Below are 144,179 nucleotides of genomic sequence, written 5' to 3'. Positions count from 1 at the left end.
TATTGTTTTCAATCTCTTCTCCTGATTTATCAGTCAAGCTTTATCATATATATGAAATGTATATTCATACATATATATGAAAGAACATAATACACATATCGTATGTATATTATATATACATACACAAGATCCAGTACTAGACATGGTCTCAGACATCCACGGGGCTCTTGGAACACATCCCTTGCAGATAAGCGAAGACTAGTATATTTTGACATATCAACAAAGTACTTTGTTTTCTGTTTGCAGGATATATATATATATATATATTTTTTTTTTTTTTTTTGTACTTTATACCACCCCCACATTTAGACCATCAAGGTAGGTGGTTATTTCAGACTCACTGTCCTCAGGGTGGGGGCAACGCAGCAGGGAACAGAGCAGGCCCTTGTACATTTGGACTTTCACAGGAGGCTACTGAGACTCTGGGAAGAGACTCTCTGGTAAGAGCTGGGGCTTAACTGCAAGAGCCCAGCTTTTCAAGAGATAAAAGTTCTTAGTTTTATGTTTGGGTTTTGGTTATGAGAGGCTCAGAGGACAAAGTGTAGACCATAAGCAACAGACTAGGAAAGACACGTGCAAAGCCAGTGTCCCACCCACACAGAGAACCTGGCCCTGGCCTCTCAGGCTTGGCCAAGAACATCAGGGAGACAAGGAGCCAGGAGGTGACAGGAGAGGCGGCCTGGGAAACCTCGCCCTGCTGGGGTTGCTCACCATGGCGGGTGAGCTAGTGCTACTAAAGGTGAGACTGAGGCTGCATCCAGCTGTCCCTCCACCTTCCCCCAGGCTGCCCCCTGGTCCTCACAGCTGGATGCACACTCTAGCCCTGAGGGCTGTGCTCCAAGCTGCAGGATGTGGGGAAGCAGAGGAAAGGCAAAGAAGGATTATCTTAGGGATATTTCCCAATCCCTGGCTCCCGGCACTTCCGCTTTCACCCTTTATACAGGAATGAAGTCACAGGGTCACAGCTTGAGGGAGGCTGGGACATGTGGTCTTTATTCCAGGAGGCCAGATGCCCAGCTAGAAGTCAGAAGCACTAGGACCCAGTGAAGCCATATGGGTAGGTGACCAGTAGTCTCTCCACAGCGTGTTCAGACGCGAGATGTTCTGAGCAAGGCTTCTGCTCCTGTGAGACAGTGTGGAGCACCTGGGGCCCCACGTGGCCATGCCTGCCAACATCACTTCGGTGTGGTGCCCCTCCCCAGGTCTATCTTGGGTTCTCAGGTTTAGGAGTCAGTGGCCTCCTTGTCCTGGGACCTCCCTTGGATGAAATTATTTTAGGAAGAAGAGCTAGCCCAGGGCTGCGGATGTGGCTCAAGCGGTAGCATGCTCGCCTGGCATGCGTGCGGCCTGGGTTCGATCCTCAGCACCACATACAAACAAAGATGTTGTGTCCGCCAAAAACTAAAAAAAAAAAATAAATATTAAAAAAAAAAAGAAGAGCTAGCCCAGGCCACCAAAGTTGTGCTGCTCAGTATGACAGTCACTACTCATCTGGGGCTCTTGAAATACAATTTTAAAATAATTCAAATTTAAATTTAAAAGCTAGCTCCTCTATCACATAGTCACACTTCAAGTTTTTGACAGCTGCATGAGGATCGTGGCTACCATATTGGACAGGGCAGACACAGAACATTCCACCTTTGCAGAAAGCTCCATTGGCTGCACTTTCACAAAGGCAGGAGAAACCAGAGCTGAGGGCGGGGTCCTAATGCAGCAGGTCACCAGGCACGGGCCGCTTCTTGCCTCCCCACCACCACTGCTGCTGCCGGTGGCCAAGCACCACAGCCTGGCCCCACCTCTGCTGACGGATGGGATGGACACTGTCTCTGATCCCAGGGCCTCCACACCAGCCAAGTCTTGTGCTCCCATGTGGGAGGAGAGACCAGCATTTATGGACAGGGCTGAGGAGGAAGACAGGAAACTTCAGGTGAGAGGGACTGGGATGCTGTTGGACTCTAAGCTGACTGAGCAACTAGAGGCAAACTCACTCCCTGCCCTCCATTTTTTCATTCATCACCCATCCTCCTATCCACCCATCTGTCCATCTACCCATGACTCATCCACCCACCCACCTACCCATCAACCCATCCATCTATCCATCCGTTCATTCCATACCTCTGGCCTTTAGGCTTCTCAGGCATGATGGGTACAGAAATTAATGAGCCACATTCTCTCACCTCAATATAAAAATAATTTGCTGACTGATAACTATAGCAACAACATTAACTGGTGTAGTGGTGTAATGAGTGTCCTGGTAGGTGTGAATACTCTGTGGAGTGAGCGGTAAATGCTGGTGAGTGTGGAGGAGTCCTCCCAGGTCCTTCTTCCTCTAAGAGTCTGCACTTGCCCAGGAGTGCTGAGGCTGTCAATCCAAATGCTGGGCCTGGCCCAGACCCCCTGAGGGTCTCTAGGAGCCACAGAGACTCCCCATCCCAAGAACCTACTGTGGCCAGACCGCAGCAGTGCTCCTGGCCCCAATTTCGAGGCTGCCAGGTCTCCACCCCCTCAACAGGAACAAACCCAGGAACCCCCAAGGCATGAGCTCACCTGCAGAGAAGCCAGGCAAAGGCCGCCTTCCCAGCTCCAGTTTCTTTTTGGAGGAGTTGGAAAGGTGCTGACAGGGGCAGGGGGCTTGGCCACAGGCCCAGCTCTTTCACTTCAGCTGCAGGAGGCCTCATCTATAAAACAGACCCATTCACTTGCAGGATTGTAAATAGAGACATGTGGTGGGAGGGTGCTGGCATACAGCTAGTGCTTAATAAATATTACACATAAAATGTCAATGTGTGGAGGGTTCCTTTTCTGATGCTATAAGCGAGTGATCTGGGGTTTGCACAGGATCATTCCTATAATGACAGACCTGAACAGAACCATTTTGTCCATGGGCTCCGGCTTGTACCCAAAGGGAAAGGGTAACACATTGTAAATCAAAGTGCCTTTGACCTGCCTGAGAGATGTGCTCCCCATACACTTACCTGGGTCTTGAAGAATTTTCACAGCACATGTCAACATGTCAGATGACTAGGAGGTCTGAGGCCTCCAGAGTACTGCCTTTTACAAGTGTGTGGTCAACCATAGAGCATCCATTCATGGCATGGGGTAGGCAGGGCTCGTGCACACCTGAGAGTAAGCTGGTTGGCTGCATTTCCCTGCTCATTATTAAAAGGTTTAAGATCAAATCAATTTGTTGTGAATGCAGCATGTGGGCTGAGCAGGCTATGGGGTTTGCAAAAGCATTTCTCCCCCACAAAAAAAAAAAAATACATCCCACAGGCAGCATTTGCTCAAGTGTTCAGGCCAGATGGGTCAATAAAGACTTTTTGGAGTACCAGGTGTTGAGTTAAATCTGAGGATGGACCTGGTATTGAAGTTGGAAACAGACAAATAAAATAATTACAAATCAAGTAAGCATTCAAATGTTATGAAGAAAATAAAGAACTGAGAGGCTAATAACAGTGGGTAATCAGAGGCCTCTTTGATACTATGACATTTAAATTGGGACTGGGAGAATGGAGAATGAGCCAGTCATAAGAAGGGAGCAAGAAAAAAACATTACACTCAGAGAAGTAGTTATGTGCAAATGGCCAGAGGCAGGAGAAAAGTTGTCGTGTTCAGCCTTCTGAAAGATTAAGCCAACTGGAGCATAGTGAGAGAGCAGGGAGAGATGGTATAGGTCATGCTAGCCACAGTAGAGAGTGTGGATTTTATTCTTAGTTAATCCAAAGGCCCTTGGAAGAGCTGAAGCAGAGGAGCCATGTGTTCAAATTTGTATTTAAGGAATAAATCTCTTCTGTGACTCTTAGGAGAATGATTATAAGGAACTAAAGTGGAAGCAGGGAGACCTGATAGAAGGCTTTGGGAACATCCAGGTGAAAGCTGACAGTTACTGGGAGAGAGTGGTAATAGTAGAAATAGGGAAAAGTGGGGAGAATCAAGATATAATTGCTCACCATTATCTGTGGGGGATATATTCCAAGACCCCCAGTGGATAGCTGGAGCCACAGATAGCACAGAACTCTCTATATACTGATATTTCCCATATTTATATAACTATGATAAGTATTTACCTTTTTGCTTAAAGACAACAAATATTTTATGGTTTTTCTTTGACATATCCAAATTGCCTGGGGCTGAGGATATAGCTTGGATGGTAGAGTGCTTGCCTAGTATGTACAAGGCCCTGGGTTCAATCCCCAGTACCACCATCAAAAAAAAAAAAAAAACTTTCCTACAGTCACTACTCTTTCACTTTGGGGCCATTGTTAAGTAAAATAAGGGTTACTTGAACATAAGCACTGTGATGTGGCAGTAGTTGATATGATAACTCAGTAACTAATGAGTGGGTAGTATATACAGTGTGGATACACTGGACAAAGGGATGATTCACGTTTACAGCAGAAAAGAAATGAGGTAGTGTAAGATTTCATTCTACTACTCAAAATGGTACACAACTTAAAAGTTATGAATTGTTTATCTTAAACTTTAATACTTTTAGACCACTATTGGTATCAGTTGCTTGAAACTACAAAACAAACAAACAAAAAACCTGTGAATAGGGGGACTGCTGTATATTTAGAAGATAGGACCCAATGTTACTTGCTGCCAGCCTAGAAATGAGATGAGAAAGAAAAAAGAGAAATTAAAAATAACTCTTAAATCGCTGGGTTGAAAATGGTGGTACCAGTTGCAAAAAAAATGGGGTTACACTGATCAAGGGCAGATTGAAAAGGGTAACTGGGACTTCTGCATTGTACCCATGAAGTTTGAGAGACGGGTGGAACAATCAAATGCGAATGTCAAGTGATCTGTGAGTGTTAGGAACCCAGAGGAGAGATCTGAACTGAAACTAGAAATATGACCCTCGATTGAGATTTAGAAGGAGGTGGAAGAGCCAGCTAAGAAGACAGAGGAGTGGCTGAGTAGGAAGAAGGCGGAGGAGGAGAGCAAGAGAGAAGCAGGAGGTGGACAGGGATGTTCTGCTGAGAGGTTCTGGGGTACAGGGACCTGCGGGGCATTTAGCCACGTGAAGGTCACTGGTGACTGACGAGAGCAATTCCAGTGTGGCCATGGAGTAAAAGGCGAGAGGGAGTGGCGTGCAGAGTGAAGAGGTGGAAACAGCAAGTGAGGCGCCCTGCCGTGTTTTCCTCTCGCTTCACATCTGACTTGGTTTGGGGGCATATCTCAGTTTTAAGAGTCCTGGGTCTCTGAGGTAGAATTGAGAAAACTCCCTTCGCAGCCTCCTCTGCAGCTGGGCACAGGCACGTGACCTGGCTCCACCAATCAGATCAACCTCATGGGACACTGTCTGGAAAGAGGCTTCAGAGGGCAGCAGTGGTCACAAGTCATTTTGGACACTTGCTGGCAGCAGTGTCAGTTGCAGCCGAGCTCCAGGCAGCAGACACACTGTGGTATCTGATGTTCTGTCTGTAAGGTGACAGTGGTTTCCTCTCTATGTGGTTCTGTAGGGCTATAATTTGGGGTGTTGGTCCTTGGGGCTTATTTTTTATTCTACTGTAACCTTTTTCAAAATTCCTTTCAATAAGCTCCTGTTTTGTTTTAATCTTCTTGACTCAACATAAATGTACCAGTTAAGAATTCTGCCTGATTTGGAAGAATTGCAGAGCAGAAAGAAAGGAAGAATCTGAGTCTCCTAGCACCCCGAACATTGCCCCATCCCCAGACTTCTTGTTGGGTTAGATTAATAAATGCCTCCCCATTACTCAGGTGTTCTGCTGCTAGCAGCCAAATGCACTCCTGAGCCCGAATTGGCAGCAGACTGTGGAGAGTGGAGAAGGTTAGGGATAAATACTCAGGACCCCATCACAGTAGGACAAGATATTGGTCACCACTGTTATATGGTGGCAAAACATTTGGCCAGACAGTCACCTGCTGCATGGTGAGACACAGACCACATGCCCTCCTAGTCTGTAGAGTTGGGGAAACATCAGGAAAAATCTGGAATGGAGCTCCCACTGGGAATGAATTGAGCCCAGACACAGGAAGCCATCAAGCAATGACAGAAGGAAATGTGACAGTGCTTAGAGAAGTATCCTTTGCTGGTGGCTGCAAGCTGAATGGAGTTTCATAATGAGATCTTTGCAAGATTAATCACACACACATACATGTGCACACATACACACACACACACACACAGTTTATTCTAGGCTGATGCAAAATTTTGCCCACAAATCAGAGCCATAACAGGAGATGAAACCAGAGCCTAGGCATTCCTCTAGACGTTTCTCATAGAATTGCATCTTACAGAGGGGCCCCCCAGAAAAGAACAGATGAAAGGTGTTGTCTCCCACCAGTGCTATTATTTTGAATTGCTCCAAAGTTCTAATCTTTAATCTCAAAACTAGGCCAAAGGCAAACCACCCAAGTCCAGTAGATTTTTAAAATTTAGAATTGTTATGTGTAAGGCTTATTTAGAAGGTGCGGTTAGCTATGGTTACTTGCAAAAAAACATAAAAAGACTGGAAATGAAACCGAGCATCAGGGATGCCCCATAGCCGCCTATACAGACGCCACCCTTAGTCAGCTTCCCAGCAAGAAGGGCTTTGTGACAACAGTCCAGGAGTCCCCCTCTTTTCATGTTGAGCTTGCTTTTCTTTTTTTCTTTCTTTTCCAATTAAAAAAAAAAATCTTTAGGATTGATTGATTGATTGGGGGGGAACTGAACTCAGCGGTGCTTCACTCCTGAACTACATCCCAGTCCCCCTATTAAATTATTTCTCTGAGACAGGGTCTCAATAAACTGCCAAGCCTCACTTGAACCTTTAATCCTCCTGCCTCAGCCTCCTCACCCCCGAGATTACAGGCCTGCGCCATTGCGCCTGGCTCATATAAGAGTTTGGTTTAATTTCTTGGAAGAAGAAAGAGAAACTGTGGGGACATCACGTCCTATGTAGGTTTAGGGAATCTTCTGGGCAAATTTTATCACTAGTGCTGAGATAAGAAGAATTCAGGCTTCAGTACCTGAAGAGTAAGTGACAAAAGAACTCAAACAAACTAGGACACGTTTCCAACAAATATATACAGAGGACTTTCCTTAATATATGAAGACTATATTTTTTTGGAGAAAGAAAGCTGGCCACCATGGCACCTGTCTGTAGTCCCAACCACTCATGAGACTGAAGCAGGAGGATCTCAAGTTCAACTGGACAATTTAGCAGGTTCCTATCTCACAAGCATAAAATGAAAAGGGCTGAGGACATAGCTCAGTGGTACAGCATTTGTTTAGCGTATGTGAAGCTCTGGGTTCAATCCCTAGGGAGAAAAAAAGAAAGAAAGAAAGAGAGAGAGAGAGAGAGAGAGAGAGAAGGGAGGGAGGCAGGGAGGGAGGGAGGGAGGAAGGAAGGACCCTCCCTAAAAAAAAAAAAAAAAAAAAAAGAATACACTGGGAGAATAATAAGCAGAGGATTTGAATACACATCTCAGGAGAGTTATAAAAGGCCAAAGAATCTTACAAAAAGTATCAGCCTGCTGGGCATGGTGGCACACGCCTGTAATCTCAGCAGCTCGGGAGGTTGAGGCAGGAGGATCGTGAGTTCAAAGCCAGCCTCAGCAAAAACAAGGTGCTAAGCAACTCAGTGAGACCCTGTCTCTACTTAAAATACAAAATAGGGGTGGGGATATGGCTCGGTATTCAAATGTTCCTGAGTTCAATCCCCAGTACTCTTCCCCAGCAAAAAAATAAATAAAAAATAAATAATAATAATAATGATGATGATAATAATGACCTTTTGACTTTACAATAACTCATGATGTTATCATCATTGGGATCACACATAAATTTATCTATCTTTGTACTTACATATACCCACATAGTTAAATGCTATACGTGCCCTAGTTCAGGGCCATGTTTTATTGCTGTTATCTTTGCTCCACATGGAGCTACAATCAGATCCTCCTAAAACTAAAAATGACATCATTTCCTTGCTTGAAAGCTTTGAGGGGTTCCCCATTATCAACAGATAAAGTGCAAGCTCCTCATCCAGGCCTCCACAATCTGACCCTGTCACCCCTCCACCCCTGTCTGCCTCACGCTTTTGTTTCCAGCTACACAAAGCACTATTTTGTAGCTATTTGCTTTGCTTCTTTACTGATTAATTTGCCAGGAATTCCAAGAACCTTCTGCCCTCCAAGTGTGCTCTCTGACGTGGGACTCCTGTAGTATCTTCTTTTTTCTTTTTTATTCAGTACCAGGGATTGAACCCAGGGGGTCTCTACCACGGAGCTGCATCCCCAGCCCCCTTAACCTTTATGTTGAGACGGGGTTTTGCCAAGTTGCTCAGGCTGCCCTCCAACTTGTGATCCTTGTGCCCTAGCCTTCCAAGTGGCCAGGATCACAGGCCCAGCCATGCACCTTCATTTTGGGATTAGCCATACTGCACTTAGGACAGAGCCTAGAAATCATCTCCCCCCACCCCCGGAAGTTAATTTTTATAGCCACAGTGCTGGCAACAGTACCAGTCTGGTGAATAGGATGCTTAACATTTAAATTGTTTTGTCATTTTTTTCTGTTCTGCTAGTACTAATACTTAGCTTCATTTATCATTGGACATACTCATTATCAAATTTAGGAAATTTTTGGCGATATATATATATATACCTCACATCAGATCCTGAGCATCCCAACATTTTTATTAGACCTTTCCCTGTAATGTTCACCACATAAATCTCGAAACTGAATATATCCAAACTGAATTTTAAAATCAATATTATTTCCTTAAACTCTCTGGTGGGAGCACAGTGTTGCAATCCCAGCGTCCCTGGAGGCTGAGGCAGGTGGGCCACAAGTTCAGGCCAGCCTGGGCAACAGTAAGACCCTGTCCCCAAACAAAACAAAAAACAAACAGGGCTGGGAATGTGGCCGAGTGGTAGAGAGCTCGTGAGTTCCATCCCCAGCACCAGGAAGCGGGGACACTGGTAGGGTTTTGTTTTGTTTCTGGCTTTGGGTACTAAGGATTGATTCCATGCGTGCTCCACCACCAAGCTATATTCCAGTCCTCCCTATCTTTTATTTTGAGAGGGTCTGGCTAAGTTGCTAAGAGTTTTGCTAAGTTGCCCAGGCTGGCCCTGTGATTCATCTGCCCCAGCCTCCTGAGTCTTGGGACCACAGGTATGCCCCACCAGCCCAGGCTCAAACCACTGGTGTTTTAAGGAAGGCAACTGAAGGCCATGTTTATAGGCTTTTCCAGAACTAGAAACAAATTTTCAGAGAAGGCAATAGCTTTGAGACACCTATAACATATACAGATACGTTGAATATCTCTATATAAAGTGATGTGGCATTTTATTCTCATCACATTTTTAAGTATAAGAAAAAAGGAAGCGGGGCTTGGGTTGTGGCTCAGTGATAAAGTGCTTGCCTAGCACGTGTGAGGCCCTGGTTTGATCCTCAGCACCACATATAAACAAATAAAATAAAAGTATTATGTCCATCTACAACTAAAAATATTCTTTTTTAAAAAAAGGAAGGGGAAAAGAAAAGGAAGAAGAGAGGAAACTTACAATCTAAATTTTTAAAGTACAACTTGGCTTCAGTTTGTGAATGTCATTATTTTGAGGGTTCGATTGATTCACCTGCAGGTGACACATTATTATATTTATCATAGAAAACCTTTAGAATGCCCCAGCAATGGCTGTGTCTAAAGGAAACAGGTATTTGTTCTCCATGAGTAAGAGTGGATTAAATGAACATATCTAAGTACCTACAGTACGTTCCTACATAGTTAGTTATGGATACCTTCCAAATCAAATATTGAGTATTCATCTAGTGACTACATATACTCACTGCATAATCACAAATATCTCCTCTCCACATATTCAGCCTTCAACACAAAATCTTTATAAGGCAGCACGAAAAGGTGCTGATGGCAAAACGTATAAATTAAAGGGTTGCACTAAGAAAAATGAAGAAATAAAGCCATTTACTCATAAAAATACATCATTTTTATCTCAAGAATTAGATACGTGGGACAGGCATGATGGCACACAATGTTTTCCCAGCAACTTGGGAGGCTGAGGGAGGAGGATTTTTGCAAGTTCAAAGCCAGCCTCAGCAACTTAGTGAGACTCTAAGCAACTCAGTGAGACCCTATCTCTAAATAAAAAATAAAAAAAGAGCTGGGATTGTGGTTCAGTGGTTAAAAACCCCTGGGTTCAATCCCCAGAAACAAACAAACAAATAAACAAAGAATTAGATGTTAAATATCTGAACACAAAGTAATGTAACATTTTATTCCCATCACATTTTTAAATATAATCCAAGACTAAAAATAGTGCCTTTTTTTCTCTTTAGACAGAAGTTTCCATTCCTATACTGAATTTATTGATCCAGTGAAGGTATTATCAGTACAGAAATATATAGCAACTTCTTGAAGAAGGGAAAAAATAAAGGAAAAAGTATAAATTCTCTAAATTTTCAACTTTTGCCAGTGGAAGTTACTGCCACTGTAGCAGGCATTCCTGTTCATCTCACCTTTGCCCAGGTAACCTTCCTACTTTGTTCCCGAAGAATAGAACACTGTAGAATTGCATTGTTGATAATCTAGTGAGGCCTTGGTCCTGCATGGAAGAAATTCTCTATAATAGCTGCATGGGGGCTGTCACGCAGCTCTGAGCTAGATAGGTTGCCTAGTACCACATAAGCATATAAAATATGTGGTAAGGTTCTGCAGGGAAAAACATTAACCACCAGAAATGATTTCTTTCATTAGATTAAAGGTAGGAAGAACTTGCTGGGCCTAGTAGTTTTCTTCACCTTCAATCCCAGCAACTTGGAGGTTGAAGCAGGAGGATCACAAGTTTGAGGTCAGCCTCAGCCACTCAGTGAGGCTCTCACTTAGTGAGAATTTACCTCAAAATAAAATATATATATATAAAGAAAGGATTGGGGATGTAGCTCAGTGGTAAAGCAGCTCCAGGTTCAATCCCCACTACCAAAAAAAAAAAAAAAGGAAGAACTTATTTAAACCCCTGTTTTGAATAAATTATCAAGCCATATTATTACGAGAGTTTTTGGGTTCTGTTTTATTTTGTTTTTGTGGTGCTGTGAATTGAACCCAGGACCTTGTGCATGCTAAGCACATGTTCTACCACTAAGCTCCATCCCCAGCTATAAGAGGGATCATGTAGAACAAGTGTTGACCATGGGATGTTATTATACCTCTAAGTCTAGGAAAAATCAGGAAGTTAAATTATTTGAGCTGACTTTTCAAATAAAACACCCTCCTTGAATCATAGCTGTGTCTCTGTTTAATTGGCCAACTGTGGGGAGAGCAACTGGACCTCCGTTCCAGTTACAGCAGCCAACCAAGTTTTTGAGTCGAGGTAGCAAATAACAGCCGATACTCAAAGCAACCCTGAGGACCCCAAAATCACACTAACAGGAGGAGTCAGATTATCTTGGTCTGATTCCCAGTTCACCAACTACGTGACCTCAGGGAAGTTCCTTATCCTCGCTGTGCTTCAGCTTTCTCGTCTGCAAAATGGGAGTAATGAGAATAGCACCTAGCAATGAGTTAGGAAGTGAAAAGCCCTTTCTAAGTATTAGCTATTGTTGATGGTGCTGACCTGGAATTGCTTGGCTGCAAAAGTCTTAGGAAAGCGTCCTCAACACTGCTGACCTGAGAAGCCCCAAAGCCCACTTCAGTGGTGACAGATGTGAGGTCAGAAAGCCAGTCTCTGACACCCCAGGCACCCCCCGCCGCCCCCCACCTGCAACCTCCACCCAGGAAGTGGTTTGGGTTTTATCTGACATTTGTTCTGAGTAATGAGACATAGGTCCTTGCAGGCTCCTGTCCCCACATAGCCTTCCACCAGCTCCCTGAGGGGAAGCGAAACTGCCCATTGTCATGTCCTGGGCAGGCGCCTGCTGATTGATGCTTTGACCTGCATCTGAGGTGGCAAAAGAGAAGGCTTGGGTTTTGGAACAGCAACCACAGAAAAGGCAGGCGCCTCTGCTGGGGGACATACGTGGGTCTGAGGCCTAGCCATTGTGGGGACACCTTCCCCCTCGCCCCTGAGCCTTGAGGCCTCCCTGTCTGCCCCTGGGAGGGCCCAGGCACAGTGAGAAAGGTCCTAGGTGGGCAGGGGACACTGCCTGCACTGTTTGGCTGCCCCTCTGACTGTGGTGTCGAATGGACTCTTGTTCCTATGGTTTCCCCAAGGCCCCTGCTGTGTTCGAGCTGGAAACAGAATGCCTCTCACCCCATAACCTTCTAGATGGGCTGTTGGTCTGGGCAGAGTTGCCCACCTACTCAGAGTACTCCTTGGTCCTAGTGAAGCCAGACCTGCCTGTACCCCAAGAGGTCCTGGGGCCATAAGGCCTAACACTCTGGGCAGCCATCTCAGTTGCTTTTTCCTCCCTGACTAAAGTATAAGCTCTGAGACACCAACCCCCACCAGCTTCATGCCAGTTCCCCAGACTTGAGCCTGCATAAGAGGCTCTTAGACCAGCCAGAAACCGTCCGGAGTAACCCTATCAGTCAGACAGCCATGAACCTTCAGCCTGCTCCACCCTGCCCACCCCCCAAATAAAGCTTCTGATTAGAACCTTCCAGAAACCCTAAGGCCAGAGCCTTACAAGGGCTGAAGACACATTCTGGTGAGCTTTCTTTTAAAATTATATGAAGTTTATTTTAAGTTTTACCCATTAGCACATGGTATCTTTGAAAAGAAATTTGCCAACTATCTTTTAAAACACCATAAAAATATTCATCTTCTTTTACTTAGATACCCCATTTCTGATAGTATAACTTAAGGAAATAATTGAGAGGAAGCAATGGTTACAACATCTAACCTGACCCGGGAAACGACCCTATGTACAACAATAGAAGATGGTTACATTATATTCTTACATGGCTATCTACTCCATGGTGTCATAGAGCTCTTAAAGAACTGACGAGCTGGGCGTGGTGGTGCACGCCTGTAATCCCAGCGGCTTGGGAGGCTGAGGCAGGAGGATTGCAAGTTCAAACCCAGCCTCAGCAAAAGCGAGGTGCTAAGCAACTCAGTGAGACCCTGTCTCTAAATAAAGTATTAAATAGGGCTGGGGATGTGATTCAGTGGTCGAATGTCCCAAGTCCAATCCTTAGCACCAAAAAAAAAATTTAAGTTACAAAGATACACAATGCATCATGTGCCCTGGCCAACACAAAGTTAATCTGCATGTGACCCAAAGGGAGGCCATGTGTTGGGCTGTTAGGACTACAGAGGGCCTGCTCTCCTTCTTCCTTCCCTCCCCCCTCGGTCTCCTCCTCCTCCTTCCCTTCCTTCTTTTTTACTTCCTTTTCTTTCTCCCTTAGCAGAGGTCATTGACATTTCTGTCTGTCTCCAAGAGATAGGGAAGAGAGCCCAAGATTGGCACTTCCTTGCCCACAGACAGAAGGGAAATGTGCTGAACCCATTTCCCCAGCTTTCCTCCTCGTTTCCAAACTCTATCTCTTCTCTCAGTCCCCGTGAACTCCAAAAAAACAAAATATCACCATCGCCACCACCATCATCATCACCTCCACCTCCATCATCCTTGTTGACAAGCCCAGAGCCCAGCTAAACACCCTCCCTAATGGGTCGCAGTTGTTCTGGAGACCCAGCTTCAGAAAGACCTGTTCCTGGAAAGTGCCACACACAGTCACGTCCCAGGGTCCTCAGGAACTGCCTCTGAGGACCACTCATTGAGGCTCTGCCTGGGACCAGTCAGCTCGCAAAATATGTCCTACACATTAGTATACACAAGATATCTGCCACTCATTTTGTGGACAATCACTTTATTTTAGTTATTTATTTTTTTATGTGGGGCTGAGGTTTGAACCCAGTGTCTCACACATGGTACACAAGTGCTCTACCACTGAGCCAAACCCCAGCCCCTCGTTTTGTGTTTTAATAGTAATTATTTGGAGTAGTTAGGTTGAATGATGTAACAAATAGACGCCCCCCCACACACATAAAGCTACACTGGATTGGAGGAGTTCTTTCTGTACTTCAAATGTTAATTCGTTTGTTGCTCATAACAGTTGCAAATTCCATCCACTTGCTCCCCTTGGGTGGCAGAGGAGCTAATGCCTAGAAGACCGGCCATGTGCTTGGTTGAACAAGTCCAACTATGGGGAAGCACATGAGCAGAAAAGTCAAATTGCAGTCCCAAAAGGAGAGCAGATGATGGTGGGTAAAGGGGGACCCACCTGGCATGGTCAGCAGAGTGGGCCGGGCGGTGGGGGGCTCTGACTCAGCAGAGAGCCCAGTGCCCCTGCCAGGGCTGGGGAGAAGCAGGCATTTTACTCTGCCCTTGGGGGTGCAGGGGTTGAACTGGCACCTCCTCCGGAGCAGCCTGGGCCCCCATCCTTGTCCTTGAGCATGCAACTTACACATAGTCCAACTCCATGTGACTGGGGCTGCAGCCTCAGCTATGGGTCAATTCCCAAGTCCAAAACAAAAATGCACCGACCACAAGAGATTAATTTGGCCACATGACATTTCTGAACTTCTGGCTGCAAAAGCCATGGCAATAGAGGGTAAAGATAAGTTGCATGCGGATGGAATTTGTGACAGTTACAAGTAACAAATGAATTAACATTTGAAGTACAGAAAGAACTCCTCCAATCCAGTGTAACTTTGGGGTATCTATTTGTTACAACATTCAACCTAACTACTCCAAATAATTACTATTAAAACACAAAATGAGTGGACAGATATCTTGGGTATACTAATTTGTAGGATATATTTTGCAAGAGCTGACTGGGCCCAGGCTTAAAGCCACAGTGGAAGTGGACACAGGCTCCCTAAGGGGTTGGGACAGACATCTTCCCAGGCACTAGACACAGAGCCTCAGGGCTGGCTTTCACCTCTGTACCCTAGACACCACAAAGGACAGGGGACTGACGTGATCTGCATAGAAAAGGGATAGAAGGCCAAGAGAGGAAAGCCCGGAAGAAACTGTTCCTCCTGGGCTTAGCAGACAGAAGGGCTTCAGGGAACTTTGGTCCCCTATATGTGTATGTGTGCACAAGTGTTCGCTTGCACTTTGTGCACAAGTATGGACCTGCCACATCCACTTGTGAACTTGCATCCATACACATACCTGTGCACCCACATTGCCACATATGCCCCCCACCCTCCAACAACCAGAGAGATGGCTTCCTCACCACCTTCTCCAGCCCCAAGGAGGAAGCACCATCCATCCATGGGCTCAGGCTGAGTCTCCAGGGACAGAGACTGTTCCATCTTTAATTCGAGGGTTTGCAAAGCAGGGGTCAACCCTCTCTTCTGGCACAGGGGGAAGTGGAAGCCATCAAGGTTAAAGTTACAGGTGCAGGGAGGGCCTTTTAGGTCTTCCTCAGGTTAGAATTGCCCTTCACCCTGGGACCCCAGCACCTCCACCCTCCTAGAAGAGACCCAGGCCCTGGGAGGAAGTAGGCTTAGAACTGCCATTGACCTACCGGATACCCTCACTTTTTTTTTTTTTAATTCTTAACATGCTGTCCTCCACACCCCAAATTATTAAAGTAATGAGTACTTTTACTTTAACCGAGCATTAATTAAGCATATCAAGGTTCAAGGAAAAACTCAACAGTATCCTCAATCCCACCCCCAGAAATAATCAGGGTGTGTCCCAGGGAAGTCAAGCACTGAGAAGCAATGCCCAGCCCAGCCCTGGTCTTCATTTTGTTTTTTTTTTTTTTCTTTGTTTTTCATGAGAAAATATACATAACATAAAATTTACCATCTTAGTAAGTTTTTAGGTGTTCAGCTCAGCGGCCTTAAATAAATTCCCTCTATTGTGTCACCACATCCGCCATCCATCTCTGGAGTGTGTTCTGGTGTCTCAAACTGAACCTCAGCACTGGCTCAACAACTCCCCACCCCATCCCCAGTCCCCGGCGATCCCCATTCTATTCTCTGTGTCTGAATTTGACGACTTGATGAATTCTATGTAAGTAGAATCATACATATTTGTCCTTTGGAGACTGGCTGATTCCACTGAGCATAAGGTCCCAAAGTTCATCATCTGTGCTGTAGTCTGTGTCAGGATTTCCTTCCTTCCTTTTAAGGCTGAGTAATATTCCACTGAATGACTAGGCCACATCTCGTGTATCCAGTCATCCAAACACTGAGTTGAATTGGAGCCTTTTCTGGGGACTTTTCTTCCCTTTGAAGCTTACTGGTGCCCACAGCACCATTTCCCTCTCCCAGATCACAATTAAGTCTCAAGGTTACAGTGAAGTCTTCTCAGAGGTACAGCCAGGAGATTCAGATCTGTGTTTGCAGGACAGAGGAGGTAAGTAAAGTCCCCCCACCCCACCGCCAGAGGTCATCTGAGGGGAAGAGGTGGGGACAAAGGGGAAGGGGATGGGCCTAGCTGGGCCCTTAGTGGACTTTAGAGTGACCCACTGCCCAGCACACCTCGACACTGGAGGGGACAGACAATGAAGGGAAAACCTGCCCCTCCTCAAGGGGACCAGAATTGAACAGGGAATATCTCAGGAATCTCCCTAAGAAAGGTAATGGCAGACACAGGGCCTCTGCTAAACACAGGTCTACGGCCAAACCCTCTGGCCCAGAGAGAATAGGTTAATTGAAAAAGACGGTCAAAGTGGGAATCATAAAATAAAACTGCCAAGGTTTCAATGTGCGCCCGAGGTCCATGTGCTGGAAAATTAACTCCCCATGGAATAGTGCTGAGAGGAGGGACCTAAGAATAGTGATTGGGTCATGAGGGCTCTATCCTCAAGGGTGGGCTAATGCTATCATCACAGGGGCTGGTTACTTATCACAGGAGTGGGTTCCCGACAAAGGGCACTCTATTCCCCTCTGCTCAGCCTTTCTCTCTCTCTCTCTCTCTCTCTCTCTCTCTCTCTCCTACACATGCTCTCTTGCCCTCCTGTCTTCCCCCATAGGATGATACAACACAAAGGCCCTTCCCAGATGTGGCCCCTTGATCTGGGAATTCCCACCCTCAGGAGCCATGAGCCAAATAAACTTCTGTTCATGACAGAGTTCCCAGTCTGTAGTATTCTGTTACAGCAACATAAGACCAAAACAGGAAACGGGCCTGATAATCTAAAGCTTTCAACTGAAAACACATTTGATGACCACACTTTGATGTCGGGCTCCAGGCCTTGAATTTGAGAATGAGCCACTCAGTGAAGTCCACATCAGCATTTTTGTTGTTGTTATTGTTGCATAAATCACATCCATAATGCATAGCTGGGATTTCCGGCTTGTTTTCCTTTCAGTGGAGCCAGGATTTAAAGACATGGGTGAAATAAGCAACTGAGGTTCCTCTGGAAATGGGTTTCCAACCTTTTACAGCTGTCGTGCCCATGTCCAGTTTGACATTGACTTTTATAAAACAACTTACTTTTCTCAAGTGTTTGTAAAGCATCCAACCTGCAGATCAGAGGAAGAAACCACTCATTCTTATGCCCCTCATCTCTCCTTGGTTAACTCCACACTTACTAAGATTACATCATGATTACAAGTGCACCTGTCACAAACACGTGTGGGGATGAACCCACAGACTCTTGGGGCCGCGTAGCATGCTCTACCGGGTGAGCTGGTTAGCGGGACCAGTCCCAGCCCCCTCACAGCTTCCAAGGCTATAGAACTGGGATCGTTCCCAACATCAACTTTTCTTAAAAAGTAAACTTAGCATTAAAATAAAAAGCAAACTATATAAAATTCTATGCACTATCCCTACCCATTTTCCCCAGTTCCTTCCAAAGGTCCCAACCTCAGCTGCCAGGTTCATGGAAGCTATGGACAGAATCATAGACATTTCATACACATGGTTGACACTGAATTTTTTTCACTTAGCATTTTGTCATAAATATTTTCACTACAGCTCATTCTTGACTCAGAGGAGAGGACATGGAGTAGCTTATTTCCTGCTCCACGGTGCTGGTATCTGATATTATAATCTTGGGTGTCCCTAGGAGACTGTGAGCCTTGGGGGCAGGGGCTGGGCCTTCTCCATCTTTGTTTCCCAGTGCTGAGCACAGAGAAGTGCTCAGGAGGGATGGACCTGGAGGAGGCCAGGTGTGTGAGTGACAGTGGGATGAAAGAGGGACCCTATCTGGGTCCCTAAGACAAGGGGAGTCTCCAGTGCCAAGTGTGTCCCAGTGCCTAGCACAGCAATGGCTGAGGCTGAGGCGAGCCCAGGGCCTTCCAATCTTACTCCCCACCAGCAGAGGGAAAGAAAGGCCTGATGCAGCTCAAACTGAAAGATGTGACATTGATCCAGCCCCAGACACAAGGCTCTCTCCCTACAAGCTCATTCATTCTTCCTAACTATAAAGTCTAACTCTTTCCATTTTATAGATGGGGAAACTGAGACTCAGAGAAATGAAACAGGTGCTCAACTCGCATCTCTGACTCAGGCCTACCTGGAGTATGAGCTCCTCCCCACCCCATAGAACGTCACCACAGGTGGAATCAACAAATAGGGAGGTGGTCAGTGTCGGGCTGCACCATCTCCGCTTGCAGATGGAAAAGTGGAGGCCCCGTGGTGAGGTACAAGTCACGATCATAGTTGGTTGGGTGGCAGCCACATCCAGACTGGCACCAGCCTCCCACCTCCAACCCAGTCTGTCACACTGAACTGTTCCTTGTATCATCTGTTCTCATAACACTCACCCATGACATGGGGATCATAACAGCTTTTAACTCATGCAGTTGTTGAGATGAAATAAAACATTGTTCAAGAGCTTAGATCAGCCTATTCCTCCCCACCTCTCTATAAAAGTCAGCTGTTACTTAGTCTCATTTGGAGCCTCCCTTTGGCTGAGCTCTGATGCAATTCAAAGAAGCAAAAGTGGGACTCTAAAAGCATGACTGGGGACACAGGACATGGACATTCCTGAAATCAGCACCAGCAAAGACAACCAACACAGTACCATTTCTTCCACAATCCCTTGGTACAGGAAACATTTCTTTGTTTTTCAAATAAAAAATTCAAAACTCTTAAAAAAACAATTGTCTTTGACAAGAAAGGAATACTTGAACTCATTCCCACAGTGCAAGTCCAGCACTGCAGAGGTCTCCCTGCAATCCCCCCACTACAGTAGGGGATTCACTTCCGTCTGCATGCCTTGCCTCCACTGGGAAGTTCATTTTCAGTGGGTCATGTTCAGGGTCACCCAGGGGCTGGGAGCTGAGTCCTTCTCTACGACTTGGGAAAGGACTGGGTCTTTGTCCACTGTGGCCACTACCCTAGGCCTGTGCCACCAGCAAGGAATTCAGTCTCCAGGTATATCGTGCATAGCTCCTCTGCACCCCCAAACCAGGACACTGAGCTACTGACAAGATGAAGACTGACCTTGTGTTGCTTGAGTAAGACTCCAATACCTATCCCCTGCCCCTTTTGTGGTGGCCCCCTGTAACAGTTTAGATCTGAAATGTACCCCCCACCCCCCAAAAAAAGTTCATGTGTTGAAGACTTGGTTCCTGGTACAGCAATGTCCAGAGTGGGGGGCAGGGGGCGGGGTTGAGAAGTGATCAGATCATGAGGGCTCTAGCCTTATCAGTGGATTAATCCATTTGATGGATTGATCATTTGAATGGACTGATGGGAGGTAGTGGAAAATAGGCAGGTGGGGAATGGCAGAGGAAGTAGGTCACGGGGTTGGGCGTGCTCTTGGGGACTGTATCTAGTTCCTGGACACACATTCTCTTCTCTCTCTCTCCCTCTCTCTCTCCTCTGCTTCCTGACTGCCATGAGCTGAATGCTTTCCTCTGCCACACCTTTCCATCATGCTGTTTCTGCCTCAGAGCCAGCCAACCATGGGTTGAACCCTCTGGAGCCCTGGAACCCTGAGCCAAAATAAATCTTTCCTCTCCTAAGTAGTTCTTGTCAAGTAACTAGGTCACAGCGATAAAGAGCTGACTAACACACCCCAGTTCCGGCTGAGCCACTCTCTTCTCCCTCCCTCCAAAGCACTAGCCTCCATTCTGTTCCCTTCAAGGAGCCAGCTCACCATTCTCTAGGGGCTGACTCACCAAGGCCAGTGGCACCCATGGGATGGCTCAGCCCATTCTGACCCCCGGGGGTGGCTTCCCCTTCCTGGGTTGGGGGTGGAAAACCTTTAGGGAGAGCACAGCTGCAAAAGAAAAGAGCCACTCCCCTAAACCAACCAGACACAGGTTATTTGTTCTGGAGTCACTCACCTTTTCCCACCCTCCCTCTGGAAGGGCCCCTGTGGAACCCCGTGTTCCTGCCAGGCCTCTGCCCCAGGCGGCCCGGAGGTGTGGGTGGAGGATGTTGTCTCCAGCTGTCCCAGGGGACTTGGTGGAGGCCTGGGCAGGGAAGGGGATGCTGGATGTCTCCCTGGTCGGTTCGCATCAGCTACCAAAGGGTACTTTTCCTGTTGAAGACTCGCCCTGTTATACAAGGTACAGACAGCAAGTGTAGATGCAGATGCTCCAGGGCAGGGTGAGCAGGGCCTGGGAATCAGAACACATGGAAAGTCATCTCCCACCTCTGATTACTGGGGATCCTAGAGAGAGCACCCTTCAGTCTGAACATGTAAGAAAAGAGGTCAAATCTGAGCTGAATGGGGATGAAAAGTCGGTGTTACAGTTGGGATCTGAAGTGTCCCCTGAAGGCTCATGTGTTGGAGGCTTGGTCCCCAATGCAGCAATGTCCACAGGTGGGGCTTTTGGGTAGTGACTGGATCATGAGGTCTCTGACCTCATCCATGATTTAATCCATCATGGGTTCATAATTTAATGGACCTTGGGGAGGTGCTGGGACTGCAGGATGTGGGGCCTAGGTGGAGGGAGGAGGTCATTGAGAGGAGAGGGTAACTCTGGGAGGGCTTATCTTATCCCTGGGCCTTGCTTTGCATTCTCTTTGCTACCTAGCCCCCATCTGCTCTGCCACTTGCTCCCAGCCATGATGTGGTGCCTTGCCCAGGGCCATAGTGATGGGGCCAAGAGACCATGGTCTGAAACCATGAGCCAAAATAAATATCCTCCCTTTAAGTTGTTTTTCTGAGTCAATTCAAGGTGCCGTAACCAATTGCCATAGATCGTGTGGCTTCAACAATAGACACTTATTTCTCAAAGTTCTGGAGGCTGGAAGTCTAAACTGGAGTTCCCAACATGATTGGGAGGTGATGACAGCTTTTTTCCTAACTGGCAGATGGCCACCTTCTTGGTGTGTGCTCATGTGACCTTTCCTTAGTAAAGGCAGAGAGAGAGAGAGAGAGAGAGAGATAAAGAGACAGAGATCTGTTTTCCTCATGAGAGGCCCCACCATGAGGACTCCACCCCACAACCTCATCTAAGCCTAATCACCTCCTAAGGTCCCACCTCCTCATAGCCTCACACTGGGGGTTAGGGCTTCAACATATGGATTTTGTGGGGAACACAGACATTCACATGCACATACACGCACGCACACATGCACACATACACACACAAATGAAAAAAAATCAGCAGCACAGTGAGTTAAAGATTCAGGTCCTTTGGCGCCCCTTCTGTGCTCTGATGGCTGAGTCTGCTACAGAACCTGGGAGGGGTGATCTTTCATAAGCTACAGGCAGCTAGGAGGGCACCACAGGGGAACAGCACCTCTCAGGCAATAGGGAGCATGGTTTTGAGCAGTGTTGGGGCAGGATGCAAAAGGAAGGTTGCCGCAGTCTGGCTGGGCACAAAATCACGAGCCACTCACAGCCTTGTAGATTCAAACAGCAATTCTTTATTCCCGAACTCACACCGGCACTCTACAAACACGTTCTGGGGGGAATTCACGTTCCGGGCCCCAATCACGTTCTGGGCAAAATCCCAAAATACTCTCTGAATCCCACGAGAACTCAACGAGCAGGCGCGCCTGAGGCAGCAGGATAAGCCCTATTCCCAGCAGGGTACACCTTAAACCTGGAACCGCCCTAAACCCGGATTGTCCTAAACCGGGAACGCCCTAAACCCCTGATCCGCCCTAAACCCGGATCTGCCCTGATCCTTGAGCAAGGTCACCTTACATGCAATGACACTGCAAATGACCTGGGTCAATATGGAGAGTCCTTCCTCTAAGCAACATTGGGTAGGCTGACAAAGAAATTGCCATGTGTCATTCTTACTTAGCAATGGCCCTCAGCAGAAGGTTTGTGAAGTGGTGTGCAGGAAGAGGTGCTAAACCATCTTGAACGTATGGTTAAGCTGAGGAAGAAGAGGAAGAGGAAGAGAGGAGCAAATAATGAAGTGGACCCAGTGAACAGTCTCCAGCACAGAGGGAGTAATCTCCAAAGAAGTATTAAACAGAAACCCCTTGTCCTGAAGGCGTTTCCCGCCCAGCCAGCAGCCCCTTCTCAATGGAAGGTGAATTTCCTCTCTTTCCCACTTGCTTTTCCAGAGTCATCGTGACCAGTGTGAATTGCAGAAAGACCATCTGCAGACACAAAGAGGGCAACATCTTCCGCTGGAGAAAACCAGCCGGCATCTCTGGGGCCTGGCCAGGAGGAAATCTAAGCTTTGGAGTGACCAGCAGGGACAAAGGCACCTGCCAGGAGGGAAATGAGAAACTCTCACTGGGAACCACGTGGCTCTGCTCCCGGACCTCTGGCCGCAGATGACCGCTTATCATTGAAGGGGACAGTCGCAGCAGTGAAGCAGAGCCAGGCCCTCCTGAGGCTGGCCTCTCGAGAGAGGTATTTCCGGCACAGAGAGGCCCAGTTTTCCAACTGGGGACACTGCAGCATCTGTAGGAGAAAACAGGCATGTGTCCCAACCCTGAGGCCCAGCCTTTGCCAATACAGATAAAGAGATCTGTTTCTCCTGGGGCCTCTCTCTCTGCTCTCTGAATGCTTTCTAAGGCTCCAAATCAGCTCTATCCAGCATGATAGAGGTGTGGGAACCCCAAGCTCCAGGGACTGGCTCCAGCCAGGTGGCAGCAGGACTTGGCCAGACAATGGTAGAAGGGGAGGGTCCCGGGCAGGGGCCTCCTCTGCCCCACAGAAGAGCCCCAGAGGGCGAGGAATTTAATGGGTTGTGTATTGGATCCTGGATCCTGGATCCTGCTACCAACAAGATAATCACTTGGAGGAATATTTTCAGATGGTTGATGTCAATGTACTCAGTGTCAATGTGTGGCCTCAGACAGGACCCTGAGGGTCCTGGCCTCCAGATGTCCCCTCCGCACAGCACTGATCACTGCGTCCATGATTTCTCTGCAGAGAATTTCAAGTTTATTTCTCCCTATTTTACACATTTTAAAAAAAGAAAGAAAGAAAGAAAGAAACTTGAGTAATACTGTCATGAATTAAATTGTGTCCACTTCCCTTTCAAATTCCTAACCCCTAGAACTTCAGAATGTGCCCTTATTTGGAAATAGGGTCACTGCAGATGTAATTAGTTAAAACAAAATCATTCTGAAGTAGAGTCGCCCTAATCCTATACGACAATAGTCCTTTAAAAATGGGGGGAGGATAAGGACAAAGGCACAGAGGGAAGACAAGACACAGGGAGAAGACTGCCTCCCCCAAGCCAAGGAGAGAGGCCTGGAACAAATCCTTTCCTCAACCCTCAGACGCACCAAACCGTCAACACCTTGATCTTGAACCTTTACCCTTCATGACTGTGAGTCCCCACATCTCTGTTGTCAAGCCAGTCAGGTCATGGTTCTTGTTCCAGCACCCCAAGTGCCCTGTATTAAATGCCTTATAGCTGGAAATGCCTTGAGCAGTTCCCATTTCTTACACTGAATCCTGATTGATAACAATAATCTGGTAAGTTTTATTTTTAGACCTTCTTCAGAGAAGTTAAATAACATTTACTCATTCCCTACTTAAAACTACAAAATAACACTTATTGATTGAGGGCTGGGGATGTAGCTCAGCTGGTAGAGTGCTTGCTTTGCATGTGTAAGGCTCTGGGTTCAATCCCTAGCACCACCAAAAAAAAAAAAATCTATTGATTGAGGAAAATTTAGGAATTACTTAAAGAGTACACAAAAGAAAAGAATCCCTGCTAGCAATTTTTTTTAAATATTATTTTTCAGTTGTAGTTGGACACAATACCTTTATTTTATTTATTTTTATGTGGTGCTGAGGATCAAACCCAGGGCCTCGCACGTGCTAGGTGAATGCTTACTGCTGAGCCACAACATTTTTGAGGTCTTTCCAGGGAGTCTTTTCTCTGTGGATATGCACATTCCCTTCTATGCCTCCATGATTATAAACGGAGTTCTATAACTTTGATTTTTATTCCTATCACAATGTGGACATTTCCTGATACTGTCGTGTTGCCTTCAGGAAGAGCATTTTGAATGTATACAGAATACAGTTCTGAAGTTCACTTTCTGCTTTTGTTTGTTGCTTATTTTGTCTCCCTGGGATTGAAGTTAGGGCTTCGCTTATGCTACCACTGAACTATATCCCTCACCCCATTTTTAACTTATTTCTTTTGTGAGATAACCATAAAAGAGGCCATTATCATAAATACAGTACAAATAATAATTATAATATGAATGTTGGGCAAAGAAAGCGTGTTCGTTGAACCCCAGATATACTTCTGCAAAATTTGATCATTATCTTTGACTTTTTGATAATTCTTTCCTTTTTTTGGTAATTTTACATCCTTGGATTCATTTCTAGATGATATTGTATGGTTTCACTTGTTTTTGAATTTATGTAAACGGAAGCAAACAATATTGCCTTTCTTTCCCTTATTTGTGGGATTCATCTATTGCTATGTGTAGCGATTGTTTGCTAGTTTTCATTGTTAAATAGTATTTTAAGGTATAAATATATACCTTAAGTTATTCATCCACTTTTGCTTTTTGTGGACATTTGAGTTGTTCACAATGTTGGTTGTTATGAGAATTTTCTTTTCTCTCTCTCTCTCTCTCTCTCTCTCTCTCGCTCTCTCTCTCTCTTAATTATTATTATTGGGTATAGAACCCAGGGCCTTGCTCTTGTTAAGTATGCCCTCTACCACTGAACTACATCCCCAGCCCTATTGTGAACATTCTTGCATTTGAATCCTAATGCATATGTCATTATATGCATTTCTACTGAGCAAATACTTTGGAATAGTATTGCTAGATCACAGAGTTTGTGTGTTGAACTGGATCTGATAGTGCCAAACTGGCTCCCATCGTCTTTATACCCATACACACTCCCAGCAGCAGTGCATGAGTTCCTGTTCCTCTATATCCTCAGTGACACCACAACGGTCATCAGACTTTAAATTTATACCAGTTCTGGGGTGTGTGATGGGATCTTGTTGTGGTTTTGATTTGCAAACACCTGCTTACTCATGAAATTGATCATCTTTTCTGGTTTATTGGCCATGAGAATTTCCTTTGTGTGTTTGTGAGTATGTTTTGTACTGGGGATTGAACCTAGGGGCACTTTGTCACTGAGCTACATCCTTAGCACTTTTTACTTTTATTTTTTGAGACTGGAACTTGATAAATTGCTGAGGCTGGCCTCAAACTTGAGAGCCTCCTGCCTCAGCCTGCAGAGTCAATGAGATTATAGGCAGTGCCACCACACCCAGCTGAGGATTTCCTTTGTAAAGGAATTTGTGTTCAAATTGTTTGCCCATTTCCATGGGTTTGCAGTGTTGTTCTTATTGGCATGTAAGAGTGGTTTTTTAAAAGTATATTTTTAGTTGTCAATAGAATTTTGTTTTATTTATTTATATGCAGTCCTGAGAGTTGAACCCAATGCCTCAAACACACTGAGCCTATAACCTCAGCTCTGTAAAGGCGGGTTTAAAAACTACACACACACACACACACACACACATTTTTTAATTGTAGGTGGACACAATACCTTTATTTTATTTATTTATATGTGGTACTGAGGATGGAACCCAGTGCCTCACACATGCCAGGCAAGTGCTCTGCTGCTGAGCCACAACCCTAGCCCCTGCAAGGGTGTTTTGAATGTTCTAGATTTAAGTCTTTGGTTGGTCATATGTGTTGCAATTATCTTCTCCCAATCTAAGGCTTGTCTTTTTGTTCTCTTGAGCCTTTTGATGGACATGGATTTCTGTGTCTTTTCCTTCATAGTTACTATATTTTTAGGGTCTAAGAGACCCTTCCTTATCCTAAGGCCTAGAGGATACTCGATTTCCTAAGTTTTATCTTCTTATCTTTCAGTGTCAGGTCTCCTGACTCCCTATAATTATTTTGTAGGTGGCATAAGCCCAGGGTCCACTTACACCCAGTTGTTCCAGTACCACTTGTTGAACACTCAGTCCTCTGACACACCTGCATGCCACCTCTTGGCCACCTTTGGTGTCCACCAACATAAAGAACTGTTTCTGGGCTTTCTAGACTGACCCATGCCTCTGCCTGCCCACCCCAGGCTTCACGAGAGCAGGCCCTTATGACAGAGGGGTGTGGCCCAGTTGTGTTTTGGAAATAAATGTTTTCCCCACCCTACTAATCCCTGCTGCCCTTTGCTGCTTCCTCACTCAGAATAGGAGCTATACAACATCCTTTTCCTCAAGGGGACGACGGCAAAACATCAGATGATAAAAAAAAAGACAACAAATATAGATGGTCCCCAACTTATGACAGGGGGGTTTGATATAACTCCATCATAAGTCAAGGGCCATATATAGTCAAGTGTTTGACTTTTTAACTTAAAAAGCATACATGTAAGTCAGAGAAATTATCTCACACCCCTGAGATAAAACCCTTGGGTGCAGAGAAGTGAGGGGACAGCTTAGAGATGGGTCACCTGTATCTGGGCCATTTCTCCTGACTCCAAGGGTTTTGGGGAGCCTGAGGGCCATGGGAACTGTAGGGTTCAGGCTGTGAGCCAGATTCCAGATTCACCCGTGTGTCTGGCATTGCTGGGCAGGGAAGCAGAAGAGGTCCAGAAGGTGGCAAAGAATTCCTGGATGGGACACGGGGCACTACCAAGACTGAGAAAGAGGCCTTGTGATGGCATAGGGAGGACATGGCAGTGACTTGTGGAGCCCCTGGCCAGAGACCAGTGGCCAGGACATCTCCACAGTCATCCCACCCCACACTTCAGGCCTCCAGGAAATGCAAACTAGAAGTGGTGAGAAGAGAGCCTTGCCTTGTTTCCACTGGAGGGTGAAGGCCTCCCTTCCAGCCAGTGGAAGAGTCCCTTCTCAGGTCTCTGCATATGTCCCTTATGAGATTGAGAATGAATTTACCTTAGATGAGTGGTGAATTCCATTTTGAGCCTTTTCTTCTTATGAGATGTTTATATGATTTTCTATTTTATTCTATTAAAGTGATACATTTTTTTTACTTGGAGACAATTATTTTTCATTTTTATACATGACAGCAGAATGCATTTCAATTCATTGTACACAAATAGAGCACAACATTTAAATTCTCTGGTTGAATGCGATGTAGAGTCACAACATTCATGTAATCATATATGTACCTAGGGTAATGACGTCCGTCTCATTCCACCATCTTTCCTGCCCCATGCCCCCTCCCCTTCTCACCCTCCCCTTTGCCCAATCCAAAATTCTTCCATTCTTCCCATGCCCCACCCCCATCATGGATCAGTAACCTGATGCGTTCTGTTGACTGATCTTTGAGTATCACAACAACCCACCATTCCTGGCCCAACCCTCCCATGTTGCTTGACTCAATTGCTAACATTTTTACTATGGTTTGACTGTGTCTCCCAAAGCTAATCCTCATGGGACAGTGTTGATCAGTGGGACCTTTAAGAGGTAAGCAGGTCACCAGGGCTCTGCCATCACAAAGGGATTAAAGCTGTTATCTTGGGAGTGGGTGAGGTGTGCAGGGAGTGGGGTTTCTGGTTCTGCTCCCTTCCCTCCCTCCTTTCCCCACCTTCAGTGTACAAGCCCCCCCCCCAACTTCCACCTTCCACCAGGGATAACTCAACGAGACGCAGGATCCTTGACTTGGACTTCCAGCCTCCAGAATTATAAGAAATCAATCTCTGTTCTTTATACATGGTCCAGTTTCAACTACTCTGTCATAGCAGCACAAAGAGATAATTTGATAAGGAGTTTTGTGTCCATGTCCATAAGAGATCTTCTCCTATGATGGAATTTTCCTGTGATGTCTTTGTCAGGTTTTGGTATTGAGATTTGGCATTTTCTCCTCCTCTATTTCCTAACAGTGTTTCTGTTTTTTTTTTTTCATTAAATCTTGATAAAATTCATCAGTAAATGAAGTCATCTGGGCTAGATTTACCCCTCTCCCCCAAGGACAGGTGATTTTTTTTATAATTGCAAAGTAAGTTTCTTATTACATATAGAGTTATTTGGTTTATCTATTTTAACTTATGGCAACTTTGGTAAATGAGTTTTTTTTAAAAAATAAATATGATCATAATATTGTCTTACTACTTTTTTAATAGCTAGCTCTAGGATCTAGTGGTGATATCCTTTTTTTAATTCCTGATATTGTTAACTCTTGGTTTGTCCTTTTTCTTTCTTTCTTGTCCTCATCCTCCTCTTCTTTTTCATCCTGGGAGTTGAACGCAGGACCTCATGAATATTGAATCAGCACTCTACTACTGAGCCACATTCCCAGTTCCTATTCTTTTTTTTTTTTTCTCCTAATTAGGCTTACAGGGTTTTGCCAATTTCTTTACTTTTTACTTTTTTTTTTTTTTTGCTATTTTCAATGTTTTTAAGTCTATCTAGTGAATTTTTCATTTTAAATGTTGTCAGAATGTGAAGTTTTTTCTATTTTCTATTTCTCAATGAAGTTTCTCATTATAGCTTATTAAGACAACATTTCCTGTCAGTCCTTGAATCTTTTTATAAGAGCTGTTTAGAAGCTCTTATCTGCTAATTTGAACAGCTGGTTCATTTCAAGTTTTCCATTGCCTGATTTTTTCCCTCTACTATAGGTCACATTTCCCTGTTTATTTACACAGCTACTAATCAAAAGTTAATAATTCTTCTGTGGCAGCTGGGCAACCAGCAGATTTTGGGAAGAAGTCCTAGTGTAAGTGCTAATATTTATAGGGCCTCATGTAAAGAGGGTCTAGGGTGAGGATGTGAGTTCTAAAACTCTATCCAAGACACTAAGAAACCCTGACTAAGAGGGAAATTCAGATGATCTGTTGTATCAGCTCTGGATTGTGTTATCTTCTTCTGAAGAGAATGGATTTTAGTTAAATTCCTGAATGTTAAATTTCTGATAGATCATCTTGATTTTATGAAGACTGGTTTTTGCACATTATTAGGGAAAGTCTGTTTGGGTACATATAGTTTAGGTATGCTATTGGTCTTATGATAAATATGAGACATAGTCTTTGCTCCAAATATATGGCCCATTTGGGGTTTCAGTAGAAATCTCAGGGTGTTTATGAAGCCCCTCTAACTTGATGGGACTCTAATTCCAAATACTGACTCCCCTGCAATAGGAGCTAATCTCTAATTAGCTTTTCTCAGCCCTCCGGATATTGCTTTCTGATTGATTCCTTGGTGACTCCTCTATGCAACATATGTTAGAAGTGAGTTGGAATCCGAGGGGGAGTGAATATGCAGATTTGGGAGTTCCTACCAGTCTCCCTGCTTCCTGGGATTTATTCCTCTACTTCCAGGGACTCTGGCAGCTCTCAATTCCATCTTATGATACCTCAAGCCAATAATAATAATGGAACTTTCCAAGTTCTCTGTAGCCTGGTGAACACCATCCAGGGAAGGGCTATATAAATAATATTTATTTGCTCCAATGCAGTTCCCTTGTTTCCAAAGTCAGATTCTCTTTTTCCCTACCTGATCATGATTATTTTGCAGGGCCTTCTAATAGTTGTTCCTTTATGTTTTGCCTTTTATTGTTTCTACTTTTTTCTATAGTTTATAATTGCTATTTGTGAGAGTATTAGTTTTATTCAAGCTACTCCATCTCTCCTGAAACTAGAATTTTCCAAATTCTGTGCATTTTGAAAAAATTATTTTATTGCATCTACACTAAATAGCATATTTATGAGCGCTAAGGTTTAAATGTGTTACCCAGAGTTCCCTGTGTTGGAAACCTAATCCCTAAATTCATAGATTGATGGGATTTGCAGGTGATGTCTTTGAGAGGTCATTCCAATTAGAGGTGGTCATGAAGGTGGGACCCCACAATGGGGTAAGGCTTTCTAAGATGAGGAAGAGAGACCTGAACTAGCACGCTTGCTTTGTCTCAACAATGTGATACCCCTCCACCATGTTATGATGCAGCAAGAAGACTTATGAAATGCTACCACCATGCCCTTGAACTTCCCAGCCTCAAGAACTGTAAGCTAAATAAATTTCTATTTTTTGTAAATAACCTGGTCTCAAGTATTTTGTTATAGTGACATAAAATGGACTTTAAAAAAATTTAACCTTTTAAAAGGCAGAGGAAATAAAAATAGATAAACTATTTATGAGCTCCCTAGTTCTATAGTTTCAAAAACTTCTATTCAAGGAGCTTCCTTTTTCTGATAACCTGTGAGTCATCTAAGTTGAAAATCTTGAATCTTTCTGGCAATTAGGGATACACTGCATTTTCTTTTTCTATAGACATGGATTCTGGAATAAGTCTGAAGTGGTATTGAATTTGGATCTGCCATTTATAGCTCTGTGATCTTGGGCATGTTACCTAAACTCTGCACTTCAATTCCTCATCTGCAGCTGAGGTCAGGAATACTGATCTCACAGGGATTGATTCACAGTAAATGAAGTGCCTGCCACTTCCTAACTGCTCCATAAATGTTAACTTCAAGGTTCCAGAGAGAAAACATTCCATATCTGTGAAGTAAGTTTCTTGTTCTTGTACTGGAAGCTGTTTGATTGTTTTCACCTAAAAAATAAAATTCCCAGGCTGTCTTTATAGAAATATTTAATTTTAGCTATTATATTCCTTAACTAATAACTCAGCCAAAATAAAGGGAACTAGCACTGGCTGCACTCCATGACCTTCCAGGTCCCTGGGGGTTCCCAAAGATGATTGAGTTGGTCTTGACCACCTTGATATGGTGACCAGGCAACCAGCAGGTGGAGACACAAAGTCCCCAGCTAAGAGACAGAACATACCTCAGCAAGTGCAAAGGGGGCCTGGGATTGGGATTGGAAGGCACAACCAAACTTGGAAAGGCCGAACTGAAAGGGTAGTGTTGCTGGAATCCACAAGTGGACATTTAGGTATAGGATGCCTCTTGGCCATCTTGGATTCTTCTTCAGTAGAGAGAAGGGGTGAATGGGCTGCAGTGATGGACAGGGAGTTGTTGAGCACAGAGGAGGTTGAAAAAGCACTCAGAGGCTACTCCGCAGAACCTAAGGCAGCCAGGCCACATAACCTGGGATTGAACCCGTGCAGTGTCTAAGCAGGAAAGTCAGATAAGATTTGTTTTGTTTTACTTTAAGGAAGGGGCTGGACTGGAGGAACTGGAAATGGGCAAGTCATACTTTTGTCAATGCAGCTTTGTCTGGATATAATGGGGTAGGGGAGGGGCCATCCTGGTGACATTAACTGGACTTGGCAGCTTTGATGACTCACCAGATGTGGGTGTGGAAGGAGGTGACATTTCGGAGTGGAAGGTGGAGATGGTGTGGAAAATGGCATTATAATTGGCCTAAAGGGACAAGAGAGTCAAGTCCAATTGATTCTCTATTTAATCTTGGGAGGTGATGGAAAGATAACTGTTCTCATTTTACCGCAAAGGAAGCTGAGTTCTGGCGCACAGAATTTGTCCACAATCACACAGCTGCAGCCAGGCAGATTGGCCCAGGACCTGGAGGAGCGTCTGTGGAGTTGATCCAAACCAGTGCTGTGCTGGTAAATCCAACTTGAAAAAAAAAAAAAAAAAAAAAGCCTGCTTTGAAGCATTTGCCATTTCCTGTAGTGTAAATACTTCATCTCAGAGGATTTCAGGCTCCTGGTATGATGTCACTAAACATGGAGTTGGGAAGCAGTGTTCATGAGCCAGTCCTAGCTGGCCAGGGCCTCTGGCCGACTTGCTCAAGTCAGCCTGGTTCTGAGGCCCCATCTCCTACCTCAGTGCCAAAGCAAACATCACAATCAGCCCAGTTCTTTGTCTTTTTATTCACTGCCCTTCACCTTAAATTCTCTCGGACTTATGTAACCACAAGTTGGTCTATAAAATGGGGAACAGGGAAACACCTAACAATACCGTAGAATCACTATCTATCCTTCATCCTGTCTCCAACCTGAGCTCTTCTACTTTGGGATGTACAATTTAGTTGATGCTTCTGGAGCCATATGCATGCAGCACACCCCATGGAGAGGGGCGTTTTGCTAAGAGCACATAGGAACAGTGCAGCAAGCTCTCATCTAGTTTTAATGCTGGCCTCAGGACTGCAGACTGGCAGAACTCCTAGATTAGCAGTAATGGATACCTGCTTGCCATTTAGAACACTTTCTTGTCACAAGTAGGAACCGTGCTTCTGATGTCACAATCTGCAAATGGATTTCAATTTGCACAGTATTATCATCAAAGTTGGCAGCTCTGCATTCTCTCAGACCATTCATTTTAAGACAGTCTGCAGTGTTTTAGTAACAAACCCATGAAAGTCATATGTATCACATTTTCTCTCAAATCTTGTGGCCTGTGGATATTTTCCTTTTAATTTGAAACTGACTGCTGTTGAGGCAGAAGAAAGGCAAACACATATGTTGGGAAATCAAGACGAGCAGAGTCTTGCTGTCAGTGAACCCCACGTGGGAGAGAAATGGAGCAATTTTGTGACAAACTCGCCTCCCGAAGCAACTAGGGGGCTGTGGAATGACTTGGAGGTACAGTTGGTAGGAGTGACTTGGAGGGAACGGTCACAGCATCTAGCCCTTGGCTAGAGGGGAAGGCAGTGAGATGGGACTGTAGGCCACTGGTCAGGGCCATGATGGGCTAACTGGAGGGTCCCTGAGACTGATAGGAAGTAGAAGCCACACATCTTCCTCACTCCCTGGGAGATCTGGTAGCTGAGACCTATCTCCTCAACAGGCAGAGGCCAAGGCTGCCCAGCAACTCCTGGCAGACCCACAACAAACCAGTTAGGGTTGGACAGGGCCTTCTGATCTGCCCTATTGATGGAACATACAAGTCACACCCTCCTGAGGACATGGCCCAGACAGTGACTGTGCTGACAAACTGCCTCAGAGAAACTGCTTAACATTTGCTGGAAGGCACATCCTTTCGGGAGAGAAAGGCCCATCCCCAAATCTAACTTTACAGAAGGCCCATGAATCATAATGCAAACCGCTCATTACCCAGTGACAGCCTGGTGAGCCACTTCAGACCTTTGGGATCCTTTAGCCCTTGGAAAGTTGCTAAGGTCTATCTATTAAGAGTTGCTTCTCTGGAGTCCATGGCCCTCTCAGAAATCCCCACTTCAATGATTCAGGGGTGGAACAAGGACCTCTCCTTGTCCTTTTCTGCCAGGGGATGGGCTGGTATCTTGCCTTTACCACCTGCACCCCCTATAAAAGCAAACATTCAGGGAGTCTTCAAGAGCTGGGACTCTAGCCCATAGCCAAACACTACCTTCAAATCCAGTAATGTGCTATGGCTTCTAAGCAGCACCAAAGTCAGATAATAAATTATAACTATTTTTAATATTTTTCTATAAATACATCATCAATCTTCAAAACTTGCCTAGAACATGTCAGTAGTTTCATCTTTGAACATCAAAATTCATTTCCATCTGTTGGCAAATGTATACTTTTCCTTACCAGAAAATCACCTCCGGCTCTCCAGGGGACGCCTGGTATTTCTGGTCCCATCTAACCTTTATTCAGCACTCTAACTGCCTTGCCAAGTCTGGAAAAAGCTGCCTTTATCTTGAGCTGGCAGCTTCCGGTCCATGCCAGGCCTAACCTGTCTCCTGTGAGGAGGGTCATGGCTTGAGCATGGAGTGTACCTCATTTCCAAACAGCCTTGCGTCTGGAACTTGCCTATCCTCACTCCCTGAGTCATCAATATATCTGTCTGCCCTTTTTTCTCACTCTGTTGTGACTCAAGTTTTACGGCCACAGAGCTGGTTTGTGGAGTTGCCATTTCCTGCGGATGAGGTAAGCAAGATACTGTGCATAACATTCCCCCAGTATTTCTTGAAGGTCATTTAATTGTTCTGACTGGCTTTTAAAAGTTTTTATTAGAAATGCTAGGTGGTATAAAATGTCGACATTGACCAAAAAAATACCAGATGACTGTGTCATGTCAGGAGGTCCAAACCCCAGTGGCTCAGCCTTAGAAGTGGATGTGCCGCCTCTGGAAATCCATCAGATGACCCAAACCACAAAAAGGACCCTGTGCAGAAGGTGCTCCCTATGGCATTATTCAAGATGGGACAGTGGGACACTGGAGATAGCCAATGTTAGGGGAACCTTCAATTCTAGGAAGAAGGCAGCCTTTAAAGACGATTTAAAATTATCATTGTGGGTTATGAACTCCCATTTTTACCCCGTATACAGATTGCAGAATCACATCAGTTACACATCCACTGATTTACATATTGCCATACTAGTGTCTGTTGTATTCTGCTGCCTTTCCTATCCTCTACTATCCCCCCTCCCCCCCTCCCCTCCCCTCTTCTCTCTCTACCCCCTCTACTGTCATTCATTTCTCCCCCTTGTTTTTTTTTTCCCTTTCCCCTCACTTCCTCTTGTATGTAATTTTGTATAACCCTGAGGGTCTCCTTCCATTTCCATAACTATGTAATGTTTTGAACAACCAACAATAAAAATTATATATAAAAAAAATCAACTCAAAGTAGATCAAAGACTTAGACACAGAGACCCTGTGACTAAAAGAAGAAAATGTAGACCCAAATCTTCACCATGTTGGCTTAGGTCCCGACTTCCTGAACAAGACTCCTAAAGTGCAATAAGTAAAATGAAGAATCAATAAATGGGATGGATTCAACTAAAAAGCTTCTTCTTAGCAAAGGAAACAATCAATAATGTGAAGGGAGAGCCTAGAGAATGGGAGAAAATCTTTACCACACACACCTCAGACAGAGCACTAACCTCCAGGATATATAAAGAACTCAAAAAACTTAACACCAAAAAAACAAATAACCCAATCAATAAATGGGCTAAGGAGCTGAGCAGACCCTTCTCAGAAGAAGATACACAATCGATCAACAAATATATGAAAAAATTTTCATCATCTCTAGCAATTACAGAAATGCAAATCAAAACTACTCTAAGATTTCATCTCACTCCAGTTAGAATGGCAATTATCAAAAATATAAGCAATAATAAGTGTTGGCAAGGATGTGGGGGAAAGGTACACTCATACATTGCTGGTAGGACTGCAAATTGGTGCAACCACTATGGAAAGTAGTATGGAGATACCTCAGAAAACTTGGAATGGACCCACCATTTAACCCAGTTATCCCACTCATCAGCAATACCCAAAGAACTTAAAATCAGTATACTACAATGACGCAACCACGTCAATGTTTATAGCAGCTCAATTCAGAGTGGCTAAACTATGGAACTAACCTAGATACCATTCAACAGATGAATGAATAAAGAAAATGTGGTACATATACACATGAAATATTACTCAGCCTTAAAGAAGAATGAAATTATGGCATTTGAGGGTAAATGGATGAAACTAGAGAATATCATGCTAAGTGAAATAAGCCAATCCCAAAAAAACCAAAGCCGAATGTTTTCTCGGATAAGCAGATGCTGATCCATAGTGGGGCGGGTGGACAGAGAAGAATGAAGGAACTTTGGTTTGTGTAGAGGGGAGTGAGGGGAGGGGTAGGATTGTGCAGATGGGAAGGACAGTAGAATGAGACAGACATTATTACCCTATATACACTACTGGAGGACTCTGCACCATGTACAGCCAGTGGAATGAGAAGTTGTGCTCCATTTGTGTTCAATCTGTCAAAATGCATTCTACCATAAAATAAATAAACAAAAAATTAAAAAAAAAAGAATTTTGATATGAAAAAAGAAAAGGAAAAAAAAATTATCATTGTGGAGGAAAGAAAGTTCAAGATGCCAAACTGTATGTCCACCATTACAACAAACCGTAAATACACGTGAAACCCCCCCACAGGAACTTGCCAGAGTGGAACAGGGAGTATGAGACTGTTGATCTTTCCCTTCCCTTCCCTTCCTTTCTTCCTTACATATGCCATTATTTCTTATTATCCCCTGGGCTTGGTTCCAGGATTCTACCCTGCCTGCCACCCCCCACCCCAGATACCAACGTTAGTGGAAGCTCGTATAATAAAATAGACCCTACACACATCCTCCTGTATACTCTGTAATACCTAATTCAACATAGACCTCTTATAAATAGTTGTTAACACTGTATTGTTGAGAGAATGATGACAAAGAACAAAAATATGTTGTTGTAATTTTTAAAGCATTTAATTTGCCATTAATTGTGCCATTAATTTAGTACATGTTCTTTACACATAATTCTTCCCTCCAAAGATTTTCAATGGGAGGTTGGTTGAATCCATGGAAGTGCAACCCTCAGGGAGAGGGTCAACTGTATATGCTCTTTATGGTGTGGTTAACATCGTCATTTACAAGGCAGGAAACAGAATTCATTAACAAATCTGAATTGCTTCCTTCACAACAGGACTGGGATCATTTCAAAGTGCATTGTTAGATATGGTTCATTTCTAGCCTCTAAATTGCAGGAAGGGAAGAAGGCTTCAGGACATGTTAAGCCTGGCACCAACACTGCCCTTGGTATGTTCTGAGAAGTAAGCTTTTGCCTAAAGGAAGACTTATATTTATAATTCAAAATTAATGATTTTAAAGTCTGACTAGAAAGGTTTCATTTTTCTCAATGGGAACACACATAGGGCAGCTATCCAGGACCCCCAAGGGGAGTGGCTTCACACAGACACCAAAGTTGTGACAAATCAGCAAGAGAAAGGTAGCATCGGAAGAGCCAGCTTAACTGGGCTGGACTACCTCATGGAGAGAAATTCATTCCAGATAACAACGGCTTCATTTAAGTAGATTTCAGAGCTTAATTTGCACCGTTTAAATGATTAAATTAACTTATATTTTCTAGTTAAAAAGCAGCCAGGCATAACTATTCTTGCTTTTTTTATTATTATTCTTTTTTTTTTTTTTGTATCAGGAATTAAACCCAGGGGTGCTTAATCACTAAGCCACATCCTCAGCCCTCTTTTATTTTGAGACAGGGTCTCACTAAGTTGCTCAGGGCCTCAATAAGTTGCTGAGGCTGGCTTTGAATCAGCGATCCTCCTGCTTCCCGGGCTGCTGGGATTACGGGTGTGTACCACCACCATACCTGGCTACTCTTGCCATTTTAAATAAAGTATTGCTAGAATGTTCTTTACAGGACAAAATTTCATTTTTGTGTAGATTAGCATGACATGGAGATCCTCAAACTGAGGTACAATTAATGGCAAATTAAATGCTTTCAAAATTATGACAACATATATTTAAGTGGTTTAACTGCACTGACGACAAGCCAGCCCCTGGCCTACGTGGCCCTGTGATTTCTGGTTGAAGATTTATACCAATTCTAACCCCCACTTCTCTGCAAAAGACCAAATAAAACTCTGAAGCATAGGAAAACTAATACGAGAGGTTTTTTCCTTCACATACAATGAGTTGCTGTAATCTGACCCAATGCATTGTGATTTTTCCATTTTTAGTGCATTTATAACAAATTAGACTAAGCAAATTTGCTGTGGGCATTTGCCTTACAAATGGAACAGGGGCCATCCTTCACGTTCTTAAATTACCATGAGACCCACCCAGGCAGGTGGCAGCCCTGTACAGCCACCTTAGCCAACAGACCCCCAGCTGGCTCCCTGGTCGCGTGGCACATAAGCTCCTTTGCAGCAGAGATTACAGCATTTCATACAGGAGTAATGCAGCCTAATCCCCCAGGGCAGGCGTCTGGGCAGGTGTGGGGAGGGCTTTGGTTCCCTTCATGAAAGACGGCCTAAGAAAAGACTTTGGGCACTTGGGGTTCAGACAAAACCCCTCAGCGATTGGCAGATGGTTCAGTGGACAGGAGCCCTGCAGGTGTGCCACCTTTCTGAAGAGCAGGTCTTGAAAGGCAATACCCCAGCAGCAGAGGCAACATGTCTGAAAGTCTGTAGGTCCCCTTAACCTAAGTGTGTCCTTAAGGGCACAGCAACTATACTTGCTTGCACATACATTTGAGTTCATGAATGCAGTGACAAATGGAAGTGGCTGCACAGAACACCTAGATTTTCAGGTGATACTCAAGGGCACAAGGAGACAGCAAAACCTCACTGTTGTTTGGCTTGGGTCAAACATCATGACAAATGTTGGGTATGTGAAAGTGTGTATTAGCCAGGTCCTCCTGCATCTTTTGGTCTGAGAAGAAGAAATCACACGTCCACTCCCGAGCTGTGTCAAGGCCAGGCTTTGAAGATTTCGTAATAGGATGTGGTCAAAAGGCTGGGCAGGAAGGAGGCCAGGGCTCCTGAACTTGAATTGCAAGCCCATAAAAGGGGTTTCCACTCCCTTCTTGCTCTCAGTCCTGAGTGAAGGGGATGCTCTCTCCTCACTCCCAGTGGCCTGCCTGCTTCTGCAGCCCAAAGGGATGTCTCACAGCTTGTGTTGTGTGACACCTGGCCTTCTTCTCTAAACATGAGGGTCTTAGGGTCCATGCTCCAGGATTATCCTGGCCCAGAATACCTGTGCCAACCAAGTGACCCGGCCTTACGACGAGGCTGTTCTGGCTCACTCCAGGCAGGGCTCATGACGTGTAACCATAGTGCCTCAAAGTCCACTGCCCTGCCCATACACTGTCACAGAGCCCCTGGGAAGCCATGGTTGCTTCTGCCCTATAGTTTCTTAAAAGGCTCTTGCCAAGATTCATGTACCTAAGCCAGTACATAAATTTTCAGTACTGGTTTGTAAAATGCCGCCTATTCTAATCTACGCATAATTCATTCACACACACATGCACCTCTACAGCCAGGACACACACCCTATAATTCTTTGTAGGGAGGACCTAAGGCTGGACAGAAAGGGCGGCTTCCGTTTTCATGCCTTTATGCATGGTGATTTCCTCCCCACTTTTTAACCCTATTCCCCTATTATTATTTTTAAATACTGATAATAAGGGTTGAAAGGTGTGTTTGGGTTTGGGGATATTTGCTTTATTTTTAAGGCAGAGGAGTATTAAGAAGGCAGTAATGCATGCTAACACAAAGTAGGAAGAAAGTGGTATAAACAGCTTCCCAAGTTCAAGGGGAGAAGGGACTATTTAACAGAGTGGAAGCTGCAGATCTCAGCCTTCCAATGGTGGCCAAGACTTGTGGGAAAGCCATAGGACATTCTGTTAGGAAGGGATCCAGGTAAGGAAGGGCACACAGGTGGAGAGTAGCACCATTTTTCCCTACACACTGGGGAGCACCAGGAAAGAGACCCATACCTGCCCTCCAGGAGGTCTAAAAAGGGAGACATTTTCACAAAAGCATAAGAGTAAGTCCCCCGATCACAGCCACACAGGAAGGGTCCTGGATGCCATCAGAGTGAACAATAGGGTGTTCTGGCTGCAGAGTAAAAGCATGGAGAGAAAACACATGCTGGAGCAGCAGAGATGAATGCCCCCAAATCCGGAGCTGGGATGGCTGGAGGAAGTGCCCTGTAGAATGGAGATTGATGGACCTGGAGATGGAAGCCAAGCTGAAGAGGGCCTGAGTGGCAGTGAGATTATGGACTCCACCCACTGGCAGAAGGAAGCCCTGAAGTGACTGAGGAGCAGGAGGAGAGTGGAACCTGGAGGCCAGCAGGCAGCATCCAAGCATGCTGGGGGTGGGGAGCTGGGACCTGAAAGCATTCCTGGAGACAGCCCTGAAGGGAGGCAGCACTTCCATGGATGTAACGAGGACGGGCAGTCAGGAGAGAGGGAGCAGGAAAGGAAATGGCAAGTTTAGCCAGGTGTCACCAAGATGCTGGACAGATGGACATTCAGCTTCATATGTTTGTTGCTCATGTCCCCAACCCAAATCCAAATCCCTACAATTCTCTGTGAGGATAAACATGACTTCGACATCAAAATGTGGATCATGTTCTTCCTTACTGGAGAATAGAAGTATCTCTGCTTTTCTTCCCAAGAAAAAAAACTAAACACTCCCACAGAGTAAATGGCAATTAGGCAGAATTACAGCAATTCTTTCTGTGAGCACGATGTCATTATGCTGGGATTTAACTGTCATTACACTGTAAATACCTCTCTCCTGGGAGTGTAATTCTCATCCACAAAAGTTTGCTACTTTGGCATCAGAGATCAGTTTTTAAAAATGTTGAACCAGATAGCAACTCTATACAAGTTATTTTCTAGCTAGAATGGTCCTAAAAACCCCAAGAACATATATGCACAGTGCTAGTTAAACACTAATCAAACATATGGGGCACTACGTTAACATGCAGATTCAACGGAGCTTGGAAGGTGCACTTGTATTGTGGAGCCTGACAAGGGCCTGGTCTGTTTTGAGAAAACCGAGTTAGCAAGCAGATGAGGAACAAAGGAGAAGAGTCCATTCTAGGAAAAACAGAGGAAGAGACACTTGAAAATGAGTTTCATTTCACTCCCCAACTGCAGCCCATAGAAATACTTCCCTCAAATAACTCAAAAAACTTTATGAATCTGTGTTTAAGTTTTTTTACTCTCCAAATGTAATACAATTCTTCAGCTAAAACAGGAATAATGAAACAAATGGTTTTCAAAAGTACAATAGAAAAATATTGTTCACTGGTTTATTTTTCCAAATGAGCAATAGGCTATTTACAAATAAGCAGATCTCCAATGATGTGTATTAAAATGGCAAGCCTATCAACTGTTTGAAATCTAAATGAAAAAAAAATTAAGGCACATTTGATCTGTGAGTTAAAAACAAACATTCTGGTGTAATGACAAAGTCATTTCACTTTTGTCCCCAAAACACATGAGCACCAAAATTGTCCAAGAACACTTAATATTTAGTAAAACAGGAATGTGAAAATTAAGAAAGGGGTAAAATCTCTTCAAAAGGAAATCTTTGGAGATTGGTTTACTGCAAATAAAACATACTAACCACACTCCTGGTACACATAAATACTAATACTAACAGGTACTCAAGAAATGGCAGAACTCTAAACAATGGATATTAAATAAATTAAAGGTATTCAGATGTCAAGGATAAAACAAACAGTAATTAAAGAATGAAGTAACCAACTCTACAACAGACAGGACGAAGTGAAAGAAACCAAATACACCTCCCCCCATGTTTTCATTAGGGTGTTTTTGTTTGTTTAGTTTGCATACATTAGAATTATTACAGTAATTCTTCTTCATCATTCTAAATATTAATACTTCACCCTCTAAAGAGAAGGGTCAGCAAGAGAGAAATGCCAAACACTTCTCACAATGTGGTGCCAGGCCTGCTCAGGCCACGGCATCCCGGGAACCACCCCAGCTCTGGCTGTGCTGTCCTCACTCCCCTTGCTTGTCAAAGCTACTTGACCTTGATGGGTAGAGTCCAGTGTGGGGGAAATAATCAACTTTGGAAAGCTTTGCTGAAGATGCTGATGCTAATGATACAGATATTATCACATTTACTTATTTTACAACTGGAACTTGAGATGGCTTTAAAAAAAAAACTTGTGTAAAAAAAAAGACAAAAGGTAGAATCTGTGCAAGGTTAACAGTCACAATAGAACATTTACCAGAGTTACAGTGTTTTTTTGTTTGTTTGTTATAATAATACTTCATAGGAATGTTCATGTTTTCTGCCATAGGACTGCAGAGAAGGGGCCAGGAAAGGAAATATAAAAAAACATAAAAGGTTTTGTTCATCAGGGATATTTCAAGTCAGAATTAAGCAGGTCTGCTACATAATGTTCAGCAAGAAGATGTATTCAAAGGCAAACATTGATCACATTTTTGTTCAAAAAGCTCAATCTTAAAGGAGTCCTATGTAAGAAAACCACTTGGAAAATATATCCTTGTATGGACTTCAAAAACTGATCATACAAAAATTTTTGAAAAATAAATTAGGTAATTAAAAATGTCCCTTCCAGCAGAGCTGGACATCAGGCTGTCCGTGCAGAGCCATTATTATTGCTTTTACTGTAACTTGGATCGTTTTTCTCCAGCCACATTTCAGCTAACTGCTGCGTGGACCCATATGTTGATGCCTTAGACCCCAAGCACATTTTGTATTGTTTGGGATCCAGATTAGGGTCACAGAAGACAGGGTGGTGGATGTGTACCACTCCTACCTCCTGGCTTCTGAACGTCTTCAAACCTGCCTGGACAACCTTGTTGAAGAGGTCCACATCCTCCAGCCCCCAGCCTTGGATGGAAACATCAAAGCCACCCACTCGGACAAGATCTCCCTTATAAATACAAGTAATGCCAAACCCATAGTTTCTCCAGAAGCCAGTTTTTTGAGTAAAGGCAAAATGGTTGTCACTGGGAACTTTCCCACTATAAACAATCTTTGGATCATACTGGCTAAAGATGATTGGGAAATATATTTGTTGGCCCAAAACTGTATTTGCTCGACACCGTTGCAGGAATTCGGCAGTAAACACAAGGTCAACATCACAGAAGAAGAGCAAAGATTCGTTATTAAACTGTGAAGATCCCACTTCAAGGGCCAGAGCTCTTGAAAACTCTCCAGACACAGGCAAAATCTGCATGTCAGCTTTAGGGTATTTAATGCGATAATCTCTCATCAGTTCAACTTGTTTGGCCTTATCAGGGTTGGAATCAGAATTGAAAAGCAGGACAACAAGTTTGACGTTCTGATTTGGGATGAGACATGTCTTCTCAAAGTTTCCCATAAATCTTACAAACATATCAAATCGTCCAGACAAAGGGATCAGTATATTTATCTTTTTATCTTTGGGCTCTTTGCGTTCGTTCTTGGACCCAGGGAGCTGGAAGGGAACAAGCTTCTTCAGGGAATTGGAGAGGAAGGATAGGGATCCAGAGTCCTGATTGATTCTATTGGCCAGCTCCTGTGCATCCAGTTCCTCATGCTCCACAAACTGGATCTTGCTGAAAGTCTGCTGTAGGTATGCGTGCCTCCTCACGGGAACTGTCATCTTCTTACCTTTGTGCTTCTTGTACAGAAGCAGCAGGTCCAGAATGTATTCTGCCCCGTACATGGGGTTCACACGGCGGTAACCATACTGGATCTCCTTGAAGTCGATGATGCGCCCCCGGGTTTTGGCATTGGCATTGATCATTTCCATCACCTGCATGACAATGTCATCCAAGGCTTCCCTCTGAGCTGAGTCCATTCCTCTCCGGGGGGGCTGACCATCGGCAGCTGAATACAAATACTTCCCAGTCAGAAACTCCCATTCCAGAATCTCTTCTCGTTGGCGGGCCTGAAACCGCATGAAGGAAGGGGGTATTCCCAACTGGAGGTCCTCCTTATGAATCTCTGTGTTACTGTATTTGCTCATCAGGACAATTTCTCGGTGGAGCTGTATTGTGCGATGACGCAGCTCAGCAATTTTGCGACTGAGCATGTAACTGTGTAGTCTGTACTGGTAGGGTGGGTTTTTGTTCGGGTGTAACGTGATAGCTCGGTGAATCTTACTGTTATGGAGATCTCTGATGTACCCCTTCTTGTTCTGTTCATAATTCTCATAAAAAAGTTGCTGCATCTGTTAAGAAAAATAATTACAATTTTAGTCTTGCATGACCAAGTGTCCCTCCATGCTTGTAATTTCTTATACACCTGGTAAGTATAAAGACAAAAATCTAAATATTAGAAATCCTTCTAGATAGGCAAGAGCACACAGATGGACCTAGATAAAGCCCAATTAACAACAGCCGAATGAGATTAGAAGAGTTAACAGACATAAACTGCTTAAAGAAATAAGACTTAACAACTAGAGTTGGCCAATATAATTTTGCAGGCAGAATCATGAAAAGTTTTTCCCATAAAGAAAAAGTGTAAACTTGAGGGGCTTGGGCTGTAACTCAGTGGTAGAGCACCTGCCTCATATGTCTGGGCACTGGGTTCAATCCTCAGCACCACATAAAAGTAAATAAGTAAAGATATTAAAAAAAAGTAAAAAGTGTAAACTTGAGATTGCAGTTACTAAGTAAATGTGTCTGGAAAGAATGCCACTTTTGGTCCCACTAAGCACAAGACACGCTCCAAAGAACAAGTCACACTCACTGAAGACCAGCAGAGTAGGCCGTGCAGCCAGCCACCCATGTGCAGGAATAAACCTAATTGATTCCTAAAGGAGCAGGAGAGCCAAGAGAGCCTCACAAAACCTATTGCTGCGGGGCGGGGGGGGGGGGTGAGAATATGTTTTCAGGGTGAAAGAAGGTTCTGCATGGTCTCTGAAAGTAGGTGTGATTTGAAAACACTCTCCATGTCTGCCTGCTTGCTCAGCATGGTCTCCAGCACTCACAGGCCTGGGAGCTCAGGAAATGCTGACCCATTGGGAAGGGTGCAGTATGCATGGGGCCAAACTCTTCTTGCATCCAAAGACACAAATTTTGGGGGGAACATAAGCTTAAGGGCCAGCAGCCAACATGGGGCCTGTGTTCAAATTAGAAAGGGCTTAATTCTTCAGGACATTCAGTTAAGGAGATGATGAATTTTTTCAGAGTCTTCTGGAGTGAATAAAATTCTACCACTTCCCCTCAAAAAAGGAGAAAAACACCATTAGAAGTTGGTATCAGGTAAGTTAAGCCTGCCTTTTTTCCCTCTGTGATTCAGTTTTTTATTCATGTTATAAACTAACTCTGGATATGTATAATATGGATTTGGGCTGACCAGTTGATCTGCCTTTGGGCAGTCATATTTTTTATTCTTTTTTTCCCTGCTATGATCATAATAACAGAAAAATACAAATTAGCTACTACATTCCGTTTTCTTTTAATACAGAATACTATAATTTACCAATAAATACAAACAATAGGAGTAAGAAGGGGAATACTTCCAAAGAATGGCTTAAAATAAAAAAGAGAGCTCAAGGATCTACCAGCTGTGTGGTGGGCTCCAAGCACCTACACAAACTGTGTCTGATAAATGCTGATTCTTCCCCTTCCAAACACTCATGAAGTCTGGTGCAGGGATCAGACTTGGGTTGCAGTGCCCTCCAAAGTGTACCATTGTTTCTGACTGCTTCCACATCATGATCCACATGTGAACATATTCATGGAATTATCCACTAAAGTCAGTGTTGAATTTTATAATTAATTAGAAAAGGCAATCCAATTTTTGTTCTTTTAAAAAAGAAATACAAGATTTGAAAGGAGAAACAGATCTTACTTATCCTAACAGGACAAACACCAATTGTGACTTTTGTGTGTTAAGAGGAATTGAGACACAATTCAGGACCCACCCCCATACAGCCAGCAGTTTGCTCAATGCTACTCATGGTAGAGTGGCAGCAGACACTTGTTATACACTTGTGTACCTCTTCTTCTACGTACTGTAACTACAGGGGAGAAAAACAAATCTTTGTTTTAAAGCCCTTCTTCAAACCCTGGATGGTTGGGGCAAATTGAAGGTAACTGATAAAAACAACATTAAAACAGCCGGGCACAGTGGTGCACTCCTGTAATTCTGGCAACTCAGAAGGTTGAGGCAGAATGATAGCAAGTTTGAGGCCAGCCTCAGCAACTCAGCAAAACACTGTCTAAATAAATAAATAAAATAAAAAGGCCGGGGATGTACCTCAATCCCCAGTTTAAAAAAATAATAAGATAAATATCCCATTATACAATTTAATGATCACCATAATCTTTCTTTCCACTTTGCTCCTTATGTGAGTCACAACAGAAGACGCTGCATGAACTCTCTGTTGAAAACACCTTTACTACTTGCTCATTTTCCAGTTTGGCTGGCTGCTGAGTGCACACTGTGGGGCTACAAGGTGGAAACCAAGTATAATCTGAGGATTCACAACAAAAGTTTGGGAAACTTCTCTGCAGGTGCTAAAAGAAACACAGTCATTTCACAATCCTATAAACCCTAAAAGTAAAGGGAAGCCTCTGAATAGCTGCTTCCCAACTCTGAGAAACCATTCGTCCTATGTCACAGGAACCAGGTAACTGAACCATCAGACTTCAAGCTGCCACCAAGGGCACTGCCACGTAAGGAAAGCTCCACCCCAGGGAAGAGTAGTATGGGCCTAAATCCTCCAGAACTGGGGACTAGTACAGGAACTACTGTAGAAGTGGGAAGCTAGAGACCTTATATATTTGTTTAAATTATGTTATTTCTATTTCAACTGATTATAATATCCAATTTTTGACAATGAATGTGAAGAACTATAGAATTTTTTGAAAGCCCTCACTGCCCCCTCATTTCCAAGGATATAAACATTCAACCATCTATATGGTTTTCCAAAACTAGGTGAAAATACCCTCAAAACAAATAAACAAACAAAAATCCTAGGAATAAATCTAACCAAGGAGGTGAAAGGTGAAAGACCTCTACAAGGAAAACTATATGACAATGAAGAAAGAAACTGAAGAAGATACAGGAAGATGGAAAGATCTCTCATGTCATGAATGGGCAGAATTGATATGCTAAAAAGGTCAGATTACGAAAAAACATACATATTCAATGTAATCCCCATCAAAACACCAATGACATTCTTCACAGAACTATAAAAAAACAATCCTAAAATTCTTTGGAAGAATAAAAGACCCAGCATAGCTAATGCAATTCTAAGCACCCCCCACCCCCACCCAAAAAAAGCAATGCTTGGATGTATCACAACACTTGACTTCAAATTATACTACAGAGCTACAGTAACAAAAACTGCATGGTACAAGCATACAAACAGACATATAAACCAAAGATACAGAATAGAAGACCCAGAGACAAACCCACACAGATAGAGTGAACTTTGACAAAGGTGCCAAAAACATACATTGGAGAAAACAGACTTTTTAACAAATAGTGCTGGGAAAGCTGGTTGTCCATATGTAGAAGAAGAAGACTAAACCCTTACCTCTCACCCTTAACAAAAGTCAACTCAAAATGGATCAGAGAGGGCTGGGGTTGTGGCTCAACAGTAGAGTGATCGCCTAGCACAGGTGAGGCCCTGGGTTCCATCCTCAGCACCACATAAAAATACATTAATTAATTAAAGATATTGTGTCCAACTACAACTAAAAAATAAATATCTTTAAAAATGGGGGGGCTGGGGTTGTGGCTCAGCAGTAGAGCATTTGCCTAGCACATGCATGGCACTGGGTTTGATCCTCAGCACCACATAAAAATAAATAAATAAAATAAAAGATTTGTGTCTAACTACAACTAAAAAAATATTTTTAAAAAATGGATCAGAGAGCTAGGAATTAGACCAGAAACTATGCAACTCCTAGAAGAAAAAGCAGGGTCAACACTTCAGCACAGGCAATGACTTTCTCAATTGGACCCCTACAGCTCAGGAAATAATGCCAAGTTAATAAATGAAATGACATCAAATTTAAAAACTTCTGCAAAGCAAAGGAGACAAGTATCTGAAGACAGACTCCACAGAACGGGAGAAAAGCCTTTGCTAGCAACTGTTCTGACAGAGAATTAATATCCAGACTACATAAAGAACTCAAAAACCCCTCCAATGACTCAATTAATAAATGGGCACAGACACTTCTCAAAAGAAAAAAATGGCCAACAAATACTTGAAATTGCTAATATCTTTAGCAATTAGGAAAGTGCAAATCAAAACTACACTGAGATTTCATTTCACTCCAGTTAAAATAGCAGTAAACAAGAATACAAAGAATAAATGCTGGAAAGGACATGGAGAGAAAGAAGCACTCTTACACTGTTGGCAGGACTGAAATTTAGTACAACTACCATGGAAATCAGTACGAAGGTTCCTCAAAAACTAGGAATGGAAGCACCAGGTGACCCAGCTGTACCACTCTTCAATATTAATCCTAAAGAATTAAAGTCATCACACGATAGTGATACATGCATACCCATGCTTACAGCAGCACAATTCACAACAGCCAAACTATGCAGCTGAGGTGTCCATCAATGGATGAATGGATAAAGAAAATGTGGTGTACATATACAATAGAGCTTTATTTTGCCATGAAGAAGAATGAAATTATATCATTTTCAGGAAAATGGATGGAACTTGAAAACCTTGAATGAAATAAACCAAACTCAGAAAGTCAAGGTTCATATCTTTTCTCTCATTTGTGGAAGCCAGAGAGGAACACGGAATAGAAAAGGGGGTTAAGGAATCCCATGAAAATCAAAGGAAGATCAGTAAAGTAGAAGGGGGACCAGGGGAAGGGAGGAGAACAGGCAAAGGGGAAACACTAGGGGATGATACTAGCCAAATTATATTGTTTTATCATGTACATGTACAAAGATGTAACAATGAATCCCACCATATGTATAATTTTAATGCACCAATAAAAAATATGGATGAAAAGGGTGAGAAAGGCAGGTGCTATTCCTTCCCCTGCTCAGCAGACAGCCTGTGCTGTCAATTCCATTTCCCTTGCATCTCAGACCCGCTCTTTCCTCAGGCCCCACTGGGTCATGCCTCAGTCTTCATTCTCAACACATTAGTAAAAATGGTACACTGAGAATATAAATCAAAGACTTCTGGCTAAAACAGGAGTGGCAGAACTCACATGATTTTTCTATTCTCATTTCCCAAACACCTCTAAAAAGAGAATAAAGAAATATAAAAGGAATAAACCCTAGGGGCCAAGAGAATGGACCAAGAGGAGACAGAACATATAAAAATGCTCTCACAACTTGAGGACATGGAAAGTGAGAGAAGATGAAATCTCACTCTCTGCTCTGAGGAGAAAGCCAACCACTTGTGTGAACCCCAGAAAGACCTGACTATGAGAGGGAGGGGCAAGGCCCTCTATTGAATGCAGGGAAACTAGAAGTAGATCCCCAAATTCCCTTCCCCCTCCCTCGTGACCACTGTACGTGGACAATGGGAGGAAGCAGGAGATACCCAACATCTTCAGAGATGCTCCAAGTTAGGATTCTACCACTGAGATGATGAGGCTTCTGACAAAATGCATGGGTGACTGCTGGAAGCCATCCATGACCCTTATGTGAACTGAGCCGTGTGCATGAACTAAAGTGATGTTGATGTCATCAGGCAGGAAAGCCCTGCGGTATCAGGAACTCCCAGTGGCAACCCTGCTGGTTTGAGAATGCTTGATTCATGTGGCGTCCTACCTATCTCCACCTTAAGTTCAGCACAGCACCTGAGATGGGGTGACCAGAGGGAGCCACACAACCTCTTGGAGATGGGTGTGGCTTCCCAAAATGCCAATCAACCTGTTTACTACAAGACCTCTGCCACACTGAACCAAGACTCCGCTCACTGAAAACTTATCCCTGCCTTTGATGTACTCCCCCTTAAATATTAAGAAGTGGGGCCATTTTTCAGTTGTTCAGTTCCAGCTCCTATCAGGATTGGTAGACCTATCAGGTGCTCCCCTTTTTATATCTAATTTCTGGCTCTGGCTCTTATTTCTTACTAATTACTTCAGACTTTTCATTTCCCAGGCAGCTCACACCTCCAGAGCAAGAACCTACCCAGCAAGTGCTGGTCACCTTGTGATAGGTGATTGTCTACCAGTTACTGTAACTAAATCAGGATTGACAAATAACAAAAAGTGGACATTTCAACATTTACAGTAGGTATTCCTAAATACAACTGTGTACAAGTATTTTCCCACTTCTTTGCGGTTACCGTCTTGCTAAAGCATGTAACTCTAAAGTTGTTTCTCCAGAAATCAAACATGAGCATCTATGTTGTTATAAGGTATAAGACTCAATGGAGGGAATGAAAGTCTCTGGAATTTTGCAGAAAGGACCCCAGACCTCATCTCCCCACTCCCTCCAGCACTCATAACCCTATTCCCCATGTCAAGCAGGAATCTGGTAGAGTCTTTTCTGGATCAATAAAGTAGTCCCATAGAACTGTAGTCCTCCAACAAAACGTTAATCAAAATGTTGGATAATTATAGCCAAGACAGCAATTTGAAAAACTAAAACTTCACCTACAAAGCCCCCAGTCAGCTTTTTTAATACTTCACTCTTAAAAACATATCAATACCAAGAATCTTCAGACAGTTAAAGAGTTCAAGATAAAGAGAAAACAACAATATAAAAAACTGATACATGATTTTAAGGACCCTCATGCCTGGGTTAAACTCTTAAGTACTCAGTAGGAAAAACAATCTAAAAACTGCCAAAGACTCAGAAACTGGAATAGCACTGGACATAAGACAACACTGCAGGACACTAAAAAACAATGCCTTAAAAAGTGGAAGGAATGAAAATCATCCTTAATGTACAATTCTCTTCCCAAACATCAGGGGAAAAGAGACAAGAGAGAGATTTTCAGAATATTCAAGGGCTCAGATTTATCTTGCGTTCCAGTTTTCCCAGGAAGCTGCTGAAGGATATGCCCCTATAGGGCACAAATCTGGGAAGATGACAACAAGGAAATGAGGGGTGCACAATCCAAGATGACCCTGTAAGGAAGTCTCATGAAAAGTGTTTCACAGCAGACCAGCACGGACTAGGCTTTGATGGTTACCAACTTCATCTTCAGATACAGCTCAGTGCCTGACATGTTCATAAGATGCTCAATATACATTTGACAGATCAATAATGAAGGGTTAAGCCTTTAAGCATAGAAATATTAAGAAATTGTTGAATAATTTCAATGTTAAACAGCTGTGAGGACTGACATGATATATCATACCTAGAAAATAACAAATGGGGGCTGGGGTTGTGGCTCAGTGGTAGAACGCTTGCCTAGCACGTGAAAGGCACTGGGTTTGATCCTCAGCACCATATAAAAATAAATAAATAAATAAATAAATAAATAAATAAAACAAAGGTATTATGTCCAACTATAACTTAAAAAAAATATTTTTTTAAAAAAAAGAAAGAAATAATAACAAATGGTGAAAAGGCTCAGCTCTTCTGACCAAGAAATAAAAGTCAGAAGCACATTTAAAGAAAAAAAGAAATTAGACAAATAATGTTATTGTTTTTTTTCTTTTCTTCTTCTTCTTCTTTTTGGACTGCCCATTTTACTCTTAGCTATCAACACACAAGGTGTGGAAGGCAGGCTCCAATGGGAAGCGTCTGTAGAATGCACGCATGGTGGGTGTCAAATCTTCTCTGTATGACTGATTACCTCTTATACACTTACAAGAACACCATGTCCCCAAACATTTTCAGGAACATATTTTTCAAAATGTTTTAGAGGCTGCCTATGGGGATTACTTTTACAATGACTGGAGTCTAGGTAGGCTTCACCTGAAATAGTATATATGCTAAGCACATCAATATGGAGAAAAGCATTTATACAGGTTTATGGAAGCCTTAAAACAGAATGAGAATTTTAAATTACAATAAAGTTGTTGAAAAGACCTTTTGGCTAAAATCCAAAAGTTTGACAGAAAAAAAAAACGAATAAGAAGTCTGTTGCAAGACAAAAATAAGCAGGGGTGGGGAGGAACGCTGGAGAAACTTAAGGCCAATGCTATACCCAGACTGGCTAGTGGCTCATACAGTCTCAAAGAATTTATTTCCTATACCTACTACCACTGCTACAAAACAAAGATAAAGAAAGAATGAACAGAACACACATGTGTACTGGTCTTAAGAAAAATCTTAATGTAAATGAAAGAGCAGGCTTTCTAAAAGTAGCTAATGGGAATGGACTAAGAACAGTGAGTAGATATGATGTGACACGTCAGGATCTGCACCTCCCATAAACCACACTGACAACCACACCACAAGCTGCCTACACTGGCTTCAAGCAGCACCTTCAGGCAATTAGTGCATTTAACTACCCCCTCAATTCTGTACAAACCCTCATCATGAATGGCTCTGGTGGTGGAATATGATGAGATGAGAGAGGACAAGGGAAAAATGAAATAGACTCTTCAGATTTCAGAGAAAGATTTTCTTTGAGAAAAACATAATCATCTTCAAAATTAAGAACAAGGATTAAAAAATATAATTCAAAGCAAAAATGCCAATGATATATTAAAACCAAGTTAGAAAAGAACTCAGTAATTACTTGTAATTTCTGAAAACGACACAGCTTGGGAGGCTGAGGCTGGAGGATCTTAAGTTCAAAACCAGCCTCAGCAACTCAGCAAGGCCCTAAGTAACTTAGTAAGATCCTGTTTCAAAATAAAATATAAAAAATAAAAAGGGTTGGGGATATGGTTCAGTGATTAAGCACCTTTGGGTTCAATCCCTGGTACCAAAAACAAAACAAAACAAAAACACCTGACTGTATTTAACAAGGCATCCTGTGGGTGAGATGAAATTAAACTATGTGGTCATAGAAACTGTAATGAGAAATGATTGATCAAGATATTTTATCCATTTTCTCTCTTTCCCTCATATTATGGCTAACTCAATGCTCACCCCAAGGTACCTCATTAAGCAAGTAAAGATGCAGGGGAGATTTAATTTCTGGACTCCAGGCAATTTCCTGGATTCAGAAGATGAAACCCTCAACTCTCAAGAAGTATAACTGTATGACTATATCAAAATTTTAGCAATTTTCTGGTAATAGAAATAAACTATTATTTCTCTAGAAGAAAGTTTAAATAAAACAATTTCAAGAAGAAATGTTAAAAAGAAATAAGGCTGTATGAAGATATTTACTGATTTTATGCTACTACCAAATGTATGTGTACTCTGAAGTCACACCTTCTGCCCACTACTCCTGACTTGGCTGAAGCTGCAGCATTAAAAGCTCACATCATGGAGTAAAACTACATGGGGAGCATTAAAAGGTAACAACATATCCCTGGGATGTTTCTAGCCCACAAAATAAAAGGTTAAGGATATGAGATTTTCAACAGTTAATTTTATAACTCCAGGAACAACAAATATGTAATAGCTAGTTATAAAGGATATTCTGAATAATATCAACTTGAGAATTTTAGAAAGTTTATTATCACCAGGTAATTGGATCATCTATAATTTGGCATATTGTTTACAAGATTGTAAAACAGTTAACAGAAGAAAACACAAGTTGATGCAAATAGGTATTCCTCACATTAAAAAATAACAAAATTAGGGGCTGGAGTTGTAGCTCAGTGGTAGAGCACTTGCCTCATAAGTGTGAGGCACTGGGTTCGATCCTAGCATCACATAAAAACAAATAAAGGCATTGAGTCCATACACAACTAAAAAAATACTTAAAAAAAAAAAAACTACTTGAAAAAACTTTCTAAAATAGGATAGTAGGAAAGATTGTTTAATTTCCAGTGTCCAAACAGTCCTTATTCTTTGTTCTAAGAAATACCTCCATAATCTTTTGACTCTGGGAAAGCCATATCCCTTAGTGAAATACTATAGGACGCTGAGTCATTCTATGGTAAATCTGAGAGGTCATGCTATTCCCAAGGTCATGCTATTCCCAGGAACTAGTAGACCAGCTGGGAATAGCCTTGAACCACCCACATCTAATCTTCCTTAACAAATACTTTCTATGGTCTTCAATAGCAAATGTGCTTTCTGTCTTCTGCAATGAATGCCAACATTCTCATTAGGTCTTGTCCTTCCCCATTACAGTTTACATTACAGTCTTTCATTAGATAGACAGTTCCTTCACATCAACAGACTATGGCAGCCCCAGATCCCCAGATCAACAACTCCTAATTCAAATGTGCATATGCAGTGTTTCAATTCATTCCAAGGAATTTGTTTTCTCATCCTTTTGTTCTGAAAGCTGGTTTAAAGAAAATATAAGTTGCCTATATGTCAACAGATCAGGTAGTTTTAATAGCCAGAGTCACAAAAGTTTAAATATTTAAATTAACATTCTCATATTACCTACAGGTGGGGCCTCTAGAAAATTTACTGTCCAAAGTAAAAACTTCTGAGATGAAAGTGGGGGTCTGCTAATAATTAGGCTGACCACCAACAGAAACTGTGCTGTCCCTAGCTCTCGTGACATATGGTTATCCCACACAATCCTATGAGGTTTCTCCTAATTATGTTTCGCATAGGATTTGCCAATTTTCATCCAATTAAGTTCAAGGAGTCAGTATTTTGTATTTTAAAAACTCCATTCATAAAAACTAAATTTTTCAAGGGAATTAAACTCAGGCTCTATGCTAAAAAATGAGAACTATATAAATGAGTCTTGAATGGTCAGTGTCCAATTCTGAAATCTAAACACTGTCAAGAAAAGCATGGCCCATTTCAAAGCAACTGAGAACTGATCTTGGCAAAGTTAAATAAAAGCTGCTGGTAGTAATTTAAAGCTTCTGCATAAGATAATATTAGCAAAGTGACCAAACTGAAATAGGATTTTGCAAGTGGACATTCCCTGGTTTGAATAAATGAGTATGGGCAAGATAGGACACAAACATTTTGAGTAGCAGGAAAACTGCACCTAAATTCCCATCTCTCACCAGGAACGGAGGCCCATCCTGTAACCCCAGCTACTTAGGAGGCTGAGGCAGGAGGATCACAAGTTTGAGGCCAGCCTGGGCAACTTATAGAGACCTTTTCCAAAATAAAATAAAAAGGGCTGGGGGCATAGGTCACTGGTAGAGCACTAGCACGTACAAGGCCCTAGGTTTAATCCTCAGTACCGCAAACAAATTTCTATTTTGTTTCTTATATGTGCCTGATTTTAGGGCAGTTGGTTAGTTGAGCTCTCTGGACAACACTGTTTTTGTTTTTTTAATTCTGCACATATCCCCCAAACCAAATAGATAAAGTAGCAGATATGGCAGTGTTATGTAGAATGAATATATGCAGAACTCCTATACAGATAAAGTGCCAAATACTCACTAAACTCTCATGTGAAAAGCAGTGAGAATTCGAAAGGCCGTGTACAGAGAACACATAAGCATGAACTCAACAGAGCAGGCAGGGAGCAGAATCATTTTCTGGCCCTGGACCTGCTAGGAAGGGCCTTTTCTTTAAAGCCATTTTTTTTTTTTCAGAGTAGAAATTAGAAGTTTATTAAAGGACAGCAGAAAAGACTTCTCCCAGAGGAAGAAGGGGACCCAAGAGGTGGAATCCGTGGAAGTGCGGGTTGTTTCCCCTTTTTATAGTTCTTTCAGTGATGGAATGTAGGTTGGAAGGCCCGAGGCGTGCGACACAGGTGGGCCAAAGAAGTAATCTGGGCAGGAAGGACTTCATTAACATTTCTTTGAAATGGGCTATCTTAAAAATATGAACGCTTCATGAATTTGCGTGTCATCCTTGCGCAGGGGCCATGCTAATCTTCTCTGTATCGTTCCAATTTTAGTATATGTGCTGCCGAAGCGAGCACTAAAGCCATATTTTTAAAACCCATTCCCCTCTAGCCCTAGGATCCAGTCCCACTAGCCTCCACTTATCCTCTTCCAGCACTGTCCTAACTAAGGTCAATATGGGAAAAGGTACGAATGTCACACTTGACCCAGAACATCTCCATATGACTGATTTAAGCTCTAGTCTAGGAGATCACCAAAAACAAGTCAAAACAAAAGTAAACTAAAGCCAAACTTACCCAAGCAAGTCAGGTGTAAGCCAGAAGGGATGAGTGGGGGAGTGAGGATACAGTAATAGAGGGCTGGTGCTGTCAGACCGAAGGGAAGTTAGAAGTCCAGCTGTGTGTGGAAAGTCTCTTATAAGTGTTAGTACTCAGTTCAAATTTGGAGAGAGAGACAAAGAAGGGTGGAAAGGGGTGGGGGACACAAAGCCAAAATAACTGTATGAGTCAAATATAGCCTACAAGTTCATTTCCTTCTATAATTTTTGTTTTTATTTATACTTGATCTGTTGTAAACTCCAATTCTACATAAAGACACACTATGGTATTTTAACTTACAGTATTTATCAAAAAATAAACAAACAAAACAAAAAATATCTAAAGATTCAAAAGAATTTGGATCGCTAAAGCCTAGTGAGTTAAGTTAGGACAACCCACCAGAGATATAAGGTAAGCTCAAGAGTTAAGGTCTCCAACATCTGTCATCTTCAGTACAAGACAAGTCTGAGGGGGAATTCTCATTTCACAGTTATTACTCCAAGGCACCAGTTCTTAAAAGTTTTCTATCAAAAAGATCACAAAAAAAATCTGGCTAGAGAGAGTTATGGGCAAAACAAAGAGTAGGGAGGTGGTGGTAAAGAGAGCTATTAAAGCTTTATATTTACAGTATTAAATTCCCAGAGAAAAAAATACAATTAGTTTTCAAAATACAGGCAACCAACATAGGCATATGCAAACATACAACTACAACAAAAAGATAGGCTTTGTCAACAAAAGCAGCTGGAACAACTGGATACTCACGTATCAAGAAAGAAGGAAAGAGAAATAGAGGAAGAGAGAGAGAGAGAAAGAAAGGAAGGAAGGAAGGATGGAGGGAGGGAGAAGGAAAAAGGAAAGGAAAAGAAAAAAAGAATCGAGACCCAGAGCTAGGACTCTTCACAAAAATTAAACCCAAATGGATCACAAACCTAAACATAAAAGCCAAAACAACAAAATCAAAGCACAATACAGGAGAAAGTTTAGATGACTTTGGGTTTGGCAGTGACTTTTTAGATGTAACACAAAATACAGAATCCATGAAAGAATGAACTGATAAACTGCGTTTCACTGACAATGCAAAAGACATGTCACAAGAGAAGACAAGTCACAGATCAAATATTCACATAGACTTATTAGGCAAATAAATCTTATTTATATATAAAATATACAAAAAATTCCTAAAACTCATTAAGAAAACAAGAAACCCAATTAAAAAGTGGCAAATGATCTTAAGACACACATCACCAAAAGATATACATGTAGCAAATGAGGATATGCAAAAACATCCTGTGTCATTAGGGAAATGCAATTCGAAACAACAATGGGATACACTATACACCTTGTAAGAATGGCCTAAATCCAGAACCAAATGCTGCAGAGGGTATGCAGCAACAGAAACTCATTCATTACTGGTGAAAATGCAAAATGACAGTCACTTTGGAAGAGTTTGGTAGGTCTTTACATAACTAAACATACTATACAATCCAGAAGTTGACTCCTTAGTATTTCCCCAAAGAAGCTGATAATATGCTCATGGATGTTTATAGCAGAAACAACCATGTCCTCCACTAGGTAAATAGATAAACAAACTGTGGTTCATTTAGATGATGGAATAGTATTCAGCATTAAAAACAAATGAGCTACTAAATTATAAAAAGACAAAGAGGAAACATAAGTTTATATATATATTACTAAGTGAAAGAAGCCAATTTGAAAAGGAAACTATGGAAATAGTAAAAAGGATCAGTGGTTAGGCCAGGCATGGGGGCACATGCCTGTGATTCTGGATACTTTAGAGGCTGAGGCTGGGAGGATCACAGGCTGAGACCATCCCAGGAAACTCAGCAAGAACCTGTCTCAAAAGAAAAGTGTGGGGGGCGTGGTGCTGGGGACAGCTCAGTGGTAGAGCACTCACTCACCCAGGGTTCAATCCTTAATACCTTTAAAAACATTGGTTGCCAGGGGTTAAGGAGAAAAGAAGGGTGAAAAGGCAGCTCACAGAGATATTTAAAGCAATAAAACTACTCTGTATGATAGTACAATGGAAATTTGTCCAAGTTCATAGACTGTACAACAGCAAAAAAATTTGTCCAATATAAACTGTGGACTCTGAGCAATGTGTCCAAAGTAGCTTCACCGATTTTAACAAAGGTCCACTTTGTCAAAGAATATCTATACTGGGGGAAGCTGTGCATGTGTGGAGACAGGATAGCAGGGAACTACATTCTCCTTAATTTTACCTCCCCCATTCTTGGCCTAAGGCAAGACAGGTACATCTTGTCGCCCTCCATCCCAACTCCCACTCCCAACAAATAAGGCAAGTGGACAAACTGGCCTAAGGCAAGACAGGCACATCTTGTCGCCCTCCATCCCAACTCCCACTCCCAACAAATAAGGCAACTAGAGCTATAAGAATGAGACTTTAGAATACAGATAATCAATATTTTCAGACAGATGCAAGAGGAAAAGCATCCTCAAAAGAGGATGCCCTAGAATTCTCAGAAATTACACTATCTTTCCCTATCTGCTCTACCAGACTGAAGTTCCTTGAAGTCTCTTGAGGTCTCACATATGATTTCTGTAGCTCCAACACTTAGCAGACCCTGGCACAAAACAGATGCCCTTGATAAACATTTACCCTAAGGACAGAATGTTACCAAGTATACTAAATGAATGATCATCTTACATTTCCAAAATAACCTACTACTTCACCTGAATAATCATTCGACATAATCTTCCTTTAGGTAAATATTAGGTAATCTGTTTTGAATTGTCACTAACTCTTTAACCCTTGAAAGGAATCTGATTAAAAAAAAAAGGTTTATTACTGCTTCCCCATCGCTAACAATCTGTGTGATTTTATAACATCAATGAGCTGCAGCAAACACTTAACATGCATAGACTAGATGAAATTCTAAGGTATTTCCATGACTGTCCAATGTTTAATAGCTGGGAACATTCATTTCTTAAACAGATAATGACACCATTATTCTGTGCAAGGAGCACTGAGGGCAGACGGATGCTCCTTACTGTAAATGCAGCTAGATTCAACTTCCAAACTCTAGGTCCTGTGGCCATCTCTCTGTACAGGCTTATGGGGAGGCTCCAGTTCATGCACACACATATGCACCCATGTACTTTATTTTTTTTTTTTTTTCACCCATGTACTTTAGTGGTTCAATCAATAATGATGCTAGAAAGACTACTTAAAAATTTCTGAACAAGCATAAGAGTTCCATAGAACAAAATTTAGGTTGGAAAAAGCATAAAGGTAATCAGTAGAGCTGAAGAGTCTCCCATTTAATGTGTACACAACCCACATAGTCCTGGCAATAAAGGAAGATGATCTTCCATACTAGGATGATGTGCATCTTCAAGAACCTTCACTTCTTAAGAAAACACACTCTCTTGGTTGTGGAAATGATGCTGCAGTCATTTTTGTTTTGTGAGTAGGTGAGAGCACCATGTCTCAGCAACATAGGGTACCAGGAAAGGAAGGACTATCACAGAGCACATTTACACCTCCCTTGTGCCCACTTACTCTCTCCTTGGGTACAAGCAGTCAGCTGTGCCATCTTGGCCTGACACCAGAACACAGTAGGATCCAGAGGCATTTCATGAAAGTGGAGTAACTCAAAAGCACTAAGTGCTTTTCCTAGGGCCCTTTGCATGTTGTTACTAAGTCTTCCACAGGAAAGTCATTACTAGAAGTAGTGGAGTTAAGTAATCTTTAAATTAGAAAAATAAAGAATGGTAAATTATGCTTTATTATTTACATTAACACACAGACTGCCAAGTACTATAAACTGAAAGGAAACAATTAAAAAGTTCATTCAAGGCAAACCTCTCTCAACTAAACATGTCTACTCCTCTGTTTCTTATTCTATTCAAATGTGCCCATACATTTTGTAGGGGTCCCTCACCTGAGAAACAGTGCAGTAGGCCAGGCAACACTTTAAAAGAATTTCAAAATGACACTTCATTATTGCAATTTAAATTATAAATCAACTTATAAATTAATTTTAGTTCTGAATTATATAGCCAGAACAACTATCTTGCCATCAATGTTGCCCCTATATTCCTTGTTTCATATTTGATATTCTGCACCATTAAATAAAGTTATATAATAATTAAGTGCTAAAAGGAAAAGAATGAGAAAGCTGCTTCTAAGCAAATACAGAAGCATTTAATCTATTACAGCCAATACTTCTTGCTCCCACCTGGAATAGAATCACTGATACACATGATTACCTCTAAGTCCCTGAACAATCCCACTTTCTAACCTTGCCTCCATTTCTAAATTAAATCCCAAGCCCTGACTTTGACTCTGTGTGGGTTTGGTTGGGAAAGGATGACGGTGAAGCCACAAAAGGTAGGAGGATAAACAGTGGTGTCTTAAAATGTCAAATTCTATTTTCAAGAATGTACTTCTGAAAAGGAGGCCAAAAGGACAAGATGTTAACTACTTTTTAAGTAATTTTTATTTGTTCTTTTAAAAATGACAATAGAATGTATTTTGACATATTATACATACATGGAGTATACATTCCCATTCTTGTGGTTGTACATGACATGGAGTTACACTGGTCATGTATTCATATATGAACACAGGAAAGTTATGACAGATTCATTCTACTGCCTTTCCTATTCCCATTCCCCCTTCCTTCCCCTTTGTCTAATCCACTGAACTTCTACCCCACCTCTGCCCCCATCCCCTGCTTATTGTGAGTTAACATCCACATATCAGAGAAAACATTTCGATTTCAATTTTGGGGGGGGTTTCCCAGCCCTTTAAAATATATACATAATTTAATTAGAGACAGGGTCTTGCTAAATTGTTGAGGCTGGTTTTAAACTTGTCATCTTCCTGCCTTAGCCTCCTGAGCTGCTGGGATTACAGGCATTCATCACCATGCCCGGCTCTTATCTACTTTTTTATTTAGAGTTTTGAACAGATTCCGGAAGATGTGTCTTATAAGAAGGACTGGCTACAAGAAAATAAAAGGGGAGATAATGAACAAAAGATAGTCTTACAAACAGCATTTTTATAAGCCTACACCCATAAACCATGTGATTCTTAAAGTGTCTTCTTGTAGAAATAGCTATGTCACTTGTGATTACTATTTTTAAATCTTTTTTTATCATATAAAGCAATATATATTACCATGGTATGGCTCTGGAATGTTCCCCATAGGTTCACAGTGCTAAAGCTTGGTCCCCATCTCTTAGCACTACTGGGAGGTGGTGGAACTTTTAAGAAGTGGGGCCTAGTGGGAAGTCTTTAGTCATGGGGGACATACCCTCAAGGGGATATCAGGACCCTGACCCCTTCCCCTATCTCTTTTTGCCTCCAGGCCACCATGAAGTGAATAGGCCTCCTCTGCCACAAGCTCCCACCATGATGTACTGTGTGTATCACAGGTCAAAAGCAACAGGACCAAGTGACCTTGGATTGAAACAAAAATAAAGCCCTTATTAAGTTGATTATTTCAGGTATTTTGTTACAGTAGCAGAAGGCTAATACATACATTCATTATAAAAATAAATGGGAAAAGAAAGTACATGTATGAAGACATGAATTGGTGTGAACATACTTTATATATAAACAGAGATATGAAAAATTGTGTTCTATATGTGTAATAAGAATTGCAATGCATTCCATTGTCATGTATTTAAAAAATAAAATCAATTAAAAAAAGAAAAAAACTAAAATGCCTGTTTGACTATAAAAAAATAAATTAAATAAAATACTGGGAAAAAGAGGAGACACTTAAAATCCTACTGTGAAGGGCTGGAGATATAGCTCAGTTGGCAGAGTGCTTAATTTGCATGCACAAGGCCCTAGGTTCAATCCCCAGCACTACCCCCCCTCAAAAAAAATCCTACTCTTATATTTGTAAAATAATTCATTCAGATGCAAAACTAATTATACTCCCTGTAAAGTATACAATATATGCATATTTATAAATATGTCAGAGTAATAACTATACTTCTGAGCATCTTATTTTCCTGAAATAGCTAACATTACTGATAAATAAAATCAAGTTATTCTATTTATCAATCAGGATCAACCCAAGAAAGAGATAATAAAATTTATAAGCTACGAGAACAAAAAAAATTCATGGAAGTGAGATAGGAAACTTAAAGGCTAATGGCAAAGCAATAAGTCATGTGTCAACTGAGACTAAAAGTACAATTGTCATTAGCCTCTTTTTAGCTAATATGTTATGTATAAATATAAAAATAAAAGTATATATAAATAACTTGATTTTATTTATCAGTAATGTTAGCTATTTCAGGAAAATAAGATGCTCATAAGCATATGCTAACTGAACAGTGGGAATATTCCTAACCCTCATGAGTTATACTAGAAGAAATGAAGACCCCTTTCTTCTTCTTCTTCTTTCCCAGTCTCCTGATGGGCATTTTCTTATGCCCCATTTATATGAACAGGTGTCAGATGGAACTGTGCCCATGCAAAAAAGGATGTGTGTTGGGAGAGGTTATTCATTCATGGGCAGAAACAGAAAAATTCGGAGAGGATATACATATACATATATATAAACTCCATTCTTACTGCTCAGGGCTAACCACTGTTACTACCTTAGGGTACAATTAATGTTAAAATAACTAAGAAAAACCACAACAATTAGCCATGACCCTAATGTTATCAAGTGGTATTCCATATTAAGAAACATACCTAAGAAAGTACACTACAGAACAATTAGCCAACATAAGCAGTAAAGCCATAATTTAAATCCCTTGTTTTCTTTCCAAATGTCTTAGTCAAACACACAATATACTACATTAGTTGTATATGACCCTAGCAATTCACATGAACTATAGGCATAATCCTAGAATAAAAAGAAACAAAGCATGTTTAACTATTTCAGTCTTTGTTTTACTGTTTTACATAAATCACTTCCAAGTATGTTATCTATGCAAATATTCATGAGTCACAAATGTTGCTCTATTTCATGAAAGAAGGTAGCATTATCCAATTTGAGATTTTCATTCAAAATATTGAAAAAACTGACTGTAAGCTCGTTACTATGTTCCTTCTGTTGAGCTAAGGTTAAACATTGATAACTAATGACAAGGCATTCCTATGTCCCTCAAATATAAGTCTAATCACAAATGCATACCCAAACTCAAGAATTATGGCAGGGAAACCCACAACATGTGGCTTTAATAAGGGTAGACACCCCAAGAGAAACTTTCTCATCTGAATTGCTATGTTACTTTATACCGTATTTCAAGAGTACTCCCAAGTGGTTATATCTATTGTATAGCCAGAATGATTTTCCAGGAAGAATTTAGGTTAAGTATCTAAGGATACCTCAAATTACGGCATTGATATGTTAAATTATAAATGAATATAATAGTAAATTGTAATATAGCACACATAAAACCAAAATTACAAATAGAATATACTGATTACCAATTTCTAACAACCAAGGACTCTAGCCAATGGAAAATGTTTGTTGAAAGTCTAATTTGATATCAAATAAGGAGCTTTTTAACTTAAAAGCCAATTACACTGCATTGTGCAATTATATTTCTTAACCTTCTGAACCTGGTCCATTGCCTTGAATTCCAAAAGTGAACTTACACTTGTAACTTGAGAAAGAAAAATCCAGTCTACAAGAGAACAGGCTACTTGGGATTCACCATAGGACACAGAGTGTGACCTCATGAGATCTGTCCTCCTTTTTCTGTGTTGACAAACTGTGGCCTGACTCCAGCTGTCTGACCTTCTGTCAAGTTAGAGGTATGACCATATACACAAGTCCTTTCCTGCGGAGTGTGAGTGGAAGTGATATGTCCCCCATCGTCTCTCTAGGGCTATAACCTCAGCATAGTAATCATGTGATCCATCTTCATCAAGGACAATGCTACAGAAGATGGCAGTGAAGCAAAATGGAAGAACCTGGATCTCTCAACGACTGTGAAGTCCACATCATCCTGGAACAGCTACCCTGTTACAGGCTAGAGAAATTAACATCTATCTCCACTGTATTTCTCAAGTGTCTGCTGTAGGTAGCTGTTTCGCCCTTTCCTAAGTCATGCAAGTTATAAATTTGCTATTGAATTTAAAACAGAGGCCTAAGAACAATCTACAGCTTAAATATCACCCAAGAATGACATTTCACAAAAAAACTGCAATAGTTACTTCTACTTTCTGAGCAGCATTTTACATAATATTTCATGTAATTATGTCCTATCCCTGGTTATTATAGGTATTGTTCCCACTTTACAGAGGAGAAAATGAGCTCTAAGAAAGTGGTTTCCTTGATAAAGAAACAGCCAGGGGTTACAGATTCAAGATCAAAAATATTATGCCCAGCTAGAGCAGGGGTTGGCACTCGATGCCCACAGCTCACTTAAATCAGTTACTGTCGAAAGCTGCTTTTGCACTAAAGGCTGAGCTGAATGGCTAGGACTGAAACCATAGACTGTAAAAATATTTACCATTTGGCCCTTTACAGAAAAAGCCTACTGATTCCTGATCTAGAGCCTTTGGACATGAGCAGACTTGGCTGAACTGAACCACATTCCAAAATGTAGTTCCCCCCGCCCCGCCAAGCAATCCACATTCCCATCCAGAGCTCAGCTTCTCCTTGCTCTTCAGCTCCCTGATGCCAAGCCACCGTGCTTGAGTGGTCGTGACTCCCTGACACCAAAACACTTGTGGCATCTGTCAGTGCTATGCCTCTGGCTTCCTACTTTTCCAATTCTAATAGAATATCTTACTTTAAAAAAGTAATTTCAGATTTTAAAAAGTTCTAGAGATTAGTCTCACAACAATGTAATGCACTTAATACTACTAAACTGTGCACTTAAAAGTGGTTAAGAGTGGGGCGCATGAATGTAATCCCAACAACTTGGGAGACTAAGGCAGGAGGATTGCAAATTTGAGGCCATTCACAGCATATTAATAAGACCCCAAGCAACTCAGCAAGATCCTGTCTCAAAATTAAAAGGAAGGGCTGGGGGGGGCTGTAGCTCAGTGGTAAAGCACCCCTGGGCTCAATCCTGTACCACAAAACAAATAAACAAAATAAGTGGTTAAGATGGCAAATATTGCGTTACATGTATGTTACAGTTTGGATATGAAGTGTTTCCCCAAAAGCTCCTATATTAATGCAGGAGGTGAAATGATTAGATTATGACAGGTGTGATCTGATCACTGGATTAATCAATTCGGTGGACTAATAATTTGGATGGGCTAACTGGATAGCAACTGTAGGCAAGCAGGATGTGGCTGGAGGAAGTGGAACACTGGAGGTGTGTCTTGAGATTTGAATTTTGTTCCTGGTTCTTCACACTCTGCTTCTTGGCTGTCACATTTGAGCAGCTCTCCACCACACCTTTCTGCTATGGTGTTCTGCTTTAATTTGGAGTTGGCTGACCATGAACTGAACCTCTGAAACTGTGAGCCAAATAACTTTTCCTCCTCTAAGTTATTGAGGGATATTCTAGTCACAGCAATGAAAAGCTGATAAATATATAGTGTATGTACATGTATATATACTTGAGTGGGGAGGGTACTGGGAACTGAACCCTTGAGAGGCTAGGCAAGCACTGAGCTATATTTCCCCAGGTCTTTTATTTGAGATAGGGTCTTGCTAAGTTGCCCAGGCTGGCCTCAAACTTGTGATCCTCCTGCCTCAGTTTCCCAAATAGCTAGAATTACAGGTGTACACTACTATACCAAGCTACTGTGTATATTTTACCACAATTAAAAATAAAATTTTTAAAAGGTCATTTAAAATTAAAGTTTTATGTTAGTCCTCTAAAAATTAAGTACATTTTATTCAAATTAAATGAAAACACTGGAAGTAACACTAGAAACAGAAAAAATGATGCATGAAGTTCTGCGTGGACTTACTTTGTGGTATACATTCATCCTACTTTGGTCTTGTGCATAAAAGGCAGTTTGGAGAAACTAAAAACAGACATCACTCCCTAAAATAGAACCCTCGAAGACCACAAACAGCCCCAGTTCATTTCATCCCTGTGTCTAACCAGCATTACAGCTGTACCAGAATATATGAGAGTAACAAAGCTCTAGAAGCGTCATTCTATATAAGGTACAAGAAATAGAAAATCCTTTCATACAATTCAATTTGCACAACAGATATTTTGTGAATACCCACCAGTTAAATAAAGTTAGGTGATACCCTATGATAGCATAAAATAAGTATACATTTTTAAAATTCCATATACTCATGATCACTGAGGCACAAGACGACAATGTAGGCTGAATAAGACAAAAGTCACTATATGTAGTCATTTCATGAATCAGTTTACTTCTAGAAATCATTTTAAAAATTTTTGGTCTTATGAGTATCAAAGTAGAATGTAAGAGAAGTTTTTATACAAAAACACTAGCTATAAACAAAGTCACTTGGGTGTGTGGTCCCATCAGACATAATATGACTGTAAATACAATGCAGAGCCTAAACAGCTGGCACCTGCTTTGCTTCTCATAGGCTGTGTGTCCCTAAGCAAGTCTCTTGACCAAGCTTGTCTCAATTCAGGCTAAGCAAAGATTACAATTTAGGGTGAATTATTAATATGAGTAAGATTAAGAGGACTGTTTCAAGATAGCTCAAAGGCTGTTCTGAAGTAGGATGTTCTTTGATAAGAACACCTGGCTGCCCCACCCCATTCTAGCTAGGTCTGACGCTATGGTAGCACTGTGGCTGGGCCAGCAGGTTCTCCCCAGCTGTACATGCCACATCAGCCTCCCTGTGTAAATCCTTTCTCCAAGACTCAGTCTTTCCCTGTCTCAGCAGGGTCTGGGCATCTTCTGTCATACAATACCCTATACTCCCTGCCTTTCCAGGGTGTGCCAATAGGGATATAAAGAGGAAGAAGGGGATGAAGGAGATGAAGAAAGATCAAATTTCTGTAACTGTTCTTACAGATTCTCTACAACAGTCACATAGCAGCAGCATCTGGGATGCTCACACAAGTTCCCAGCAAAAATACTATATTCTTTATATAACAAGGCCTGTATTTGAAGAAAGGATCATCTATTCCTACTGTTCCCCAACCTTCCATGAATATCAACATGAAGGTGCTATGGCAGGAGGTACCATCTCAAATCCTATGGACCAAGGTGGAGGTCAAAAGAGTAGAATAGAAAGGATACATAAGCCAGGTGCAGTGGGACACACCTATAGCCCCAGCTACTCAGGAGGCTGAGGCAGGATGACTACTTGAGCCCAGAAGTTCGGGACCAGCCCAGACAACATAGCAAGACCCACCAAAAAAAAAAAAAAAAGGAGGGGGGAGGGGGAAGGGAGAGAGAGAGACAGAGACAGATACAGACATTAAGAACAGGAAGCAAGTTGGTAGGCAGCAGCCCTGGTCTAACTCCTTTGTGTCTTTTTGCAGCTAATCTGACTCACTTGTTGGATGGACAAGTGGGGGGCTCTCTTCCTGTAGGCTTCTGGGCAGGTGAAGAAGGTAGACAGGAATGCACTAAGTTAGAAGAACTAAATTTTAGCAAGGGCTGCAGCTGTGAGTCACTGGATGGATAGATGACGAGAGGTTAGGAAAACCAGCAGCAGGGAAGAAATGCAGACAGGCGTTCCCTGGCAGCTTTGGTGGCCCTAGCTGGCAAGGGCTTTCCCTCTCTTTTTATTCCAGCTGATGTATTCTTAGAGAAGCCAGGCCAATCAGATGGAAAATAAGAGAAGTAAGACTATCACCTGCCGCCTTTCCTGAACTATGCCCAAGAGAGACTGGGAGTCTGCCTCTATGCCCTCCCAGTGGGGGACCAGAAGGAGTCAGAGAAATGTCAAGCCAGCAGCAAGCCAGCTAGAGAAGGGCCTGTGACACACAGCTGAGGAGGAAAACCCTCAGGCCTCTGGATACACTTCAGCTTTCAACCTGAGCTCACATAATGAGCAGAGAGTGCAAGCTGTGAGCTTCAGCAACTTTAGAGGTGGCTGATGCTGTACCAGAACCCTACCCACTGCTCCAAGGAGGGAGGAAGCAGCAGGATGTGAGAGTCAGAATGAGGCTGATGCAGAGACTGAGGGCATCTCTGATCAATGATGGTACACGCTGGTGTGAATGGGAAATGGTTCCAACTTAGATTTGTTGTGTGTGTGTGTTTTACCTTAAGGAGGTTCATTTAGGCCAGGTGTGGTGATGCACATAAGGGCTAGGAGGCTGAGGCAGGAGGATTACAAGTTCAAAGCCAGCCTCAGCAAAAGCAAGGTGCTAAGCAACTCAGTGAGATCCTGTCTCTAAATAAAATACAAAAAAGAGTTGGGGATGTAACTCAATGGTTAAATCCCCCTGGGTTCAATCCCCAGTACCAAAAAAATTAAAAAAAGGTTCATTTATAAATAGTAGTTTGTTATGTTTAGGGATTTGGGAGGAGTAGTTAAGACTACAGGATAAAGACTATAAATTGAGGATGAATAATTTAATAGGTTGAAAAAAAGTAGTGGTGAGGCAAATTGTTGCATTTTAGACAGCTTTTTTTTTTTTTTTTTTTAATTATCAAAAACCAAAAACCAATTTGGGGGAAAATGTCATGGTATCTGGGCTTTATATGAATGTAGACTTTGATTTCCTATATATCCTTAAATTAAATTCTAAACTAATACATAAATATATTTATGGAGTATCATGTGATTTTTTTTAAAACAAGTACGCACTGTATGTTTAAATCAGATTAAATGTATCTATCTCCTCAAATATTTTGCTTCTTCATGGTAAATACATTCGAAGTCCTTTCTTCTAGCTTTGAGATTCTGTACGTGTAAAAATTCATTATCACTACTATAGAAGGTCACTTATTTCTTGAATAAAATTACCAGGACTGCATTAGTCCTTTTTTTGGGGGGGAAGGGGGTGTAATATAACAAATACTCAATCCTGGGTACTTATAAAGTTTATTTAGCTCACAAGTTTGGAGTTTAAAAGACCAAACATCATAGCACTGGCTCTACCAAGGGCCCATTATTGCATACCTCATGGCAGGTGACAACACATGGAAGGAGCGCATTCAAGAGTGGGAACAAAATCACACTGTGAGACAGGAAGCCAGGGAAGAGGAAGAGCCCCATCTTGCAGCCTCCCAATAGGCCCCATCATCTCTCAATGCTACCACACTGGGGACAAAAAGCTTACAATGTATGACACACTTAAACCATATTCAAACCACAGCAAGTACTTGTTAGCATATAAAAATTAAGAATATGTGACAATTGGATTCAGTAACAGCATTTTTAAGTAAACAAAACAAGATGACTACAGATCAATCTTATTAATGATTGTTAACCCCTAAAACCACGTTTGTTTTGGTACCAGGGATTGAACACAAGGGTATTTAACCAATCTTTAAAGTAGAATGTGCTGGGTTCCAGATGCCAAAAGGCCCCAAAATAAGAGGAAAGTGAGCACAGAATATATAACAGCTGAATACGCATCCAGGACACACTCAGCAGACTCCGTCCCCAATCTCAACAGCCACGTACCTTTTCCCTTTGGGCCATCCAGTCCAAAAGTTGAGAAGACACATTGACTGTATGGATGACAGAGGACAAGAGAGACACTATTCAACTTCAATATAATGGCTTCTCAGGTCACTTCTAAAGAAAGCAATTACCAAAAGCCCAAGTATAAAGCTGCTCAATATAAAAACTGCCATCTAGTAGAGTTGTAAATACACAGCATTTGACTACCACAGTAATTAATTCAAGTAAAAACCACCAATGGATGCTAAAATTAGTGGATGATGGTTAGAGGAGAAATCAGATATCTCAAGGTCTCAAAGAATTGGTCTTTAAGATGTTTATTAATTACAAAGGTAAAAAAAACAGTTGTCTTAAGACAACCTGGCAAGTGATCAGGATTAACACTACCCATACAGACATCACAGAAACCATTCACTCCTGATGTGATGTACTGAGAAGGACATAATGTCACTTGGCCTGAGGGAAACTGAGACAGAGATAAATCTAAACTGAGGGACACTCTGCCAAATAACTCAAGGTCACAGACAGCAAAAACAAGGACAGGGTTTAAAATACTTAAGAGACACACCAAGGCTGCATGGGATACTAAACTGCACCTGGAAAACTTGGAGGTTTTTTTTATTTTTATTTTTTTTACTATGAAAGACATAATTAAGATAATTGATGAAGTATGACTAATATCTGTTATAATTATATTAATGTTTACTTCCTGATTTTGATTACTGCACTGTTTATATAAGTGAAGGTCTTCATTCTTATGAAAACATACTGAAGCTGGGCACACTGGTGCACATCTGTAATTCCAGCAGCTCAGGAGGCAGAGGCAGGAGTATTACAAATTCAAAGATAGTCTCTGTAACTGAGTGAAACCCTGTCTCTAAATAAATAAAAGGCTGGGATATAGCTCAGTGTCTAAGCACTCCTGGGTTCAATTCCTGGTATCAAAAAAAAAAAAAAAGGAGGAAGCAAGCAAGCACACTAAACACATGATTAAGTATTCAAGGGCAAAAACAAGCATTATACCTAAAACTTACACTCACACAGTTCAGGAAAAAATAACATACAGAGAAAAGGATAAACCCAATGTGGTGTCGACAATCAAGACATCTGGATGAAGAATTTAGGGGAATCATTTTCTGTTATTTAAAATTTTGAAATAATTTTACTTAATTATCAAAAGAGAGGCTAGTTAAAAATGGTCATCTGGAGAAGTTACAAATACTGTCATTAGGAAAACATCACAATATATGAAGTTTTTTTTTGTAATATTACATATTCCATCCACCAACAAATCATGAAATTATAGTAAGAGACTTCTTAAAAGCTCTTAGACTATTCAGAGATTTTCAGAAATACAAAAAGGTTGTTTTTTTTAAATCTTTAATCTGTTTTATTAAAGCTTCAATATTTTGTCTTTTGGATTTTTCTTTCTCTCTTTTTTTTTTTAAACATAATCATCATGGTAATACCTCATTATATGCTTTGAGGTTTCCTGGACAAAAGCCTGTTACTATTTCTGACCCTAATTCATCCTTTTTGCTCGATGTGCTGTGGGCATAACATCAATTTATTATAACCAATAATTTACAGTGCCTCCTAGTTGCTAAATCACCACTATATGCATAGATGATTCAGAGGGAAAAAAACAAACTAGTATATATACTAAAACCAACCTACTCAACAGTTATTTAAGAAAAAACCTGGTCCTTAATTTCCCCTCTAATATAAACACGATACCTATTAATCTGCATAGATTATACAAAGCTTCCCAAACAAGGAGAAAAAAAATACACAGCTCTAATAAACTTATATAGCTACTTGTTGAAAGAGTCATACTCAAAATTGAAGGGTCCTGTGATTAAAAAAAAAAAACAACTATAAGAGTCTAACATTTTTGCCCATGACTATTATCATTAGCATTCTAACATTTAAACATGCAAATATGACACTTGTTCTGCTCTAGGTGAAAATTTTAATTTTGAAAATAGTTTAATAATTTGTTCTACCTCCCATGCTCTTAATATGGCATTATTTTCTATTTCAAATATTGATAGCTAGTAAAATGCTCCATGCTTAAAATAATAATAGGTTATTTTTAATGTATATCACATAATATTTGCACTCCTAAATGAGAAGTTTCATTTCAATCACAAACCCACATCTGTCCCCTTTCTCTCTCCCTGAGGCAGCCTCAGAGCCAAGAGGGATGATTTAAGAAATGGGATAGAGGTCACACAGACAAGATGTGAGATTAGACAGACAAGAAATGGAGAACATGTCTCCAATCAGCAGGAGAACCAATTTCCAGGTTTGTTTCTCAAGAGGCACTGATCCATTCAAGGAAGCAGCTCAGCTGCTGAGACCCAAGGTAGAGGACAGGATGCCTCACAATTTTGTAGGAGCACTTCCTCCTCAGCTGGTATAGCAGCCAGCAGGACTGCTGGAGATGGTCTGCTACACGAGATGGTCACAACAAGGTTGTTTCCTGTGCAAATGCTCTGGAAAGAAGCATTATGTAAGATGACAGCATACAAATAACACTTCAGAAAATAAATGAACACTCATCAAATTATGCACTGAAAGAATACGGTGTTTTATGGAAAGTCAGTAAACTATGGAATCTAAGAAGCTAGAAAAGGCATCATGAATAAACTGAATAAACTGGCTCAAGAAAAGAAGCAAACCAGACTTTATCAATTTGTGAGAGAACATGTCATTTCCTCGGTTTTTTCCTCCTACACAGACAAAAAAATCCCTGATAGCAGAGGAGAGTGAATATTCCCATGGCTTAGGTCATAGTCTAAAGCAGTCCTCCAATAAATATTAAGGTTATTGTTTTCAATCTTAAAAATTCACACAAATCTGCATAATATTCTATGATATCCATGTTTATTTCATTATAAACATTACTCTGTCTCCCCCAAACATCAGGTAAAATTAACATTCTAAGAACTTGGGCCATGTTTATCTGCTAGCTACTTGACTCTATACTGGCATAGCTGCATACTCTCTGGAGAAACCTGGTTCCAAATTAAAATTTTATTTAAGAGAAACCAAAGTAAACCACACCACACCACACCAAACCAAGGAAACAAATAATATTTGAAGGGGAAAATATTAACAAAATATCTGAAACAACTTTTTTTTTTTTGGTAGTGCTGGGGATTGAACCCATGGCCTTGTGCATGCAAAGCAAGCACTCCACCAACTGAGCTATATCTCCAACCCTGAAACAAATCTTATGTAACATATTTCTCAGAAAAAGTCCACTCCTGATAAATGTATTTTATATTAACACAGCATATACAATCAAAAATAAAAAGAAATCACTACCTAAAATGGGAATAAAAGGCTTGTCTTCTATACTACATTTCTGGAAATTAAAAAAAAAAATCTTTGGCTGAAAGAACACGAAAGAGTCACATCCATACAAACCTTCAGAATGGTAAGAATTAGTATCATCAAATGCTCCTCAACTTAGCCTAACAATAGTAGTATTTTAAAAATCACTCATTTGAATTTTCAGAATACAGCTCATGATATCAACCGGCTAGCTACAATAATACAGCACTTCACAAAGTATATTTTCCTTAAAAACCTAGTAACCTTTATCACGTTCTCCATACGTGTTAATACCCATTGAACAAAATAGGAATGCAAGAGTCTATATTCATACAAACACATACATGAATAAATAAATGGGAAGAGGAATAAACTTTACTTACAGCTAATAACAGTAGAAGCAATGGCAGGATTATAAAATCACCAGTTGGCAAACATCACAATATTAATTTATTCAGTCAAGAAACATCAATGGATGCTAAAATATAGGTGTGAGTTTGAAGAACAGGGTATTTATATAGCCTTAAAGCAGCTCTCCACAAGTGCGCTTACTAATTATAAGAAAGAAAGTAACTTTGCAATGGAAAAGCCTGGCAGAGACCACCAATAGTGAAACAAAGAAAAATCATGAACTGCTAAGATTCAAGGAGAAGACAGTGTCACTTCTGTAATATTTCTGCCTAAAATGCATACTATATATATCAATTCAGAAGAAAACAATTTTAAAAATCCAAACTAATTAACATTCCACTGGTCTGTAGTCTTCAAAACTGTCAATATCATAAAACTCAAGTCTGAGGACATATTTCATATTGAAAGTGAATAAAAAAAATAAACACAGCATTTAAAAATCCATTCATTTTAATAACATTTCAACTTATATACAGATTTGTAGAAAAATAATAAAGAGATATCTCCCTGTATTCCACAAGACTTTCTCTATTTTAAATAAAAAGAATTGAGTTTAGACTGAAATTATACACATTCAGTGCTTCATTGGGGGAGGGGGAGACTGTTAAACAAAAATAACAAACACAAGGTCAGTAGCTAAGCAACAATAAGACATGTTTGCATGAAGTAAACAAAGAAGAAAAAGCAGTAAAAATGAATCTTTCTATACTTAAACTTTATTTAATTTCCAGCATAGGTTATAATCAAATCAGTAATTGCTCCAATTGCTTAGTATTATCTCAGAACACACACTAGGGGCTCTCTTCGGTTTATTAGTAGGAGAGGACTGATACGGGTATAACATTATCAGTGTAAAAACAAATCTACTGGCATGTAATTCTTCTGCTCTGAAGGACAACTTAAACAGCAATTTCAACAAAGTATAAAAGTGCCTTAAACTTTGCAATGAAAACCCTTTAAGGTTAATCTTACAAGTTAGTACTCTCAAAATACTCTCAAAGTACTTGTCTTTATCTAACACTGTTATTTCTCTTCCCACCTACAGGCTAACCCTCATAAACTTTTGAGTGCTGGGCTGGGGTTGTGACTCAGCAGTAGAGCACTTGTCTAGCATGCATGAGGCACCGGGTTTGATCCTCAGCACCATATATAAAACAAAGTTATCGTGTCCATCTACAACTAAAAAAAAAATTTATTATAATTAAATGACTGTAAAGGGCTGGGGTGTAGCCCTTAGCACATGCTAAGCATGTGTGATGCCCTGGGTCCTAATCCCCAGTCACCCTCCCCACCCCGCCCCCCCACACACACACAGAGGAGGAGGAAAATGGAGGAAGGAGAGGAAAACTGTGTCTTTAGAACACAAGTGAACCAGAAATAGACCAACTCATAAAGATGAGGCAAGTTTGAAACAGCTCAATCCCTGTTGGGCGTAAGATAACCTGTTCTTATGTTCATTGTCAAAAGCAAATTAATGTTCTCATTGGAAAACACTAATCATATCCAGGGACTTGCAATGTTTTACACACAATGTTTGCAACTGAGTCAAAAGTTACTAGTCATGGCAAACAGACTTGGAATCTCAGGTTTAAACGTGGTCATGTTTCTCCAGTATCATCTCAATGAGCAAGGAGATCGGGTCTACACGCTGAAGAAATTTGACCCTATGGGACAACAGACCTGCTCAGCCCATCCTGCCTGGTTCTCCCTGGACGACAAATACTCGAGACACTGAATCACCATCAAGAAACGTTCAAGGTGCTCATGACCCAGCAACCGTGCCCTGTTCTCTGAGGGTCCCTTAAATTTCATGTTTCATCTGTCACCTGCTCATTTCGGAGAATCCATAACCAAACGCGTCAATCTGTGAGTCATGAAGCTTTCTTACCACCCATGCCCTTTGGAATCCAGTCTCCTCTGACTGCCTTTGATCATGCTTGTATGAGGCCATCAGGTGGCATCCTCTTTAAAGGGAACACGTTTTTCATATTTTGAATTACTGCCACGTTATTAAAGATAAAATGATTTTTTAAAAAAAGTTACTAGTCATGCCAGTATTAGACCCACAAATGACTGAAAATTGGGATGGAGAGGGCAAATACAAGAAACCCATACCTACTACATATAGACTTTAATATAAAGTGATTAATATGTTCAAGAAATAGGTGACAAAGTGGGGAATTTCAGCAGAGAACATTAAGCTACTAAAAACACCAAATGTAAAACACCAAACTAAAATATTCTGCTAAAATACAAATAAAACATAATAGGTTTAATGGCAAACTGCAACTGAAAAGAATATAAATATTATCTAAAGGAAAAATACCTTATACCAATAGTAAAGTCTAGATAATAAAAGGTATATTGAATACTTGGAGGAAACATGTACCAATGGCTTTGATTTACCTTCAAATACATCAAAAAATAAGATGGCTGGACATACACATAATAAAGGAAGTATAATAAAACACAGAATCTAAGTGTGTATATACAAGCATTCACTGAACAAATATTTCAGCTTTAATGGAAATTTTGCGAAAATTTTTGAAAAAAAAAAATGAAATTGAAATAAATTTTCCTGACAAAAACAATTCATCAACATCAAGATCTGCTTCACAGAAATTTGAAAGAGTTAATTCTTCTGAAAGGAAGAAAAGAATCACAGATGGAAGAACAAAGATGCATGAAGGAATACAGAATAAGAGAAGGGTAACTATAAAGGTAAATCTAAACAGAAATTAACTGCATGAAACAGTAATAAAGATGTCTTGTAGGATAAACACACATGACAACAGCCCAAATGGTGGAAGGAGTAAAATGGAGTTGCAGAGTTCTAAAATCCTTGCATTTCCTGGAAAATGAGATTTACTGTCTTTAATAAGTCTAAACTGCATGACATGATCTGTACTAGTTAAACACTAAATAAATGGCAGAGAAGAAAAAACAAACACAAAAAAAGTAATCCAAAAGAAGGGAGGGAAAGAGATTTAGAAGAGGTGGACTAATAAAACACAAGTAGTAAAAATAGTATATTTAAACACATGTGTCAGTTATTATATTAAAAGTAAACAGACTGAATACTCTAAAACTATTCCTGCCAAGTATAGTGGCGCATACCTATAATCCAAGTGGCAGAGGCTGAAGCAGGAGGATCACAATTTCAAAGACAGCTTGAGCAACTTAGTGAGGCCCTAAGTAACTTTAGCAAGACCCTGTCTGAAAATAAAAAATAAAAAGGATGGGGATGTGGCTCAGTAGAAAGTGCTTTCTTAGCATATTCAAGGCCCTGGGTTTAATCCCTAGTACTATGCAAAACAAAACAAAACCACACACACACACAAAAACTATTCCCAAACTGAAAAAAATTACAAAATGTGCTGTCAAAATACAAAATAGGTAAGCCCTAGGTTTATTAGATTTACTCCATAAGACAGCTCACATAAAAGATCTAAAATGAAATGGTATAAATGATAACAGTGCCCTAGATTAAAGTCACTCAAACTATTCCAAAATACAACAGCTTGAGAAAATATGCCTCTGACAGATCAGATCTTGAAGCAAGGCAAACTTCCATGCCAATAAATATTTACTAAGTTCCTACTGCAGTGGGCGATTTCCTATGATTTGGTGTTTTAAAAACACCAACGTGGTTAAAAAAGCAAAAATACTCAGAAGGAAGTGGCAGTATAGTTCACTCTTCATTTTCCCTCCAAAAAGAACTAGCTCTTGAGATCCTAAACACATAGTCCAGGTATGACAAGTAGGTTTCCTTTGGGCCAGTCCTGAGTGACCAGGATCCATCACCTGCAGGGTTGGAGGCAACGGGTGGGGAGGGACTGTGAAACATGCTGGGTACACACATCAGGCACGTTCGTGTGCACGCTCAGCACTCATGACTCCACCTGCCCACCTCAGCCTCATCTTACTTCTACTGAAGATGCAGCAACTCCAGGTTAATGGGCACAGCACAGAACATCTCATATCCCACTGCCCTCCCCCAGCACGCACCAAACACCTACCTACCAGGGCCTGTGCAAAATTCAAGGAACTTATTTCACTATAGATTCTATCACAAAAGTACTTATATGCCCTTTTTGCAGGAAAGCAATGACTAAAGCAAGATTTCACCCCACAAGTTTTTTGCTTCCATCTGCCATCTTAAAAGAAAATAATTTTTTTTTCAATTGGGTACATCCATATAATTTTATATATATTTTAAAATTTTATAAGCTTTGACATATGAATGATATGTAAAGACCTGAAAATACCAAGTATATTATAGCCTATAAGTCAGCAATTAAAACCTTAAAAGTTTTCTAGAGCACACTATCAATGAGTTTACAATGCCAGAAAGATCAAACTTAGTTTGAAAGGCCACAAAAAATGAAGTATACAAAATTTACTAGAAACTAAGGAAGCTCTTCATGGAGTTGCCATGGCACAGAATCTTCTATGATTTAAAATATATAAAAAAGTAAATTCTCCCAAAGTTATTTTTTATAATCAAATAATTTTCACCTGTAAACAGACTTAAGCGTATTCTTATACCAGCAATCTCATTATATGCCTCTTTGTCACTGCCATTTGACCTTGGACCTTGTTTCTTGTCCCTTGTATATGACCTTGTACATGGTCACAGCACAGGGACCTCATCCTATGTTTCCTCATTCCCTGGTATATCTGTGCTGTACAGTCTTCCTCCACAAGGCTCTGAGCAGCAGTCGCCCCATACATGGACTTGTCCCTGCCACCCTGACTTGGGTTTCCTGCAAGACCCTGTTCCTAGGCCTGTTAGTACTTCTCACTGACATGATTACATATGGTGTCTCTCTCCTGGGACAACTCCTTGGAAGTGGGATTCTTGTCTTACTCATCTTTGATCCTTCTTGACTACCTCAAATGTTTTTATTCTATATTTGTCTGTACTGTTTCTATTTTATGACAGTATAAATATATTCTCAAAAACATTCATTCTTTGCAAGAGTACATTTAATTAAACCATCAATACTTTATTTTCCTATGAAGGGAAGGGATTGGGCTATGAAGTAATAACAGTCCTTGTTGGGGCAAAATATCCAAATTAAAGCAAGGATAAAATAACATTCACAGGCTCTACTGCCTGACTGCCCTCAATTTAGTCAACTTTCACTAATTGCTTGGGCTCTTCTCAGAGGACCCCACCCTGCCACTTGAGCCTTTGAACCTCTTTCTCAACCTTCAAGCACCAATTCAGACCTCGGATCCTCACCCTCCAGCCCAGGGGGGTAGTGCTCATATTGTCACAGATTGTGTACTTGTTTTCATGTGAGCACCACAGTTGTAACTAATGAAATAATCACCTTGCACAAGGACAAAATTCCACAAGGGCAGAGACCTGTGTATTATCCCGAGTCCCCCAGTGAAGTACAGTGTAGGTACATAATTATTTGCTGGATGTTGATTTTGAAAAGCACCTAATGGCTTACAGAAATATATATATAAAGATTCACAAATATATATTTTATGTGTATATGTAATATACACACAAATACATACATGTTCTGTCTTTCTTAAATTCAACAATGGCAAGGATAGGTATGTTTACTCATCTTAGTGCTCTTGCCACACAGCACCATTATTACACAGTAGGCACTTAATAAAATTTACCTGTTGAAAACTCAAAGTGGATCAAGGACCTAGGCATTAGACCACAGACACTGTGCCTACTAGAAGAAGAATTAGGCCCAAATCTTCATCATGTTGGCTTAGGAAACAAATTCCTCAACAAGACTCCTAAAAGGCAAGAAGTAAAATCAAGAATCAATAAACAAGATGGCTTCAAACTAAAAAGCTTCTTCATAGCAAAGGAAACAATCCAGAACATGAAGAGAGAGCCTATAGAATGGGAGAAAATCTTTGCCACCTGCACCTCAGATAGGGCATTAATTTCCAACATATATAGAGCTCAAAAAACTTAACACCAAAAAACAAATAACCCAGTCAACAAATGAACAATGAAACTGAACAGACACTTCACAGAAGAAGAAACATGAATGGTCAACAAATATATGAAAAAAGGTTCAACATCACTATCAATTACAGAAATGCAAATTAAAACTAAGATTTCATCTCACTCCAGTCAGAATGGCAGCTATTATGAAGACAAACAACAAGTGTTGGCGAGGATGTAGGGAAAAAGGTACACTCATACATTGTTGGTGGCACTGCAAACTGGTGCAGCCAATATGGAAAGCAGTATGGAGACGCCTCAAAAAACTAGGAATGGAACCAGCATTTGACCTAGTTATACCACTCTTCGGCATATACCCAAAGGACTTAAAATCAGCAGCTACAGTGACACAACCACATCAATGTGTATAGCAGCTCAATTTATAATAGCTAAGTTATGGAACCAACCTAGGTGTCCTTCAACAAGTGAATGGATAAAGAAAATGTGGTATATATACATAATGGAATACTACTCAGCCATAAAGAAGAAAGAAATCATGGCATTTGCTGGTAAATGGATGGAGCTGGAGAATATCATGCTAAGTGAAATAAGCCAATCCCAAAGAACCAAAGGCCAAATGTTCTCTCTGATATGCAGATGCTTACAAGAGGTGGTGGTGGGGAGGTTCTCCAGACTGGACAAGGGGAAGTGGGGGAAAGGAAATGGGAAAGAAAGTAGAATGAATCAGACCTAACTATATGAATATACGACCAGTATAACTTCACGTCATATACAACTACAAAAGTGGGAAGTTACACTCCATGTATGTATGTCAATATATACTCTACTGCCATACATAACTAAAAAGAACAAATAAAATTTTTTTAAAATTTATCTATTTAACAACAAATGAGTGAACGATTCATGTACATCTCTTCAAAATCCTTTTGGGTTGTTAATAATCATCTAGGTATTAAATATGGAATGCAATAATCTATTAGCTGTTTAGACTTGTCTTTAAAATATTTGCCATTAAGGATAAGCACTCTGTATTAATATTCTAATGCCTAAGGCACATGAAAAACCATAAAAATAGAAAATTCAAACCAACCCCAAAGATCAATCCAACAATTTTCCATATCCTCATAGAGTTAGGCAAAAAAAAATGGAAAGAGCCACTTGCCTGAATTATAAACAGAAATACAGAATCAAACAAAAGCCCCTTAGGCTGGGTTTTTTATGGGGCTCTAAAATCTCTTCCTAAAACAAAAAGTGCTGCTATGTAACTATTAAGATAGCTCTGCAATCTGTATATGGGGTAAAAATGGGAGCTCATAACCCACTTGAATCAAAGTGTGAAATATGATATATCAAGAACTATGTAATGTTTTGAACAGCCAACAATAAAAAATTAAAAAAAAAAAAAAAGATAGCTCAAATCCAAAACACTGACAAAGTCCCCTTCTGGAGAGTATGAAGACCAGCTGGAACTCTCATTCACTGCTACTAGGAATGCGCAACAGTACTGTCACAGTGGGAGACAGTGTGGTATCTCCAAGCTAAACAGCATCTTAGCTAAACTCCACAATTACATTCATGTATTTACCCAGTGATTTAAAAACATATCCACACAAAAACATGCATATAAATGTTTTTAAGAGCTTTATTCTAACTACCAAAACCTGGAAACAACCAAGATATCCTTCAACAGCTGAATACACAAACTATGGTACATGTCCGTAACATGGAATATTATTCATCTATAAAAAAGAAATGAGATATCAAGCTACAAGAAGACATGGATGAATCTAAATGATAAGTGAAAGAAACCAGTCTGAAAAAGCTGCTTACTGTGTAGTTCTAATTATATGACATTCTAGAAAAGGCCAAACTATGGAAGAGTGGTTGCCATGGTCTTGGTAAGGGGTGGGGGGAGAGGAGCACTGAATAGTGAAGTGCAGAGACTTTCCAAACAGTGAAACTACTCTGTAGAAAAGTTAATGGAGCCAGGTATGGTGGCAAATGCTTGTAATCCCAGTGGCTTGGGAGGCTGAGGCAGGAGGATCCCAAGTTCAAAGCCAGTCAGAGAAATTTAGTGAGGCCCAGAGCAACTCAGCGAGACTCTTGTTTATAAATAAAATGTATTAAAAAAAGGACTTGCAATGTGGCACAGTGGTTAATGTGGCTCAGTGGTTAAGCACCCATGGGTTCAATCCCTAGTACAAAAAAAAAGAATAAATTTACCAGTGAATATCTGATAATGCATTTGTCAAAACCCACAGAACTTTATAGTACAAAAGCAATTTCAATGTACACAAACATAAAAAAAATTTAGGAGGTCAAGGAATCCCAGGATAGAACACAGACTGTGAAAAAACAACCTAAATGTATTATATACATATACAACACCTTCATTGAAGAGGGTAAAGGGAGAAGGTTGCTAAGTAACCTGGAAAATGAGTAGAGATTTCAAGATTAAAGGCAAATGAAACGGCACATAAGCACTGTAGTCTGGCTGAAGTTATTTCCCATAAGAATACATGATAAAATTCCAAAACCACAAAGAATGAATACTGGATTGAAGAATTAAGTAGATGGATGGCAGATGGTGAAATCCAGGCTTCTTACTGCTAGGGTGGGAAGTTGGCAATAAAGAAAAGGGAGGAAGCTAGAATGACCCACCTGGTAAAGATTAGAGTTGGAGAGCACAGTATGGATTCATCTTTTCACTAAAATAAATGCAGATGGTCATATACTATTATGGTTTGGATATAAGTTGTCCCCCAAAAGCTGCTGTGTTAATGCAGGAGGTAAAATGATTAGATTATGAGAGCTATGACCTAGATGAATCCATTTGATGGATTAATAATTTGAATAGATTTCCGGGTGGTAACTATAGGCAGGTGGGGCATGGCTAGAGGAAGCAGGTCACTGGGGGCCATGTCTTGTCTCCCTGGCTCCTCCTCCTCCTCTTTCTGCTTCCAGCCACCATGAGCTGAGTCAAAATAAACTTTCCTCCTCTAAGTTGTCCTGGTCAGGTATTAGGTCACAGCAACAAAAAGTTCCTAACAACCACATACAGAGAAATTTACAGATCTGCCTATACATAGGTTGGTATACAAATACACCCAGTACCTAGGTCCTGGTTTCTAATAGTATTCTCCAAAAAAAATGGATCCTGGGATCCTTAAAGAAACTGCTGATTCTCAGACTGGGGCAGGAAATACACAAGATGAGCCTGGGGCATCTTCTAGCATCAGAAGAAAGAAAGTGCTATAAAAGAAAGGCAGGTTCAACTGAAAGAACCCCCAAAAGCCAAAACTAGAACAATTTTATCAACAAAATAAAGTAGTATATAAGCCACAATACAAACTAAACATCCATGAATCCATATCAATAGTCATAAGTAACTAAACAAATGGGGGAGAGTAGACAAATCTCCTGTACAGAAAAATTCTAAATTATGTAGCTATTCCACCCTGAAGGAGTAGAGCAAAACTCCCCCACTCTAGTGTGGGCTATCCACAGAGACTTCCTCTCCAAGAGCACAGTATGCAGAGTGGAGAGGGTAAGAATGGCTTTCTACCAGAGAAACCTGACCAACCTGACAAAGCCAGGTGAGCAGGGACAACATCAACAGTGATGGGGCTCAGTGGTTAAGCACCTCTGGGATCAGCTCAGTTTAAAAAAAACTACTACTGAGTGCTTCTCCTGTGCCAGGTACTTAATACAACATACCTGCAAGACAGGTTTTAATCACCTTTTAGAAGAGATGCAACAAGTTTAGAGAACATGGTTCTCCTACAGGTGTGCAGCTCCATGATGGGGCCATAGAGCCCTTGACCTTACATCTTGAGTGGCCACACTCTGGGTAGCATTCTGTATTAGTTTTGAGGCTGCTATAACAAATTGCCACAGACTTGGTGGCTTAAAAAACAGATACCCTCACAATTCTGGACATTACAAGTCTGAGAGCTGGCAGAGCTGCCCCCTCTCTGAGAAAGCCTGGCTCATTCCAGTTCCTGGTGGCTGCCAGCATTCCTGGGCTCATGGCTGCATGACTCCTGTCTCTAATTTTTTCACATGGTTTTGTAGGAGGGAGGGGGACTGGAGATGGAACCCAAGGACACTCTACGACTGAGCTACATCTCAACTCCTTTTTAAAATTTTTATTTCAAGACAGGATGGATCTTGCTCCCAGGCTGGTCTCAAATTTGAGATCCTCCTGCATTAGCCTCCTGAGTAGCTGGGACTATAGGCATGCGCAGCCACCATGTACTACTTCACCAAACTTTTTGTCTTTTATCCCCCTTTTTGTCTCTCTCAACTAAAAAAAAAAAAAACTGTGATGGCATTCAGGGCCCACCAGGATAATCCAGGGTAATATCCTCACCTCAAAGATCCTCAGCTTAAATCTATATCCAAAGACCACTTTTCCCAGTAAGGCACTATTTACCCAGAACTTGATATCTCTGGGTGGCCATTATTGAATTGACTACACATGCTGTAAGTCAAAATGATATCAAATGGATTTCCCCTACAAAATTAGAACAGAGAATTAATATTTCTGAATGACAATGACAGGTTTTTTTTCTTTCTTACAGGGATTACCACCAAATACACATGAATTCAGCTGTTAATGTACAAAGCACCATCCTCAGCTACAGAGGTCATGAATGCTTTCATCAAGGTCAGAGAATTCAGAGGGCTTAAGAAAGAGTCTGACCAGCATCTTTAAAGAGACTGTACAGGAATTTTAAGACTAAGAACTTTAAGAAACTGACCCAGGAATACTGAAAACTTCCTAAGAGAAGATCAAATACCTCTTGTTTGTTCACAGGTTGCTATTCACTACTTTAAATCCATTTAAGTTACTACTTTAGCAAGATTCTAACCAACCAACCGAATGCCACAATACCTGTTATCTTGAACATTCTTGTAAATGTATGCGCACACTAAAAATATCCCAAAGAAATACAAGAACCCTAAAGATTTTCCTTTTGTCTAAAATTCTTCACAACTGAACTTTATGGATTCTTTTTAAATGAATACTGGTAATATTTACAACAGCGAAAAAAGTTTGCAATATTTCGAGTGCAATATTATAAAGAAAACATGATCATTACGGTTAAAACTGCAGGCCCGAGAGCTTCCAATCACTCCTGCAAGGTAGGCGGGCCTGTGACCCACAGGCAGAACAGGAGCAGCGGCCTGCTGAGAGGCAGAGCCGCCCCCTCCCCCTGCGCCAGCAAGGTAGACGGAATCGTGACCACCCACAGAACAGGCCCAGCGGCCTGCTGAGGGGCAGAGCCGCCCCCCACCCCCCGCGCCTGCCAGGTAGGCGGAACTGTGACCACCGACAGAAAAGGCCCAGTGGCCCGCGGAGGGGCAGAGCTGCCAACCACTCCTGCAAGGTAGGCGGGCCTGCGACCCACCGGCAGAAGAGGAGCAGCGGCCTGCTGAGAGGTAGAGCCGCCCGCTCTCCCCGCGCCTGGAAGGTAGACGGAACTGTGACCACCAACAGAACAGGCCAGACCTGCAACCGACAGACAGAACAGGCCCAGTGGCCTGAGGAACAGTAGAGCCGCCCCCCGCCCCCCCCGCGCCTGCAAGGTAGGAGGACCTGCGACCCACTGGCAGAACAGCCCCAGAGGCCTGCAGAGGGGCAGTGCCGCTGCCTGCGCCTGCAAAGTAGGCAGAACTGCGACCACCGACAGAACAAGCCTAGTGGCCCGCAGAGGGACAGAGCCGCCGCCCGCACCTGCAAGGTAGGCGGACCTGCTACCGACCGGCAGAGCAGGCCCAGCGGCCTGGCGGCGTGGTAGGCACATTGCGCCAATTTGAGGAGGGGCAGAGCCGCTGCCCGCGCCTGCAAGGGAGACTTTGCAACTATACAAGACCAATATAAATATATAGGGGGAAAATTCAATAGCACAACAGTTTCACCAAGTAGAAAGGAACGCGAGCAGTATGAAGAGACAAGGAAAGAAAGGACCACAAGCAATGCAGGTCAACTCAACGTTAGAAGAGGTAATAGCTGCAGCAGATGGAATGTCAGATAAAGAATTCAGGATATACATGCTTCAGATGATCTGGAGTCTCAAGGAAGACATCAGACAGCAAAATCAGACAATGAAAGATCACTTCAACAATGAATTACATAAACAAATCCAAGAAGCAAAAGATCAACTATACAGAGAGATAGAGGTTATAAAAAACAAACAAACAGAAATCCTAGAAATGCAGGAAGCAATAAACCAACTTAAAAACTCAATTGAGAATACTACCAGCAGAGTAGAACACTTAGAAGATAGAACATCAGACAATGAAGATAAAGTATTTCAACTTGAAAAGAACATAGACAGCTCAGCAAGACTGTTAAGAAACCATGAGCAGAACATCCAAGAAATATGGGATAACATCAAGAGACCAAATTTAAGAGTCATTGGGATACAGGAAGGGACAGAGTTTCAAACCAAAGGAATGAGCAATCTATTCAATGAAATAATATGAGAAAACTTCCCAGACTTGAAGAATGAGACAGAATCCCAAATCCTAGAAGCCTACAGGACGCCGAATGTGCAAAATCATAAGAGACCCACACCTAGACACATTATAATGAAGATGCCCAACATACAGAATAAGGAGAGAATTTTAAAAGCTACAAGAGAAAGGAAGCAGATCACATTTAGGGGTAAGCCAATCAGGATAACAGCTGATCTTTCAACACAGACTCTGAAAGCTAGAAGATCCTGGAATAACATATTTCAAACACTGAAAGAAAATGGGTTCCAACCAAGAATTGTGTTTCCAGCGAAATTAAGCTTCAGGATGGAAGATGAAATTAAAACCTTCCACGATAAACAAAAGTTAAAAGAATTTGCAGCTAGAAAACCATCTCTTCAAAACATCCTCGGCAAAACATTACAGGAAGAGGAAATGGAAAATAACAATGAAAACCAACAGTGGGAGGTAGGACAGTAAAGGGGGAAAAAATAATCAAAGAGGAAAACAAACCATGTTTAGTAACAGAAATAAACAAATATGGCTGGAAGAACAACCCATATCTCAATAATAACCCTAAATGTTAATGGCTTAAACTCACCAATTAAGAGACACAGGCTAGTAGAATGGATCACAAAACAAGACCCAACAATATGCTGCCTACAGGAGACGCATTTGATAGGAAAAGACATACATAGGCTGAAGGTGAAAGGTTGGGAAAAATCATATCACTCATATGGACTTCGGAAACAAGCAGAAGTGTCCATACTCATATCAAATAAAATAGATTTCAAGCCCAAGTTAATCAAAAGGGATAAAGAGGGACACTACATACTGCTTAAGGGAACCATACACCAACAAGACATAACAATCATAAATATATATGCCCCAAACAATGGTGCAGCTATATTGATCAAACAAACTCTTCTCAAGTTCAAGAGTCTAATAGACCACCATACAATAATCATGGGAGACTTCAACACACCTCTCTCGCCACTGGACAGATCTTCCAAACAAAAGTTGAATAAGGAAACTATAGAACTCAATAACACAATTAATAACCTAGACTTAATTGACATATATAGAATATACCACCCAACATCAAGCAGTTACACTTTTTTCTCAGCAGCACATGGATCCTTCTCAAAAATAGATCATATATTATGTCACAGGGCAACTCTTAGACAATATAAAGGAGTAGAGATAATACCATGCATCTTATCTGATCATAATGGAATGGAACTGAAAATCAACGATAAAAGAAGGAAGGAAAAAGCATACATCACTTGGAGAATGAACAATAGGTTACTGAATGATCAATGGGTTATAGAAGACATCAAGGAGGAAATTAAAAAATTCTTAGAGATTAATGAAAACACAGACACAACATATCGGAATCTATAGGACACATTGAAAGCAGTTCTAAGAGGAAAATTCATTGCTTGGAGTTCATTTCTTAAAAAAAGAAAAAACCAACAAATAAATGATCTCATACTTCATCTCAAAATCCTAGAAAAAGAAGAGCAAAACAACAGCAAAAGAAGTAGAAGGCAAGAAATAATTAAAATCAGAGCTGAAATTAATGAAATCGAAACAAAAGAAACAATTGAAAAAATTGACAAAACTAAAAGTTGGTTCTTTGAAAAAATAAACAAAATCAACAGACCCTTAGCCATGCTAACGAAGAGAAGAAGAGAGAGAACTCAAATTACTAGCATACGGGATGAAAAAGGCAATATCACAACAGACACTTCAGATATACAGAAGATAATCAAAAATTATTTTGAATCCTTATACTCCAATAAATTAGAAGATAGTGAAGGCATCAATAAATTTCTTAAGTCATATGATCTGCCCAGATTGAGTCAGGAGGATATAGACAACCTAAACAGACCAATATCAATTGAGGAAATAGAAGAAACCATAAAAAGACTACCAACTAAGAAAAGCCCAGGACCGGATGGGTATACAGCAGAGTTTTACAAAACCTTTAAAGAGGAACTAATACCAATACTTTTCAAGCTACTTCAGGAAATAGAAAAAGAGGGAGAACTTCCAAATTCATTCTACGAGGCCAACATCACCCTGATACCTAAACCAGACAAAGACACTTCAAAGAAAGAAAACTACAGACCAATATCTCTAATGAACCTAGATGCAAAAATCCTCAATAAAATTCTGGCGAATAGGATACAAAAACATATCAAAAAAATTGTGCACCATGATCAAGTAGGATTCATTCCTGGGATGCAAGGCTGGTTCAATATACGGAAATCAATAAATGTTATTCACCACATCAATAGACTTAAAAATAAGAACCATATGATCATCTCGATAGATGCGGAAAAAGCATTCGACAAATACAGCATCCCTTTATGTTCAAAACTCTAGAAAAACTAGGGATAACAGGAACATACCTCAATATTGTAAAAGCAATCTATGCTAAGCCTCAGGCTAGCATCATTCTGAATGGAGAAAAATTGAAGGCATTCCCTCTAAAATCTGGAACAAGACAGGGATGCCCTCTCTCACCACTTCTGTTCAACATAGTTCTCGAAACACTGGCCAGAGCAATTAGACAGACGAAAGAAATTAAAGGCATAAAAATAGGAAAAGAAGAACTTAAATTATCACTATTTGCAGGTGACATGATTCTATACCTAGCAGACCCAAAAGGGTCTACAAAGAAACTATTAGAGCTAATAAATGAATTCAGCAAAGTGGCAGGATGTAAAATCAACACGCATAAATCAAAGGCATTCCTGTATATCTGCTGAGAGCCACGGCCGAGTCTGTATGGCCCCTGGCATTTTGCCAACAGTATTGATTGACAGGCGAGGCATTACTATCCGCCTCTGCCGCAACTTTTGAGTTCTCGCACTATTTTGGAGTTCTCATGGGGATTTCCGGGGATTCCCCGAGAGTTCCCATTGGTTGGGGAAGTGCAGGAGGAGGGATTTCCGGGAGAGATATTTCCGGCTGGGGGTTCCTGGACAAGCCTCCTGGCGCGTTCGGGAGGATTCCCCGGGAGCTGTGTGAAGTGTTTTCCTGCAGTTTAAAAATAAAGTTTGTTCCTGCTTCAGTGGCTCGTGATTTGTGCCCAGCCAGACTGCGGCATTTGGCGGCCCGTTCGGGGAACGTCTGAAGCTTCGGGGTAAGTGAAATTGCTTGCCCCTAAGGGAAGGCGAGAGAATGGGCGACCATTTTAAAAAACAATGTGTTCTTGTTTTGATTTGTTTTGTGTTTGTTTCAAGCTGCCTATCCCTAGAATTTTCTCAGGCAGATTGGGAAAAATGGTTGGCTCAAGGTTTGAAGTTGTTCACCCCTGAGGAAGAGATAGAAATAGACCACAAATGCACATGTCAAGAAAATAGGAAAATTGATACAACGATTTTTTGTTCCGTTTTTGTTTCATCCTGTTTCGGTTTTGTTTTGTGTTATCTTACTGGGTTGCGTTATCTTTATAACAGATTAGAAATTAGTAAAAAACAAACTGAAAGAGTGTTAAGTAAATTGTTAGAGGTTCAGACCATGGAGAAAGACATTTTAGATCAAGCAAAAGAGAAGGTCTCTCAAGCTAGTCAGACAGAGGAAGAAAATTTAAAGGAAGAAAGCTTAGAGGAGAAACAGCTATTAGGGAAAAAGCTACAACAGGAGGCTGCTACTAACACCGTTCTATCACCAGAGGGCGTAATTCAACCAACAGCTCCCCGTATGGAGATAGCTGAGTGGCCCTCAAACCCCGTAGTTGATAGATGGGATCCTGAGACAGGACCTCAAAGATTAGCATGCCCTGTACTTGAGCAGGCAGGAGGGCAGCGAATTCACCGTGCTTTAGATTTCAAAACAGTGAAGCAGTTAAAGGAGGCTGTAACAACCTATGGTCCTCAAGCACCGTTCACTGTAAGCATGGTCGAATCCATTACCAACTTGGACATGACGCCAGCAGATTGGGCTAGTATGTGTAAATCTGTGCTAAATGGAGGACAATATTTGTTATGGAAGGTTGCCAATGAGGAATTTTGCAGGGAGACAGCTAGACGAAATGCAGCAGCCGGTTACCCTCAAAGAAATCTAGATATGTTGTTAGGAAAAGGGCCTTATGAGGGTCAACGGCAACAAATTGAATATGATCCTGGCGTATACGCACAAATTGCTGTAGATGCGGTTAGGGCATGGAAAACTTTACAGGGGCATGGAGGTTTACAAGGTCAATTATCTAAGGTAATACAAGGAACTAATGAACCTTACGCTGAATTTGTAGATAGGCTTATTCAAGCAGCTTCCAGAATTTTTGGGGATACAGAACAGGCAATGCCATTTATAAAACAACTGGCTTATGACCAAGCAAATCGTTGTTGCAGAGAGGTCATTAGACCATGGAGACATGAAGATTTAAACACATATATTAAATTATGTAGAGACATTAATGAACAAGGGCAAGTCTTAGCAGCAGTACAACAGGCTTTAGATGCCAGGCCAAAAACATGCTATAATTGTGATCAAACAGGACATTTTAAAAGGAGTTGCCCCATAGGAGGAGGGTTTAACAAAGCTAGATATCAAACGAATAGAATACCGGGTATTTGCCCACGATGCCGTAGAGGGAAACATTGGGCTAATGAATGCCGTTCTCAAACCACCATAGAGGGTATTCCGTTATCAAAAAACAGACAAGGACCAAGTGTTTACCCACGATATCGTGGAGAAAGGCATCGAGCTCCATTGCCAAAAAACGGACAGGGGGGCCCAATGCTCCGGGGCCCACGACCACAAATGTACGGGGCACTGGAGGAACCCAGAAACACCATGGAGGAACCCAGCAACACCATCAGGGTAGTGCCCAGGACACATTATCCATCAGATCTCTCATCAGACGAACCAGAGGAAGCGCAGGGTTGGACATCTGCGCCTCCGCCAGAGCAGTACTAACTCCAGAGATGGGAGTTCAAATCATTCCCACAGGAGTAAAAGGACCTCTTCCCCAAGGAACAGTAGGCTTATTGTTAGGACGCAGTTCTTCTACGCTAAAAGGACTTATGATATGTCCCGGGGTAATTGATCCCGATTATGAAGGTGAAATAAAAATTATAGCTAGCTCTCCAAAGGGTATATCAGTAATTTCACCAGGAGATAGAATAGCACAGTTATTAATAATACCCAGCCTACATGATAAATTTTCCAGTAGTACTATAGAAAGAGGTTCCAGGGGATTAGGCTCCACAGGTGTAGATTGGGCTATGCTGTCTTTAAATTTAGATTCTCGTCCCATGCTAAAACTAAATATTCAAGGACATGAATTTAATGGACTACTGGATACAGGTGCAGACCTTAGCATCATATCTCGTCAAGAATGGCCAAAACATTGGCCGTTACAACAAGCCACTCAAACGCTTCGAGGCCTAGGAGTGGCGACTAATCCCCATAGAAGTGCAATGGTATTAGATTGGAAGGATCCTGAAGGATGTGAAGGAACTATACAGCCATATGTATTGGATCATCTTCCTATAAATTTATGGGGACGAGATGTCCTAGATCAATTAGGTTTGACATTAACAAATAACATCAATCCAAATGCGCCCACTATTAGGGCTAGACAAGGTTTCAGGAAAGAAAAAAGATTAGGAGAACAAGGCATAGCAGCACCAATTCAGATAGATCAGGGAATAAATAGACATGGACTGGGTTTTCAGAAGGGGTCACTGAGGCAATAAAAATTACTTGGAAATCAGATAGACCAGTATGGGTTCCTCAGTGGCCCCTGACTAAAGAAAAGATACAAGCAGCCCATGACCTGGTCAAACAACAATTAGCGGAGGGACATATACAACCTTCCGTATCTCCTTACAATACTCCCATTTTTGTCATTAAAAAGAAATCTGGTAAATGGAGATTATTGCAAGATTTAAGAGCCATTAATAATGAGATGGTTATTATGGGACCTGCTCAATCAGGGATTCCTCAATTGTCTGCTTTGCCAAAAACCTGGTACGTTTTAGCTATAGATATTAAAGATTGTTTTTTTTCAATTCCAATTCATCCTGAGGATAGTCCACATTTTGCATTTACTATCCCTGCACTGAATCATGAAGGTCCTGATCAGAGATATGAATGGAAAGTACTCCCTCAAGGGATGGCTAACAGCCCAACTATGTGTCAAATTTATGTTAACAAAGCAATCCAGCCACTTAGAAATCAAAATCCTAAACTACAAATATTTCACTATATGGATGATGTATTGTTAGCACACAAAGATAAAAACACATTGCTAGAATGTTATGCCACACTTACAAATTTATTAAAAAATTATAATCTAGAGATAGCAATAGATAAAGTACAATTAAATTTTCCAATTAATTATTTAGGAGTTCTATTATCCTCAACCATGGTCCGTCCACCAAAAATTCAAATACGAGTAGATCAACTCAAATCACTTAACGACTTTCAAAAGTTATTAGGAGACATAAATTGGATAAGGCCTTATCTAGGCATACCAACAGGAGAGTTGGGACCTTTATTTGATATCCTAAAAGGTCCATCAGATCCAAATTCACCCCGCATGTTAACGCCTGAAGCAAGAAAGGCATTAAAAATTATTGAAACATATATGGAAAATATGCATTTGGATAGAATTGATATAACTTTGCCTTTATTATTTATTGTAATACCAACAAAAAATATTCCTACAGGAGTATTTTGGCAAGAAGGTCCATTATTGTGGATACATTTATCTTATTCTCCTAACACTATTCTTACTAGGTATCCTGAGGCTGTAGGACAATTAATACTCAAAGGAATAAAAGCAGCAAAGGGAGTGTTTGGAATTTCTCCCAATAAAATTATTACTCCATATACTATGGATCAAATTGATGAGTTAGCTAATGAGTTAAATACTTGGGCAATAATCATGTGTAAATCTAATGTTTCATTTGATAATCACTTACCATCTAATCCTTTGTTGTCTTTTTGGTCTTCGCATCCTGTAGTTTTTCCAAAAATGACAAGAAAAACCCCTATCATGAATGCTCCAAATGTATTCACTGATGGGTCAAATAATGGTACAGCAGCAGTAGTTACCCCTGATCAAACTTTTACATTTTTAGTACCCAAACAATCAGCTCAAAAGGTAGAGCTTAATGCAGTTTTACAAGCTTTTGTGATGTTTAAAGATTCTGTATTTAATTTATTCTCTGATAGTCAGTATGTAGTTAATGCTATAGTATCCCTTGAAGATGCTGGCAGGATTTCCCCTTCCTCTACTGTTTTCTCTTTGTTTTCTGCTATACAAAGTGTAATCTGGGACAGAAAAGATCCATTCTTTATAGGACATATCAGAGCACATACAGGATTGCCTGGAGCCCTTAGTTTGGGCAACGATTTAGCAGATAAAACTACACATGACATACATATTTTCTCTACACTAGAAGAAGCTACACATTTTCATAAAAGGTTCCATGTCAATGCTAATACTTTACAAAAGCGTTTTAAAATAACTAAGGAACAAGCTAGACAAATAATAAAACAATGTCAAAATTGTGTGACCTTTTTACCACAAGTTAATCTTGGAGTCAATCCTAGAGGACTGATACCTAACCATATTTGGCAGATGGACGTCACACACTTGCCACAATTTGGAAAATTAAAATATTTGCATGTTACAGTTGATACTTCTTCCGGATTTTTGATGGGCTCCCTTCATTCCGGAGAAAAAACTAAAGATGTTATAGCTCATTGCTTACAAAATTTTGCCACTGTGGGCGTTCCAAAACAGTTAAAAACAGATAATGGTCCTGGTTATATTTCTACCTCTTTTAAACAATTTTGCTCATCATTTGGCATTACTCATATAACAGGAATTCCATACAATCCACAGGGACAAGGCATAGTTGAAAGAGCTCATCAAACTATTAAAATGTACTTACTAAAGCAAAAAGAGGGAATTGGAAAGGGGTATATGTCACCCAAAGATAAACTTAAAATAACCCTTTTTACTCTAAACTTTTTAAATTTGGATTCCTCAGGGCTTAGTGCTGCGGAAAGGCATATGTGTCCAAAAAATGTACATAAGCCTAAGGTACTTTGGAAGGATATTCTAACAGGACAATGGAAAGGTCCTGACCCAGTGATTGTCTGGAGTCGGGGTTCTGTTTGTGTTTTTCCACAGGGAGAACAGCAGCCGATTTGGATTCCAGAGAGATTAACTAAAACAATTTCTACAGGCCAAAAGGAAGATGATTTGACTCAAATCCATAACAGCTGATATCCAGAACTCCAGTTTGGCTATTCTTACATCTGCGACGGTGATTAACCAGGATGTTTTTTTCAATATTTATTTTATTATTTGCCTTTTCCCACATCATAAAGTTCTATTTTATTTTTGAGCTCATACAGACCTAGGATAATGTTTTTCTGATCAGTTTTATTTTTTGACTGTGGAGTTTTTAAGCATTGCAATGGAGATTTCACCTAGGTAAAGCTACAAGGCCTTTACTATTGTCTTATGTGTTGTATGTTATGTGTGCACACTTCTGTTTTGTGTTGTATGTCTGTATGTGTGTATGTCCATATATCATATATGAGGAGCGCTCATGAATAAATGGATCCAAATTTTTTTTATTCATGTGATTTTAATGGTTTAATTTAGATTGGGTAAACAGCTGTTGAAAATTGTTTTAATATGTGAACAAATAAGGAGGTTAACAGATCTGTTTGTTTACTTTCACCTTTCCTTCTCATTATATTTAATAATTCTGTTCAGGATAATGTAAATTGTTCAAAAAATTGTTTTCTTAGTGCCTGTTGGAATGTTACATAATTTTTTTCTTAGCATCATTGCCAGAATTCCTATCTTCATCCCAGTGCCGGTGAAGACAAAGATAAAACCAAACTACAGCTTCTTCGATAGTTATCACAACAAACTGTAAAAACTGATGCATCAATGAATAATAACTCAACAAGTAATGCTCAATTAAGGAGTTGATTTACTTTGGGAGGAAATGGACATATTGACAGATTCCTCTGCTTTGAATTGCTTGCAGACCTTGCCTGGACTATGTATCATTTGTATGTATTGTGAACTATCTGTTGGTACAGCGAATTGTGGTAGTGCTGGAGTATTTTTGCTGATGGTGTCACCGGTGGTACAATTTTTCAAAGGAGCCCTCAATTGGCTTAGTGTCATGGCATTTTGCATCCTCCTCCCTTCTACTAGTGATGGTCTAAAATTTGGGGGCCAACAGAGGTGAGGCAAAGAACCTCACCCCCCCACTGGTGCAAAGGCCTATCCACAAGTATGGCTGTATGCTGGACCGGTAGTCAGTGACGGGTATGATCCAATTGCAGTGGTACCAACCTAAGACAGGAGGCTGACGCCTAGAGGTCAGTTCATCCGATGACGGGTAAGGACCATATGTTGAATTGGACTGCCTAACAGGCACGGTCCCTAAGCCACATTGCTTGTTGTTTAATTAAACAAAAAGGGGGAGATGCTGAGAGCCACGGCCGAGTCTGTATGGCCCCTGGCATTTTGCCAACAGTATTGATTGACAGGCGAGGCATTACTATCCGCCTCTGCCGCAACTTTTGAGTTCTCGCACTATTTTGGAGTTCTCATGGGGATTTCCGGGGATTCCCCGAGAGTTCCCATTGGTTGGGGAAGTGCAGGAGGAGGGATTTCCGGGAGAGATATTTCCGGCTGGGGGTTCCTGGACAAGCCTCCTGGCGCGTTCGGGAGGATTCCCCGGGAGCTGTGTGAAGTGTTTTCCTGCAGTTTAAAAATAAAGTTTGTTCCTGCTTCAGTGGCTCGTGATTTGTGCCCAGCCAGACTGCGGCATATATCAGCGACAAATCCTCTGAAATGGAAATGAGGACAACCACTCCATTCACAATATCTTCAAAAAAAATAAAATACTTGGGAATCAACCTAACAAAAGAGGTGAAAGACTTATACAATGAAAACTACAGAACCCTAAAGAGAGAAATAGAAGAAGATCTTAGAAGATGGAAAAATATACCCTGTTCATGGATAGGCAGAACTAACATCATCAAAATGGCGATAGTACCAAAAGTTCTCTATAGGTTTAATGCAATGCCAATCAAAATCCCAACGGCATTTCTTGTAGAAATAGAGAAAGCAATCATGAAATTCATACGGAAAAATAAACGACCCAGAATAGCAAAAATAATGCTAAGCAGGAAGTGTGAATCAGGTGGTATAGCGATACCAGACTTCAAACTATACTACAGAGCAATAGTAACAAAAACAGCATGGTACCGGTACCAAAACAGGCGGGTGGACCAATGGTACAGAATAGAGGACACAGAAACCAATCCACAAAACTACAACTATCTTATATTTGATAAAGGGGCTAAAAGCATGCAATGCAGGAAGGATAGCATCTTCAACAAATGGTGCTGGGAAAACTGGAAATCCATATGCAACAAAATGAAACTGAATCCCTTTCTCTCGCCATGCACAAAAGTGAATTCAAAATGGATCAAGGAGCTTGATATCAAATCAGAGACACAGCGTCTGATAGAAGAAAAAGTTGGCTACGATCTACATTCGGTGGGGTCGGGCTCCAAATTCCTCAATAGGACACCCATAGCACAAAAGTTAATAACTAGAATCAACAAATGGGACTTACTCAAACTAAAAAGTTTTTTCTCAGCAAAAGAAACAATAAGAGAGGTAAATAGAGAGCCTACATCCTGGGAACAAATCTTTACTCCTCACACTTCAGATAGAGCCCTAATATCCAGAGTATACAAAGAACTCAAAAAATTAGACAATAAGAGAACAAACAACCCAATCAACAAATGGGCCAAGGACCTGAACAGACACTTCTCAGAGGAGGACATACAATCAATCAACAAGTACATGAAAAAATGCTCACCATCTCTAGCTGTCAGAGAAATGCAAATCAAAACCACCCTAAGATACCATCTCACTCCAGTTAGATTGGCAGCCATTATGAAGTCAAACAACAACAAGTGCTGGCGAGGATGTGGGGAAAAGGGTACACTTGTACATTGCTGGTGCGACTGCAAATTGGTGCAGCCAATTTGGAAAGCAGTATGGAGATTTCTTGGAAAGCTGGGAATGGAACCACCATTTGACCCAGCTATTCCCCTTCTCAGTCTATTCCCTAAAGACCTAAAAAGAGCATGCTACAGGGACACTGCTACATCGATGTTCATAGCAGCACAATTCACAATAGCAAGACTGTGGAACCAACCTAGATGCCCTTCAATAGATGAATGGATAAAAAAAAATGTGGCATTTATACACAATGGAGTATTACTCTGCATTAAAAAATGACAAAATCATAGAATTTACAGGGAAATGGATGGCATTAGAGCAGATTATGCTAAGTGAAGCTAGCCAATCCCTAAAAAACAAATGCCAAATGTCTTCTTTGATATAAGGAGAGTAACTAAGAACAGAGTAGGGTCGAAGAGCATGAGAAGAAGATTAACATTAAACAGGGATGAGAGGTGGGAGGGAAAGGGAGAGAGAAGGGAAATTGCATGGAAATGGAAGGAGACCCTCAGAGTTATACAAAAGTACATACAAGAGGAAGTGAGGGGAAAGGGAAAAATAATACAAGGGGGACAAATGAATGTCAGTAGAGGGGGCAGAGAGAGAAGAGGGGAGGGGAGGGGAGGGGAGGGGGGATAGTAGAGGATAGGAAAGGCAGCAGAACACAACAGACACTAGTATGGCAATATGTAAATCAATGGATGTGTAACTGATGTGATTCTGCAATCTGTATATGGGGTAAAAATGGGAGCTCATAACCCACTTGAATCAAAGTGTGAAATATGATATATCAAGAACTATGTAATGTTTTGAACAGCCAACAATAAAAAATTAAAAAAAAATAAAAATAAAACTGCAGGCCCTGCAGTCAGATTGCCTGGACTCAAATTCTGAATTTTTCTCTTCACAAGCAGTACAACCCTAGACAAGTTATGTGACCCTGTTTTAGGGAAGAGAAAATTGGGTTAGAACACACTTTAAATAGGTTTTCTCCATATAACAAAATCAAAAGATATCCTTTAAAACCTCATCTACCTCTAAGAAATTCTTTACTACCAGGACTTAACTGAATCAATTTTCAATAACTTATCTCCTGAACTTAATACTGACTTCTGCCTTCCTGTTAAGACCACGTAAAAGTTCTATCAATCTATAATAACTGTTACAAAATGACTAAGATTGCCTGGTGATCATTTAGCTGTCAGTCTATTAGGGAGTTTTATAGACCAACGATTACAAAAGAAAGGCTGAGCCCATGGTACATTTCTAAAGCAACTATTAAAGGGTGTGAAGATGCTTCTTGGGGATGTGTTTTTTCTATGGAAGTGAGGGGCTTATGTCTTTAAAGCTAAACAAAACCATACAAGTCTAAATCAATAGAGGGAGCATCAAATTTCATAATAAATAGTCAAACACAGTGATGCTAGCCTATGGAAAGCTGAGGCTTGAAAAGAATCAGTTCAGGAATTCAAGATCAACTTGGACAACACAGCAAGACTATTAAGGGGAAAAAACATGATAAATAAAAACCTCTACAACACAGGCTCCATAGCTTACAATTCCAAACAAATAGCAATTAGCTTCTGTGGGGGGAAAAGGGAGCAATGCTGACCACAGCCCTCTGTGGTCCACTGGTCTTCAGGCTAGTACCCAAAGTTCTATTATTCTCAAGCACTGTTCCACACACCAGTCATCAGCAGATAAAAAAAAGTTTCCCTTCATTACTGTAGCACACCTCCCACACTAGCCACCCATGCCCAAGGTTTCTCTCTTTAAAGAAGATAATGTTCACTTTGAAAAAATCCTCCCATATTACCACCTTCCAAGCTAACCAAACGTTAAGTGTTCAAACATTTCAAGCTCAAACTAAGCAAATGGAAATCAAAGGTATGGTTTTCCTTCTATCTTACTGGCCTCCCCTGTCTCCTTTGTGGGTCCCCCTCATGTCTGACCTCTAAACCCTGAAAGCCCCAGCTGGACCTCAGGATTTCCTCCCCTAGACTTCCCTAAATCCCTACATGATATCATGTGTCTCTGGCCCTAAATAACATCTCTATGGTGATGACTCACAAGTATCTGTAGCCTGAATTTCCCATCTTCCTCTTCCAGAGGAATTCCACTCCTCCAACTGCTTGGGCAACTTTTCTCTGTCCCCATGTCCTATCAGCTCTACCTACAAAATTCATCCACTGACTAATCACTTCTCACCACTCAGCTGCTAAACAATCTTCCTGCACACATACCAACCAGAGGAGCAGGGGACTAGTTTGCAAATGTTAAATCCCTGCATGCCCCTGAACCCAAGGCTTTCCCCCCACTCCTCCACCCCTTAGCCTAATACCCAATACCCTCATCATGGAGAGGTCTCATAAGATCCAGTTCCTAACTCAAAAGATTCACCCACCTCCTGGTCCTGATCATGAACATCACATTCCCTCTGCCTGAAATGATACTTCCCAGATTAAAAAAAAAAAAAAAAAAAAAAAAGGTTCACTTCTTACTCTTTCAGCTGGTCTAACAGCCCCATTCCTCCACTACTCTATCCACTTCTAGTGCTTGTACTTCTTCAGAGGATTGAGTGACACTTGCTGTTATGTATGTCTCTGTCTCCTCATTTTGTCTCCACATATAAGCAGATGCATATTGAGAGCAGGAGTTTTGCTGGGCTCACTCCTGCAACCCCCCATGTCCAGAGCAGACCTGTCACACAGCAGGCACAGTTTGTTTTTAACACATTAACCATTAAAAAGAAATCTACATTTGCATTACCTGGAATATTTTGACAACCACACTCATCTTGCTCTAATAAACAATAAGAATTCTAAATTATTACAGTATTCATTTATAAACACCTAAAAAGTCAACAGGTATACCTCTGATATTAAAGGAAATAGAACTTTATTCATCTTGCTGCCTTTAATAAACCACACTACAAATAAAACAAAGTCTTATGTTTTTAAAATCAGGGTTCACGTTGCAGGAAAATACAGACATGAAACAAACATGAAAGAGAAAGTAGTAACTATAATATTTTTCTATGAGAGGAAGATTCTAAAAAAGAAAGAAAGAAAAAGCTTTGAAAATAAGTTCCAGAGATCAAAGAAAATAACTCTATACTGATTTCTTTACCCCCACAAGGGTTCAGTGAGAAGAAGTAAAACACTACAGCTTGATGATGTCAATAAGAGGGTTACCATTAAATTGTTGAGTGGATGTTGAAGGATTCTTGCTAGCCAAGGAACAATTTTGCTGTAATAGTACCATGACAAAATTTTTATAGTAATACCACACAGTACATTATAAGCTTGCTCAAATGATAAGCTCTTTTATTAGGGTTAGAAGTCTGCAGCCCTCTCAAACAAAGACCTTTCTGTTTTAGATTTCCTAGAAGTCAATAAGCTACAAATCACATCCTGTACAATATCCACTCTAGTCACAGAGGATCCAGTCTTCTATTGCTTTGCAGTTTCCCATGGCACAGGGCAGCCCAAAGGATACAGAGGCAGGCAGAGCAACATCCCTTTTGTGTTCAAATAGATGTCTCTGGGTTCTTCTTTTTAATCTTGAAATCACTTAGATTATAAAAGTTGTAAACACAGTGAAGAAATTCCCCCTCCCTGTTTCACCCAGCTTTACTCTTAACACCTTATTTAACTATGGCACACATATCAAATGAAAAAATTAATATTCATATAACACTATTCCCTGAAGATTTTATTTACACTTCACCAGCTTTCCCACTCATGTCTCTTTTCTCTTTCAATCCAGGGCCCCAGGCTACACTGAGTCATCATGTCTCCACTTAATGAAAGCTTCTCAGTCTTTCCTTGCTTTTCATGACCTTGGCACTCTGGAAAAACAATGGTCACACCTTATAGGAAGTCCTACACCTTGGATCTGATGCACATTTCCTCCTGACTAGGCAAGGGTTACGTTTTCAGGGAAGACTATAAGGAAGTGAAGTGTCCTCACTTTATCATACTGGTGAGTACACGACTTGAACATGACTTACGAGGTTAAGGTAGGTAAGCCACTAAGTGAGCCAAGAAGTGAGCCACTAAGACAAGCCTACAGGTTAAGAGGAGGGAAATTAAGTTCTATATTCCAGGAGGGAAAATTATCAAAGAATTTGTGATGTTTATAAGCCACCATAGTAATTAATTCTTTGTAATTACTTTTTTAAAAAACTAATTAGTTTGTTAGAAAAACCTTAAGTTATAGTTCATATAAACCCTCAAATGTTGTCTTAAGAATGATTTATAGTCAGTGTACATAAACAGACATTTGCAAAATCATCAACTGCAGAAACAAAAAAAAGATATTTTAAAATATCATTTAGTTTTAGCTTTAAAGTGTCAGTTTAATCTCTAGTCAAAATGTCTTTGTTTCCATCATCTCTGATTTCTTCCCTTGTTCTTACTTGAGGTTTATTGCTGGCCTCTCATCCACACAACCCACTGCTGTTAATATGGCTGGAAGAATAGGGAGAAAGGGGTAGTGGTGTGTGTGAAAGGGTACCATTGTGATTTTGTCTATAATAGTCCAAAAATCCAAATGCCTTTAAATAGGGTGACCCAGGCTATCAAAGTTTCTCCACACTGTCCCCTTAACTCATCCTCCCCTGCTCTATCACCCAGCCCTTCCTTGCTTTCCTGTGTTTGAGCAGAAGACAACTAAAAAGTTTAAAAAGAAAAGCTAGGCAATGAGATGTCCAAATGGGACTTTGAAAAGCTTCACTGAAAATATTGGGAATGTGGAAGGCCACACTCATAAGTGGGGTTGGGTACATGGTTAGGAAAGACCTGAGAAAGTCCTAAATTCTCATCTCTGGCTGACCTTGAGGCTCTGCATAAGAAGGAAGTAAAGACTAAGGCAGAGTTGTCAACTGCCTGCCCCTTAAGGGCAAGCGCCAAGAGGTATGCAGAGCTCTCTGGAAAAAAAAAAAGACTGGGAGAGGGGCTGGGGTTGTGGCTCAGTGATAGAGCGCTTGCCTAGCATGCCTGTAAGGAACTGGGTTCCATTCTCGGCACCACATATAAATAAATGAATAAAATAAAGGTCCATTAACATTAAAAAAAAAAACTGGGAGGCTTATCAGTTCAAGGAAACTAAGAAAATCTCTGCCAAAACATTAGTTGAACACTAAGCAAATTGAACAGAGACTTCAGTGGCACACAGAAAAGAATAAAGACTTTATGGAACTAGTTCTAAAAAGTCACTAAACAGATAGCAAAAATGTGACAGAGACGGAAGAGCAAAAATGTGACAGAGACGGAAGAGAACCTGATTTACAAAGTCATAACAATTAAATGATAATAAATGCTCAGTTTCCAACAAAAATTATGAGATATGGGAAGAAGTAAAAAAACATAAGGGATAAAAATTATTACTTTTTAAAAGATCCAATCAGAAATTCTGGAATTGAAAAGTACAACATCTTGCTGGGCGCAATGGCACATACCTGCAATCCCAGCAGCTTGGGAGGCCCAGGCAGGAAGACTGCAAGTTCAAAGACAGCCTCAAACTTGACTGAGACCCTAAGCTAAGCCCTAAGCAACTCAGTGAGACCCTTTCTCTAAATTAAAACACAAAAAAGGACTGGGAATGTGGCTCAGTGGTCAAGTGCTCCTGAGTTCAATCCCCGGTACCAAAAAAAGAGAGAAAAGTACAATATCTGAAATTCAAATAGGCAGAAGAGCGAATCAGTGAACCTCAAGGCAGGTCAACTGATATTATCCAGTCTGGAGACTGGAAAAAAAAAATTGAACAAAGAAAAATGAATCAGCATATGCATGATGGAAATCTGGGGGGGGGGGGGCAGTGCAGCAGAAAAAAAATACTTGGAAGAAATATTGGCTGAGAAATTCCCAAAATTAATGAAAAGCAATCCACATACATAAGCTCAAAAAATTCCAAGAATGATAGAGAGATCCACACCTAGGCACATCATAATCAAACTGGAGAACCAAAGAGAAAATCTTGAAAGCAGCAAGAAAAGCAACTCATCACATAAAGGGATCATCATCAGTAAGATTAACAACTGATTTCTTATAGATATCATGGATGGCGGAAAGCCTCCATTCAAAGTGCTAAAAAAACATTGCCAACCAAAAAAGTCTGCATCTAACAAAATTATCCTTCAAAAGTGAATCTGAAATTAGGACATCCCCAGATAAAAACAGAATTCATTATTAGCAAAACCTACCTTAAGAGAAAAAGTAAAGGAACTCTTTCAGGCTTAATGAAAGGACACTATACAACAACTTGAATCAATATGAATAAAGAACCCAATAATGGTAACTACATAGGTAAATAGAAAAGACAGCATAAATGTATTTTTCTAATCTGGTTTTAAAAACCACTGCGTAAAGCAATTACTATAAATCTGTGTTGACGGGCAAACAAAGTATGGAGATATGATTTGTATGACAACAACAGCACAAAGGTGACTCAGGTGATGGATCTGTCCAGGAGCAAAAATTTTTGTTTACTGTTGTTATTAAGTTGATTTTAATCTTAACTAAGTTACTAAGATATTAATTGTAACCCTCAGGGAAACTACTAAGAAAATAGCTTTTTAACAAAATATAGAAATAGAAATGACAAGAGAATTAAAATGCTACACTAGAAAATATGTTGAACATAAAAGTACTGAAAAAGAGCAGAACTTCAAAAAAATACAGAAAACAAATAGCAAAATGGCAGACATAAGTCCTGCCTTCTCAGTGATGACATTAAATGAAAGTGAATTAAACACTCCATTTACAAGGCAGAGCTGGCAGAATGGACTTAAAAATTATTCAATTATATGCTATCTACAAGAAATACACTTAAGAGTGAAAGATACACTTTAAAAGTAAAAAGGCAGAAAAAGAACTGCCAATCAAGTGAAATGGTTATGTTAATATCAGACAAAATAAACTTTGGACAAAAACTGTAATCAGAGACAAAAAAGGAATTTTACAATAATAAAGGGACCAATTCATCAGGAAATACAGTACATACAAACATTCCTAAGTATATTTAGGTACTGTTTTTATATACCTAAAAACAAATCCCCAAAATGAAGAAAAAATTGACATAACAGAAAGGAAAAAGAAAATTCAACAATATTGCAAACTTCAATACTCTACTTTCAATAGTGACTAGAATATCAGAAAAAAAAATAAACAAGGAAACAGAAAACTTGATCAACATAAAGCTACTAAACCTAACAATCATCTACGGAACATTCCACGCAACAGCAGCATTCCTCTCAAGTATACATGGAACATTCTCCAGGAAAGAACATATGTTACGCATAAAAACATTACAATTATTTTAAAATAATTGAAATCATACAAAGTACATTTGCCAATCACAATGGAATGAAACTAGAATTCCACAGCACAATGACTGGTCGTAGACTGCTGTGTTGCTCACTTTCTCTAATTTTTCAGTTTCCCCTCATGCCTTTCCTGCTCACTGCTGATAGGCTTGGTACAGTAGTTCCCTTTTAGGGGTGATAATTTGCCACTTCTAATCTAGTAGAGGCTGAATAGCTGAACTTCGAAACCTCCAGAACAAAAGAATAAGGCTCAGTGTAAGCATGAGAAGTATCGTAAAGCATTAGTGTGTGGTCTGTGATACATCTACTCTGGCCACAGGGTGGGAGCTGCCGGGTTCTCTGGTAGGTGAGATGGTTGGGCAGCCTAAATGAGGAGGAAGCCAACATGAATCATCTCCATGACAACCACCAATTAGGAGATATTATTTCTTCTATTAGTAAAGAATAAAAAAAAAAAAAACCCCAGGTTTCTGATGTTACAATGTTCAATATGCCTTTATAAATCAGCCAAATAAAGATCTTTTCTTCTTTATATATTTTGCTGTAAACTTTGGTTTCCACAGATAATGTGCCTTGCCAAAAAAAGAACATCATCGATCTTGCCTTCCTTATAGTTTCTTTAATTTAAAATCAGTATCATGGGGTCTCATACTTTACTTTTCTTCCTTTTTGTGAACATATATATCTTTGTCTCCTCAAATTTGTATAGAAAGTCTTTGTGGAAGAAAAAGAAAGCCATTCACGTTTCAATCTTTTGCAATTTTCCTATTAGTTCAGCTAACATCGAGCATCACAACTGGTGTACCTTGGCATACAGGTATATTATGAACAAGTTCAGGTGTGCCCAGATTGCCATTGCTCCAGGTCTGGGGTGGTATGGGGTTAGGAGTGGTTGCAGCAGACAGGGGCTGGGGTAAGAAGCCCTTGAAGTCAGTCTCCCAGTGTGTGAGAGTACCATGATGTGAAAAAGGTTGGGAAGTGTTATGCTAAATGACTGATTAGAAAAACTGCTGAAAAGAACTTAAGGGACATTTGTAAAAGATGATGAACCACACAGAAAATGTTCCAAGAAATTTAAGTGAAAAATAGCAAGCTGTAAATAGTATATTAACATGCATTCGTGTAAAAGGGGAAAGATACATAAACTAAATGGTTTGTACATGATGTGATATACCCTGTGACACCTCCTGGTGCCTCTCTGCACACTGAGGAACTGACTCATCTTTGAAACCCAGTGAGAGAGAAGTGGAGAGATTTATCCTTGTAAACTCTTTCCATTTTGAATTCTGAACCATGTGACAGCATTAATCATTAAAATCAATAACTTTTGAAAAAGTATTAAATCCATCTATGCCTATCTCCAAATTTCTTTAGTAATAATTATCTTACCCCAAATGCCTTTTTTTTTTTTTACAAGTCAAAGACTGTATTAAAATAAGTGAAAGATTTGGGTGCTGGTTACCCAACTGTGTTCAGTTTGTGAAAATCCACAGAGCTCTGCACTTAACAATCTATACGTTTTTTCCACAGGAATACGCCAATTAAAAACTAAAACATAAAACCAATAGATTATGTGGGTAAATATTCTTTTTGTTCCCTTTTTAAAAGAACAGAATTAATATTTGCTTAAATAAAACAAGTTAGATTTTCAAATTTTTTGATCATGTTTCTCAGAAAAATCTTGTAAAACTTGAATTAATGATGCCAACTCCCAGTGACAAGGGCAACCAGACCTTGCTATAGATAAACTCCTATACACTTTCCCAGTATTTAACAGTCTCCAGGCCCATATTCTCAACTTTCCCATAAATTCTGTGAGTTTAAAATTATTTCCAAGTAAAGTTTTAAAAGTCATTTATTTATTAATAAATAACTACCAGTAGTAATCAAAATAAGCTTAGAAATAAATTTGGGTTTTGATTTTGATGGTTGTTCCTCATGACTCTTGAGTCACTTAATTATGTAGATATTATCCAAGGCATTATTTCTATTTGTGGAAAAAAAAAAAAATCACACCTTCTGGTTAGGTTTACAATTGAGCAAAATAAGTACCTTCCAAGACCCAAAGCTTAACATAACTGTCTTTACCATAAGACTCTACCTCAAAATTTTCTTATGTAAGCTTTAATGAAGAAACCAGATTTACAGGATGTTTAATGAAAATTCCTTACCAACATGAAAGATTCATCTTGTCTGAATGGTGAACACAATGATAAATTCTAATAATTTACAAGTTCTTAAGGCCTTAACAAAAGAAAGAAAGAAAGAAAAAAATCTAACAAAATGGTAAATATCCCAATGGACATAATTCTTTAAAATGATAATGAAGAACCACATATGTAAGGCAAAATTTTAAACATACAGAAAAATATATAGGGGAAAATCTTTGTGACCTCAGGAAGGGAATAATTCCTTAAACAAGATTATTCCCAAAAAAGGGAGAGTTGGGGGAGAACATCAAGGAAAAGAATGATAAATTAGATTCACAATTTGCCTATAATAAAAATTTCACAATGAAGATAAAAAGACAAGTCATGGTCTGAGAGAAGACACTGTTCAAAATAAAGCACTCCAACAAAACCCTAAGACATATAACATTCCAACAGAAAAGTGGGCCAAAACTACAAACAGGCAACTCATAGGAGAGAAAAAAGAACAGTCAGCACTGCTGGTAACAGAGCCACCTGGCCTAAGACCAGGGAGAGTAAGCCAGCAGTATCTAGTAAAAGCCCTGTCATCATAGGCATTTATGCAAAGCAGCAGAAACACCCTGACTGACTGCCCCACATTCCCAGGGAGATCCTCCCTACTGCAATTGGCTGACCCAACTGCAAGGCAGGGAGAAAGGGAAGCATCCAAGGAGAGAGCTTCCTCACCAACCAGGTCCCCTTTTACTAATGAGGCCATTTGCAGATGTGTCAAGTCTAAAAGGTGGCTCCAGGCGTTCACACAGGATGATCCCAGGCATCCCTGTCTAGGGTGTTGGAAACCTTAAAGTTAGATTACTTTTAAAAAAGAAAACTATCCCACAGTCTTCCAATTCTTGCAGTCCCAGGACACTACTTTACAACTATATCTTGGAACCGGTGCTGTATCAAAGTTCTTGATTTAACTCAAGATACTGGCTCTAATGATATCTATCTACTTAGCAGTATCTAAGATGCAAATATAACTACAGTAAGACATTTTGAAAAACAATTCTCTCTCAGAAGTAGGCACTTCCTCTACAAATCTACCAAGAAGGCTCCCTTCTCAGAGATAAGGGTCAGGAGAAAGTGTCCCAAACTACCCAAAGCATTAAATATTTTAGCACCGATGAAATATTTTAAGGCTGTATCTACTTAATTAAGGATGGAGAAAATGCAGAAATACTGCAGTATTTTGCTTAATACAGCATGGAATCCCCAAATGGCCTTCCTCTTGCAAAAATTCATGAAAACAGAGATCCTCCTGGCCCAGCCAGCAAAACACCTACATAATGGAGCAGGTGGGAGGAGTGGTATAGGCACATGAAGATTAAGGGATTCATTCAGATCACACCTAGCATTTTAAAACACCTTTGCAAATTTAAAATTAAAAATTACACAAAGACCATTTCCTATGCACTTGAAAATGTCTACCTCCCTAAAAGTTCAAACAAATCTAACAGTGATTATAAGACGTTTAAAAGCAAGTGTGGGGGGAAGGCAAGTACAGACAAGAACACCAGTTCTTCACTCAAGTATTTTAGAAAATTAACTCCGAAAGAGGTAACAGTTCACATCAGAAAGTACATTCTTTTTCTTGGGCAAAAGGCCTAGCAATTCCCTCTGCTCTTCACAACTACAAGTAGTTTATCGATCTAAACACAACACAACCTAAACCATTTTTTTCACTGTTAGATCCTGCAACTGCAGACAAGAGGTACACATCTGCCAATAAAAACAGAAAAAGTAAAAAAGCTAACTCATATCCTCTGGAACTATTAATTAGAAAACAACCACAAGTAGATTTCCTTCAAAAGGCTCAGGTTTTAGAGAAAACAAACCAAAAAAAAAAAAAAAAACAAGTTTCATGTGCATGTCAAGGTAATTCAGAAACTGCCTACCACCTCATCTGAAAGGAACTACATTATAAACGTACAGGTTATAACAACTATCCAAAAAGTCAAGGTTCAAAATATTTGTTTATTTATGGTGTTGGGGATGCAACTCCAAGCCCCATGTATGCTAAGTACACACTCTACCCAAGCCCTAAAGTTCAAAATAAATGCAAAGCCAAATGCTACGTTTTTTTCACATTACTAATCATTTTGTAAATTCAAAATATGTAAATTTCTACTCTGTGTAGGTCATCATGTCCAGATTAGAATGGTCAATTTTATCTGTGGAGTCAGCAGAAATCAGATAAAATGATTTTCTAAAAAATCATGAAAATGTCACTATGACCATCAGCAAACCACTAGTGTTATTTAAGCCCCAAGTGTCATTATTCATCAACCAAAGTATTATGACAAAGGTATGGAAGGCATGCTTCAAAAGCTAAGACCAAGAGAAAAGGTATTAAGGGGAACTCAAACCTTAGGAAGAAAAAAAACAAAAACCCGAGGCTAAAAATGTATAATTTATACTAATTTTAACCCTTGAAAAGGATTATCACTAATTTCCTACAACTGATTCAGAACTAATGATAAAATTAACAGTCTTTCCTATAATAAAGATTTCTGCTCTTACCTCATAAGACCAAACACATTGTACACCTGCAAACCTCCGGACACATCTTCCTACTTCCACATCCTCGTGCGTAGTGTACATTTCCCGGAGACACTTGCCAATGTGTGGTACCATTCTCCGAAGCACCTCCCGGCTCATGATCACACCAGGCCCCCCCATGCAGAAGTTTTCACCAGGCTCAAGGGCCAGTTTCCCCATTTCTTCTGTGGTGCCCAGTCCTGTCTGCCCGAGAAACAGGGGCTCACTGCTATTCAAACTCCTCAGGAAACTCTCCAGACGATCTCCTTTGATGTAAACATCATCATCTGCTCTCATAAACCATTCATACTTGTCCAAGTAGTGGTCATGCATGTACTTGAGCATCATAAAAGACTTCTTCTGGGGTGGGTAGGAGTCATCCACGCCCCGTAGTGGCACTATTGGAATTGGTATAGATGTGTCTGAACCCTCACTAGAGAAGAACTCCACTTTCCCAGGAATTGTCTTGGACCATGTTCTGGAATTAAAATAAATATCAATTAGAGAACAGTTTGTTCCAGGCTTATTTTTAGAAATTCACATATCTGCTCATTTTGAACCACTACATATGATTGCTTGATTTTCTTGGTTTGTTTGATTCCTCTTAATGGAAGCCCAGTCTCCCAGATACGCAGAATCCAATTTTTTTTTTTTTTTGGAACTACAAATTGAACCCAGGCATGCTTAACCACTCAGTTACATTCCCAGCCCCCTGCCTTTTTTTTTTTTTTAATTTTTTTATTTTGAGACAGGTTCTTGCTAAGTCGCTTAAGGCCTTGCTAAATTGCTGAGGCTGGCTTTGAACTTGTGGATCATCTTGCCTCAGCCTCCCGAGATACTGGAATTACAGATGTATACCATCATGCCCAGATCCAAATTCATTTTTTTAAAAGAACCCAACAAAAACGAAGGATGAAGTGTTAAAATAGTTGCAGTTCAGTTTCACTGAAAACCAAACTGCCAGACACCAAGACCTGGATAGTCAGGTTACTTTGTGATATATTAACTCCTAATGACCAACTCCTCAACTCTATAAAACAAGCTACAAGAAGTCAAATTGTTGGGCTTGGACTGTAGCTCAGTGGCAAAGCACTTGCCTCGCACATGTGGGTTCGATCATCAGCACTACATAAAAAATAAAGATATTGTGTCCATATATAACTAAAAAAATATATTAAAAAAAAGAAAAGAAAAAGAAGTCAAATTGTGGTGTATACCTATAATCCCAGCAGCTTGGGAGGCTAAACAAGGAGGATTGTGATTTCAAAGCCAATCTCAGCAATTTAGTGAGGCCCTAAAAAGCAACTCAGCAAGACCCTGTCTCTAAATAAAATATAAAAAAGGGCTGGATATATAGCTCAGTGGGTAAACACCTCTGGATTTAATCCCTGGTACCAAAAGAAAAGAGTCAAATTATTCATTCAGTAAATTTTCTTTGAACACTGATCAAGTGCCAAACATGTGCCAAGAAAAATGAATGTGATGGTGAACAAAACATCACCCAACTCATTGAGCTGACATTAGAAGAGAGACATTTAGGACATTCACTCATGTACATATTATCAAGAACTAAAATAAGCTCTCTGAAAGAATCACTACAAGTGAACAAGACCTGTAAGACAGAGAATGCTTCCCTAGACAGGGTGACCATCAAGGACACCAAGGCAGACCAGGATGCAAGAGCGCGGAAGTGCGGAGAGTTGTCAAGTAGGGAAAACTCTGCAGGTCCTCCAGAGCCTGCCAGACACGTGGGCCTTTATACTACAAAAACCACCAGAAGTCACCAAAGGTAATGGAGTAGAGGACAGATGAAATCCCCAGAAGCAGAGTAGAGGGTTGAAGGAAGCCAGAGATACACAGGATCAAGGAAAGACTAAGGATCAATTAAGAGGAAACAAAAGCATCCTTATACCAAACAACTGATTTAAGGCTATCACATGCCCTTTACCTTGTACTTAGGCTATCTACTTAGAACTGAAGTAATTTACTACAATTTATTTACATAGACTACTTTCAGGAAATACATATAATGGAGAATAAAAGAAATATAGGTTGAGTATCCCTTATCTGAGATGCTTGGGACCAGAGGTGTTTGAAATTTGGAGTTTTCTTTCTTTCTTTCTTTTTTTTTTTTTTTTGATTTTGGAATAGGTACACAGACTACCAGTTGAGCAGATCTAATCCAAAAGTCCAAAGTGCTCTGAAATCTGACCCTGGCAGAATTGAACACTGCACTCAAGTTTCATCATGTATCAGAGCATTCTGGATTTCCACAGTAGGGGTGCTTGATGTGTGGTAAATTTAATCTTAATGAAATTAAAAAAGCAGTTTCCAAATAATATTCTCCTCATTTTAACTTAACTGCTAATAATAGTATTTGTACAGTAAAAAGTGACTTGGCAGATAAAATTAAACATATACACATCTTTAGTGCAAAGTCTTAAGAGAAAAATATCTGAAAAGATGCTAAGCATGGTAGCACACACCTGTAATCACAGAGGCTCAAGAGGCTGAGGCAGGAGGATTCCAAGTTCAAAGCCACCCTCAGCAACCTAGCGATGCCCTAAGCAACTCAGTGAGACCCAAACTCTAAATTAAATATTAAAAAAGGGTTGGGGATGTGTCTCAGTGGTTCAATCCCCCGTACCAAAATTTAAAAATTAAAATAAATACAAATAAAAACTAAAAAGGATTGGGGAGGTAGTTTAGTGGTTAAGGGCACCCCTGGATTCAATCCCCAAATCCAAAAACAAACAAACATATATAGAGATAGATAGATATAATAGATGTATCTGAAAATATATTCCAAACCTCTGGGAAAGAGTATAGAACTAGCAAAATTTAGAGAGGCTAAACAGTGGATAAAGAAGACTGTCACTGTTTCTTAGTCTATGTGTCTCTGTATTAAGGGGAAACTTTCATAAATATCATATCACTTAGCTTTGAGAAAAATTTAACTGATAAAATACACATATCATAAAATTTAACATCTTAAGCATTTTTAAGTATACAGTTCAAGCTAGCATTGGAGGCATATACCTATAATCCCAGTAACTTGGAAGGCTGCAGGAAGAAGGATCACAATTTTGAAGCCAACCTCAGCAACTTACCAAGGTGCTAAGCAATTCAGCGAGACCCTGTCTTAAATTAAAAAAAAAAAAAAAAATTTTTTTTAAAGGAGTTTGGGATGTAGCTGAATAGTAAAGCAACCCTGGGTTCAGTCCCCAGTGCCAAAAAAATTTTAAAAGTATACAGTTCAGTAGTATTAGATAATTCACATTGTTGTGATGCAACTATTACCACCATCCATCCCTAGAACTTTTTTCATTTTGCAAAACTGAAATTCTTTTTTTTTTTTTTGGTGGTGCTGGGGATGGAGCCCAGGGCCTTGTGCATGGGAGGCAAACACTCTACCAAATGAACTATAAAATTCTAAAACATAGTATTACTTTTGTAATTTTAGAAACAATTTACAATAAAGTACTCTTGGAAAACAAATTTTCAATGAAGTAGTTGGCTTCATTTCTCAATCAAAATCTTAAAAATATATAACAACTTCACACTTCTTTAAGCAAAAGAAAAATTTGATGGGATTCAACTTTCTGCTAAACATTTCCTTTTCATCAAATCTAGAATGTTAATTGTAAGATGCACCATTTCATCTATCAAGAAAAAAATACCACCAATCATAATCCCATCATGCCAACATCTATAAGATGCGTCCAAATTTCAGAGATGTTAAAATGTCAGGGGAGAAAGTGCATTTTAGAATGGATACAACAAAGTAGTTGCTAATGTTTCCCCTTAATGCCTTATGGATTTTAAACAGAACTACTATTCTATACCACTTTTTATTCTTTAAAAAAAAATTCATAACTCTACAGCATTAAATGCTATATCATATACATTCATTTTCACAAAAACTATTTTCCTTTTAAAAAAAAAGAAGAAGAAGGGGAGGGTGGCGCAATGGCGCACACCTGTAATCCCAGTGGCTCAGAGGCTGAGACAAGGAAAATTGTAAGTTCAAAGCCAGCCTCAGCAATACTGAAGCACTAAGCAACTCAGTCAAAGCTAAATAAAATTTAAAAAATAGGGCTGGTCAAGTGCCCCTGAGTTCAATTCCCAGTACCAAGAAAGAAAGAATGAGCGAAAAAAAGAAAGAGAACTATAAGAGAAATGGTCATTACTAAGGCTTTTAGAATGCAGTTTCTCATTTGCTAACAGTCAACCTATCGGGAACATTTACGTATACTGTTTTGTCTATAGCCTAGAGATAAATAAAACTGCAAGTCACATGAGATGTTCTATGTTACAAAACATTCAAATTCTCACCATGATAGATACTTAGCTTTCTGTGGCCTTACAAATCCATACAACACACACTTTTTTATACCAGTTTGGTGTACAGCTAACTCTGACGTGGCTCCAGAACTCACTCTTGATCGCTCTGTCTTCTACATTCTTATTTTTTTAAAATATTTTTTAAATTTATTTTTTGGTGTAGATGGACACAACACAATGCATTTATTTTTATGTGGTGCTGAGGATCACACCCGGGTCCCGCCCATGCTAGGTGATCACTCTACCGCTGAGCCACAATCCCAGCCCCTATATTCTTATTATTAAAAAAAGAAAAAGATGGGGCTGGGGCTCAGAGGGAGAGTGCTCACCCTAACTGGGTTCAATCCTCAGCACCACATAAAGTAAAATAAAGACATTGTGTCCACCTATAAATAAATAATAAAAAAGAAAAAGAAATATAGGAGAGAAACCAAACCCACCTATAAAGGGACCAGTCCCTTGGCAAATGTGAATGAGCTGCAACCTAAACAGAATGTATGACAAATCCACAGGTGCTCCTTTGATGTGGTCACTTCTGGAGGGGCGATGACTTCCCAGCATTCTTCCAACCTCCAGAAGGTGATGGCAAAACTAAACTAACCTCATTCAAGTCAAGAAATCTGACTCAGCTGGGTGTGGTGGTGGCACACGCCTGTAATCTGGAAGGCTGAAGCAGGAAGATCACAAATTTAAAGCCAGCCTCAGCAACTTAGTGAGGCTCTAAGCAATTTAGGAAGATTCTCTCTCTAAATAAAACACAAAAAGGGTTGGGGACATGGCTCAGTGGTTAAGCACTCCTAGGTTCAATTCCCACTACAAAAAGAAAAAGAAATCTTACTGTATTCTTTTTTTTATTATTTAATTTTATTTATTTATTTTTATGTGCTGCTGAGGATTGAACCCAGGGCCTTGCACATGCGAGGCAAGCACTCTACCCCTGAGCCATAACCCCATCCCTCTGAATTCTCCTTGTATAGAAGTGTTGTTTTGTTTGGCAGTTACGATTCTTTAAAAATGTAAATAATTTCAGTGCTTGACACATAACAGAGGTAAATAAACGTGTGGAATGATTACTAACCACTCATATATAATAAGTGAATTAAAGATGACACATATGTGTTTGCAAAAGGGCAGAAATCATTTCCAGATAAGCTTCTCACCACTTTTCATACCCCAAGTCATACTTCCTACAATTCCAACCTATAGAAAACTGACTCAAAGAATAAGAAAACAATTATCCAGAAGGAAAATTCACAGGTTCACTGGAGTTGAAATATACTACTATCCAAAACTTCTGAAATGTAAAAAAAAGCTAAATAGTCTGTATCATTTTATGACTGATTTTGAAAGGATGAGGAATAACAGCTACTTAACTTTAGCTTAATACATATGGTGCTTCTAAACTGAAATGTGAGTACTAAAAACAGACCAAGTTCAAAGTAGTGCTAAAGTAGCCAACCCAAAAAACTATGAAAATACAAAAGCACGGTAGTATTATTTGGAAGATGAAGTAACTAATTCCTCACTTCAAAAGAACAACCTATTGTTTTGAACAAGCAACAATAAAAAATTAAAAAAAAAAAAAAGAACAACCTATTAAAGAGGCAATCTACAATACATGGGCTCCGGGATCATAATGCTGGGATAAGAATCCTGGCTCAACTTTGGTAAATTACTCTGTGCCTCAGTTTCCTGACCTATAAACTGGGAATAATAGTATCTGTCTTATCAAATGGTTGCGAGGGTTAAATAAATTGTTACATGTAAAGTGCTTAGAAGCCTGCCTGGCACTATATTAGTATCATTTATTATGAGGGTAAACAGGAACTTGTAAATACAATAATGTAGTTAAAGAAAAAGTGATAGAGACAGGGAAGTGTAGACCAAACACAGAATAGTCAGTTGCAAGACTGCAAACTGGAATGAAGCTATTGTGGAAAATGCTTCTCACATATCTGGCTTAAAACCCCAACCCTCAAGCTATGTACTTTATTAGAATTTTGTTTTATTCTCAATCTCAGTGTTACAAGATACAAGTCTTATAAGACTTTAAATTTTAGGTATTTCTGCTTAAAACACCAGACTCTTTAATATTTCACCTGGCCCTGCTTCCTCACATGCCCCCAGACAGAACCCAGAACAGTAAGCACTAGCAATATGCCTATCACAGTTGCACTTATTGTCTCAACTGTGATTTCAAGTGGTGTAATTTGTCCAAGAAGAGAAAACAATTAATTTTAAAGACAGATAATCTAATCTTCAACCATCTTTAAAGGCCCCTCTACAGTCTCACAGTAACTCCACCCAATTATTATCTGCTCCCTTTTAGGTAACCCAGAGAAAAACAACATGCTGTCCTTTTCTGATCTAAATGATGGTGTTTTAAGGTATATCTCTCAGCATGAAGTCTTTGTAAACCCTCCAATCTTAAGAAATTGTTATCTGTTCAATTAGGTAATTTTATCTTAAAGAACTCCACCTGTGAACAAGTTCTGGAACATAATTCATAATTCACCCTTAGGGAGGGAAGGGGCACATTAATAATTTCAAAGAATTTAAGGAAATGTTTCTGACCAAGCAAGTTGGCCCTCCTTCTGTAATAGAAATAGGCAAAAGTCTGTAGTTTCCACAAGTAAATGGCAACTTGACTATCAACACATTTGTTACCGGCAGTTCTTAACTGACACAACAGGACATTTCCAGAGGCCCTTACCAGACAGTTCAATTTTCAATGGCCTGATACCCAACTCTTCCTAAAGCCTAGATAAGACAACTGAAATCTGAGAGTGCCAAGCAACTTCTACATTCTTCTAGGCTCTAACCACTACCCCTATACCAAGTCAAATCACAGTTCAGTAATGCTGCTGGCCTAATCCTAACTTAGTAGAATGTCTGTGTCCTGTGAGGACTTGATATCATATTCTCCATTTCTATTAAATGACATTTTTAGGGAAAACTACATAAAATTCATTTCTGTGTAACACTACATCTATAGCATAACCACTGTACTGGGTAAATAACTCTTAAGATATGGTCAGCTTAAAAGCAGGTTCTGATGTGGCTTTCTAGAAGAACAAATATATACATACAAAAATAAGATAACGTATACTCCACTCCAAAATAGTCACTACAGTTATTTCTGGATAGGGGGCCAGAAAGTCTGAATTTTCTTTTTTTTTTTTTTCCAACTGATTCATATATTTAGAATTAGGGGAAAAAAATTACCTGGAGGAAAGCTTTGGGCTAACAAGCAAATAAAGAAACCAAGAGATAAGGACAACAGAAAATTTTACTTTTGTAATAAAAACCTTTCTTTATCCAACAGGCAAAAACTTAAAAGAAAAACAGTAAAATTGAGTTCTTTGTTTTAACGTTTCTAAACTTAAACAGTTATATTGATTTTTATTTTAAAAATGCTGTGAGAGTTATTTTCAAGTTCCCCAAAACCATTATTAAGCATGTCATTTGCAATTTACAGAGTGGCAAGTCTAAAAGGACTCATGAAAAAAAATCACCTCAGATAGGGCTTCTTGGCCTTTTGGTTAAGTTCAAGTGTAAAATAATTTTAGAAGTTGAGGTCAAAGAATGAAGGGAGAACACGGGTGTTCTCTTGTAGAAAATTTCGATATTAGGAATTAAGTGTACATATATTCTTCCCTGTTTCAGAGAGGATTTATGACAGACAAAATTTAAGAGAAAAAGTGAACAAGAAAATGAAGCTAAAGAAAAACAAAAGGGCTGGGGATATGGCTCAAGCGGTAGCACGCTTGCCAGGCATGCGTGCGGCCCCGGTTCGATCCTCAGCACCACATACAAACAAAGATGTTGTGTCCACTGATAACTAAAAACAAATAAGTATTAAAATTCTCTCTCTCTCTCTCTCTCTCTCTCTCTCTTTCTCTCACACTCTTTAAAAAAAAAAAAAAAAGAAAGAAAAACAAGAGTAGGAAACCCAGAGCAAGGCATAAAGGGCAAAATCACTGTAGGAGCTTCCTGGCCCAATTCTACACCCAGGACAACCCTGGATCAGTCAGGGGACTCTCAGGGTACCCACTCAAACTGCAGTCAGCTCACATGCTGAGACCTGAGTGCCATGACGTGACCTGCGCAAGTGCCAATGGCAGGCCCAAATTCAGCTATAAGCTTTCCAGACTTCTGGTTCCAGCTGGCAACCCAAAGTCACAAGTCAGTGTCCTGTTGTTCTGGGTTAAGTGTAAAAAACTATTTCAGATACTAAGACTTGGGAAATTCCTCCCCCTGCCCAGGTCCATGGCAAGAAAGCAGGACAAATGTAGGGTATATCTGTATAGAAAGAATGATTTCATGGAGGAGCAATCTCACTTCAACCCCACCTCGCCCTCCTTCCCCCAAAACACAGACTGTGTGCTCTTTATTGCCAGTCAGATCACCAAAAGGCCTTGCAGACACTCCCAGGCTGAAAGATGATTGACTAAGGCCTCTCCTAGGACTGAAGGTGTGCTCTCAAACAGACATTGCCAGCATTATTCACTCCATTATTTCTGTCTTCTGCCAATAGCAGAAGCTCTGCATCAAATGTACTTACAGTTTCACCCTTCTGAATATGTGGTTTCCGGGTATGTGGCTTCCCCTTTTAAAATCTTTTAACTGACTCACTGTCCTTAAGATGTGTCTTTTTGGAATAAGTGGAGAGATTATTTTAAAAAGAGAAATCACTTTTGCTCTTTACTGACAATCCTAAAAAATACATACTTACAAGGAAAGCAAGTACTAAACAGCATTTTTCTTCTCAAGTTGTTGGCAGGGTAGATTACAACTTCCCATCTCAACAGTGGCCTGGGCACTCCCCCAGAAGACATCTCTAAAGTATTAAGAGGTAAGAGTAACCTGCTCTTGGAGCACAGGTTCACAACAAACAATGGGAACACCCCTGATAGAGACCTTAAATATATCCTCCTTGAAACATAAGAAATAAATTCAGAATGTAAGTGACAGAAGGCAAATTCTGATCTCCTGATAGATTTCCATAACTTAGAATATTGAAGAGATACTTGGTATAACATGTAAAATGTTGCTGTACACTTAAAAGTGTAAACATACAACTAACTCTAAGGGATATGTATGAACAGAGAGCACATTTTCAAACCTGCCTGAATCTCGTTTTTCTGGATTACATTCCTAATTGGCCCCAAGTAAATATAATTTCCTTTGTTCTTGGGAGAAAAAGAAGATACACATGAACAAAATTTAAGTTTCCAAATCTAGGGGGGGAAAATCAGTGTTTAAATGCAAACAATAAAAACCACCCTGAACTTATTCTAGCTGACCCCTTTGAAATCAGTATTGAGGCACTACCTTGAATCAGCCTGCTTATCCATAGACAACAGTTACCTTTCACTGAACAATTACAGAGTGAATTACACTCATTCAAACTCAGAAGGACTCTGTGAGGTATGTGAAGTATCATTATCCCCAAGAAGCTGAGACTATGGTCTAAATCTAAGTAACTAACTTGCCCAGCATCATAAAACTAATAAGCATGGAAGCCAGAATGTAAACAGGTACAGCTCGACAGCCCCCACAGGCCAGCCTATTGGCTTCTTATCCCATACACTTGTCACCTAGATTATCACCCACATTTCTTTTCCAGTCTCTGGGCCACTGATAAGGCTGAGGAAACAGCCATCAAAGATAAGGAGAGCAGTCTTACACACACTTCAACCACTCCTACCCGACCTTTGTCTGTCTGGCTTGGTGACAATAAATCCAGGCAAAACTTAAGTGTTGGGGTCAGGTTTTACTCTCAGCCAGAAAACCTGATTCAAACATAACCTTCTGAAATCTATTTACTATTCAAAATCCTGCTCACTTCTTTTGGGGCATTATCATCAGTAATAGACACAAGTTTATCTACACCTGTGATCAACTTACAAAAATCATACATTCATGACATTGATATCTAGTGTTCAACAATTCTCAGGTTTTTGGTTCACAAGCACCAACTTGACATCAAGTAGGAGTAAACTGCCCCTTACTTTTAACCATCCAAAACAAATCTGTTTATATACAAAATAAATGCTGTGGCAGTCAGTGCTTCAAAAATGACAATGCATTAAGTTGAGAAGGCAGACAGACCAATTTAATACATTGAAACTGCAATTTAGTAAGACCCTGTCTCCAACAATTTAAAAGGGCTGGAGATATAGCTCAATGGTATAGCATGCTCTTTGGTTCAACTTCCAGTACTGGGTGGGGGGGAATCAAATTCATGGTTCTTCAAAAGAGCTGTCAACTCCTCCCCACTCCAATATAGTTTTATTACAAACAACTACTGATTATAAAACAACTAAAATATATAGAATATAAAAAAGTCTTTTAGCATCATGGTGTATATATTATTTTACACTTTCTTTTCTATACTACACAAATATCTAAGTTTAGTTTGATTATAAACGAAATGGGCCTCATGCTGCCTATACTATTTCATAGCACAGTCGTGCTCAAGTATATTTTGAACTTCTTCATTTTGAAAAAAATATTTCAGCCACACTGCTTTTCCCTTTCTCTCAGTGCTGGGTGGGGATGGAACCCAGGGCCTTGTATATAGTAGGCAGGCACTCCACTACCAAGCCAAAGCCCCAGACCCACACCATCTTAATGGTATGAAATATAGATCACAATACAATTAAATCAGTTCAATTAATCATGATCCAAACTTCCTGATGGACATGTAAGGTACTTTAAATATCTTTTTCATACATTTCAAATTTTCCTTTGGAAAACTTCTAAATGAATTGCTAGATTTCAGGAGAGATGCATTTTAAAGTTCTTGATAAATACTGCCAATCACCCCCCAACCGTCAAATAAGTAACAATTTGTCTTTGGATTTTTGCCCATTCTCTAAATAGTTAGGCTGTCAACTGATCTTCAGAAACTCCAAACACACCAAGCTACTCTCCGCTGAAATACCACCAATAGCTCTGGACACCCATACCACAAAACCCAATTCCTTAGCCTGGCCCTGAATGTCCCTGCCTGCTACTCCGTCATCCACAGCTCACAGCTGAACTCCAATGAACTGTCCCTTTCTCATCCATCATTTCATTATTTCTTCATATTTCATGTTTTAGGAAACATACTATTCTGTCTCAAAAACTCCTACTCATCCTTCAAGATTCAGCAGGAAAGAAAGGGTGGGAGTGTGGGTGAGACTGCCCTGATCCTCTTCACGCAGTGTAAGCCTCTTTCTTCTGTACCCCCCAGTAATTCGTTCAGGCACCTCCCTCATCATCAATCATCATCCATTTCCTTCCCTGAACTAAATTCTGTACGGATTGAGGCCCAGCACTGGTAATCTACTTTTAATAACTAGCACCTTAACTCATGGACAGGGAAAAGTCAAACTGCCATATGATGAGAACACAACCATGGCTATGCTTGGAATATTCCAATCGGAGACAACAAGATCTCAAATCACGATATTTAAAACTACCCTCATTTTCAGGACCACATTTTTCACTAGTCTTTTTCTACAGGTAATACACACTTGAAATGGATTGTGCTGCAAAAGTTCACTTAGAAGTTATTTGATTTTATATGTAAAAACCTTCCATATAAATGTCTGCCAAACAGAACTGCATCTAAGAAAGTGAGTACTGCTCTAAACTGGTTCAAGATAAACATGGTGAACTTAGCTAAAAAAATAAGGAAATGAACTCTGAGATATATAAAAGAGGAGCAGTTCATTAGGGTTGGTAAAAGGAACAGTCTGCCTTCTTTCAAAGTATTGGGAAGAGGTCATTAACTGATACAATAGTACCTTGAAAAAAGAGTCCTGCATCCACAGCTGGTGTTTCTCACCTTTTCTTCCCCACAGTCCCCTACAGACAGATACTAATCTTTATAGGTACCCTTTATCACTCTTGGGCAAAGAAGGCAACCAACCAAGTCTTTCTTCTGAGAAAGAAATAAGCAAACTGTCGCCCATCAGTCCCAGGAGAAGTAAGAACCAAGACAAATAAGAAGTGTTGGATTAGATCAGTGTTCTGAGATTTAAATGAACTAAACAACTAAATATGTATGCTATTTTTTTAATCAAAACTTTGACAAAAAATAAAATAAAAATATGTACACAACTCCCCCCGCAAGAACATGTAAGTGTAGCCAAGAAATGTCTGAAACAGATGACAAAGGGGACTTTGTCTACCGGATATTAAAATATTATTCAACCTCAAATAATTTTAATGGGTGGTACTGGCATAAGAATTGACAAAAAAATATCAATAAAACAAAAGAGGAAGTCCAAAAACCTACCCAAGAATTTTGAATATGATGAAGATGGTATTTCAAATTGGGTGGGAAATGAGAGCTTACTCAACACATGGTGCTCAGACAATATACTATGTGGAAGGAAAAAAATGAAGCGGAGATGACTTCTATCCTTTCTAGCATTAGAAAAAAAAACGTTGCCTTTTCAAATCTCCCTAGGGCAATAGTTTTCAGAACTTAAGGAAGGAGTTATAAAATCAGGGAAAGACAGACTGAATTGCATAAACAGTTAACCTCTGTTTAACAAAGAACATATTAAGAAATTTTTAAAAATGGAGAAAATTTGGATTGCAGTTAGTAACTCAAGACATTCGGAACAAGGCATTCCCACAACATGCTGATAATCAACACAATAAATTATTTTAGGGGAATCATAGTATTTTAAAGTGAAATTACCTAGAATACAAATAACTTTGTAGATGAGTCAAAATAAATTATTTTCTGTTTATTTGCAGAATCCCAACTACTCACCCTTTTCCCTGCTTAAATGCTTGAGTGGCTTTTTCATTCACTTAGAATAAAATTCTGAAAGACTGGACACTGTAAGCCCATTTCCCTTTCTTTTACTGGCCATGTTTGGGTTCCTTTCCAAACTATTTCCTGCCTTGGATCTTAACAGTTCTTCCCTTTGCTTCACATGCTCATCAATGATATTCAGACAACCTGTTCCTCATTATCAGATCAAATGGCCTAAATGCCACTTTTTCTAAAGCCTTCCCCAACTACCTAATATAGACAGGGCACCTCCCAGCCCTGCCCTTACCCTGTTCTATTTTCTCCACAGTGCCCACCACTTGCTGAAACCCTCTTTTTAGTGTCTGTCCCTCCCCCTGGAACAAGCATCTGTACTGCTATGTCCTCAACCTCAGCGAGTCTAGATCCACAGGGGCCATGCATGTATTTGCTTTACAAAGGGATGAATCCAAAGTGCAACTGAACATTTTGATGAACCAAGAATACTCCTATGAACCCAAATGCTATGTCTCTAGTCATAGTCTATAGAAGTCAGATCTGGCTGGTCTCTGATCTACTGCACTTCGAGTTTTATTTTGCCTCCTGTTTAAATTCTATATTTTGTCTGCTGCTAGCTATCACTGCCCTGCCATCTCTTGGTGGTACCTACCCTTATTACAAGCATTTGGCAGGTCTAGAAAGTAAAGTATGTAAGGACGAGGTTGTTTTATCATTAAGATGCAGTAACTTTAGTGCAGACAGGCATATCTTCTTGAATATCTCAAGAGATTTTTAGATCTTCTATAGATTTCAAACAGTTCTTGGAAAGAAGAGGTTGATAGTTACTAGTTCTAAACCTAAATTTTGACACTTTCAGTATCTTACAACACACTATCCTCTTACTAAAAGTGTTAGCATCTCCTTCATCCATAAGTTAAACAACAGGTTTAAAAAGAAAAGTGAATTTTTTTTCCTGAGACTAAGAATAAATTTGCTTTCCAGAAGAAATATAAAACTGAGCACACCCAGTTGCAACTATGATTTCACCTTGCATTAGAAGACTCGAAATTCAAGTCTACTTAACATACAAATCTGTACATGGAATTTCCAATTTGAGAGTTCAGTGTGGACTTTTGGCCTACAAAGCACAACAAAAATGTAATCATAAGTTACACCCTATAACCTCCATCCCAATTCAGGCCTTTCCTAAAAGTTCCTTAAGGCTAAAATTGTCTTGTGCCATCTCCTGAAGCCAGTCTAAACACAGGGTAGACAGGAGGGGCAGACACTCTAACTGGTAAGGTAGGCCCACCCTTAGACTCCAAGTATGCTGAGTTTTTCAAATTAGAGAAATAAAAGCTATGCAAGAAAGTTGAAGGAATGACTGCAAACCTCTGGTAGGGGTCTTCATTTCTCAGAAAAGCAGAGGTGTCTCAAAGAAGGAAGAACCCAGGCCAGAGGGCAAACTGTGTTTTTACTTTCCCCAACTGCCTATAAGAAAATAAACAAAATCTTAGTGTGTGTGTGTGTGTGTGTGTATATGTGTGTGTGTGTGTGTGTTTTAAATAAAAAAGGAGGTAGGAGATGTGGACAAGAAACCAAAAGTCAGAATGTCAAACATGGACTTTGGGAAACTATCACGGAGGGTAAACTAGTAATTCTGGATTGCATTACATTTTGAGTATGCTGGTATTTGTTGGGGGCATCGGACAAACTACTATGGTAATTGTCCCTAGAATTGGGATTTCAAATGGCCAGCCATCAAACTGTAGTCATGTGGACTCACCAATTTCTGATGTGGATGTTTCTCTGGACAAAGAGTATAAAACCCCAAGTAAATCATGGTACACCTAGGAGAGAACCTGATCTGATAGCTCCCAAACTGATGTATTAGTCTATAGTTATAATACCTAAATTCTTTTTACTTGTTCTATTTAGATATACATGACAATAGACTATATTTTGATGTATTACACATATATGGAGTATAACATTCTAATTGGGATTCCATTTTTGTGGTACAATACCTAAATTTGAAGCTTTTCAACTGCTCAGAACTATTCTTGGCAGAATGTGGAGTCTGGACTTCAACAAGATAATGGAAACATGTAGGAATGGGGATTAAGTCATTCAAAGGGCAGTCAAGCTCTTTGACCTTGTTTCTCAATACTTCCTCCTTTAAAAGGAAGGAAAGATCTGTATATGCTAGTCCCATTACAATATCTAATGCTTGAAAACATAAAAGAGCAGTACTGAATTTAAAAGCTGAAGTTACAAAGGCATTTAAAACAGAAAAAAAAAAGAAAAGAAAAAACAACATAACAAAACCCCCAGCAACTATTATAGCCTTGCTCAGTACTGACTGATCTAAAAGTTCATTCCCAAAACATTCGAGCTCTAAAATCGTTCCTGACACTGGCTTGTTTTTGTGGCCTGATGAACTCCAGTGTTTTCTATATTTCACACATAAAGTTTCCACCAAATCCCTTTACTGAGTGTACATCCCTCTCCTACTTTAAATTCACTTCACTACAAATCTGATTCTAACCATGCCGGCCATTCCAAAATCATCTCCTTTCTAAAGACTGCTTTGGCTAATCCCTTTGTTAATCCTTAACATGACTACAGCCACTTTTATGACTCATTTAGCCAACTAGGCTTCAGTTACTGGATAACATGCATGTACCATAATTGATGAGCTAAAGAACGCGGGAATGCTGCCTTCCACGGAATCTACCACGGGAAATGATTTTTTTCTCCAAGGCTCTTTTTCTCTCTGCTTTTCAGACCGGTGTGGTGAAGTGCACAGTGGGCACCCCCTTTCGTTCACCGGAGTGCCTTCAACTGTAAAACCTAGAAGTATGCTATGGAAAATCTCTAGCCAGATTAATTTATATGAGCTCTAGCTGTGCAAGAGCAAATGTGCTCATTTTAGAGAATCAAATTATAACCTCACTTGCCACCACTACCACAAGTACTGGGCTATGAATTTTCCTACAACCTACAACCTCAAGAGACAGACGCGTTTAGTCAGGCCCATTTAACAAAGGAGGAGACTTGGACACGGAAAGCTGAAGTGCCTTGCAAAAGGTTAGGACGAGGCACACCCACAGAGTCACTCTAGTCCATCCGACCCCAGAGCAGGGCTCCTGAGCCTTGTGCTCGCTATCCTGCCACCCATGACATCAGCTGCCAATGTCGGTCATCTCCTGAGAAGAACACCTGGATCCCCCAAGAAGTCTGGGAGCCTGATAACTAGACAAGGGCAGGAGCCACTGAACAGGTAATGTGGCGCACCCGGATGCAGAATGCGGGAGGCTGTACCCAGAAAGAAAGGGCTCACCTGTAGGCAGCCACAGCGCGGGTCTGCAGGTATTTCTGGGCAGTCATAACTCCCACGAAGAGAAAGTTTCTGTCGCGCGGGCCACCATCTGGGGCCGAGCCGTGCAGCCACAGCTGCGCCCCCCGCACATTGCCGCGCACTCCGCCGGCCTGGGACGCTGCTGCTGCCGCCGCCGCCGCCGCCGCCGCCGCCGCCGCCTGCCCGGGCCGGCAGCCCTCGAGGCTGGTGCGGCGCCGCGGACCCGCTCGCTTAAGCTCCGAAGCACGGGGCAGGACAAGCCGCGAGGCCAGCACGAAGCCCAGCACGAGCCCGAGCAGCACGCTGAGCCAGGCGCGCCGGCCGCGCGTGGCCATTCCCGCGCCACTCCGCCCGCAGGGCCGCTGCCGCCGCCGAGGCTCCCGGCGCCCTCAGCCCGCCGCCCCCGCCTGCGGAGGCCAGCCCGTCCTAGCGCCGCGAGGCCCGGCCCGGGCAGCGCCGCGGCCGCCGCGGGCCCGCCGCGCCCATCGCGGCCCCCGAGCCGCCCGCAGGCCCCGCGCCGGCGCTTTGTTCCGCACGCCCGCCCCAACCGCCGCGGCCTGCGCCTTTAAGAGGGGACCATGCCCGGAGCGCGCCGGCGTCGGCTCGGGAGCTAGGCGGCGGCGGCTCCTCCCGCTCGCGCGCGGAGGCGCGGGGCCAGCGCGACGGCGATAGCAGTGGCAGCCGGGCCAGAGCCCCTGTCCCGCCCAGCTCGCGTCCCCCGGCTGGCTCTGCTCGAGTTGTGCTGCGCCCGCCCCCGTCCTCTTCGTGGCCGACGCCGCCGTCGCAGCTGCACATCCTCCGGCTTAGCTCGCCATTGCAACAGAAGCCCCTCACGTCACGCACAGCGCGTTATGAAGCGGCTCCGGCGGCTGCGAACCGTGGCCCCTCTCGGGATCCGTCCGCGCCGAGCGATTGGCGCAAAAGTGAATGGGGGGCGGTTCACGTGGCCAAAGTTTGATCAAAAAAATAAAATTAAAAAAGCCTACGCGCCCCGCCCGCCGGTGCGGTTTGCGGCCGGGCGGAGGGGGCGTGGGGCCGCGTCTGCCTTAGAGCTGCAGGCCTATTCAAACGCCGGCTCCAGCAGCCCGTTATCCGCGCCGGCGGCCACGCCCCCGCCGGCCCGCAGGCTGACTGCGCCGGGTGGGAGAACTCGCCTCCGTGGGCGCCACCGCGGGCAGTCCGTTTGAGCACCTGGGCGTAGCTAATGGACATCTCCCGGGCGAGTTTTGCAGAAGGGGCTTCTTGGCCGCAAACTACACGAACCGCACGTTCCTCGCTCCTACACTGTCCTCGGATAAACCCCACTGCCGCGCCCTGCCCGTCAGCCCGGCTGACCTCCCTGCTCCTTTGCCTGCGTCGCCCCATCCACACTGTATCTTTGTTCCCGCCGTCTTGTGGGCAGGAACCGGCACGTATAGAATCAACAGCTGGGGAGCCGTTTGGGACGTGCAGGCTTGGAGAGTTAACCATGAATTCAGTTACCTTGAAAGAAAGAAGGGAGGGAGGGAGGAAGGAGCCACACTTTGTACACAAGCTCTTCATACAGTACTAGCATTTAGTAGATGTTGAAGAAAAGGCAGAAGATGTTAATACTCTGAGCAACAAACCACTACCATGGGGCAGATAGCTATGGGGGCAGATAGCTGATTAGTATCGTTCATCTGAGTCTTTGTCAATATTTTAATAGTTAATTTACAAAAAGGGTCCTGGATTTCTGAAGACAGGTTTTGGGTACCAGCTCCTCTACGCTAGATTTTAAATTTTATACATTTCCTTTATGAAAACTCAGTTAAAGCTACAGAAACAGAGAACGTGACAATTCAACAAATGTTTCTAAGTATCAGTCCTGTTACTTAGTCGCCAATATATTATCGGGGTTTCATAATGAAATTCTCTAAGAGCAAAGTATTTTTTAATACCTTTATTTTGTTTTTATGTGGCGCTGAGGATCAAACCCAGTGTCTCATGCATGCTAGGCAAGCATTCTATCTCTAAGCCACAACCCCAGCCCCAAGAGCAAAGTATTTCTTGGGCCTGAGGGACTCTCATTTAATTAAGTGAACCCAGCAATTCGAGACAGAAACTAAGCATATTTGGGGGTAATCATTGAGTCTCTCTTCATTACTAATAAGACCAAATAACTGAGATATTAACATGGTTTAAAATACCAAGCTGTGAGAAATGCAGTCACTTTCTTTTTAACCGAATGGTGGTCACTCTTGTTTCTTCTTTGGAGTACTACTACTTTCTTAGACTTCTGTGATTTATGTCAAAAATAGTTCATTACTCACCTCCCCACACTCCCTCCTAAGAAGTGATCCACATCCAAAAATAAAATACAATTATGCAGTGAATACAGGATTCCAGCAATGGTCTTGAGAAAAATACAGAACATACAACCATGAATTACAGGCTCAAAAACCATCGAAAGAGGTTTCCAGTAAGACCATAAACCACAAATGCTGGGGAATCAGCAGAGCCCCCCAAATTCAGCAACAGCCCCATAATTCAAAATGATTTATGTAAGACATCAATATGGCAAGTTGCAGGCCTGTAGACATTCAATTTCATGACATAGTCAATGATTTCATAACCTGCTTTGGACATGTCTTTATTTCCTCTCCTAAACTAAAATCCAATAAAAAGTACAGAAACATGTGAAGGGAATAATATTTTGTCTTCCACAACTTCCCAATTCCTAGAAATCCCTGGATTCCTAGGTTCACATTCGGCCTCACCTACAGGTTCAATAGTGGAGGCCCTGGAAGCTCCTCACTCACAAGTCTCCTCACATTAATTTATTTTTAAAGATAGGGAGAAGACTGGTTGTTAATATTTTGTAGGTGTTTCACCACAGTACATTAAGAAAAGTGTAATGATGTTTGTTGGGTTCTTGATTAACAGCACTGGGAACCTTTTTTTGATATTTTGGAGGTCATTGACTGCAAAATAGGAGTGGTGTTAACCATAATCAGATACAGGCCCACATACAAGGGAAACCTGAACTGTGAGCATATTCCATGAAAACTCCTAATGGCACCTGAGAGGCAGCTAGTGCTGGATGGGGGGATCAGGAGCCTGGGATGGGCTCTGACTTCTAAACAGAGTCCCATTTAACCAAGCTCAAAGAGTTTTCAGGGTCTGACAGTCTCCTTTTCTTTAAATGTATCTTTCCAACAGATCCAGTTAAAGTCTCCTGGTAGTGAGTCTAGACTGATATTGAGAAATTCATTTTAAAATGTTGGATCATCTACTTCCTTTCTGTTTGCATGTCTGTGATTCTCTGACACATAATTAAAATTCACCTCTACCTACATGACTGAACATTTTCTCACAAATTGCAACTTTGTTTCCACACGAAATACATTTTTTTCCCCTGCTGCTAATACATTGAATGCCTGTTGCAGGTATAACATTTCGTGTAATTTGCAGCAATTTCTTGGAAACTCTTGGTAAATACCTCAATTGTTTATTGGCAGCAAGCCTTGAACAACTGACAGAGTTCCCTGTAAGGGCTTCTTGAAAAACACAGTGTCTGGACTTGAGCCTCAAAAGAGGGTCCCTGGAAAAAAATGGTAATAATTTAAAAAAAAAACTTTTAGAACTGCCTCTTTTAAGAAACAGTGAATTCTGAGAGTTGTAATAATCCATCCTTTCAGAAGGTTCTCTTCACTGCCTGCAAAGATTATCTGTAATGACCACTTTACTAATATTACCACTTAACCTCTATTAACCCAATAAAATTTTGCTTCATTATTAACATTGCTATTAAATTGTCGGGCAAGATCCTCATTACCTTTTTAATTTTTTCAATTTTTCCTTCTAGTTGCAGCATTTCCAGTCAGAGACAGGAAAGGGCAAGTGATTATGGGTTTTACTCTGGCTTCTCTCTCTGGAACATTCTTCAATGTTTCATGCTTCCTTGTTCTGCCTATCGTCTTTGTGCATCATCAGTGTGTTTCTCACACAAGCATGTGTGCATGTGAACATGTATATTATGACAGAGCCAGAAAGAAAAAATTGAGCACAATTCTGCACACTGGCCGGGTGAGATGTAATCTTACTAACTAGAAACGGCTGCCGCCAGCACAGGCACTCTTGGGAAACAGCCTAAATGTTCTTTGAGAGATAACCTCCTTGCTGTGGCCGAGGACAGTTTGCTTCTAGCCTAACACTTAATCCTTATGTCACAAAGAAGTTTGACTTTCCCATCTGTTGCCAAGAAATGCCATGAATCTTTATAGCAGGGTCAGAATTTCTGCAGCTGGAGGGTTTGCACAAAGACATAGCTTTCATCCACAGGAAGGACACCCCCCTCCTTCACACCTGAACCCTGGTGCTGGTCAGCTGGCCAGCATGGCCACCTGAGGGCTAACCACAGTCGGGGTCAGGTCTTGCAGAGACATTCCAGATGTGTAGCTCAAACCCTCTTTGTTTTACTCAAAGCTTAATGAAGCATCAAATCACTTTGAATTCAAGCTGCAGAAGAAGGTTTAAGCTACTAATTGAGACAGCAGCAATTCAAATACACAAATACCTAAAGTAAAATGCAAGGATAAAAGAACACTTCATCATAGCACCCATTAAATCACCCCCCAGTGCTTCCCTGATCCTTTGCACACCCTGTTATTCCGATATCATGCCAGCACTAGGGTCATGAATACTCTTATCACTCAACTGATGGTTGATAAGGGCTGTTAGCCAGCCTGGCAATGAAGGGCTCTCTAGGAATTCACACTAAGAAAGGTATGATGAAGCATTCTGTCATGCAGTCTGTACAACTTGTTTGGAGGGCATTTTATCATCATTAGCAATTTCAAGTGCATTAAATTTAGAGCCCACTTCTGAGAATTTATCCTCCAGCCACACCAGTACAAAATGACACTTGTACAAGGTTGTTCTCTGTGATTGTGTGTGGAATGAATAAATAAACTATGGACTAGCCTTTGGAAAATGAAATGCAGGTGTTTCTCTATTTATGAAGAAGATATGTCCTAAAAAATCCTATCATTGGTTGAAAATATTATAGGTGGAAAATGCATTGAATACACCTAACCTACAGGACTTCACAGCTTAACAACGTGGCACACTGTGCAGTGTCACTTGTTTCCCCTCCTAATGGTGTGGCTGACTGGAAACAGCAGCTCCCAGCATCTGTAGAGAGGACTGCACCAAAATCACTGGCATGGGAAAAAGATATCAAATTCAAAATTCAAACTAGAGTTCCCATTGAAAACACATCACTTTTGCCCCATCATAAAATCAAAAATCTTCAGTAAACCATTGTAAACTGGGGCAGTCTGTGTTCTGCAGCTGTAAAACAAAGTGAGCAGGCTCTCTCTATAGCAAGATGGTGAAAAATAAAGGGGAAGAAGAAGAATGCTTTTGTCTGGGAATGGTGGCACACCCCTGTAATCCCACCAACTCAGGAGGCTCAGGCAGGAGGATCACAAGTTTGAGGCCTACCTCAGCAGCTTAGTGAGGCCCTAAGCAACTTAGTGAAACCCTGTCTCAAAAAATAAAAAGGGCTGGGATGTGGCTCCGTGTAAATCCCCATACTGAAAAACAAAGACCAATAAGAACATTGCTAGTGTTTTTATAACAAAACACTAGATGGACGCCTAACAAAGGGAGGATCTATGAGGAGCCAGGGGGAATGGGGTGCGGGGAGTGTTTGAAGGAAAGATGTGAATGAGATCTTCCAGTGAGTATTTTTAAACATCAGTTTTGCTTTTTTTTTTTTTTTAATATGTGCTTGTATTACTTAAGCCAACAAAGACAAAATGATACCAATTTTTCCACACAACAGATGTTCCAAAATATTAACAGTTTAGATCATTAAGATCACAGATTCTATCTGACAGCTGTTTTGTGTTACAGAAGTGGACACTGAGGACAAAAGAAATGAAGTCAGTGAGCCACATGGTGAGTGCTGTCACCAGCCACAGCCAAGGAGCCCAGAATGCATCAGAGTCTAAGCAAGTATCTCCATAGTACTTTATTTCAAGTTTTGTCTCTCACCCCTCAATAGCTAATTAAAAATGAAGTTTCAGAGAACTAATTTAAAGTTTCGTTTCATAGTTTTCTTAATATGTCATTGTTAGTATTCTTCAAGCATGGGGCCCCCTTGAATAGTAAGAGCCCTCTTGAATAATCAAAATGCCTATATGGGTTGAGCATCCCTAATTCAAATATCCAAAATCCAAAATGTTACAAAATCTGAAACTTTTTGAGGGCTGAAATAGGATTACAAATTAAAAGTTCCATAACATTAAGCTTTGTTTCATATACAAAATTATTTAAAATATTGTATAGAAGCATAAATGAATTTAGCCCCATCTCCAAAATATTACTATATATTTTTTAAAAATACACAAACACTTATGGTCCCAAACACCACTTTGGATAAATGTACTTAGAATCTATTTCTCTATTTATTTAATACTTGCTCCTCCTTGTATTTTATTCTCGGGCCTTCCATAATCCTAATTTATGGTAGTCTTTTTTTTTTTCTTTTCCTTGTCTTTTTTCCTGATGCTAAGGATCAAACCCAGGTCCTTGTGCACACTAGGAAAGTGTTCTACCCACCTTCCCCATCTGTGTGTCTTATTATTTTTCCCCTTTTAACTCTTAAACTTTTTTTTAAATCTTTCAAAATTTGGTAGGATAGTACATTGAAAAAGGGTTGGGAAGACAGTGCTAGAACTTTGTGACAATGGCGCCCTCTCATGGTATACATCTGTTCTTGTTAAGTGAGGATTTCTTTAATCTTGGACTCAAAAGAGATCAAACACTTTATTTTATGGTTAATAATAGCCTATTTCTAATTATCGCTTTCTCCAGTACTTTCCAATGTTATATACTGGTTTTGAGTCTGTGTTTATCTGGCGATAAACACAAAGTTGAGCTAAAAAACTGAACTGACTTGGGCAATTGGCGCATACCTGTAATCCCAGCAACTCAGGAGGCTGAGGTAGGAGGATGGTAAGTTTAGAGGCCAGCTTCAGCAACTTAGCAAGTCTCTAAGCAACTTAGTGAGACTTTGCTGCTGCAGTCTGCCTGGGCACAAAATCACGAGCCACTCACAGCCTTGTAGATTCAAACAGCAAGTATTTATTCCCGACCTCTCACCGGCACTCTACACGCACGTTCTGGGCAAATTCCACACTCTCCACCGGGCTCTGAATCACAAATACTCTCTGAATCCCGCGAGAACTCAAAGGGAACTCAAGGCGCCTGAGGCAGCAGGATACGCCCTATTCCCAGCAGGAATCACCTAAAACCTGGAACTGCCCTAAACCCAGATCGCCCTAAACCCCTATCCGCCCTGGTCCTTGAGCAAGGTCACCTTTCATGCAAAGTTGCTGCAAATGACCTGGGTCCACAATGGAGAGTCCTTCCTCTAAGCAACATGGGGTAGGCTGACAAGGAAATTGCCATGTGTCGTACCTACTTAGCTATGGCTCTCAGCACTTTGCCTCAAAAAAAAAAACCCTGTGAACTGGAATCTACTCTTTGCATCATGAAACTGAATGATGTTGGAAAAGTAGGGCTGACTTCTGCAGGTTTAACAAGCACCCCAAGTGATCCTGATGCCCAGATTGGTATGATAGCCATGGATCTCTTCTTTCATGTGACAGATGGGCCAGTGACCTCCCAACACCTGCAAAATATCAGCCCATCTAAGCTTATTGTATATGGCTGTGGATGCTTCTTGAGAAGTTTTGTCTTCCTGCACTAGTCTGGGACCACAAGATGCAACTTTCATACAGGAAAGGTTGTCTGCATGTCATTGCTGCATATTTTTTAATACATGAATTGAACCACTCTACCACTGAGCTATACTCCCAGTCTTTATTAAATTTTATTTTGAGACAGGGTCTCATTAAGTGCCCAGGATGGCCTTGAAATTGCAATCCCTGCTTCAGCCTCCTAAATAACTGGGATTACAGGCATATCCCACCATGCCCAGCCTCACTACAAAAATTTGAGTTTCCAAATAGGCATTACATGGCTGTGAAAAATTGGGAGGTTTAGCCAAGCAACAGTGGCGCATGCTTTTAATCCCAGAGACTTGGGAGTTTGAGGCAGAAGAATTGCAAGTTCAATGCCAGCATCAGAAATTTAAGGACACCATGTCCCAAAATAAAAATAAAAAGAACTAGGGGTAGAGATCAGTGGTAGAGTACCCCTAGATTCAATACCCAGTACCACCCCAAAAAACTGGGAGTTTTGTTGATATGTTCTACTGATGCTGTAAGCCCTGCCAACATCAAACAGTATCACAATTCAAAAACTATTCAGAATGCCTTCCCCAAGCCCAGAAAATCCTGATGTTTCATGGGATCTGAGCAGGCATAGGATGAGGAGGGGGTGGAGTTAAAGGTCAGTGAGGTTGTTCACATCACTGGACTTTCAACAGCCTCAACACTAGTGCAAAGATGATAAGCCCATCTTATCATCTTGTCCCCTACAAGAGGGGGCTTTCATTTGGTTCTGGAACATTCCCCAAAGGCCCATCCATGTGTTCAAAGTTTTGTTTTCAGCCAGTGGTACTATTGTGAGGTGGTGAATCTTTACGAGACTGGACATAATGGGAGGAAGTTGGATTATTGGGTGTATGTCCTCAAAAGAAATTTGGGGATCCTAGCGTCTCTTCTTCCTCTCTTTTCTTCCCAGTTGTCACTCACTCCTACTATGATATATTGTGCTGCCACAGGCTCAAAGCAGTGGGGCCAAGTGAATGAAACTTTCAAAACTTTGAGATAAACTATACCTTTCCTCTTTAAAAGTTGATTTTAACTCAGGTATTTTGTCACAGTTATTGAAAGCTGCCTAACACAGAAAGGCTATTGACCCTTTTTAAATTTTTTTTTTTTTTTTTTAGTTATAGGTGGACACAATGTCTTCATTTTACTTCATGTGGTGCTAAGAATCGAACCCAGTGCCTCACGCATGCTAGGCATGCACTCTACCTCTGAGCCACAACCCCAGCCCAAGGCTATTGACTTTTTTGAAACTTCATCTAAAAAAATTTCTCCTGAAAAATGACACTTTTAAGCTGTTAGCATCTGTAAGGGTCCGGTGAAGCGTTGGAGAAAGAGACCACCAAGTGACCACTCATGCAATTGGCAGAAGGGGATTTATTGAGGATCCGATTCAGCGCGCTGAGGCTCCAGGCTCACCCAGGAAAGGAAAGCAGCCCAGGGCCCCGAGCAGGGGCTGAGCACTGCTTAAGTACACTTTTTTGGGGAGGGCGGGGATTTTACATACATCACAGTCTCCTTTAACAAATCATCATACACCGCGGGAAAATCAAACAACAATTCCTAAACATGATTAGTTCATTCATTGGTGGGAACAGGTCAGGCGGGGGTGATAGGTCAGTTATAAACGGGGTACACATTCAAACTAATTGGTCTAGACCCTGCAATGCCTACGTGTGAGATCACACAGAGCCCTGAATTATTAAACAACCAAGCAGTCAGGGGGAATATTTACTGGGCGGTTCCAAGCATTGTCTCAACAACTACAGGAATTTCAGGTTAACAATACCTAATCCTTTACATTTTAACTCAGGCCTTGCAGCCTAGAAACTTTATACAATGCCCAGTCTTTTACACTTTAACTTCAATTTCTTTTACCCTTACACATCCATGTATTGTCTCAGTGGTATGAGCTCTCTGTGGGGTCTTGGAGTCTCTGTGAGCTTTGCTCCCTTAATATCATAAGCTGACAAAGAAGTGAAGCAGAGATGGGTTGGCCCGGAATATGTCCCACATACGTGTCCTGGAGAGCTCCCGTGGCCAAGCCCATACAATACAACTTTCCACCTTGCTTCTAGAGTTTGCCCTCTGGCAGGGAAGCAGATGGTTTTATTACTATCAAATATTTAAAATTTATATTTCTTTTTTGGTGCTGGGGATTGAACCCAGGAGAGCTTTACCCCTGAGCCATATCCTCAGTCCTTCGTTTTTTTATTTTGAGGTAGGATCTCATTAAGTAGCTGAGGCTGGCTTCAAACTTGCAATCCTCCTGTCTCAGCCTTCAGCAAAAGCCCTCATTATGGTCCCTAGGAAAGACCTCAGACCCCAACACCTGAACACTCTGGGCACTCTGAAAATGTATCCCGCCTAGTAAATGGGAAGGAAACCCCCAAAGAACACACTTCCATTATCACAACTGGAAATGGCCTAAGGCACAACTGGTCCTGGTGTTCAGCTGCCACCGCTAGAGTGGCTTAACACCATTTCAGCAATGTTGAAATTACAGGAGGACTTCTACTCAACCAGTGTCATTTGTTTCTTCTCTACATTTTCTGTATTTCATGACATTTTCTGATTGATTAGAAATGGTTTTGAAATGAAGCTTCGTGCCATTTAACTGTAAATCAGAAATAAACACGTAAGCCATTGAAAAATATATTTAACCTGGCATGGTGGCAAATGTCTGTAATCCTAGTGCCTCAGGAGGCTGAGACAGGAGGATGGCAAGTTTGAGGCCAGCCTCAGCAACTTAATGAGACCCTACCTCAAAATAAAAAAAAAAGAAAGAAAGGACTGGGGATATGGCTCAGGGGTAAAGCTCTCCTGGGTTCAATCCCCAGCATCAAAAAAGAAATTTAAATTTTAAATATTTGATAGTAATAAAACCATCTGCCTCCCTGCCAGAGGGCAAACTCTAGAAGCAAGGTGGAAAGTTGTATTGTATGGGCTTGGCTATGGGAGCTCCCCAGGACACATATGTGGGACATATTCCGGGCCAACCCATCTCTGCTTCTCCACTTCTTTGTCAGCTTATGATATCAAGGGAGCAAAGCTCACAGAGACTCCAAGACCCCACACTTCTGACCCTTCCCCAGAGCCACCCATCACATCTGGGCCCAGTGAGTAGATAGGAACCTCACCAGTTATTTGAATAGAAAGAATTTTTAAAAACAATATTATTGAGGTACAACTGATATCAACTGTATATGTTTAAAATGTAAAATTTAGGTTTTGACATATATATGCATGTACGTATATATATATGTCATATAGATAGATAGGTATCACCACAACTAAAATAATGACCCTTTCCATGGTCATTCCCCCAAAAGTTTTCTTGCACCCCTTTATGCTTCTTCCATCTCTGCCCATACCTCTGTTCTCAGGAAACCATTGATCTGTGCTCCATCATTATTGGTCACGTGCATGTTCAAGAGTTTTGTATAAATGAAATCATATAGTATGTACTCTTTTGGAGGCTCTGGTTTCTTTCACATAGAAGAAAATACCTTGAAACAACATTTTATTGCTAAACAGCCTTCCACTTAATGTACCACAGTTTATCCATGCACTCATTTATGGACATTTGCACTGATTTCATTTTGGGCTATTAAATGTACAGCTGCTGTGAACATTCATGTCATTTGCTAGGCTTTATATGAACACACACTTTCATTTCCCTTAGGTAAATATTTACCAGTAGAATGGCTAAGTGGTACAGTAGGTGTCATTTCACTATTTTTAAGAACTGTCAAATCGCTCTCAATTTTCTTTCTTCTTTTTCTCTCCACTCCCCACCCCCATCCCTAATCAAACCCAGGGCCTTGAACATGTTAGGCAAGTGCTCTACCATTGAGCTATATCACTCACTGCCCTGTTTTCCATTCCTAACAGGAATGTAAGAGTTCCAATTCATCCACATCCATGCCGTCCACACCAACACTTGGAATCATAAATATTCTTAATTTTAGTCTTTCTAAGAAGTATGTAGTGTTATCTCACTATAGTGATATGATTGGTGACATGGGCTTGAGAAACATACCTTCACAATGGGATTGGGGACTGGCTTACTCAGCTATTGGAGCAAGCTATGGGATACTAGTGGCTGACAGTGGCATCAGGGGCATTCAGGATATCCCTGTTGGCCTAGGAAAGTAGGCAAAAGGAGACCAGGCAATAGGAGATCAAAGGACAGTGAATTAGGCACAATGGCAACAAGGGAATTACAAAGACCGTGGGGTCAGATGGCTGCTTCTGGTGACCCTCAAGTGTATACACAGAGAAAAGGACAAATTGAAGGCAGTTTTTGTCCAATGTAGAACACAAGGGGGGAAGATCAGAAAGCCCTGATGGACCGTCATCCTCTGCAGCAGTTGGAGAAAAAGGTTGAAAGCCAAAACTAGGCCTGACTAAGAGTTGCAGAGAACTTTGAACCTTTAAATCCCTTTGTCTCAGCCTCTCACCGCCCAACTCCTATAGAAACATCTTTCAATTAATGCACCTAAGGTAGTTCCCTACCACCTGATGCTGACCACCCTCAGGTCTCATCTCACAGCTCCTCACAGCCTCCAGGATACAGAAGGAGTCTGATCCCAACATCTCTGGTTGAAAAGTACAAGCTTGCTGTGGGAGGCCATAGCTATACACTAAAAGTGTGGCAGGACCCCATCTACCCACACTGGTGGGAAATGGGGAAGAATTATGGAGAGGGGACTCCACAGGTGTCAGGAGGTAAAATAAAACAATGATAAAGTTTGCTGGAGCCAAATTTATGGAAACAATTCAGGTTTACTGTGTTGATAGGAGCACCTAGGAGTGATGTTTATATCTGCTAAGTCAAGGTGGCCCCAGGTCAACACCCAAATGACTGGCCTGAACAGACTGTGAATAAGTCCCTGAAGCTCATACAAGTTAGTCTTCTGGTGAAAGAGGGGATGAAAATGGGTTTGGAGTGCCAAACTTGAACTGTCCAGCATGACCTGTCACCCTGTCCTCAAGTCAGGCTTTGCTCTGATCAGTTACCACCAATGCAGTTCAAGAATGTTGGTGCTCCCTTCACCAGCATTTTTTCAAGACTTTGCTGAAAGAATGCCGTCCAGGCCATCTCCCATTATTAGGATGTGTCTGAGCATGTTACATATAATATATCCATGCCACTTTTATTCTTCCTGAGCCTTTGGACTGTATCTATATTGTTTACAAGATATAAGAGAAATTTCTATAGGACAACTACATTTCCTGTAGGTCACTGTATTAGTTTCTTATGGCTTCTGTAACAAATGACCACAAAGTGGCTTATAAAGAGACATTTATTCTATCACAGTTCTAAAGGCTAGCAGTATAAGCCTGTTGTGGTGGTGCACACCTGTACTCCCAGAGACTTGGGAGACTGAGGCAGGAGAATAGCAAGTTTGAGGCCAACCTTAGTAATTTAGCGAGACCCTGTCTCAAAATAGGAAATGAAAAAGGGGTGGGGATGCAGCTTGGTTAAAAACTAGAAGAACTAATGGATAAATGGATAAAAAAAAATGTGGCATTTATACACAATGGAATATTACTCAGCACTAAAAAATAACAAGATCATGGCATTTGCAGGGAAATGGGTGGCATTAGAGCAGATTATGCTAAATGAAGATAGCCAATCCCCAAAAAAACAAATGCCGAATGTCTTCTCTATATAAGGGAGGTGACTCAAAATGGGTTAGGGAGGAAGAGCATGAGAAGAAAATTACCTCTAGATAGGGAAGAGAGGTGGGAGGGAAAGGGAGAGAGAATGGGAATTGCATGGAAGAGGGAAGGAGACCCCCTTTGTTATACAGAATACAGGTATGATGATGTGAGGGAAAAAAAAAAAGAAGTGGGTCACATTAGATTGGGTAGAGAAAAGGGATGGGAGGGGAGGGGAGGGGAAGGGGGGAATGGAAGGGCAGCAGAATAAAATAGACATTATTATTGCTGTGGGTACATACGTGACTGCATGACCAATGTGATTCTGCAACCTGTACACTCAGAAAACTGAGAAATTATATCCCATCTGATTCAAATGTATGATATGTCAAGATCATTGTGCTGTCCTGTGTAACTAATTAAAACAAATAAAAAATGGAAAAAAAAAACTAGAAGAACAAAATTAAGGTGTTGACAGGGCCAAGCTTCCCCTAAACTTTCTGGGGAAACTTCCTTGCCTTTTCTAGCTTGTGGAAGGCCCAGGGGCTCCTTAGCTGTAGGCTGCATCCCTCTAGTCAGCCTGTCTTCACATGGCCTTCTTTTCTCAGTGTCTCTTCTCCTCTTCTTACAAGGATAACAACTGTTATGGACTGAATTGCTTTTACCTCACCCCACCCTAATTCATATGTTGAAGCTTTAATCCCCAGAATCTAGACTGTGACTGTATTTGGCAATGGGGTCTTCAAAGAATTCAGTTAAAATGGGAAAAATTGGTTGGATGCTAACCCAGTCTGATGGTGCCTTTTAAAAACAGATTAGGGGGCTGGGGATGTGGCTCAAGTGGTAGCGCGCTCGCCTGGCATGTGTGCGGCCCGGGTTCCATCCTCAGCACCACATACAAACAAAGATGTTGTGTCCGCCGAAAACTAAAAAATAAATATTAAAAAATTCTCTCTCTCTCTTCTCTCTCTCTCTCTTTAAAAAAAAAACAGATTAGGACACACAGACAGGAAAGACAAGACCATATGAAATGACAGCAATAAGTGGTCATCTGCAAGCAAAGGAAGTAAGTTACAGAAGACACAAACTCTACAAGTACCTTCTGACTTCCAACCTACAGAATCGTGAAACAGTAAACTTGTGTTGTTGAAGCCACCCAGTCTGTGATATTTTATTAGGGCAGACCTAACTAATACACTAATCACACTGGATTAGAACCCACCCTAATTCAACTGGCCTCATCTGAACTTGATTATCTCTGCTAAGACCCTATTTCCAAATAAAGGCAAATTCACAGGTACCCAGTAGGGATTAGAACTTCAACATGTTCTTGGGGTGAGGAGACACAATGCAACTCCTACCAGGCACTAGTCAACCAATTTACAGAGATTAGCACATCCCCAGGGTCACCAGCTTTCAGCTGGATTCAGACAATAGGAGTTATTGGCAGAGGAATGGTGGATGGGAGGAGAGGTCACAGTATCCTGGTCCTTCTAGTTGGATCACTGCAAGTTGGCTGTCTGGATTGAAGACTTAACTCTTTCAGGTCCTCTCCATACACACCTTTCTCCAGGTTCTAGTCAGTGTTCAGGCTTTTGAGACATTAATGCTCAAAAACTCCCCAGTGTTATTAGCTTCCCTTAGTATTGTACCATGCCTAAGTCTTGTCTGCGTGTTGTTAGCAAATACCTTCTTTGTTACATGCTCTGCAGTCAACCAGTTTGAGTATACCATATTTCCCACTGGCACTCCAACTGATGCTTTCTTAAGCTTTTTAGGGGTTGGGATGTAGTGTATTGGTCAGAGCATGATTCCTCGAAATTGCTACACAATTCCTTTGATTGTAAATCTTGGGGATGATCAAGTGGGGGCAGATTTGATCCAGATAAAAGAATTCAGGTTGCAAGATGTGCATTGATGATGCATGAGTTCACCTAACAGCACTTATGAGACTGTATACTAATTCTACTGCAAATGGCTGGTTGCTTCCCCTCCACCTATTCCCTTGCAATGTGACTTTATAGCTCCTCTCATTGGGAATATTCCTCTAGCTTTCACTTCGGGAGTAGACTTTTAAATGGTTTTGGCCAATGGGATTGTAGCAAAATGAGAAGCAAGATAACCTGAAAAGCTTTGGCACATTGTCCTTGGAACTGAACTGCCATGTGAATGCATCCAACCTGGCCTGACCACTCACCTGTTGTCCAACTGACAACCAGCCAACTTCAGACACAAAGAAGGCCACTAGCTGAGTCAGCCTCCAGCTGAGCCACCAGATGACCACAGACATATGAGTGAGTGTAGCCAAAATCAACATAGCCATGCCCAGCAGAATTTAAGGATAAATGGTTGTTTAAAATCATTCAAAGTGGTTTGGGATGGGGGAAAAGCTAATGGATATACATCTTCCAAATCAGAGGTCACTTTGTTGCCAATCAGATGAGGGTTCTTTTTGCTTAATTCAGGCAGAAATCATGAAAAGGCAAAAGACAGCTCCTTTGGTGTTAGGAGTTCTCAGTTCTTAGTGTTACCAACTCTACTGAGGGCTCTGCTCAATTCAAAGCAGAGATCACAAAAAGACTAAGCAATACCAAATGAATGGGGCTTTTTCTGAAGCACAAGGGAGGCAAAACAGTGTTCTGGGACTGGGTCTCTGAGGACATGAGTAGTGAATCTTATACAGGCAAAAGGGGCAGGCTCTGCAGGCACAATCAGCAGTTAGCCACTGAACTTCAGCTCTGTCCTGATAGCTCGGCTCTGTGCCCTCAGCTGTCAGGAGATGGTGGAGGTGCTCACTACCTCCACCCCAAGAGGCTGTGGGAAAATTCCCTGGCAAGCCTCTGGGTCCAGCAGCAGTGGTGGCAGTCCTTGCTGCAGTGAGGGTGGCAGCAGTAGCAGTGATTAGAACAGTAAGAGAAGTTACAGCAGCTGTCAGCAGAACAGAAATATTGGTGGTTGCTGCCACAGTGGAAGTTATCAGAGCAACGATTGTCACAGAATCAGCAATAGCCACCCATGTCCCCTTGGGCCTCTGGAACAGAAGTAATAGACATTTGGGAGCTCTTAATTATGTTTTTATGGAGGGGGGTGAATAGGGATTTAACCCAGGAGCTCTCCCCCACCAAGCTACGCCCAACCCTTTTTGTTTTGGGGGGAACAGGGTCTCACTAAGTTTCCCCAGGTGGATCTCAAACTTGCAATCTTACTGAGTTGCTGAGATTACAGCCTAGCCCAGAGCTCTTAACTTTTAAATGATGGATGAATCCCCCATCCATCTTAATCATGGAGCAGCATTAATAAATTGTTGGGCAAAGAACACATAAATCTTCAATGGAAACTTTTAGGTAGATGGTATTGTGTCTTTGGCCAAATGATTTGAGAGAGACTTGAAGAATCATGCCTCCGGGACTCTTTGTTGCCCCTTTCTCTCTCCATCCTATCATCTCTGCTGGTTCCTCCTCATCAAACAGCATTACTAAGTCTTTCTTCTAAGGAGCAAGGTCAGGCTGGGCATGGTGGCACATGCCTGTACTCCCAGCAGCTCAGGAGGCTGAGGCAGGAGGATTGCAAGTTCAAAGCCAACAACTCAGGGAGACCTTGTCTATAAATAAAATATAAAAAAGGGCTGGGATGTGGCTCAGTGGTTGAGTGCCCCAGGGTTCTATCCCTGGTACAAAAAAAAAAAAAAAAAAAGGCCACATAAAAATAAGCCTTGGTTCCCTCTGGATGAGCGGTCTCTTAATGTCTGTTCCTTGCCCTGCCAAGTGCACTGAAGATGCATTCCTGGGCCCATAAATTTCAGACTTTAGGGATGTTTGGTTCATTTTACTTGATAGCACTGGACATATTGTATACATGCCCCTCCTTGTGACATTCCCACCTCTTTTATAGCATTACCTACTGGATTTTACTCAAATGACTGACCACACCTTTCTTCTCTGTGGTATCCAGTCTTGAAAATATTTTCTGTATTCTCTCCCATCTTTTTGTCCATTTGTTGTTAAATCTATCCTGCTAACTGTTCCTAAGGTCACTTGTGATGGTAAGTGTGATGGGCTTGATTCTCAACTGAAGTTATCCTAATATATATATATATATCTATATCTATATCTATATCTATATATATATATATATATATATATATATATATATATATATATATATTTTTTTTTTTTTTTAATTACCCAGAACACTCTTCAAAAACAGTATTCATCTGGCTTTGGGCCTCCTAGATTGTTTGCTTTTCCCCTTTCTGACCATTCCTCAGTCTTGCTTTTTTCTGACCTTCCTAATCTCTACCACCGGTGTGCTCCAGAGCTCAGTCTTTAAACCTATTATGTTTTTCTACCTATGCTCAATCTCATGGGGCGGGGGGGAACTGAAGGGATAACCCCACCCCAGCCCTTTCAGCTCCAATGTTTGACATCTTCCGGAAGCCCACAGACCACGTTGGGATAACTGCTGTGTGCTGCTCAGCTTCCACTCTCCCTCTGGGGTAGAATCATCACACTTCCTTGTAATCACATCTTTCCCCCAATCCAGAAATTTTGCTGGCCTGCAGATGCATCTTGGATACCTAGAATGAGCTGATATCTGTTAGTGCCCTACCTCATGGAGTTAGAACAGGCAAGAAGGTAACCACCCCTCTAATGCCACTTGATATAAGTGGTGATGTGGACTCAAGTACACAAATGCCTTTTCTAGAGATTACACGGGTAGCTCCGCCATGGCCAGTGGCAGCGGCGCCGGGTCATCAGCGACCGCGGCGGCAAATCTGAATGCGGTGAGGGAGACCATGGATGTTGTGCTTGAGATTTCAAGAATTTTGAATACTGGCTTAGATATGGAAACACTGTCTATTTGTGTACGGCTTTGAAAACAAGGAATTAACCCAGAAGCTTTATCATCTGTTATTAAGGAACTCCGCAAGGCTACTGAAGCACTAAAGGCTGCTGAAAATATGACAAGCTCACTTTCTGGAGAGATCCTGATGAGATATGTCAAATGCCTCAAGAGGATTTGAAGACTGCATTTTAGTCAAGAATGTACAGTGAAATTACTGCATGCAGCAGTGTAGAAAAATTTTCCTTTTAAAAAGAATTATAAAACCATAGCTTTATAAATCAGTGGAAAGTGGCTTACAGAGAGAACTATCAAATGTGTTTGCATCGCATCATTTTTTTTTTAAGGCCCAATGTTTTGGCATTGCTATGTTTACATTTATGTATTCCTTATTTATAGTTCTGATAGCTTTAATTTTCTAAGCAGTCTATCAGATGTGCACATCTGCTGTGCCTGGTGGAAGTATAGTGGAACCCATCAGTATTGACATGACGTAGTTATGACTTGTTGACATTTCCATTATAAACTTTAATTTTGAATTGTTTATGCATAATAACTGTTGAATTATGTTGTATCAGGCTGAAAGTTGACAAGATTTTAGCCACCATGTAAGAGTTTGTATTTAAATTCCCCATGTATACCAGAATCTTGTTTTTTAAAATGAGAACATAGAAAACATTTCTTGTAATCTTCTCTTTAACAAAGAATATTTAGTTTTTTAAACAGTTTTGGGCAGTTAATAGTGTGAACTAGATCATTTTGTATTGACTGAAAAATAAAACTTCTAGAAACTTAGATTTTAAAATAACAGTGCTTAGCTTAGTATTGTTTGTAGTTTGAGTCATTTACATCGAATAAGAATATTAGTTGGGAATGTTTTTCTAAGTTTTATAACCTATAAAGGCCTAAAAATAATGTATAAAGTGAAACACAGCCAACATGCAAAATTCCTTTTTACTTTTATTACATAAAAGTAATTGGAATTCTTATCTAATAAATATGATGAAGATATACAATAAATCACTAGATAAGTGGTGTGTTTCAATGAATATGTAATATTTTCTGAAGGAATAAGGATTTCTAGTCATTAAATAAAAACTAATGAAATGTATATCAGGAATTATAAGTTTGCCTTTCTAAAATCATTTTGTGTCATTATTTACCCTTAAAGTTTTAACTCATCAAAATGATAATTC

General features: G+C 40.8%; 1 protein-coding gene, 1 long non-coding RNA gene, 1 other non-coding gene and 2 pseudogenes across 3 annotated transcripts; 3 read left to right on the top strand and 2 right to left on the bottom strand.

The window, feature by feature from the left end:
• Positions 1-40,655: 40,655 nt before the first annotated feature.
• On the bottom strand, positions 40,656-125,074 carry Chsy1 (chondroitin sulfate synthase 1). The gene is made up of 3 exons (XM_046435918.2): positions 124,691-125,074; positions 108,225-108,720; positions 40,656-43,573 (listed from the first exon to the last, which is right to left on the bottom strand). Exons 1-3 carry the CDS (start codon positions 125,041-125,043, stop codon positions 41,984-41,986), a joined length of 2,439 nt encoding a protein of 812 aa, XP_046291874.1. The 5' UTR covers positions 125,044-125,074; the 3' UTR covers positions 40,656-41,983.
• LOC124089522 (U6 spliceosomal RNA) lies at positions 55,107-55,213 on the bottom strand. Its single transcript, XR_006850767.1, has one exon. It is a non-coding gene; the product is annotated as a U6 spliceosomal RNA (small nuclear RNA).
• On the top strand, positions 74,289-74,505 carry LOC124087200 (H/ACA ribonucleoprotein complex subunit 3-like; annotated as a pseudogene).
• On the top strand, positions 87,921-93,760 carry LOC131423918 (uncharacterized). Its single transcript, XR_009226073.1, has 2 exons — positions 87,921-88,298; positions 93,309-93,760. It is a non-coding gene; the product is annotated as an uncharacterized LOC131423918 (long non-coding RNA).
• A 17,371-nt stretch (positions 125,075-142,445) lies between the features above and the next one.
• LOC131423917 (mitotic-spindle organizing protein 1-like) lies at positions 142,446-143,913 on the top strand (annotated as a pseudogene).
• Positions 143,914-144,179: the final 266 nt, after the last annotated feature.

Source organism: Marmota monax, unplaced genomic scaffold, assembly GCF_021218885.2.
Source record: "Marmota monax isolate L192 unplaced genomic scaffold, Marmota_monax_Labrador192_F-V1.1 WCK01_AAM20220418_F8-fsc00005, whole genome shotgun sequence".
Lineage (NCBI taxonomy): Eukaryota > Metazoa > Chordata > Mammalia > Rodentia > Sciuridae > Marmota > Marmota monax.
The sequence above is the reverse complement of the archived record's forward strand: the minus strand, read 5'-3'. Positions and strand labels throughout refer to the sequence as shown.

What these genes read in the sequence shown, in the direction of transcription:
- Chsy1 (XM_046435918.2), bottom strand. Translation starts at nt 125,043, where the DNA reads ATGGCCACGCGCGGCCGGCGCGCCTGGCTCAGCGTGCTGCTCGGGCTC. An exon ending in CGCGCTGTGGCTGCCTACAG is followed by an intron (nt 108,721 to 124,690) that starts GTGAGCCCTTTC and finishes TTTTAATTCCAG; the next exon opens with AACATGGTCCAAGACAATTC. An exon ending in AATGTGTTTGGTCTTATGAG is followed by an intron (nt 43,574 to 108,224) that starts GTAAGAGCAGAA and finishes TTTTCTTAACAG; the next exon opens with ATGCAGCAACTTTTTTATGA.